The sequence below is a fragment of the Rana temporaria genome, chromosome 4 (assembly GCF_905171775.1).
Source record: "Rana temporaria chromosome 4, aRanTem1.1, whole genome shotgun sequence".
Taxonomy (NCBI): Eukaryota; Metazoa; Chordata; class Amphibia; order Anura; family Ranidae; genus Rana; species Rana temporaria.
In genome coordinates this window covers 444,844,429-444,988,607 of record NC_053492.1, presented here as the reverse complement: position 1 = coordinate 444,988,607, position 144,179 = coordinate 444,844,429, and positions in this window count along the sequence as shown.

Here is a 144,179-nt window from a genome sequence, read left to right as displayed (position 1 = left end):
ATAACAGCGCAGTCACTTTTTCTGGAAGGCTGGCAGGATACGATTTTATTTTAACTTATTTCAAAGGTAGAAAAGCCACAGGCAAATAAATAGACAATTCAGGAAGCCTGTAAACAGATACTCTGCATAATCCACCGTTGTATAACAGGGTCTGATTGCAAACACATGACCCACTAACCTTGTTCTGAGATGAGCCTTTCAGTGCTGATTATAGTAACACGGTAAAATAGGTGCCTACACGGAACTAAAGATAAAGATGTGTCAACGTTAAGCAGAATAGCCATTTTCGTTCTAGAGAAGAGGAAAACACATGTCAGTTTCTTTTTTGCTGTTGTTTGTAGCATTGGGGAGATTTTTCTTCACCTCCTGTCAAAGTGATGCAACAGGACGTCAGAGGAAATCTCCACAAAGTGAAGGAAAGTGTCCTTTTAACCACTTCAATACCGGGCACTTTCACCCCCTTCTTGCCCAGGCCAATTTTCAGCTTTCAGCGCCGTCACACTTTGGATGACAATTGCGTGGTCATGCAACACTGCACCCAAACCAACTTTTTATCATTTTTTTGAGACAGACAGAGCTTTCATTTTGAAAAAAAAAAAGTTTTTCTTAGTTTCTGATATAACATTTTTTAAATAAGTGATTTTTCTCCTTCACTGATGGCCACTGATGAGGTGGCACTGATGAGGCGGCACGGATGAGGAGGCACTAATATGCAGCACTGATGGGCACTGATAGGTGGCACTGATGGGCACTGATAAGCAGCAATAATAGGCACTTATAGGTGGCACTGATGGGCACTGATAGGTGGCACTGATGGGCACTGATTATCAGCAATAATAGGCACTTATAGGTAGCACTGATGGGCACTGATAGGCAGCACCTATGGGCACTGATAGGTAGCACTGATGGGCACTGATAGATGGCACGGATGAGGAGGCACTAATGGGCACTGACAGGCATCACTAATGGGCACTAACAGAGAGTGTGCAGGCAGCCACCATTTTCTTGAAACCTACTAGAGCCTGAAAAGGTGATCCTGTCTGTCTTGCACCAGTCTATCTACATGCTGATCTGACTGACACAGATTTGGGGCATTTAAGCACTGTGATGATTAGTGGGTGTGGCTCCTTCGTCACCCTCCCTTTCCTGCCCTGCTGGGCAGCATGCTGCGCATAAGAGGCAGTTCACACTGGGGCGACTCGTCAGGCAACACAGCCGCCTGACAAGTCGCGTCCCATTCTAGTGAATAGAACCTAGTAGGAGCGACGCAAGTCGGTCCGACTTAGAAAAAGGTTCTTGTACTACTTCGGGGGCGACTCGGGGCGATTTGCATTGACTTCTATACAGAAGTCATTTTGCAAGTCGCCTTACAAGTCGTCTTCAGGTCGCCTGGCCGAGTCGCCCCTGAAGTCGTGCCGCCCCTGTGTGAACCGGCTCTAAGGGTCTGTTATGGATTTTGGGGGGGACCCCACACCATTTTTATTTTCAACTTTGGCGAGGGGTTTTTCTTAAAATCCATACCAGACATGAAGGGCCTGGATTGGATTGGGGGGAAACCCCACGCTGTTTTTTTCTGAATTTTTTCTTTCTGCCATTTTTTTCTTTACACTTCAGCTGTCAGTGTTGAAGCCCACTGACAGCTGATAAACCGTTTGATGTTAAGGACGTTGCGGCTGCCTTTTTTCGCCTGCTCCTTAACAACCAGCTATTCTTAACACAGAATTCAAATCGGTCGATAATTTTTCGACCAATCTGAATTTTTCATTCTGAAAATGTGGAATTTGTGATGATTAGTCGGTGTGGCTCCTTCCTCCCCCTCCCTTTCCTGTCCTGCTGGGCAGAATGCTGCAGATAAGGGCCTGTTATGGATTTTGAGGGGGACTCCACACTATTTTTATTTTAAACTTTGGCGTTTTTTTTTCTTAAAATCCATACCAGACACGAAGGGCCTGGATTGGATTGGGGGGATACCCCACGCTGTTTTTTCAGAATTTTCAGAATTTTTCATTGCCAGCATTTTTTTCTTTACACTTCAGCTGTCAGTGGGGAAGCCCACTGACAGCTGATAAGCCATTTAACAACCAGCTATTCTTAACACAGAATTCGAATCAGTCGATAATTTTTCGACCAATCTGAATTTTTCATTCAGAAAATTTGGAATTCGTTAGAAAACGAATATAGGAAACAAAATTAAACAAATTGTAACGAAATTCTCTGAATAACAAAAATACGTCAGAATTTGTATTGGGACTGAAAGAAATTGCATATGTCTACTGTATACATGGCACTGATATGCAACAGTCCATGTAACTACAAAGATAAGTAACACACAGAGTGCAGGGGTCAGATGAATTCCTTTCCTAAACACAAATTCCACCCAGCAGAAATCTCCCCCTTCCTCTCTGAAAAAACATATTCCTTGTGAATTTGTTCTTTTTAAATGGTGCGATTTTACAGATGCCAACTTCTGTCCCTGCCTGCCGCCTGTCAGACCTGCAGCACTAGAGGAGAAACTCCTCATTGGCTTGTGCTGCAGGTCTGACAGGCGGTGGTCGTGCCAGTAGGAGGGGACATAAACCAGAAGCTTCTGAAGCACATAAATCAGGGGTGGCAAACACAAGGCCCGCGGGCCGAATCCGGCCCGCCAGACCTTGCCATGTGGCCTGCGCAACGCGCCGTCCGTTGCCACCTTGTCCGTGTTCGGATCGGCACAGAACACGATCCGCGGAGCGCACCGCTGCCTCTGCCTTAGGAAAGGCCGCGGCTTCGGCCTAGCTCCAGAGCGGTCGGCCATCTTGGTACACCCGGCGGCGGCGGCTGCCTAGGTGCGCGCTAACGTCATCACCCCTCCCTAATCTGCTCGTGGATCTTCTAGCCGGCTATTCTGCAAGAGCGCGTCAATTACAGTGAGTTTTGGCAATGTTGGACTGGCTATTACAGTGATTAGTGGGGGCAATGTTGGACTGGAAATTACAGTGTTGAGTGGGGGCAATGGTAGACATTACAGTGATACGTGGGGGCAATGGTGGATGACTGGATGTTACAGTGAGTTTTGGCAATGGTGGATGTTACAGTGAGTTTTGGCAATGGTGGATGTACAGTGAGGGGGGGGGGGGCAATGGTGGATGTTACAGTGAGGGGGGGCAATGGTGGATGTTACAGTGAGGTGGGGGCAATGGTGGATGTTACAGTGAGGTGGGGGCAATGGTGGATGTTACAGTGGGGGGGGGCAATGGTGGATGTTACAGTGAGAGGGGGGCAATGGTGGATATTACAGTGAGGTGGGGGCAATGGTGGATGTTACAGTGAGGTGGGGGCAATGGTGGATGTTACAGTAAGGTGGGCGCAATCATTTTTTTATTTTTTTTGCTGATCCGAAAAAGTATCCGATCCCTGACTCGGATCCAAGGATCGATCCGATCCGTGAGTTTTTCGATCCATTGCACCACTAGCGTCGGGAGTATGTGGCTAGGGGGACACATAGTCTTACAGATACAACCGGCCCTTTGAGGGCAGCCATACTGCTAATGCGGCCCCCGATGAATTTGAGTTTGCCACCCCTGACATAAATGAAAGAAAAAAAAAATGGGCATCGCCCTGTCGGGACCTGTGGCACTCACTAACAGATGCAGGGCTCATTCCCTGGGTGTCCTGTGCTAGCAATGCCACTGGGCTTGGGCGGGTAGTGCCTACTTTGAGATATCACAGAACATTCTCTTTACGTCTAGAGGAAAAGAGATTTCACCTCCAAATACGGAAAGGTTTTTTCACAGTAAGAGCTGTGAAAATGTGGAACAGACTCCCTCCAGAGGTGGTTCTGGCCAGCTCAGTAGATTGCTTTAAGAAAGGCCTGGATTCTTTCCTAAATGTACATAAAATAACTGAGTACTAAGATTTGTAGGTAAAGTTGATCCAGGGTAAATCCGATTGCCTCTCGGGGGATCAGGAGGGAATTTTTTCCCCTGCTGTAGCAAATTGGATCATGCTCTGCTGGGGTTTTTTGCCTTCCTCTGGATCAACTGTGGGTATGGAGTTGGGTGTATGGGATTGTATTGTGTTTTTTATTTTGTTTGTTTATTTTTTGTGGTTGAACTGGATGGACTTGTGTCTTTTTTCAACCTGACTAACTATGTAACTATGTAACTATGTAACTATGTAGTGGGTTAGCAACTGGTGGCAGGAACCACAGTGACCAGAAGATGACCTACTGGAGGTAATGGATATCAGCAGCACTCATAGCTCTCCAAAAGAGACAAGATTTGACTCACCATCTAACGGAAATGTAAATATCAAACAACTTCTACAGGGTGCAGATAATCAAGTTTTTATTTTAATCTAGCGACAGTGTGGTTTATGTTTATAAAATGAATTCACTGAAAGTTGTTGAAAGTGGTGTGATGATAAGGAAGTGGAAGAGTTATGGAACGTTATGGTTAGGTGCTTGCGCTGTGGGTGAACGGTGTGAAGTATCAATTTATAACATCTGCTTATAGACATATTTCCTCTTTGTGGCAATAAAAAGGAATATTTAAATATATCAGTTTCTGTTCTAAACCTAAACAGGGGCGTTGTAATCATCATTATATAAACTAAGATGAGCCCAGTCAGGATAAAAATAGGCAACTATTGTTTTTTTAGAGCTGCAGAAATACCCGTGCTCAAAGTAGCATTTCAGTACTCAAAAAGTGTTCCAGACTTATGCTGCGTACAGAAGATCGGGCATTCCGACAACAAAACCGTGGATTTTTTTCCGACAGAATGTTGGCTCAAACTTGTGTTGCATACACACGGTCACACAAATGTTGTCGGAAATTCAGAGTGTCAAGAACGCGGTGACATACAACACTACGACCAGCCAAGAAAAGTTCAATGATTCCAAGCATGCGTCAAATTGTTTCAGAGCATGCGTAGGATTTTTGTGCGTCGGAATTGGCTACAGATGATCGGAATTTCCGTCAAGAACTTTTTTTGTGGGAAAATTTGAGAACCAGCTCTCAAACATTTGTTGTCGGAAATTCCGACAGCAAATGGAGCATACACACGGTCGGTTTTTCCGACAACAAGCTCACATCGAACATTTGTTGTCAGAAATTCCGACCGTGTGTACGCGGCATTACTGTCTAGATGAGGGATGGGCCAATTATAGATCAATTCGTATTGTATGTGATGGCTCAACAAAAGACATATCAGCAGGGTGTTGACAGGGGCCTGATTTCTTGGTGCATTTTTTTGTCAGCTCTGGGAGTCATGCCTAAGGCCCCGTACACACGATAGAATCTATCCGCAGATAAATCCCATCGAATGGGTTTCTGCGGATAGATTCTATGGTGTGTACACTCCGGCGGATATTTATCCGCGGATATTTCCGAATTCCAGCAGATAAATATTTGTCGACATGCACAGAATATCTATCTGCTGGAATCGGATCCCACGGATGGATCCGCTCGTCTGTACAGACTCACCGGATCCATCCGTCCAAAGGGATTCCCCGCACGCGTCGTAATGATTTGACGCATGCGTGGAATTCCTTATATGACAGCGGCGCGCCCGTCGCCGCGTCATAATCGCGGCGACGGCGCGACACGTCATCACCAGAGGATTTCGGCGCGGATTTCAATGCGATGGTGTGTACACGCCATCGCATAGAAATCTGCTGAAATCCTCGAGAGGATTTATCCGCGGATACGGTCCGCTGGACCGTATGCGCGGATAAATCCTCTCGTGTGTATGGGGCCTAAGGATCCTGGTGCCAATAACTAATGGACCTCTTGTTATACAAAGCAACAACGTATCCGTTAAACTTAAGCACTTCCACTAACATTTCATATTGTTTATACACCCTCCTAGTATGCTCTTCTCCAATGCTGGTAGGTCCATGCTTACCCTTGTTGCCCCGTTGCTGCCATATTCTCCGGCACTTTCCTGGGTTTTCAGCATCTTCTCTCTTCTGCCATTGGGCGACCAGTGATGATGAAAAGCTTGCACATGTGCACTGAAGTTACATCATTCTTGCACTTGGCTCCATTCTTAGCTCCTTACAGATGCCAGGATTTTGGCAGAATAGGCACGCAAAGTTTTTTTCTACCAAAAAGCTCTACCACCTAGCAATTGTTTGTTTTCTGACTTTTTAGGTCTGCTTTGCCCATGCAGGGTAAAGTAACAGGTACATTTTAATGCAGGCCTAAATAGACATACAGGGCAGATCCTCAAAGAAATTACGCCGGCGTATCACTTGATACGCCGCGTAATTTCAAATTACCCGCGTCGTATCTTTAGTTTGAATCCTCAAACCAAGATACGACGGCATCTGGGTTAGATCCGACAGGTATACGTCCTCGTACGCCTTTCGGATCTAAGATGCAATACTTCGGCGCCTGCTGGGTGGCGTTCACGTTGTTTTCCGCGTCGGGTATGCAAATTAGCTATTTTTGACGATCCACGAACATACGCGTGGCCGTCGCATTCTCTTACGTCGTCTGTAGTCGGCTTTTTCCGGCGTATAGTTAAAGCTGCTTTTTTGCGGCGTATAGTTAGATTTGCCATGTTAAGTATGGCCGTCGTTCCCGCGTCGAAATTTGATTTTTTTTTTGCGTAACTCGTCCGTGAATCGGGATGGACGTAAGTCACGTCTAAGTTTAAAAAATTACGTCCTTGCGACGTCATTTCGCGCAATGCACGGCAGGAAATTTAGAAACGGAGCATGCACAGTTCATTCGGCGCGGGGACGCGCTTCATTTAAATGAAACACGCCCCTAATCGCTGATTTGAATTCCGCCGCCAGAGATACAATACCCCGCCGTAACTTACGGCGCAAATTCTTCCAGGATTCGAACCAGCCAAAAGTAAGTTACAGCGGCGCATCGTATCTCTGATACGCTGTGCCGATGTATTTCTATGTGGATCTGGCCCACTGTTTTTGCATGACTAAAGGATTTGTCAACCTTGGTCCTTCTACCGACCCCGTTAAATAATAACACAGCCTGCACAGTATGAGTTTAAGCGGCCACAGCAGCCATTTTATTAACAAATTAAATGAATAACATCACATTAACACTACAAAAATTTCTATTGTGCAACCAGGAGAGGGTCTTTAGGTGTCCTTGAAGGCACAATTTATCATTAGAATTGCCCATGTCCTCAGCTGTACCCCAACCGGCTCGAAGACGTTGGTAACTCACATGCTCTTAAATTTTTCTCCAAGGGACCTAGATCCTGGGAGAACCACCAATAACCAATCGAGTGGGAGCACTATACCCTAGATGCCCCCCCCCCCAGTTTTGTATCAATACAAATATTCACTGACCCCTTCAAAGACCCTCTGACCCGCCAAACTGCTGTGACAATGTTTTTTTGTGTGTTGTACAATAATATAATGTATACATGTTCCTAGTGACACAACCTCACCCGACCCTGGACCTACCATGAACCTTTAAATACAGGGTGGGAGGGTGGGGAAGATTCCTCTTTGCCTGAACTTTCTGGAATGAATACCCAGCAACCCTCGCACTCTTGTGGCTCCACCCTGCACATCTGACCTTTGGCCTCCAAGACCTACACCCATTCCACATTCAACTTACATTGTTTAACCTTTTTCCTGACTTGTCCACCCTTTAGTCATGCTGCCCCTCCATCCATTGTCCCACCATTCTCAGTGGTTCTGTTAGAAACCACAGTGCCCCATACAGCCAAGCTGACAGGGCCCCCCAAATAAATACAGTTGACTATGCTTCATTTATGAATAAACACCATCTGTCACCTTCCACCCTGAGGGATCCTATTGTATGCTTGCAGCTTCCGGCATGAAGGAGAGGAGGGAAGCTGGCAGTACTGTGGGGGGCACACAGGGAGGAACTTATGGTGCAGAGCGAGGGCGATTGGTCATTTACTAGAACCTATCCGCTGCATGGCTTACTCTGCAGCAGGTCAAAAGCAGCATGAGGGGAGAGGAGAAGAAGCCAGCTTTGAGCTGCCTATCACCCTCCCTGCCCAAATATGATTTACCCAGCTGCCTAGGCCCCCCTGCTGGCCTAGGCCCTGTACAGGAGGACTGGTGGTACCCCCTTATGCGCAAACCCTGGACGTTTTGCATTTTTTTTGTTGCTCATATGGCTAGTTAAGACCAGGATCTCAAGTGAGACTTGGGCCTAGGAATATACTGTATGCAAAAGCCAACTAGCATTCTAATGACAGTCACTAAAATATCATATACTGTAAGCTTTGGCATGTTAAATCAGAACTAAGCTTACCTCATTTTATTTTATTTTTTTACCTTTCTTACCCTCTCTGTTGCTCCTCCATCCAGGTTGTAGACACCAGGGGCCAGATTCCCATATCTGGGCGTATCTTTGTGTGGGCGTAGTGTATCCTATTTACGCTACGCAGCCGCAACTTAGACAGGCAAGTGCAGTATTCACAAAGCACTTGCTTCGTAAGTTGCGGCGGCGTAGCGTAAATGGGCCGGCGTAAGCCTGCGTAATTCAAAGTAGGCTGGTAGGGGGCGTGTTGTATGGAAATGAATCGTGACCCCACGTAAATGACGCGCCTAACGAACGGCGCATGCTCAGTATCACGTCACATTTTCTCCCTAAGTTATGCCGGCTCAATGTTTAGTCGACGTGAACGTAACCTACGCCCGTCCCCATTCACGGACGACTTACGCAAACAACGTAAAATACGACGCTGTTCCGACGTCCATACCTTAACATGACTTACCCCTGCTTTATAAAGGGGTAAAGTTACGCCGGTTGTACGCCTTACGTAAACAGCGTATTTTAATACGCCGGGCGCAAGTACGTTCGTGAATCGGCGTATCTAGCTCATTTGCATATTCGACGTGGAAATATACGGAAGCGCCCCTAGCGGGCAGCGTAAATATGCACCCCAAGATACGATGGCGTAGGAGACTTACGCCGCTCGTATCTTGGCAACAGTGAGGCGTATCTGATTCTATGAATCAGTCGCAAAGATACGATGGCGCACATTCGGACTTACGACGGCGTACGTGGAGATACGCCTGTCGTAAGTCCTTTGTGAATCTGGGCCCAGAAGCCAGGATGCATGTTACTGGCCGGATCACCAGGTAAAAATACAGGCAAAATAAAAAACCAATGTAGCGAAATAATAATTTTCTGTTTTTGGGTTTATAGCCACCTTAAGCTCTAGAGTGCATGCCAGGAAATTGGAAGACTTTTTTTTGTAGGTGCCAGCTAGAGATTTGTGGACATAATCACAGGGAATTATAATGATAAAAGCCTAAAGTAAACGTAAGTGTCCAAGTAAAAGGCACAAACATATGGGAATCATTTATATGTAATATATCATCTGGTGTTAAAATGGAAAGAAGTTCACATAGAAAACAATGTTCATTGAACTTTTTTTAGATAATGTCACTTAAATGTTGGGTTGTTTGATATAGCAGATGACTCAGTCTGTAGCAGTTTTGTTATGTTCCATTGAGTTAAGGTCTTCTGTTTTCACAGAGTATTTCATATTAATACCACCACCAAGCAGGAAACGTGTCACAGACACAGGCACACAATGAAATACATTTGTTTTTCTTTTACTCACTTCCTCATCTTGGTAGTAAAAAGATGTATTTATATAGCTACAACCTCCTACACAACTTGTTTTACTCGTTAATTATGAACTTTAGTGTATTTTTTTACATTTTGGCCCTGCAGGAGGAAAATTACACTTCACTCCAGCACTGTTAGCCACAAACTAACACATCTCAATTCATCACATGTTCTTTGTTGAATGACAGGCAGCATAATTGAACCCACTTCCTGTGAGCCCAGAAGGTCATCATCACACCAGCCTGGGCACATAAGAGAATTATGCACCGAGCAGAGCCACATCATCACATGACCCACTCTCTGTTTATTTACTACATCTACTTATATAACGCCATCAATATAATGTACATTCACATCAGTCCCTGCCCTCAAGGAGCTTACAATCTAAGGTCCCTAAATCATATTCATACATACACATACTAAGGCCAATTTAGACAGGAGACAATTAATCTACCAGCATGTCTTTGGAGTGTGGGAGAAAGCAGGAGTACCAGAGGAAACCCATGCAGACACAGGGAGAACATGCCAGGCAGGTAGTGCCATTGTTGGGATTCAAACCAATGACGCTAGTGCTGCTAGGAAGTGGAGTAGGCAAAGGTTAGAACCTCTGTCAGATTTGTATTTCTATAAGAGGAGCGGCGTGCTGACGTCACCACTGTTCACCAACGACCATCCAGAAGGACGGGCGAAAATCTGAGCCGGCCGGCTTTTAACTTTTACAACGCTATTGATTATCATTCGACACGTGAGTGCAATCTTTTTTTATGTCAATAAATTGCTTTTATATACAATACTGCCCTGTGTTGGCCTTTCTGTTTTTTCACTCCCGGATTTGGAATCTGTACGGGGAGACCTGGCTAATCACTGATAAGTGCATTATAAAGCGGAGGAGTGCAACAGAGGAGCCATAGGACTAAGCTTGGCATAGAGCCACATGCGTTAATGATCTTTTCAAAAAAAGATCCATGGGAGTCGGTAAGCAGAACTTTTATTAGAGGTGGAGGTGTCTTTCGTTCTACCATCTGACTCTGCTCCCTGGACTATCTTTTAACACACTTTGGGTGCATCTTTGATCCGAATGGGATATCCAAAAGTGTTGCAGCTGTGAATGTCATGATTATTTGGACTTTGTATTCACGTTTAATTGTGTTTTAGTTATATTGTGTTTTTCATGCACATTGCTGTCACTATATAGCTTTCTCTGTGGACATCAGTCATTCATCATTTCAGGGTTGGTTGTGATAATTGTTTTCACATTATTTAATTGCAGCGCAGCTTACCTTTTCTTATAGTTATCACATTTATGTTTATCTGACATATTTTGCTGCAGCAGCTACTTCACCTTATGTGTAATATTTGATCACCATTATTACCTAGCTACACAGACCTGCACAGTATTTTTCCTATAGATTTGTATTTCTGTCTGCTTCCTGTTGCAGATTTTCCCTCACTTCCTGTCTGGTCAAGCCAATATCAGCAGGACAGGAAGTGAGGAAATCTCTCTGACAGAGCTCAAGTAAAAACCTAAAAAGGGTTTTAACCTTCCCTACTTTATCCAAAACTAGGTTTGTAGGCTGTGTGATTGTGGAAAACTACCTATCTTTCTCTTGTAGCCAATTTACAAATTTCTAAATTTAAAAGAAAAGTTAATCTTTTCAAAAAGATATGAAAACGTTGAATTAACTCATAACACCCTCCCCTCCCTGCTACATTTGGCTCTTGTAAATGCCATGTCCTGACACCCATACCAGCTGGTGTAATGGGCCAGACAATAACATTTTACTAAACAGTCCAAAAGCTGTGTATCGAAATGGCTAGCGGTCATTGACCAGTGCAGTCCCATCACTGTGCTGACCAATGAGAATCTTTCTTCTAGGGATGCCATCTTGGAAGAAAGAAGGCACAAAACATATTCTCATTGGTTATGTGGCCACGTGATCATGCTGACCACTAAGATTCTCTTTTTTCTTCCAAGAGACTAACCTGGAAGAAAAAAGGCTCAGAAGAGATTCTCATTTGTCATCATAGCCATGTGACCATGTTAATCAATGAGAATATTTCCTTTCTTGCAGTTGGCCATCCTGGAAGAAATAAGGCTCAGAAGAGATTCTCATTGGACATGCACTGATAATAACTTATTTCTACGTACAAAATTACATAAGAAGAGAGACCCCCTTGTAAACCTTAATACAAAAGGGATCACAAGTGCAAAAAATAGACAATATAATAAATCATCCAGTAAAGTGCCAGTGAAGTGCTAGGAATAAATCCCTATTAAGACCAGCATGCAATCTTCATGGGCAACTGCAGCAAGTCAGTACAACCTCTGTCACATGGAAAAAATAGACACACCACAGTCCAATATTCATGGGATAGTTCCAAGTTTACAGACTTTTCTCCTATGTAACTTTTCACTTCAGGACAGTGCCGCTCATGCAAAAAAGAGAAAAACACAGATATGGTGCAAATAACGTATGAATAAGGAAGAAAACCAATGCAATACAGCGATTGCACTCACGGAAGCCTCGATCACATTAGGCTCTGCTGTAAAGTAGTACGAACGCCGCTCAGTGCTTAGACGATCTCCTCAGGTGGATGGTCGCGTCACTCGGCTCCTCCCCCACGCGTATCGTCACTAGACACGCGACTTATTCATGGGTTGCCATGTGACCATGTCAGCTGCCTTTTTATGCAGACTGACCATGGAGGCAAGAGCGGAGGATAATCTTTCACATCATTGTCGGCTTACTTGTACAGCTTTGACAAAATAATAATGTGAATATCACAAGCTTTTAATATAGACATACAGCATTTAAAACTATTAAAATACTTGAAAGACAATTAATCGATCGCTGATATGAGTATCACAACAATCATTATTGTCTCTAGTGTTTTGCCTCCAGTGGCCAAAACACCAAAAGACAGGCAGATACCCATTTTTCTTATAACAATAAAAAACAACTAGGGAAGGAATAGTAATATAGACAAAACCATCACCCCCCCTAGTGGGCAATAGTAAATTTACATAAAATTACATAAAATTACATAATAACAGTACATATACTTAAAATATATAAAAATATTTAAAAGGATTAAAATGTATATATTGTATATAATCCGCTACATACCACCAGTAACGATCATTCTAATCTTAATCAATCCCCATATATATATTTGAATAAATTACATTTCATAAACAGACAATAAATTAGTTAATCAGCCCAAAAATTAAAAATCTGCAATAAAACAATTGAGGTCAAACTCAATGTTAAGGCCATTAGGGGCCAAAGTGACCATCTCGTGTATCCACCGAGATTCACACTTACTAAGCTCCCTAACTTTATGGCTTCCCCTCCAGTGAGGTATGTACTTTTGAATGGCCCAGAATTTTAACCCTCTTGGGTCTTTATTATGACACTGCTCAAAATGTCTCGAAACATTATGTTCCACACAGCCCTTTTCAATATTCTGTACGTGCTCCCTGATTCGCTTCCACATTGGCCTTTTAGTCCGACCAACGTATTGTAATAAACAGGGGCACTGAAGTACATAGACAACTCCCTCAGTTCTGCATGTTATAAGATCTTTAATTTTATGTTCTTTTTTGGTTACATTCGATGAGAAACTTGAACATTTCTGGCCATTTTGCCCAGTCTTCCTACACGCGAAGCAGCGTTTGCAAGGGAAAAATCCTTTTCCTTGCCAAAATGTTAGCTTGTCGGCCTTATCTGGTGGGTCTGGGACACTTTTAGCCACCAGGTCTCGTAATGTGGGGGCTCTTCGATATACCACTTTAGGTGCAACAGGTAATACACTTTGGAGTTGCCTATCGGATTTTAAAATCGGCCAATATTTTTTAAAAATGGATTCAAGTTGTCTGTGTTGCACATTAAAATTCAAGATAATTGGTACTTCTGATTCTGCATTCACAGGCTTCTTTTTGTCTAAGATGAGGTTCTCCCTTGGAATATTTTGGACTTCCTTGATTTTTTCTTGAATAAATTCATCACTATAACCCTTTTGTATGAACTTGGTCCCTATAAGGTTTGCCTGATCCAAAAATGTGCTATTACTTGTACAGTTTCTCCTAATCCGAGTCATCTGTCCTTTTGGTATGTTGATCAACCATGGATCGTAATGACAGCTATCTGTTGGGATGTAGCCATTACGATCCACTGGTTTAAAGAACGTTTTCGTACTAAATCTCTGATTTTCCAAAGAGATTTCCAAATCTAGAAACTGGATAGTCTTGTCACTGATCGTGTAAGTGAGTTTTATATTTTTCTCATTCTCATTCAACTTATCAAAAAATTGTTTTAATGAGACTTCATCACCTTTCCATACCACTATACAGTCATCTATAAACCTCTTATATACTACCAAGGATTCCGGTACATCAGCATATATTGCTGTCTCCTCCCATTCCGACATATAGATGTTGGCGACACTCGGTGCATACTTTGCGCCCATAGCTATTCCGTTTAGCTGTCTAAAATAATCCGATTTGTGCCAAAAATAATTGTGCTGCAAACCATAAGCTAGGCTTCTTAAAATAAACCGCTTTTGCTTTGACACCAAATCACTAAAATTATTTAGAGCCCATTTGGACGCATCAATGGCCTCTTTATGATTGATCACTGTGTAGAGTGAGGCCACATCTGCTGTAGCCAGCAGGTAGGTACCACGAGTATCCATCTTTACACTTTCCAAAATCTGTATGAGATGTTTTGTATCTCTCAAATATGCCCGGGTTTTGGGCACCAATGGTTGCATGAACCGATCCACGTATTCACCCAACCTGGAATTGATGGATTGGATTCCATTTATAATGGGTCGCCCAGGAGGTTTTTGGGCATCTTTGTGGATCTTTGGTATTGTATATATAATAGGTACCCTACAGGTATCTGGTACCAAGTACTTGTATTCTTTCTTATTCAGGATACCTTTTTGTCTTCCTCTGTATACCAGATCACATAATTCTTCTTTATACTCTCCTGTAGGGTTACCCCTAAGTTTAATGTACGTGTTGGTATCATTTAGTTGGTTGTCCAGTTCTTCATAGTAGTACGTTCTTGATAGGACCACAATAGCACCCCCCTTATCTGCGGGTCTTATAATGATTTCCTTATTCTTCTCCAGTTCCTTTATCCCTTTATGTATGTTAATAGGATCAGGTATTCGTTTGACCTTTAAATTGTCCAAGTCTTTCAAAACCATTTTACTGAAAACCTCTATATGGTGATTATCAGGCACCTGAGGGTTAAATAGGGATTTGTTCCTAAGGTTACTGTGTTGAACTATAACTTCATCTGTATTTCTAGACACTTTATTAGCTTGATTCCTTATAGGCTGATTCAACATATATTTCTTGATGTTGAGCTTACGGACAAATTTCCGAACATCAACAAATACATCAAATTTATTTAAATTTCTTTTTGGGGCAAATTTCAAACCCTTATCCAGTGTTATTATTTCTGCCGGGGTAAGGTCAATTCCACTTAAATTATATATGCCATCTCCTAATGTACTTTTCGCCTTTTTGATCTTGTGTCCCCCTCTGCATCCCCTCGTTCGTTGGGGCTTCGGGTATGCTCCGTCTGTTCGTACCGGGGTGGAGTCTTGTCGCTCCGGTGATAATCTAAAAAAGAACGTGAATCTTCTTCATTTCTATAAGAACTGAGTGGTTCATACCTATTTTGCGTATGCACCGGACTTCTCCTATTATCATGATAATTAGAAGGTGCACCATTCTGCTGGTATTGCTGGGATGACCCTCCTTGTTGTTGATAATAAGGCATTGGTTGTTTATAGTAAACTCTTGGGTCTCTATATTCCTGACTATACTGTCTAGAATCCTGGTGGTAGTTTTGTTCATTACTCTGTTGATTATGGGTTTGCCCTTGGTTTTTGTTCTTGTTTTTCCAATGGGTTTTTCTTGGGGATTTTGATTTTGGCTTTTGATTTCCCTTATTTTTCCACCAGGGTTTTGGGGTCCTAGGCCCATTATGATCATTTCTAGGGGCTCTATCATCAGGATGATCTCTCGAAGGCCCACCATAGTAAACCTCTGGCTGCCTCGTGGGCTCTATATGTCTAGGATTGGGACCCCTTTCGGGGGACATAATCCGTACCCCCCTGTCAGGGGAAGAGGCTACTGAGCCTCCATGATGTTCTCGTAGGTTCAGTTGCCATTTGAATACCTGATGTATCTTATAATCATGTGTATCCCTCAAATATTTTCTTTTTTTCCTTTGCTTGATTTCCATATCCTTCTGTTCTAGAACTTTATTCAGTTGGTTAGTGAGTATAACAAACGAGGGTGAATCTTTATGGCCCTCCAGTAGAGTTTTACACTCCGCAATTTGTTTGTTAATATTGGACATCTTCCTCTGTTTACGTTTTGAAAGGAATTGCTGCACTTCCACACCTTTATTATTAAAGAATTGATACCATTCCTCAATAGAATCTTTGTCTATTAGGCCATCCATAATGGGAATATCCCATCTAAGTCTCCTAGGGACTATGTTTTCTTTGATGTACTGGTCATGGGTAGTGAGATCCCACCACACACTCATCTTTTTTTCCATCAGGTGTCCAAATCTCCTGAAATTGGTATCTAGATCACCTGATTCGACTATAGGTTTAGTAGTAAAGACTTCCTTAAGATCTATTGTACGGTTTTCCATAAACTGAAAAATCTCCATAGTTGCTGCTGGCACTTTACTGGATGATTTATTATATTGTCTATTTTTTGCACTTGTGATCCCTTTTGTATTAAGGTTTACAAGGGGGTCTCTCTTCTTATGTAATTTTGTACGTAGAAATAAGTTATTATCAGCGCAACACACCTAATTTATCACTATTATTGGTTTTGTACACTCTTTTTGTGTCTGCAGCGGTATTATTTAGTTTTTATTTCTATACTTTTTCTTTGATTAATTAGTATTAGTAGCGCTGTAGTACCATATATTTAATTATTTGCACTTTACTTTATCACTACCAGCAGCAACTATGGAGATTTTTCAGTTTATGGAAAACCGTACAATAGATCTTAAGGAAGTCTTTACTACTAAACCTATAGTCGAATCAGGTGATCTAGATACCAATTTCAGGAGATTTGGACACCTGATGGAAAAAAAGATGAGTGTGTGGTGGGATCTCACTACCCATGACCAGTACATCAAAGAAAACATAGTCCCTAGGAGACTTAGATGGGATATTCCCATTATGGATGGCCTAATAGACAAAGATTCTATTGAGGAATGGTATCAATTCTTTAATAATAAAGGTGTGGAAGTGCAGCAATTCCTTTCAAAACGTAAACAGAGGAAGATGTCCAATATTAACAAACAAATTGCGGAGTGTAAAACTCTACTGGAGGGCCATAAAGATTCACCCTCGTTTGTTATACTCACTAACCAACTGAATAAAGTTCTAGAACAGAAGGATATGGAAATCAAGCAAAGGAAAAAAAGAAAATATTTGAGGGATACACATGATTATAAGATACATCAGGTATTCAAATGGCAACTGAACCTACGAGAACATCATGGAGGCTCAGTAGCCTCTTCCCCTGACAGGGGGGTACGGATTATGTCCCCCGAAAGGGGTCCCAATCCTAGACATATAGAGCCCACGAGGCAGCCAGAGGTTTACTATGGTGGGCCTTCGAGAGATCATCCTGATGATAGAGCCCCTAGAAATGATCATAATGGGCCTAGGACCCCAAAACCCTGGTGGAAAAATAAGGGAAATCAAAAGCCAAAATCAAAATCCCCAAGAAAAACCCATTGGAAAAACAAGAACAAAAACCAAGGGCAAACCCATAATCAACAGAGTAATGAACAAAACTACCACCAGGATTCTAGACAGTATAGTCAGGAATATAGAGACCCAAGAGTTTACTATAAACAACCAATGCCTTATTATCAACAACAAGGAGGGTCATCCCAGCAATACCAGCAGAATGGTGCACCTTCTAATTATCATGATAATAGGAGAAGTCCAGTGCATACGCAAAATAGGTATGAACCACTCAGTTCTTATAGAAATGAAGAAGATTCACGTTCTTTTTTAGATTATCACCGGAGCGACAAGACTCCACCCCGGTACGAACAGACGGAGCATACCCGAAGCCCCAACGAACGAGGGGATGCAGAGGGGGACACAAGATCAAAAAGGCGAAAAGTACATTAGGAGATGGCATATATAATTTAAGTGGAATTGACCTTACCCCGGCAGAAATAATAACACTGGATAAGGGTTTGAAATTTGCCCCAAAAAGAAATTTAAATAAATTTGATGTATTTGTTGATGTTCGGAAATTTGTCCGTAAGCTCAACATCAAGAAATATATGTTGAATCAGCCTATAAGGAATCAAGCTAATAAAGTGTCTAGAAATACAGATGAAGTTATAGTTCAACACAGTAACCTTAGGAACAAATCCCTATTTAACCCTCAGGTGCCTGATAATCACCATATAGAGGTTTTCAGTAAAATGGTTTTGAAAGACTTGGACAATTTAAAGGTCAAACGAATACCTGATCCTATTAACATACATAAAGGGATAAAGGAACTGGAGAAGAATAAGGAAATCATTATAAGACCCGCAGATAAGGGGGGTGCTATTGTGGTCCTATCAAGAACGTACTACTATGAAGAACTGGACAACCAACTAAATGATACCAACACGTACATTAAACTTAGGGGTAACCCTACAGGAGAGTATAAAGAAGAATTATGTGATCTGGTATACAGAGGAAGACAAAAAGGTATCCTGAATAAGAAAGAATACAAGTACTTGGTACCAGATACCTGTAGGGTACCTATTATATATACAATACCAAAGATCCACAAAGATGCCCAAAAACCTCCTGGGCGACCCATTATAAATGGAATCCAATCCATCAATTCCAGGTTGGGTGAATACGTGGATCGGTTCATGCAACCATTGGTGCCCAAAACCCGGGCATATTTGAGAGATACAAAACATCTCATACAGATTTTGGAAAGTGTAAAGATGGATACTCGTGGTACCTACCTGCTGGCTACAGCAGATGTGGCCTCACTCTACACAGTGATCAATCATAAAGAGGCCATTGATGCGTCCAAATGGGCTCTAAATAATTTTAGTGATTTGGTGTCAAAGCAAAAGCGGTTTATTTTAAGAAGCCTAGCTTATGGTTTGCAGCACAATTATTTTTGGCACAAATCGGATTATTTTAGACAGCTAAACGGAATAGCTATGGGCGCAAAGTATGCACCGAGTGTCGCCAACATCTATATGTCGGAATGGGAGGAGACAGCAATATATGCTGATGTACCGGAATCCTTGGTAGTATATAAGAGGTTTATAGATGACTGTATAGTGGTATGGAAAGGTGATGAAGTCTCATTAAAACAATTTTTTGATAAGTTGAATGAGAATGAGAAAAATATAAAACTCACTTACACGATCAGTGACAAGACTATCCAGTTTCTAGATTTGGAAATCTCTTTGGAAAATCAGAGATTTAGTACGAAAACGTTCTTTAAACCAGTGGATCGTAATGGCTACATCCCAACAGATAGCTGTCATTACGATCCATGGTTGATCAACATACCAAAAGGACAGATGACTCGGATTAGGAGAAACTGTACAAGTAATAGCACATTTTTGGATCAGGCAAACCTTATAGGGACCAAGTTCATACAAAAGGGTTATAGTGATGAATTTATTCAAGAAAAAATCAAGGAAGTCCAAAATATTCCAAGGGAGAACCTCATCTTAGACAAAAAGAAGCCTGTGAATGCAGAATCAGAAGTACCAATTATCTTGAATTTTAATGTGCAACACAGACAACTTGAATCCATTTTTAAAAAATATTGGCCGATTTTAAAATCCGATAGGCAACTCCAAAGTGTATTACCTGTTGCACCTAAAGTGGTATATCGAAGAGCCCCCACATTACGAGACCTGGTGGCTAAAAGTGTCCCAGACCCACCAGATAAGGCCGACAAGCTAACATTTTGGCAAGGAAAAGGATTTTTCCCTTGCAAACGCTGCTTCGCGTGTAGGAAGACTGGGCAAAATGGCCAGAAATGTTCAAGTTTCTCATCGAATGTAACCAAAAAAGAACATAAAATTAAAGATCTTATAACATGCAGAACTGAGGGAGTTGTCTATGTACTTCAGTGCCCCTGTTTATTACAATACGTTGGTCGGACTAAAAGGCCAATGTGGAAGCGAATCAGGGAGCACGTACAGAATATTGAAAAGGGCTGTGTGGAACATAATGTTTCGAGACATTTTGAGCAGTGTCATAATAAAGACCCAAGAGGGTTAAAATTCTGGGCCATTCAAAAGTACATACCTCACTGGAGGGGAAGCCATAAAGTTAGGGAGCTTAGTAAGTGTGAATCTCGGTGGATACACGAGATGGTCACTTTGGCCCCTAATGGCCTTAACATTGAGTTTGACCTCAATTGTTTTATTGCAGATTTTTAATTTTTGGGCTGATTAACTAATTTATTGTCTGTTTATGAAATGTAATTTATTCAAATATATATATGGGGATTGATTAAGATTAGAATGATCGTTACTGGTGGTATGTAGCGGATTATATACAATATATACATTTTAATCCTTTTAAATATTTTTATATATTTTAAGTATATGTACTGTTATTATGTAATTTTATGTAATTTTATGTAAATTTACTATTGCCCACTAGGGGGGGTGATGGTTTTGTCTATATTACTATTCCTTCCCTAGTTGTTTTTTATTGTTATAAGAAAAATGGGTATCTGCCTGTCTTTTGGTGTTTTGGCCACTGGAGGCAAAACACTAGAGACAATAATGATTGTTGTGATACTCATATCAGCGATCGATTAATTGTCTTTCAAGTATTTTAATAGTTTTAAATGCTGTATGTCTATATTAAAAGCTTGTGATATTCACATTATTATTTTGTCAAAGCTGTACAAGTAAGCCGACAATGATGTGAAAGATTATCCTCCGCTCTTGCCTCCATGGTCAGTCTGCATAAAAAGGCAGCTGACATGGTCACATGGCAACCCATGAATAAGTCGCGTGTCTAGTGACGATACGCGTGGGGGAGGAGCCGAGTGACGCGACCATCCACCTGAGGAGATCGTCTAAGCACTGAGCGGCGTTCGTACTACTTTACAGCAGAGCCTAATGTGATCGAGGCTTCCGTGAGTGCAATCGCTGTATTGCATTGGTTTTCTTCCTTATTCATACGTTATTTGCACCATATCTGTGTTTTTCTCTTTTTTGCATGAGCGGCACTGTCCTGAAGTGAAAAGTTACATAGGAGAAAAGTCTGTAAACTTGGAACTATCCCATGAATATTGGACTGTGGTGTGTCTATTTTTTCCATGTGACAGAGGTTGTACTGACTTGCTGCAGTTGCCCATGAAGATTGCATGCTGGTCTTAATAGGGATTTATTCCTAGCACTTCACTGGCACTTTACTGGATGATTTATTATATTGTCTATTTTTTGCACTTGTGATCCCTTTTGTATTAAGGTTTACAAGGGGGTCTCTCTTCTTATGTAATTTTGTACGTAGAAATAAGTTATTATCAGCGCAACACACCTAATTTATCACTATTATTGGTTTTGTACACTCTTTTTGTGTCTGCAGCGGTATTATTTAGTTTTTATTTCTATACTTTTTCTTTGATTAATTAGTATTAGTAGCGCTGTAGTACCATATATTTAATCATTGGACATGCAGCCATCTGAGCGTGTTGACCATTTAGAATCCATTTTTTCCTCAGGAATGTCTTCCTGGAAGAAAGAGGGCTCAGAAGAAATTCTTATTCGTCAGCACGGTCATGTGGCCATGCTGACCAATAAGAATCTCCTATTTATTTCCTGACACCGCCCTGGAAGAAGGAAGGCTTGAAAAAGATTCTCATTGGTCAGCACAGTCGCGTGGCTGCACTGACCAATGTCCACTAGCAAAAAGTATGATGCCACATAGTCCCTGGGACTGTGTAGTGCAGTTTTTAAGTTTCTGACCCATTACAAAGGCTGCCATGGGTGGCAGAAGATGGCATTTACAGCAGCCGGGCTGGGGGAGCAGGGAGGGTGTTGTGGGCAATTCATTTTTTAATGAAAATGTCAACCTATCTTTTAATATAATGACAAAGATATGGACGAACACGCTTATAAAACTGAAAGTCATATGACAAAGCTACAGTAATATGTGCCAATACATTACATTGACTCTTCAAAACTGGCAGAATTTCAACTAAAAATTCTTAAGAAAATAATGTTTTAAGAAAGGTGGTTAATTTTTCTAATCATTAGTGGATCAAATTGGCATTCATTTTCAACCGCAGTGAGGAGCAAAATTCAAAAGAGCAGGATGGAAATTCTTTATGGAACAAATTCATTTCTAACAGCATATGTGGTTTTTGCTTGATAAAGACCATTCATTCCAAACACGTAATGTTAAAAACAAACTAAATCTAAAATTCTATCTATTTATGGTCAGCTTAAGAAAGCAACATTTTCACACATATACTGTCAGGCTTGGCAGAACAATAACTTGGAAAATTGTGTTTATTGTCCTCCAAAAATCTAAATTCTTTATTTAAGTTTCAGGTATGAGGGCGTGGCAAAGGCTGAGGATGTGTGCTGCTGAGCTCTGTGTTCCCCCGACGCTAGCAGGCTACTTTCTCGACAGTCCACACCTGCGATCTGCATGTCAGCAGCAAACTCTCACACCGGTGAGCTACAGCAGGGGACTATGCAGCGGTACCTTCTCCGCACAGCTTCACCCGGACTTCGGACTCCCAAAGAATCCAAAGATGGCATCCGGCCGGACCACAGGCAAAAGCAAGCCTCCCTCTCCTGCTTCCGCGGTAGCCTGCACCAGTGTGGACACTGCAGAGGAGCTCCCGGCTGCACAATCAGACTCTCTGGCTCCTGCTTTAAGGTCAGCAATATCTCCTACCTCATGCTAGATGACAGACCTGGCAGATCTGCATCCTCCAGTCTCAGAGGGGCTTACTGGCTCTGAAGTCACGGCCCTTCTTTCTGCCTTTAGGGCTGACTTTGAGTCCTGGGCAGTTAAGATGGAAGCCTCTCTGCACACAGTCCACACTGGCTACCACTCAAGCAGATCATGCAACACATATAATGGCGCTTAAATCTGCATCCAAGGCCCACCTTTACCAGGTGAAACAACACCAGCTCCGTATAGAGGACAGTGAGAACAGAAGTTGCAGGAACAATGTCAGGCTAAAGGGAATACCAAAGGCAACATCTGGTACAGATCTGAGAGCCACTGCCATTTCTATTTTAAACCAGATCCTAGGGAGAGAGGCTTCCTCATCCATTGAACTTGACCGGGTGCACAGAGTGGGAGGTCCGGGTGGGGACCGTGGAGGCTGCCCTCGAGATGTTTTATGTCGGGTTCACTATTATACCCTAAAGAAGAATTATTGAGCAAGGCATGACGTCTGGGCTCAGTGGACTTTGACGGATCCTACATCCATCTCTACCCAGACCCGGTACATGCACCCAATTCACGGTACATGCAGAAAGTGGTCCGTCCCCTGCTAATACACCAAGCGGTAGCTACCTATACCTGGGGCCACCCTTTCAGCATCAAGGTGGCCAGTGATGACAACAAATTTATCCTGTCAGATCCGGACCAGCTTCCTGATTTTATCCTTTTCCTCAAGCAAGATCCAATTGATGTTCCAAACTGGTTGGACCCTCCAGAGAATTATTCAAGGCCATTGGAATTTGGCCCTCTCTCACAATGTCACAGATGCCCAAGATCCAGCTCGCCGTCATCTGGCCCCAGAACCCATCGGCCTACCTCACCAGCAGATTGAACTGGGTCTCTCCTGGTGAGTCCTGCCTGCACTCCTCTCCTGGCAGCTACATAAAAGTTTATGTAGGGTGGTGAGGGGAGGAGTGGAAGAGCTAGGCCAGCACAGGCAGTAATTTGAAACTCCCAGAAGAGATCAGGACTATGTTGAGGCCGAAGGGAGTGGGTTGTAAATTTCAAAACTTTTTTGCAGGTTCAAAGGCAAAAAAAATATGGAAAGGGGGAAAAAAAAAACACTTACCGTAATGTAAGCCTTTAAAATATTTGAGTTTTTCTGTGCTTTTACCTGCAATGTTTAGGTTGGTGACAGGTTCCCTTTAAATTTGATACAAGGGCTATATAGATTGTGCCTTTAGGCAGGTAATCCCTGTTCTCCCATGGGGCATGTTACATTTGCACCATGCCTTTTCTACAATGGGAACCTTCATCCCTGTGCTTAAAATTACAACATGCTAACAAATTTCATTACTCCAATGTTAGGTCCTCACTGTCTTTTGTCATCCATGAATGTAGCTGCCATTGCAAGTCATTTTTTATGCTAAACGAATACAAAGAATTCTAAGGTTCTATTATGTTGGTCTGAAGTGCCATTGTGTGTCTTACTGAGCATTGTGCTCCATTCCCTGTATGAAAAATGATCTTTACATTCATTTTCTGCACGCTATTTTCATGTACTTGGCTCACAGTTGCTTAGGGTGTGTTCTAACTTAATCAGTAAACATGTATGGAAATCTCACAGGGAGTATATCGTTTTGTATTGCATTTACATAGCAAACACTCATATCTAAAGGCTCATGAATATGGACCCACACTATATTACCAAAGTATTGGGACACCTGCCTTTACACGCACATGAACTTTGAGGGCATCCCAGACTTAGTCTGTAGGGCTCAATATTAATTTGTGTCTATGGGAATGTTTGACCATTCTTCCAGAAGCGCATTTGTGAGGTCAGGCACTGATGTTGGACTAGAATGCCTGGCTCGCAGTGCACTGGTGTGCAGTCATGTTGGAACTGGAAGGGGCCATCCCCAAACCGTTCCCACAAAGTTGGGAGCATGATGTTTTCCAAAATGTCTTGGTATGCTGCCCCTTAAGAGTTCCCTTAACTAGAACTAAGGGGTCAAGTCTCTGAAAAACAACCCCACACCATTATCTCCCTTCCACCAAATGATTTAGACCAGTGCACAAAAGCAAGGTTCATTAAGACATGGATGAGCGAGTTTGGGGTGGAGGAACTTGACTGTCCTACACAGAGTCCTGACCTCAACCCTAGAACACCTTTGGGATAAATTAAAGCTGAGACTGTGAGCCAGGCCTTCTCATCCAAATCAGTGCCTGACCCCCACAAATGCACTTCTGGAAGAATGGTCAAACATTCCCATAGATACACTCCTAAACCTTGTAGACAGCCTTCCCAGAAAAGTTGAAGCTGATGTTATAGCTGCAAAGGTTGGACCAACTCAATATTGAACCCTATGGAATAAGACTGGGATGCCATTAAAGTTAATGTGCGTGTATAGACAGGTGTCCCAATACTTTTGGTAATATAGTGTAGATACATACATTGAGCAGGGATAGGTCAGGACTGTTGGGGGTGCAGTTAGATGCAGAAGTTGATTTAATACTTTTTGAGTCTCAGATCTCAGATGTACACACATACTAGGGCCAATTTTTTTTAGGGCCAAGGCTGCCAACCCGCCATACCACAGCATTAGTGTTTTGAATGAAGCTGGTGGTAGAGGAAGAAAGCGGCTGCAGAGCAGAGCCCCACAAGCCAATGCTTCCTGTACAGCACTGGCTTTTGCCACAGGCGGAGTCTATGGCAAAGTTCAGCTAACCCATAGGATAGACACAGGTGCGCAGTATGCTGTACCAGCGGTGTGGTAAACCGCAGCAGATCAGTGTGAAAGCAGTCTTAGGCCCTTTTCACAGGATCGGCCCGACCCAATCGGACCCTCAATTCACCTCTATAGAGCGGCAGATGTAAACAGACTTTTGTCTGTTCCAACCTGCTAAAAAAATAAAACAGAAGGGAATTTGTCCTCTTCCATCTGGGCAGATTGGGTCGGAGGGCCTATAGAATAGCTTTGCCCTTTCATCCACATGCTCCACTCATTATGGCCCACGACTGGTTACCAAGTTGCTTAAGTGGCCCTCGCTCTTCAAAAGGTTGGGCACCCCTGCTATATGGGGTGAGGGCAAAAAAATTCTCTAGCACAGGGGCCCTTTGAGGGCTTTCTCTACCACTGAGTATCACCTCTATATAGATGGGGGGGGAAAAAACTATTAAATAATTAAGAAAAAATAATTATTTTGGCCACATTTTGTGTCCTTTCTTGTGATCCTAAGGAATGGCTTCCCCAGGCATGGAGTTTGTGTTTAATTGACAGATCCACTCTGAACAGTGTGGAATCCTAAGTACATATTCCTGCAGTCTAGATAAGGAACAAAGCCTGTCTGCAACTACCTATGTCCACAGTCACACTTCAGCCTTGATAAGAATGTCTGCTTCACACAGGGATTCTGCTGCTGTCAGGAAGATCAGAAGATGGGGAAGAGTTACACCTAATCAAAAACCTCTTGGAACAGCTAAACTTCCTTGCTGAGTGTTTGATCTCTGGAGATCTGGTGATGTAATTGACTCAAGACATGTGCAAAGCTGGTTTTCCAGGAGGAGGGTGACAATTGTTGAGCCAGCAGTCTTTATACTGCACTCCAAGAGAACTCGTCTGCACCAAATTGGTGACATCTGGTTTATCCTTGACAAGGCCTGGTCCTGGCAGTCCACTTGCTGGACAGTTGGAAGTAAGCTCAGCAGATAAGGGTTTTATTGTTCTTTTCCTAGAAAACATGTTTTCTTCCTGAATTTCTCAATGTTTCCTTGGTGGCGTAACTCATTGCATAGCGTACTTGCCAGCCTTATGGTTTCCAGGTTCATATTTTACTGAGAAACTGTACTGTGATTCCCACCATACTGACTACAGAACGCTGCTCTGCTTAGAGGGGTGTTCCAGGCTTTTTTTTTATGTTTATTAACCACTTAACCCCTGGACCATATTGCTGGTCAAAGACCAGAGCACTTTTTGCGATTCGGCACTGCGTCGCTTTAACTGCCAATTGCGCGGTCGTGCAAAGTGGCTCCCAAACAAAATTGGCGTCCTTTTTTCCCCACAAATAGAGCTTTCTTTTGGTGGTATTTGATCACCTCTGCGGTTTTTAGTTTTTGCGCTAAAAAACAAAAATAGAGCGACAATTTTGAAAAAAATGAATATTTTTTACTTTTTGCTATAATAAATATCTCCTAAAAATATATATATAAAAAAAAAATTTCCTCAGTTTAGGCCGATACGTATTCTTCTACATATTTTTCGTAAAAAAAAATCGCAATAAGCATTTATTGATTGGTTTGCGCAAAAGTTATAGCATTTACAAAATAGGGGGTAGTTTTATGGCATTTTTATTAATATTTTTTTTTTACTAGTAATGGCGGCGATCAGTGATTTTTTTTCGGTACTGCGACATTATGGCGGACACTTCGGACACTTTCGACACATTTTTGGGACCATTGGCATTTTTATAGCGATCAGTGCTATAAAAATGCATTGGATTACTATAAAAATGCCACTGGCAGGGAAGGGGTTAACACTAGGGGGCGGGGAAGGGGTTAAGTATGTTCCCTGGGTGTGTTCTAACTGTAGGGGGGGTGGACTCACTAGGGGAAATGACTGATCGCTGTTCATACATTGTATGAACAGACGATCAGGCATTTCTCCCCCTGACAGGACTAGGAGCTGTGTGTTTACACACACAGCTCCCGTTCCCCGCTCTGTAACGAGCGATCGCGGGTGCCCGGCGGCGATCACGCCCGCCGGGCACACGCACGGAAGTCAGGGGCGAGCATGGGGGCGCGTGCCCCTATTGGCTGCCGGGCGAGGTGACGTATAGCTACGTGCTCTCGCCCAGCAGAGCCGACCTGCCCCCGTATAACTGCGGCGGCTGGTCGGCAAGCAGTTAAAAGTCAGCAGCTACAAAAAGTGTAGCTGCTGGCTTTTAATAAACATACACTTACCTGTTCCTCGGTCCAGCGACGTGCCGCTGGGAGCTTCGTTCCGGTCCCCCCTTCACCGCCGGCGCCTCCACTGCAACTGTAGGCACCCGGCCGTGACAGCTTTCGGCTTGCGCAAACTCAATACATTATGTAATTAAAGTGACACCAAACTCTTTTTTACAACATAAAAAAAAAAAAAGGGATTTAATATTGATTAGAGCTGGGTTTGTTTTATTTCTAACTGGCAGAAGTAAAAACGTCACCATTGCGGCAGTCTGCTAAAATCAGCACTGTGGAAAGGCATGGTAATTGGTGATTGGTCGTTTGACAATTAAATATACTTTTCTTGATAGATATGTATCTAATATTAATAATAATAATAATAATAATAATAATAATAATAATAATAATACACTAAAAGAATCAACTTTAACCAATATAACTATCTTTAAAATGTTCTTTTAAATTGTAGATACAAGTATAAAATAATCTGGTTGAACTTTTAAAGTATACTTTCTTTTAAGTGTGGTAAGTTATACATATTACATGAATATGTGTATGTTTAGAGAAAGACTATTTTTTCCCCCCAAATTTATTGCAAGCCAGTTTGTGGCTTTGTGCAACAGCATGAACAGAAAATAAGTTCACCGCTGGGTTATTTTCAAGAGGAAAATATTTTACATTTAATAAAAAAAGTTTTAGTCCAATTGTTTCCCTTCAGTGCTCACAAGTTCACTCTCTCACCATCCTCGGATTTCAGTCGAAAAAAACACCTTTCCAAAAATTCTTTGGATTGGTCTGAAAATGGTAATGGCTTTTACATGTGTCCATTGACTAAAAGCTCTGTTTCTTTTTTCTTCAGAACTGTAAACTGAAAAAATATTCCATTCCTCCACAGTCACAAAACAGTGGTACAATAGCAACACCCCTAAGGGCCACTTTAATGAGGGGACAAAGATAGTATTTGACTTCGGCCAACAAGGCCAAGGGGGAGGCAAAAAGTCTTGTTGACCATGTAATCTATTAGGTGCAGGGATTTTTTTCTCAGAGAATAGGTGCAGGAACCCCAATCTCCCAAGTCACCCCTTGTCTCCACCTTCTACCCACCTCCAAGCACCGTCCCTTGTTTCCACCCCATAGCCACCTCCAAGCACCGTCCCTTGTCTCCACCCCCTACCCACCTCCAAGCACCGTCCCTTGTCTCCATCCCATACCCATCTCCCAGCACTGTCACTTGTCTCCACCCCATATCCACCTCCAAGCACCGTCCCTTGTCTCAACCCTCTACCCACCTCCAAGCATCGTCCCTGGTCTCCACCCCATACCCACCTCCAAGCACCGTCCCTTGTCTCAACCCTCTACCCACCTCCAAGCATCGTCCCTGGTCTCCACCCCATACCCACCTCCAAGCACCGTCCCTTGTCTCAACCCTCTACCCACCTCCAAGCATCGTCCCTGGTCTCCACCCCCTACCCACCTCCAAGCACCGTCCCTTGTCTCCATCCCATACCTATCATTTTGTACGGCCCCCGAATGATGTTACAAAAATCCAAATGGCCCTTGTCTCCACCCCCTACCCACCTCCAAGCACCGTCCCTTGTCTCCATCCCATACCCATCTCCCAGCACTGTCACTTGTCTCCACCCCATACCCACCTCCAAGCACCGTCCCTTGTCTCAACCCTCTACCCACCTCCAAGCATCGTCCCTGGTCTCCACCCCATACCCACCTCCAAGCACCGTCCCTTGTCTCAACCCTCTACCCACCTCCAAGCATCGTCCCTGGTCTCCACCCCATACCCACCTCCAAGCACCGTCCCTTGTCTCAACCCTCTACCCACCTCCAAGCATCGTCCCTGGTCTCCACCCCCTACCCACCTCCAAGCACCGTCCCTTGTCTCCATCCCATACCTATCATTTTGTACGGCCCCCGAATGATGTTACAAAAATCCAAATGGCCCTTGTCTCCACCCCCTACCCACCTCCAAGCACCGTCCCTTGTCTCCATCCCATACCTATCTCCCAGCACCGTCACTTGTCTCCACCCCATACCCACCTCCAAGCACCGTCCCTTGTCTCAACCCTCTACCCACCTCCAAGCATCGTCCCTGGTCTCCACCCCATACCCACCTCCAAGCACCGTCCCTTGTCTCAACCCTCTACCCACCTCCAAGCATTGTCCCTGGTCTCTACCCCATACCCACCTTCAAGCACTGTCCCTTGTCTCTACCCCATACCCACCTCCAAGCACCGTCCCTTGTTTCCACCCCACACCCCATACCCAATATTTAATTGTCAAATGACCAATTACCATGCCTTTCCACAGTGTTGATTTTAGCAGACTGCCGCAATGGTGATGTTTTTACTTCTGTTGTAAAAAAGAGTTTGGTGTCACTGTAATTACATAATGTATTGAGTTTAAAAATGAAAAAGAACAAAGTTGTAGTTAAAGCGGAGTTATTGTGAGGTGGTAAAAAAAGAAACCAAAAAGCCTTCTAATGTGCAAATTAACATAAGGTGACCAGATTTTTAAAATTAAATCCGGGGACATAATTTTTTTTATTGGCAAATGGTAAACTATTTTATACGCATATTTTCCTTAAATTCTATATGCAGTCAGAGGTGTAGCGAGGGTTGTCAGCGCCTGGGACAAGGCAAGAAATTTGCACCCCCTCCAGACTTTTAGCACTCTGAGTCCCTTCCTCTAGTAAAGTAGTACTGACCAACTTGATTCCTACATTGACCATTACACTGACCTACCTGATTCCTACGCTGGTCTACCTGTCTCCTACACTGACCACTACACTAACCTACCTGACTCCTACACTGATCTACCCGATCCCTACACTGGCCACTACACTGACCTACCTGATTCCTACACTGGTCTACCTGTCTCCTACACTGACCAATACACCAACCTACCTGATCATACACTGATCTACATAATCCCTACACTGACCACTACATTGACCTATCTGATTCCTATACTGACCACTACACTGACCTACCCAATTCCTATACTGACCTACCTGATTCCTATACTGACCACTACACTGACCTAAATGAGTTCTATACTGACCACTACACTGACCTACCTGATTCCTGCACTACTCCCACCACCCCCCCCTACATGAACAGTGTAGATCATTTTATTATGCTCTCCCCTCTATGGCCTCCATGATAATCTATCGGAGCAGGGCTTTCCCCAGCACCAGGTACTGTTCCTGACACCCAGCCCCTCCTCAGTATCCCCCGCCAAGAGCTTCTCCAATGACTGCCGTGCGCTGTTTGCCGCCCCTCCCCTCACACACACACACACACGCCGCCCTCACCAGAGGGATCCTGGGGGACAGGCTGGACTACAGGAGTCCCTGGGTGGGGGGGGGGGTCAACACAGAACACTTGGGGGGGCACAGTAATGATTTTGCTCCCCCCTAAATGTTGCACCCGGGGCGAGAGTACCAGATGCCCCCCCCCCCCTCATGCCACTGCAATCCGGGGACAAATCGGGGGGCAGAATGGCTACAGGGATAGTGTCCTCAATCCAGGGACTGGATGTCTGGTCACCCTACTTTAACATAAATGTCTCTATAATATCAGGCCTGTATCTGTACTGTAAACCAGTCTTTCTGCATGTACAGTGGTCAGTGGTCCGTCCACTATCCTCTAATTAGTAATACATTCTTTATTTGTGGGATTTGTGAGGACATTGTTTCCCAGATCTGCTTTTTATCCTATAACAAACATGGTATGAAAACTCTGTAAAACATCCATGGCTTGTTTTGGAAGTCTGGAGAATGGAAATACACTTATAAAAAGAATGAAAAATCTTGCATTATTGAGATTGAGATAACCCAGCGTCTCTCAGGCCTCACTCCTTTCACTGTTGCTAGGCCCATGTTACAGTATACAGCCTTTATGTTTTCTCCAGAGGAAATTGTTAGGACAGCACAAATTCCTGGAATAGTATACAGCATAAAGATGTAAAACAATGGAGGAACACTGTAAAGTCAGGAAATTCCAATAATATACTGCATGAGACTAACTCATTTGCTTCAATACAAGGAAAACGTCTCTGAATAATGGGGCGCTAGGATTTTCAAAAAACTGTTACAGAAATAACACATTCAAATGGAGATGAGAGCCTGGGGTGACATGATGCAATGAGATATTTTAGAAATGAGTACAGTAGGCCTTTGTCTAGTGGTGACACTGGCAGAGATTATAGGGAATGTATAGGTCTGGTTCACATCAGTGCGCACTGGAACGCATTAAAAAAAGCATCAAACACGTGTGTGAATGTATATGCAAAAATGCATCCGGAATGCTAAAATTGTGGTGTGAACAAGTCCATAGGCTTTTACTTTTTTTTGTACGAAAGAGATCAGCTTTACCGCTTCACAACCGGCCTAAAGCAGTTTTAATGCTACAGGGCGCCCGCTGTGCGCAGGATCACGTGTGTATATATATATATATATATATATATATATATATATATATATAAAATGGATGCTGGTCCTTTAAAGCATGTTATATGACACAGTGCTTGTCCTGTGTCATTTGGCCCCCTGTAATACCTAAAATACCTGTCTGATCCTGCCAGTTTCTCCCTACCCCTCTGTAAACTGACCACCGTGTATCATGGCTGCTGAGACCTGACACCGTGGTCAGTTTACATACCTCTGTCATCAGCAGCCTGTTATCTGCTCTCCTCTCTGCTCCTGTGTCCTCCTCCCCCCTCCCCTCTCTGTCTGTGTGTGAGCCTCCCCTCCTCCTCCTGCTGCTCTCATAACACTAACCTATATACACCATCAGCACTGCCTCCTATTGCAGTGTCCTCCTCTGTGAATGATTTATGAATATAAATGCTGTAAATACCTAATTTAAAGCGGTTGTAAAGGGAAAAAAAAAATTCCTTTAAAATAACAAACATGTCATACTTACCTAGACTGTGCAGTTCGTTTTGCACAGAGTGGCCCCGATCCATGTCTTCTGGGGTCCCTCGGCGGCTGTCTCTGGTCTTCCCCGCAATTACTCACCACAGTCATGCGAGAGATCGCATGGTGGTCAGTAATTGCGGGCGCGCTCCCGTGATACAGCGAGCGGCTATAGCCGCTCGCTGTATCACTCGGCCCCGCCCCTCGGCACGCCGCGTCATTGGATGTGATTGACAGCAGCGCCAGCCAATGGCTGCGCTGCTCTCAATCCATCCGCTCTAGCCAATCAGCGGCCAGGCTAAGCGGCGAAGAGAATCTCGGGACCGTGCGGGACTTTCGATGGGTCAGGTAAGTAAAACGGGGGCTCGGGGGGGGGGGGGGGGGCGGCAACACCAGATGTTTTTTCACCTTAATGCATAGATTGCAATAAGGTGAAAAAAAATTATAATTTACAACTCCTTTATACCCCTTTTACACTGACACGTTTTTCAGGCGGTTCAGCCTGAAAAAATCGTGCCCTGCAGGCTTCAATGTGAAAGCCCGAAGGCTTTCACACTGAAGCGGTGCGCTAGCCGGACCGCTCCAAAAGTCCTGCTAGCCGCATCTTTGAAATCAATGGGAAACCGCGGTAATACCGCCCGCAATGCGCCTCTACAGAGGCGCATTGCGGGCGGTATTAACCCTTTTTCGGCCACTAGCGGGGGTTAAAACCGCTAGCGACCGAATATCGCGGGAAATACGTTGGTATATCGGCGCTAAAAATCGCGCCGCTATACCGGCACCGCACCTCCACTGCCCCATGTGAAAGGGGCCTTAAGAACCGAGATTGCGATCACATGACCAGCCAGCTCTCTCCTCCTTCCCTCCAGACTGACATCAGCAGAGGAATCTCAGCCCGCCCACTGTATCTCTCAGAGGAGGAAAGGAGAAAGCTGGCCAGTCATGTGATCGCAATCTCGGCAGTGAAATTAGGTATTTGCAGAATTTATTTTTATAAATCCCACATTGAGGAGGACACTGCAATAGGAGGCAGTGCTGATGGTGTATACAGGTTATAGTGGCTTAACAACCACTTTAAAGTAATGCAGTGCCGTTTCGCAAAAAATGGCCTTGTCATGAAGAGGGGCAAATCTTCCAGAGCTGAAGTGGTTAATCTTATCAATATATACTCATGTTTTTTTTTTAAAACAGTTTTCATTTACATATGTACATAGAGGCATCCATAATTGCCTTTTGCATGCATACATACACAGAAGGCAACTATCCTGGATTTGCCAGAGCAGTCCCATATATCTGTCTTCCGTATTGAGGATGCTGATTGCTGTGTCCCACTGAGCATATGTACTAACTCAAAAAAGGGTATTAGCTGAAGGATGGTGGCAGCAATTGGGCGTTTGCCACATAATTAGGAAAGGGACTGGCCAGAAAGCAGGCGTGATCTGAACAGGACCACCCAAAATATGGGCGTGATCTGGGCTGTGGACCATCTGGAAGGTGGTATATCAAGTGTGGGCCATAGGCAGGGGTGAGAGTGTCCTGGGGACTGGGACAAAGGAGTTGATATGTATGGATGTAGGTTCTGCATTGCAATGTCAAACAATGGTTGAATTTGAATGCTTCTTCCCACAAGTTATTGCACCTGATTTACTCAACTAAAGCTGGCCATACATTATACAATTTTCTTATTCCATTTCCTTTATATTTACCTTAAACTATGTAGTGCAAGGGCCTGCCTGATTTGCATACAAATTGAAAGAGTTTAGGTTTGACCTCATATTATATGGTTCTGGTAAATCTAAAAGAAAAATTGCACAACAAACTTGTATAATGTATGGCCAGCCTTAGAGAAAGAGAGCAGGAATAAACCACTAGGGTGCTCTTCAGTTGCATACCCTTGCATGCATAACTATTGTGATCCTTGAATCTATCCGATTGTACACTAAGGGGTTACTAAAACTGGAGAGTACAAAATCCGGTGCAGTTCTGCATAGAAACCAATCAGCTTCCAGGTTATTTTTGTCTAAGTTTAATTGAACGAGCTGAAGATAGAAGCTGATTGGCTACCATGCACAGCTGCACCAGATTTTGCTCTTCAGTTTTAGTAAAACAACCCCTAAGTTGCTGGATCCAAAAAAAAAAAAAAAAGAATCCCATGTGTGGCTGATGTCTTATCTCAGCAGCTGTTATGGAGGAAGGCAGAGTTATTGCAAAGTGAATGCTTGTTCCCTCTAGTGGCTAGTGTACAAACCTCTTTATTTAAGGGGGAAGGCAAATCAAAGCCTAACCAAGCTTACATCTACTCCCACACCCATTCTAAGCCAATTTTATCTACCCTATAAAAGGAACAAACTGAAAAAAAAAAAACATCAATTGCAGCCACTGTGCCCATCAAACACGTCTACTGTGCCCATCAATTTCCACCACTGTGCCATCGGATGCAGACACTGTGCCCATCAAACGCAGCTACTGTGCCCATCAAACTCAGCCACTGTGTCATCAAATGCAGCCAATGTGCTCATAAAATGCACCCACAGTACCCATACATTTTTACCACTGTGCCATCAAACGCAGCTACTGTACCCATCAATTGCTGACACTGTTCCCATCAATTGCTGAAACTGTGTCCATCAATTGCTGCCAGTGTGCCAATCAATTGCCTCTACTGTGCCCATCAATTGATGCCAGTGTGCTCATCAATTGCCGCTACTGTGCCCATCAATTGCTGCCAGTGTGCCCATTAATTGCAGCTACTGTGCCCATCAACTGCCACTAGTGTGCCCAAGCACTGCATCCAGTGTACCCATCAACTGCTGCTACTGTCCCCATCAACTGCTGCCAGTGTGCCTATCAATTGCCGCTACTGTGCCCATCAAATTCTGCCAGTGTGCATCCCCTGCCCGCCCGGCCCTTACCTTGTCTCGGTGGGGCAGCGGGTCACGGCGATGTCCTCCATACTCCTCAATGTCTTCTCCTGTCCTCTCTTCGTTTGATAGGCGCCGTCCAATCACAGCGCCTGTTATTTCAGCCAATCAGGTGACAGGCACCAGACCCAAGCACCTGATTGGCTGAGAGGCAGTTCAGTGTTAGGAAAAGCGAATATTCATTCACTTTCCTAACACAACGCTGAGTGAACTGTGAGTGCTCAGCATGGTGCTCGCTGTTCACTTTTTTGGACGCATATTAGAGCCTATGGCTCTAATCAGGTGCTTCCAAAAAATACCCAGCCTCTGTAATTCTGGTACCCGGTGCCCGAAAAGGGGCAGGGCACCTGAATAGGGGGTGGCAACGGCGATCATAGATATATTCATGCAATGCTTGTGCCCTTGTGCTCTTATGGACCCACTGCCACTGTCTACAACTCTTGATACATTAGTGTGATGGTCAGTGGGAAAATGTTTCCTTTTACTTGAGGTCACTGGGAATAATTCCTCCTTAGGCCTCGTACACACGACCGTTTTCCTCGACAGACTCCATCAAGAAACTTGGTGGCAGAGCTTTTTTGCCGAGGAAACCGGTCATGTGTATGTTTTTTATAGAGGAAACTGTCGAGGAACTCGACGAGGAAAGAAGAGAACAAGTTCTCTTTTTCCTCAACGGGAGTCTCAATTTCCTCGTCGTGTTCCTCGTCGGGCTGGTTTTCGATGAGAAACACGATCGTGTGTATGCTAAGAAACCCACACATGCTCAGAATAAAGTATGAGACGGGAGCGCACCTTTGGTAAAAGTAGCGTTTGTAATGGAAATAGCACATTTGTCACGCTGTAACAGACTGAAAAGCGCTAATCGTCTCTCACCAAACTTTTACTTAACACCCAGTAACATGATATTAGCAAAAGCAGCCCCAAGGTTTGTGCCAGTGGAATCGAACTTCCCCTGCCGTTGTATGTGTTGTACATCACCGCGTTTGAGAACGAGGAGATTTGGTCTTGACCGTGTGTACGCAAAGCAAGCTTGTCGAGTTCCTCGACAAGCCTAACAAGGAACTCGTCGAGGAAAACGATGTGTCTTTTCCGACGAGTTCCTCGGTCGTGTCTACGAGGCCTTCCAGATAGCTAAAAAGACCGGTGGTGTCAGTGGGAACTTAACTGAGAGCCAAAAATTGCTCATTGCTCAAGGAACCCTTTGCAATCTCTGGAGGAACTCTAGGGTTCCATGGAACCCTGGTTGAGAAACCCTGATCCAATTGGTTTCTGTGGATGATTGACTGTGAATTAGCATTATTGAAGGCTTTATAGGGAAGTCATATTTCACAGGTGGATGGTGATTGTTCATTTGTTCTGACAGTGAATTGTGTTTTTTCATTCATCCATTGTAGGTAAACCCTTTGGAGGTCCTTCAAAAACCGGATCCAGTCACAACTGTATTTATAGATTTATATGTCAGTAAATCAGTAAATAAGAGTATATTTTAATCATTTTAAATACATTTTGTTTTCCATTAATTAATCACTTGCTAAGGTGGCGGAGGGGTTAAATAAAGATGTATGAGGCGCACTCTTTGTTTAGTCTTAGTGTCCAATTTAATTGCAGACATCATGAAACAATTTCCCTCGGGGCTTGTGATCTTATTTAAAAAGTGTCCTGTTTCAGTGACTTCAGTTCGTCAGCGTACATTATTAAGTAGTACATGGCCGCACATCCAAGACACATAATACTTGTAACTCCTAATTAAATCAGCAAACTATTAGTCTTTGGATTGCTCTGAACAATAATTAAAACAAGACATCATTAAAAGGAAAGTATTCTAAACAATGACTTATCCTTTGGATTTTTCTTTTCCTGATTAATCTTATTCATGGGTTTAAACTAAGCTGACACAGTTATTAATTTGGCCAAGTTCATGTGGGTACTGGGTGCAGAAGAGCCCCAAGCATCGGCACTGTTTACAGGCACTGTTTTGCTCATACTGGCATCTTTTTTGTGATGCAGGAAAAGGGAACCTACTAAAGGAAGCCATTGCAGTGATTGGTTTGAACATTTGCTTAGGAGAAATGGGGACAGGCCCGTCGCTACAGGACAGGCAAAACAAACAATTGCTTGGGGTCCCGAGCTTGCCTGGGGCCCCCAACTTCCCCTTCCCAGGCTGTAGCATGGCCGAGCTCCTTTTTCTTCCTCCTGGAGTCCTGTCAGTCCGGCTGGGTACCACGCGTGTTACAGGAGATTCAGTTTCCGGTTCCCGGCCGGACTGACAGGAAGTGCATACTGAGTGCTTACTTCCTTTCAGTCCGGCCGGGAACACAGGAAACTGAATGTCCTGTACCGCGCGGTACCCAGCCCGGCCCCGGTACTATCTGATAGGGGACTGGGGACCCATAATGATAGAACACCGGACTAAGAGGAGGAAGAGGAGCTCGGCCACACTACAGCCTACAGGGAAGTAGGGGAGGTGAGAATAGAAAAACATAGTGACTAGGGAGGGGGGGAAGGGGGAGTAAGAACATGGGTGTAAAAAATGTATGTAGCGCTAATGTAGGTTTTGTGTGCAGGGTGGTGCTTGGGGCCCCCAAATTCCTTCAAACGGCCCTGACTGGGGAACAGGACAACCATTAAGGTCACAGTATGAAAAATCCCACCTCTAAAGTACTGTGAGATACAGCATGTCCTCCATAAAACATAAGGTATCTACACATCCTCACTTCCAGCACAAAGCTTTTCATTCGTGATGAAGTCACGTGACCGTGACGGCACGCATAGGGATGGCAAAAGGAAACGAGAAGTGACACTAGCAGACAAGCTCGCTGCTCGTGGATAATCGATTTTAATATTTTGATAATTTGTGAGTACCATTCCTATTACTCTGCAAATGACTAATGAATACTGCTATTTTAGAACGTACTACACTATCTGGTATCTTCCCTTTTTATCCATACTTCCCCTTATGTATGAGACACCTTACTAACGAAAGACCATAAAGCACCCTGGTACCCAGCACCTGTAGATCAGTATCCTGGGAATACGGTCCATGGATTTCGCTTACCGGTGAAAACCCAGAGGACCATAGAGCATTTATTACTATACGCTGGTGCCTCTTTGCCTTCAGGTAAGAGACCATCTGCACCAGAGAGTACTTTCACAGAAGTGTGTCCGCACAGGAAAAAGAGCAGACAGCCCCATCACACACCCCCTTCCCCATTTGTACTTTTGCACAAGAAAAGGAGTTGACATTTTCACTATCCACTGATTGCCAATTTGCATTTTTTTTTGCACATTTTAAGTCGTTTTTTTAATCGACTAATTTCGATTAATTATAACGCACATACATTTTTCGGATCACCACCATATATAGTCCCCACTGTAATATCCACAGACATCTCCCCCACTGTAATATCCACAGACATCTCCCCACTGTAATATCCACAGACATCTCCCCACTGTAATATCCACCGACATCTCCCCCACTGAAATATCCACAGACATCTCCCCCACTGTAATATCCACAGACATCTCCCCCCACTGTAATATCCACAGACATCTCACCACTGTAATATCCACAGACATCTCCCCCACTGTAATATCCACAGACATCTCCCCCACTGTAATATCCACAGACATCTCCCCCACTGTAATATCCACAGACATCTCTCCCACTGTAATATCCACAGACATCTCCCCACTGTAATATCCACAGACATCTCCCCCACTGTAATATCCACAGACATCTCCCCCACTGTAATATCCACAGACATCTCCCCCACTGTAATATCCACAGACATCTCCCCACTGTAATATCCACAGACATCTCCCCCACTGTAATATCCACAGACATCTCCCCCACTGCAATATCCACAGACATCTCCCCCACTGTAATATCCACAGACATCTCCCCCACTGTAATATCCACAGACATCTCCCCCACTGTAATATCAACAGACATCTCCCCCCACTGTATTATCCACAGACATCTCCCCCCACTGTAATATCCACAGACATTTCCCCCACTGTAATATCCACAGACATCACCCCCACTGTAATATCCACAGACATCTCCCCACTGTAATATGGTCCACATCTCCCCCACTGTATAGGAGGATTAGTGCTTGCTTAGTCTTGCCAGAGAAGCTGGCCGAACACGAGCAGTTGAGGCCGGGTGATGACGTCAGCTTGTCGTTCTAGGCTCATCTAGGCCGCCGCCGGGTGGACCAAGATGGCCACCGCTCCGGGAGCTAGGCTGAAGCCGCGGCCTTTCCTATGACCGTGGTGTGCCAATCTGCATATGGTGACCCGTTTGGATCATGGATCATTTATGATCCATTGCACCACTAGTACCGATCAAGAGAATTTTGATCGATCAAAAAAATTTATGATTAATCAATGAATTAATCTTTAATTTCCACAGCCCTAAATTTTTCTGCAATTTTTGTTGCATTTTTTGTTGCATTTTCTTTTCATTTTTCTGCATTTTCTCTGCACTTTGAAGTCGCATTTTTGCAATTTCTGGACTTTGTCTGCACTTCATGGATTTTTTTGCACTTTAGCATTTCAAGATTATTGCACTTTTTCCATTTTTAAAGTGAAATATATTTATTTATAATATCTGTTTTGCACGCAGTTCGCTGCATGCTTATTGGTATTTATGTAAGTCATTTGAGTTTACATCATTTTGCTACTTGGGAGCTAACTGGCTAGTGGTAAACTGCTGCAAGCACCGAAAAGGGTCACACCATACCCAAAGGGGGGTAATATTGATAAAAGAGTGGTGCTGCGCTGTTTAAACCAGTGTTTCTCAACTCCAGTCCTCGGGGCGCACCAACAGGTCTTGTTTTCAGGCTTTCCATTATTGTGCACAGGTGATTTTATCAGTTTCGCTGCCTTAGTAATTACCACAGCAGTTTGATCTGAGGGAAATCCTGAAAACATGACCTGTTGGTGCGCCCCGAGGACTGGAGTTGAGAAACACTGGTTTAAACAATATAAATGTGTTGCGGTGGCTGTGTAAGTTTCATTCCGGGACACTGTATTGTCCTGGAATAAATGTGCCCGGGACAGACATGCAAAATGCGGGACTGTCCCGGGCAATCCAGGACACGTGGTCACCCTATGTGTACGAGGCCTAAAACTCAGGACTGGATGGAAATACAGGTAAGACACCCCCCTTACATGTATTTTACCTGTGTACTTAGTTGTTTCTTGGAGCTCAAAGCCATCACTTATTTGTAAAACATCATTAGCAGGGACATACAGAATGCCCTCTTTTCTCCATGGAATATATGCTGGATTACAAAGAATGCAGAAGGAGGATTGAGATTCTTTTGATTGGGCAGGGGGTGTGAGACCGCACGGTTGGGTTTATACAGTTAGCAATTTTGGTATGGAGATCTCTGGGCTTGTGCATCCCTTGTGAAGTTTGGATGGACTGGTCCACTAATGCCAAGATAATTAAAAGAGGCCAAATACTGCACATCATAAATAATCCTCACTGGCCGTACAACAGAGATACATTGTGCCATACCAAAGCCAGGATTCTTAAATCTAACAGTTTGCAGCTGGTTTTAAAAAAAAGAAATGTAATTTTTCCCATCTGAACATGCTGAAATAGAAAATTGCTAACAGTTTGTCTTTTTTTGATTGCCAAGAATGTTTTTTTATTTGTTTTTGATCAAGGGTTAGTAGAGAACGAAAACCTGCAAAACAAACATTTACCTAGCGCCCTTCTGTTGTAAACTCATTCTCCGATGTTGTAACAGATGACGCTTGTGAAAACTCTGCAATCAGACATATGGAATTCATGCAATGGAGGGAGGAGATGCTTGAACAGTCTGTACTCTGTAGCAAGTGCATAAAACTAATCCATTTCCCAGCACTCATTTTTATAGGATAGCAAAAAAAAAAATCCTGCTAAACAATAACAACTCATTACGAATTGGCTTTTTAGAGCTTTACATGAATACCATAGACCATGCCATAGACACACATGGCATCACTTGGCTTAAAACTAAACTAGCTCTGTATTCATTAACCACTTGACCTCCGGAAGATTTTACCCCCTTCATGACTAGGGAAGCTTTTGCGATTCAGCACTGCGCTACCCGCTCATGTACATATACATCGGTACTTTAAAGATGGATATATCGGTAACGGCAGCAGCTGCCACAATGGAGATATCCATCTTTTCAGTAAGCGGTCCTGTAAACGATAGCGGTGATCTCCGCGGCGGATTCACCGCAAGATCACCGTTATCAGAGGCGGGAGGCGCTCTCCCACGCCCTCCGCCGCTTACCGGAGACGTCGGCAGCGGCAAAGGCGATCAGGTCCTGTCCCCTGCTCGGCTGGGATGCGAGTGAGGGCAAGATGGCCCCCACCCGTCCCCATAGCATAGCAGGGCGGAAGCAACGTCAAAACGTCACTTCCGCCCATGCTTCTTAAAGTGACATTTTCTTGTTGTCATTTTTTCAAATGACAATTTTATTTTTTTGCATTTTAGTCTAAATATGGGATCTGAGGTCTTTTTGACCCCAGATCTCATATTTAAGGGGACCTGTCATGCTTTTTTTTCTAATACAAAGGTTGTTTACATTCCTTGTAATAGGAATAAAAGTGACCAATTTTTATTTATTTTTTTGTGTAAAAATAAATACAAATAAATAAGAAAACAACAATTTTTTTTTAAAGCGCCACCGTCCCGACAAGCTTGCGCGCAGAAGCGAACGCATACGTGAGTAGCGCCCGCATATGAAAACGGTGTTCAAACCACACAAGTGAGGTATCACCGCGATCGTTAGAGCAAGAGCAATAATTCTAGCCCTAGACCTCCTCTGTAACTCAAAAGATGCAACCTATAGAATTTTTTAAACATCGCCTATGGAGATTTTTAAGGTTAAAAGTTTGACGCCATTCCACGAGCGGGCGCAATTTTGAAGCGTGACATGTTGGGTATCATTTCACTCGGCGTAACATTATCTTTCACAATATAAAAAAAAAATTGGGCTAACTTTACTGTTGTCTTATTGTTTAATTGTTTCCATAAAAAGTGCGCTTGTGAGCCCGCTGCGCAAATACGGTGTGACAAAAAGTATTGCAATGACAGCCATTTTATTCTCTAGGGTGTTAGAAAAAAATATATAATGTTTGGGGGTTTTAAGTAATTTTCTAGCAAAAAAAAACTGTTTTAATCTTGTAAACACCAAATCTGAAAAACAAGCAAGGTCCTTAAGTGGTAACCGCTTCAGCCCCGGAAGATTTGGCTGCCTGATGACCAGGCCATTTTTTGCGTTTCGGCACTGTGTCGCTTTTTGTACCCAAACAAAATCGATGTCGCTTTTTTCCCACAAATAGACCTTTTTTTTTATGGTATTGTGTTTTTTTTTTTTTGCGCTATAAACAAAAAAAGAGCGGCAACACAATATCTTTTACTTTTTTCTATAGTAAATATTCAAATTTTTAACCACTTCAGCCCGAAAGAATTTACCCCCTTCCTTACCAGAGCACTTTTTGTGATTCGGCACTACGTCGCTATAATTGACAATTGCACAGTCGTGCAAAATGGCTCCCAAACAAAATTGATGTCCTTTTTTCACCTCTGCGGTTTTTATTTTTTGCGCTATAAACAAAAATTAAGAAAAAAAATTAGGCCTCGTACACACAACCGTTTTCCTTGACAGAATCCATCAAGAAACTTGGTGGCAGAGCTTTTTTGCAGAGGAAAACAGTCGTGTGTATATTTTTCATCGAGAAAACTGTTGTGGATCTCGACGAGAAAAAAAGAGAACATGTTCTCTTTTTTCTCGTCGGGAGTCTCAATTTCCTCGTCGTGTTTCTCGTCGGGCTGGTTTACGACAAGAAACACGTTTGTGTGTATGCTTAGAAACCCGCGCATGCTCAGAATAAAGTATGAGACAGGAGCGCACCTTCGGTAAAAGTAGCGTTCGTAATGGAGATAGCTAACTTTTGTAACATTTTTCATGCTGATCTCATGAATATTTTTGAATAATTTATATAGCCAGATATTTTTTTTTTCTTTCTAAAGACAGATCTTAATTTTTAATTATTATTTAATTTTTAGTCATCTCCATGATTTATTTTTTAATTTTGTTGTGTTAAGTTCCCACCATTGTAACATTATTGTTTGGTCTTATCTGATCTGTCCCTTTATAATTAGACCTTTTTGTATTTTTTTTAAAGTTAACCTGCCTACTCACAAGCTACATTTTTGGGTTGATTAAAAACACATAGGCAAGTATGAACTGTAAAACAAAATGGCCATTTATTCTGGTAAAAATATAAATAAAATGAATAAATAGAAGGCAGCACTGAAGAACAGCAAGTCCTATGAAGAACGACCTGAAAACCAGAAACAAGCGGACAGGAACGCACTGTAAAACAAATACGACCTGACCACACGCCCTGAAAGAAAAGATACGAACCCACAAACACAAACTGAACCGCAGAAAGCGATCTGAAAGCACGAAGACTGAAAAGCGCAAATCGTCACCCACCAAACTTTTACTTAACACACAGTAACATGAGATTAGCAAAAGCAGCCCCAAGAGTGGCGCCAATGGAATAGAACTTCCCCTTTATAGTGCCGTCGTACGTGTTGTAAGTCACCGTGTTTGAGAACAATGACATTTTGGCTGGATTCACACCTAGACGTTTTCACGCCAGACGCCCACCGCTATTACAGCCTGCAATACGCTGGAGGGGTGATTTTACATTGTCGGCTATGGAGATGGTTCACATCTCCACGCCGAACGCCGAAACTCCTGAAGCTCAAAACAAGTCCCGGACCCTTTTTTCGGGCGGCTTCGGCGTTCGGGCATAGCCGACAATGTTAAAATCACCCCTCCAGCAAAAAACAAGGCTAAAAACGACGCGTTTTGTTGCCGCAAATCGCGGGACAAAACGCCTATTTTATGTCGCCGCAATATGCCGGAAATCACCTATGCAAAGGTGTGAATGCAGCCTTTGTCTTGACAGTGTGTACGCAAAGAAAGCTTGACAAGATTCTCGACAAGCCTGACAAGGAACTCGTCGAGGAAAACGATGTTTCTTTTACGACGAGTTTCGGTCGTGTGTATGAGGCCTAAAACTCAGGACTAGATGGAAAAACAGGTAAGACACCTCCCTTATATGTATTTTATCTGTGTACTTAGTTGTTTCTTGGAGCTCAGCTTTAATTTCAGCTTTAAGTATAGATGGTTGTGGACAACCAATCTTTAACCAATGATTCAAGGCATTTGAATAATTAAGCAACTTCATTGTCCATTAATTCTTAGTCTTTCTAAACATGTATTCAGTATGAGTCTAATGAACGTTTTTTTTTACTCTATCCCTACGCATTGCGCACAGGCAATATGCTGGTGGCAGAGTTTTATGTGAATAGTTTCCAAATGTCTCTGATTTCCAAGGAGATGCGTGAAGATTTATCGCTAGAAATTCTTGTCCTTGCCTTTGTTACTGGTGGGTTTGTAATCCTGCCCGGTTTTCCCTTGCCATTTTGGTTGCTGGGCGCAGCTGCTATGTGCTGTATATGTTGATTAAAGACGGGGAGATAAAGTTGGAGCTGGGAGCTGGAAGAATAGGAGGAATGATGAAGGCAATTTAAATTGATGTCTTTCTAAGAGGCTTTTAAAGGAAAAACCTCAGGCCAAACACAGAATTCGGCATTTCACTTAATAAAATAAAAAAACTGTTTATGTGTGTCTGTGGTTTTTGGACACAACGTTTAGAAGAAAAAGTTATGTAAGAAGTTTTAGTTCTTTATCATAAAGAGAGATCTTAACAGTAAAACATGTAGGGACACATTTGTGCTTAGATGGTCTAATTTAAATGCAGAGAAACCAGCACAATTTTTCCTAAATCAGTATTTTTGGCGTAAGGTAGATGTAGGCCAATATCTTCTGCCATGGCATTTTCAGTGTAATAATGTCATCACCCAGTTTAGAAGTCATGTTAGGTTCAAGATCAGTAAGTCACTATAAGGGCCTACATTGATGGGCCTTGGACTCTTGTTGATGGGTCTTGGACTCATGTTGATGGGCCGTGGGCTTGTGTTGATGGGACGTGGGCTTGTGTTGATGGGCCGTGGACTTGTTTTGATGGGCCGTGGGCTTGTGTTTATGGACTATAGGCTCTTGTTGGTTGAATTTGGGCTCTTGTTGGTGGGCCTTGTGCTTGTCTTGATGGGCCGTGGACTTGTGTTGATGGGCCGTGGGCTTGTGTTGATGGGCCGTTGGCTTGTGTTGATGGGCCGTTGGCTTGTGTGATGGGCCATGGGCTTGTGTTGATGGGCCGTGGGCTTGTGTTGATGGGCCGTGGGCTTGTGTTGATGGTCCATGGGCTTGTGTTGATGGGCCATGGGCTTGTGTTTATGGACTATAGGCTCTTGTTGGTTAAATTTGGGCTCTTGTTGGTGGGCCTTGGGCCCATGTTGATGGGCCTTGGGCTTGTGCTGATGGGCCGTGGGCTTGTGTTGATGGGCTGTGGGCTTGTGTTGATGGGCCGTGGGCTTGTGTTGATGGGCCATGGATTGTGTTGATGGACCGTGGGCTCTTGTTGGTTGGCCTTGGGCGCGTGTCGATGGGCCTTGGGCTTGTGTTGATGGGCTGTGGGCTTGTGTTGATGGGCCGTGGGCTTGTGTTGATGGGCCGTGGGCTTGTGTTGATGGGCCGAGGGCTTGTGTTGATGGGCCGTGGGCTTGTGTTGATGGGCCGTGGGCTTGTGTTGATGGGCCTGTGACTGGTGTTGATGGGCCATGGGCTCTTGTTGGTTGGATTTGGACTCTTGTTGGTGGGCCTTGGCCTTGTGTTGTTGGGCCTTTTGCATGTGTTGATTGGCCTTGGGTGTGTGGTGATGGCATCAATTTGTCATCATTTCAAGAATGGAATATTCAGAATTCATTGACAGCTGAATTTGACCTGCAGTTGATCTCCTTCTGACCTGCATGGGACCTGCTTTAAGTGGTTTTGCATCTCCATAGACTTCTATGGGAATACACAACCAGCTAGAAACTAGCAAAAGCCTGTCAAAGCACTTTTAAGTGTGAATTATTTATTTAGCATGTGATTATTTTATGAAGTGTGCTAAATGTTCAAGTTTGTTAACTGTATAATAAATGCAATAAGTATATATGTGCTGAAACTTGTGGACCTGAATTTTTCACACCAAGAGCAACCAAGCCAATTTTCAGAGGCCTGAGATGAAAAGACTGTCTGTGCTAGTTGTTGCAATGGTGCACATGGCTGCACAGAAGGATGTTGAAGACAGTGGGGGCTTTACAGTGCATATTCTGATATACCGGCACCTCAGTGCATATACAATTGGTGGCAACTGACAACAAAACCTGGGGAATGCCCAGGGAAAAACCAAGCCTACTTACCGACCAGCTCGCAGTACAACCAATTAACTTGTCTAACAGTATGCGTTAAAAACAGGGGTTTTGTCTGCACGCATTTGCAAACGCATGCGTGAGCCACAGAGCCGTGCCAAGGCACCCTGTAATCTGTGGTCCTAACACTAAACAATGAGTGTCCCCACAATGGAGGCACATGCAATCTAATGGATAGATGAGGACAGGTGGACTGAAGGGGTGCCACCCCTCCTTAAAGGTGCAGGAGCACACCAAACACCCAGCATGTAGCACAATGGCTGCAAAGGTGTTGGTGCACTGCTGGACCAATACAAGCACCACAGATGAAACATAAACGTGTCGACCGCCCCATCTATAGCTGGCCATAGCAGTAAGTAGCATTGAAAGGCTAAAGCAGATAACAACAAAACCTGGGGAATGCCCAGGGAAAAACCAAGCCTACTTACCGACCAGCCTGCAGAACAACCTGCAGATTAACCTGTCTAACAGTATGGCCTTGTACACACGACCGAGGAACTTGTCATAAATGAAACATCGTTTTCCTCGACGAGTTCCTTGTTAGGCTTGTCGAGAATCTTGACAAGCTTTCTTTGCGTACACACTGTCAAGACAAAATCTCGTCGTTCTCAAACGCAGTGACATAAAACACGTACGACGGCACTATAAAGGGGAAGTTTGATTCCACTGGCGCCACCCTTCTGAGCATGTGCAGGTTTCTAAGCATACACACGAACGTGTTTCTCGTCGAAAACCAGCCCGGCGAGGAACACGACAAGGAAATTGAGACTCCCGACGAGGAAAAAGAGAACTTAATCTCTTTTTTTCTCATCGAGTTCCTCAACAGTTTTCTCAATGAAAAACATACACACAACCGTTTTCCTCTGCAAAAAAGCTCTGCGACCAAGTTTCTTGATGGATTCTGTCGAGAAAAACGGTTGTGTGTTCGAGGCTTATGCGTTAAAAACATCGGTTTTGTCCGCACACATTTGCAAATGCCTCGTTCCTATAGTCAAAGCACTTAACACCATTTACAGCTAACATGCCAACCCTAACAACTTTAAACTTCTCCATTAATACTTATTTAAAGCTATCTTGGGGCTTACTGGAGCCATATGGGCTGAGATGGCCATTGGAAGTGTACTTTAATTATTCAGTGTTTGGACAGCAGTGTCCCCCTTGCCTATCAGTACTCAAAACCTAGTAATGCCATGGTTATTTTAGTTGGTGCCAGTTAACAGCTAGGCATGGAGCATTGAGGGGCTGGACAACACAAAAGGAGTGTGTGTGTGTGGGGTGTCTTGGTGAATCTGGACAGCATTTTTAAGTCAGCTCCTCAAATCCTGAACCAGGGGTGGTCTTGTTTCAGGTTTTGGAGGTCACTCAAGACTAATGCCCCGTACACATGATCGGAATTTCCGATGGACTTTATCCATCGGATTTTCCGATCGTGTGTAGCCTCATCTGAGTTTTTTCTTTGGAAATTCCCGAAATTTCCGATGAATTCCATCTGAGTTTAGATATAGAACATGTTCTATATTTTTCTGATGGAATTTCGTCTGAGTTCTGATGTGATTTGGACAGGCAAATAGTAAGTAAGTAACAGATAACAAGTAACAGATAACAATTACTCCGTTCTGCATTCATACCTGTTACCATCTGTTCTTGCAATATTTATCAAGAAAGTGTTAAGTCAAGTAACTGCTCATGACGGGGTGATGGTATGGTTTAAGCATCTACCTCAAGAAGAGCCCACTTCTCTTACCAGTGTAGGTTGTCAATTTCCAAAGAGCTACTGCTAGATACATTGTTAATAAAACTGTTGCTTGACTGCAAGCAAGTGTCCTTGGGATTCAGTAGCCACAGTAGAAAAACCAACATTAGTTAAAAAAAAATGGAGAGGGCATTTGAAAATGGCTTTATAGACTCAAGGGTTCCTAGGGACCTGTTTGCAACTGCAAATGTTGCTACCTTTTTCTGCACCAGTGGCACTATAACTTATTCAAAGCATTTTTTTTGTGGCCAGTGTTAACAAACTCCTGTGTTATCCGTGTAACCTCTTCCCATGTCATCCATTAGGTAGATTCACATACCTGGCCGCAACTTTAAGGCGGCGTAGCTTAAGGCATTTAAGCTACGCCGTCGTAAGTTAGCGAGGCAAGTACATGATTCACAATGTACTTGACTGCTAAGTTACGGCGGCGTAGCCTAAAGCGGGCGGGCGTAAGGGCGCCTAATTCAAATTTGTCTAAGGGGGCGTGTTTTATGTTAATGGAGCTTGACCTGACGTTTTTGACGTTTTTTTTCAACTGCGCATGCGCCGGGCACCTACATTTCCCAGTGTGCATTGCGGCTAAGTACGCCGCACGGGCCTATTGATTTCGACGTGGACGTAAACGACGTAAATCCCTATTCACGGACAACTTACAGAACCGTCGTAAAAATTTTGAATTTCGACGCGGGAACAACGGCCATACTTTAACATTGGCTACGCCACCTAGGGGCAGCTTTAACTTTAGGCGGCCTATCTCTTACATAAACGGCGTAAATGTACTGCGGCGGCCAGGCGTACGTTCGTGAATAGGCGTATCTAGTGATTTGCATATTCTACGCCGACCGCAATGGAAGCGCCACCTAGCGGCGAGCAGAAATATTGCAACCTAAGATAGGACGGCGCAAGCCGTCGTATCTTAGATATGTTTAAGCGTATCTCTGTTTGAGAATACACTTAAACATAGGTCGGCGCAGATTCTGAGTTAGGTCGGCGTATCTTCTGATACGCCGGCCTAACTCTACCTGAATCTACCTACATATATATATCTTCTTATCTGCTGCTAATCTGTCTGGTTAAAAGCTGACGCGGGCGTGGTAAACCTATATCTACATCTTTACTACATTGTATTATGTAAACCAACACATTATGTAACTCTGTATGGAGTAACCTTGTTAATCATCCATGTGTCAGTGTATAATTATTTCAATGGTGTTGAAGATATATATAATTTTATTACTTATATAGATATTCCCATTATTGTGTGCTAGTATTTAAAAAAACCTTTGTTTCTGGGTATACTTTGTAAATACAAACCGTTGGGTGGCCATTTTTCCTTATTCCATACTCCTGCTCTGCATCCTGTTTCATAGTGCTACGCATAGGAGTTGATTTACTAAATGAGTAGTAAATGCAAGCTTAGTGAATACAGTGAACCTGTGTTCAGTTTTAATACCCAATGATGTGCAAAGGGAAACTAAAAAGGAATTGTTGTTTGCAGACAATGTCATAATCATAGGCGTGCGCACAGGGTGTGCCTGGGCACAACCTAATCACCCTCGACTGGGCAGATTCCCTCTGCTGCTGGGTTGCGAGAAAGAGACTGGGGAATCTCTGTCCCCAGTCCCTTTCTTTGTTTCAAAAGTGAGACATCAGGGGTCTGTTTAGACCCCTGATATTTCACCAAAGCCCCCAAAGGGGCACCTAAAAAAAATGTAAAAAACAATAATAAAAATGATTGTATAAAAATATTATAAAAAAAGACTGCAATTATAAAAATGTAATAGTAAACAAATCTAAAAAAATAAACAACTGACATGAACCTCTGCCCTACTAACATCGTCCACTGCTCTACCGACACTGTCCATTGCCCTATATATTTATAGGACATGTGTGTTTGAGCTTTGGGGTGCACACCCTAATGCAATAGGCTGCGCACACCTATGGTCATAATGAAATGAAATGAACCCAGCTAACATTCTCTACTCCTTTAGTAAATTAACCTGAACAGTTGTGTGCAGCAATACCCCCAGAGGAGCTGCTTGGTTTGATGGGTCATCTGTTCTGCCATGCCTCCTTAAAGCGGTTGTATAATCTAAAAAATGCTTTTTATTTGTGCACCTTGTAAGGCAAAAGGCATAATCAGCTAGTATGCACCACATACTAGCTGATTATGAAATACTTACCTAAGAACGAGGTGTCAATATCTCTGCCGGTCCACGCCGAGGGAGATGACATTTTCCCTCGACGTGTCTTCCGGGTATCGCGGCTCCAGCGCAGTGAGTGGCTGGAGCCGCGATGTCGTCACTCCCGTGCATGTGCGCGGGAGACTTCTTTCCGGCAAGGTCCAGCGTCTGCCGGGCCTTCAGCCTGAGAATCCTCTGTGCACAAATGCGCCGCTGCAGTCAGTGGCTCATTGCGAGGGGAATATCTCCTAAACCATAAAGGTTTATTATAGGCCTTATTATAGGCTTACCTGTAGGTAAAAGTAAAACAATTTGACTATACAACCACTTTAAACTGCTCGCTCCCCACTGACACACTCTGGTATAGTTTGAAAGCCGTTCACACCTGTGTAACTTAACCTCTAGGCACCCTTTAAGGGGTGTAGGATGCTGGGAGGTGGGGTTTATTATCATATGACTGCCGTGATTGGCTCTCACGGTGGTCACATGATGGGAAAGCTTCCGATCGCAAGCAGAAATCGGGAGCTTTCCGTTACCAGGGTGGGCTTTCTCGGCACAGATCGCACAGCCAATGCATTTGGCACAAGGTGTGGGAAACAAGCACGGGTTTCCCAAACTGCATTCTGGTGTGAACGGGCACTAAAAACAGCAGATACCACCGTGAGTGACCCCCAGTTCAATGTCACTGAACCATACAAAATAAGAGGAACTGTACCTAAGACAAGTTCCTACCAATTTACATTTTCCCATTCAAGGACCTTGAACCCTGCCAACTGCTATGACTATACTGTACACATCAACCTGAAATAGTTCACAGCAGATGGACAATGACTATCAAATAAACTTAAAGGGAAGGGAGGATGGGAGTATTTCCCGATGACAGCTGTTTTCTGACTAAAGACTCCACCAAAGCTCCTCCTCTTCCTGTCTGACCCACCAATCAGGTAATTACCCCTGACTCCATATTTATCTTTAGTTTTCCAAAACTCCTCTTATGCCAGATCCCACACCCCATCTTGTAGGCCCTATGTCTATGTCTCTCTTCTTTTTCACTGGGTCTAACTTGACTCAAAGCGGGAGTTCACCCAAAAAACTATTTTTAACATTAGATTGAGGCTCATTTTGTCAAGGGGAATCGGGTGTTTTTTTTTTAAATCGAAGCAGTACTTACCGTTTTAGAGATCGATCTTCTCCGCCGCTTCCGGGTATGGTCTTCGGGACTGGGCGTTCCTATTTGATTGACAGGCTTCCGATGGTCACATACATCGCGTCACGAGTAGCCGAAAGAAGCCGAACGTCGGTGCGGCTCTATACGGCGCCTGCGCACCGACGTTCGGCTACTTTCGGAAAATCGTGACGCGATGTATGCGACCGTCGGAAGACTGTCAATCAAATAGGAACTCCCAGTCCTGCAGCCCATAACCGGAAGCGGCGGGAATGATCTATCTCTAAAACGGTAAGTACAGCTTCAATTTTAAAAAAAACACCCGATTCCCCTTGACAAAATGAGCCTCAATCTAATGTTAAAAATTAAGTTTTTGGGTGAACCTCCACTTTAAAGGGGTTGTAAAGTTTTATTTTCTAAATAGGTTCCTTTAAGCTAGTGCTCGCCCCGCTCCCTTGGGACTACATCCATGCGGGGAGACGCTGTGTTCACAGCTTCTCCCCACAGGGATGTAGTCCCGAGGGAGGGGGTGAGCACGCTGACTAACCCCCCCCCAGTCAGAATGGCTCGAATAATGAGGGTAAGCTTACTGAGAAGGAACAGGAAGTGAAAAATTCAGACAAAGAAAAAAAACATTTAGAAGGGAAATCGAAGGAAAAGGTAAGTGAACCAACAATGCACGAGCTTAAACAAACCTATTTAGAAAATGAAAAACAAACCTTTACAATCCCTTTAAATATGCATATGATTTTAGAATGTAAGTAGTATTTATACATACTGTATATATATATATATATATATATATATATATATATATATATATATATATATATATATATATATATATATGCAGCCAGCAGCTGTTTTCGCTTTTCCATATGTAGCTGTTTGGACTGGAATGATTTAAGCTCCATCCACATTTTTCCCCACATATGTAATAAAAATAATATGCTGTAAATCAGATTAGAAGATGATGAGAAAAGTCTTGGGTCTGATGGGGCTTTTATTTGCTAATTGAACCATTTGGTGTCCTCTTAGCCGGAAGATTAACACCGGTAATTAAGCTGGAATCTGGATGTAGAAGGCCCATTATTCATGGCGCAGGTCTGGGAGGATTTCATTTTCTCTTGGCTGACACTTCTGTGACTGCTAATAACGGCTCAACTAAGAGAACCTTATTTTTTGTTCATTCATCGTTCAAATTGCTTTAATGTTACTTAAAAGGGGTGCTTTGATGTTTATGGCCAAAAATATAGAACCAGGAACTTTATATTATTTTTCTTTCTTGTTTTCTTTCTGGAAGGAGTTATAGGTTTATTTAATGCAGCCAGCCGCGGTTGGGGGGAGTTGGCCTGTTTTTCCCTCAGCTAGGACCTGCCCCCATGTCTTGTTACTCGTGTTCAGGTTTTCAAAACCTACTTGTGGTAGGTAATTAAAGTAAACCTGTCACAAACCAGGCCAAATTGGCCTAAATGCGTGATGAAAAATCTGCAGAAGCAGGAGTTACTTCCAGCAAAACCGCCTGCATAAAGTTCAGCTGATGAAAAGATGTAGGCCACTGAAACTATATAGAAAGCTACAATTTGTCCCCAAAAATCTTAACTTTCCCACTTCTGACCAGTGAGTCTTTCTATTGGCAAGGGGTGTCCCCTCCACTGTGATTTCACTGACCTAAAAAGCACATACATAGGGGTTGATTTACTAAAACTGGAGAGAGCAAAATCTGGCGCAGCTCTGCATGGTAGCCAATCAGCTTCTAACTTCAGCTGTTTCAATTAAGCTTTGCCCAAAAAAAAAACCTGGAAGCTGATTGGTTCGTATGCAGAGTTGCACCAGATTTTACACTTTGCAGTTCTAGTAAATCAACCCCAATATGTTCTTATTAGAACAGCAAACAGAACTTTAAGGCCCCGTACACACGTCCGAGATCCTCGTCGGCTTCCTCGGCCGAAAGTGTACACACGGCCGGGTTTCTCGGCAGAATTCAGCTCCGATCGAGTTTCTGGCTGAATTCTGCCGAGAGACTCGGTCGTGTGTACGAGGCCTAATACTTATTTCTCCACCTACTTCCAAGGAGGCAAGGATTGTTGCTCCATAAATGAGTATGCAACAGAGTTCGATGGTTAGTATGAAAAAACTCACAGGGCCAGATCCACGAAGCAGTTACACTGGCGTATCTATTGATACGCCGCGTAACTTCTAGGTTGCTCCGGCGTATCTTTGCTTTGTATCCACAAAACAAGATACGCCTGAAGCTGGGCTAGATCCGACTGGCGTACGGCGCATTTTTTTTACGTTGTTTCCGTAAGGCTTTTTTCGGTGTAATGTTACCCCTGCTATATGAGGCGTAGCCAATGTTAAGTATGGACGTCGGGCCAGCGTCGAATTTTCCGTCGTGTACGTCGTTTGCGTAAAACGTTTGTGAATAGGGCTTTGCGTAGAATGACGTTCATGTCGAAAGCATTGGCTTGTTGCGGGTTCATTTGGAGCATGCGCACTGGGATACCCCCACGGACGGCGCATGCGCCGTTAAAAAAAAATGTACTTTACGTCGGGTCAAGACGTATTAACATAAAACACGCCCACAACTTAGCAATTTGAATTGCCTGCCCTTATGCCGACACATTTACACTACGCCGCCGTAACTTACGGCGCAAATTCTTTGTGGATACGGGAAATACGCTGTAAGTTACGGCGGCGTAGTGTATCTGAGATACGCTACGCCGGACGTAAAAAAGCGCCGCGGTACGTGGATCTGGCCCACAGAGTTCATGGGGTCAGGAATAAGTAACGCACAGAGCTCAGGGTCAGGATTTAATAATGCACAGAGCTCAGGGTCAGGATTTAATAATGCACAGAGCTCAGGGTCAGGATCAAATAAAGCACAGAGTTCAAAGGTTAGGATTAAGTAACGAGCAGACTTCAGGGGTCAGGATTAAGTAACACACCGTGTTTGGGGGTCAGGATTAAGTAACAAGCAGACTTTGGGGGTCAGGATTAAGTAATGCACGTAGTTTAGGGGTGAGAATTAAGTAACGCACAGAGCTTAGGGGTCAGGATTAAGTAACGCATGGAAGTGTCAGGATTCAGTTCAAGTGTCAGGGTTAAGAAATGCACAAAGTTCAGAGGTCATGATTAAGTAACATCCAGGGGTCAGGGTAAGTAACCAACAGAGTTTTTTGAAAAAAAAACAGCGTGGGGCCCCCCAGTCCATTCCAAAAAAAAAAGAAGAAAAATGGCGTGCAGTCCCCCATAAAAATCCATACCAGATTGTTATCTGAGAGCCCCCCTGCCCCCAGAGCACTCACCCCTCCCCCATGTTGAGGGCATGTGGCTTTCTATTGTTCAGGGAGGGGGGCACTCTTTCATCCCCCTTTCCTGACCTGCATGCTTGGATAAGGGTTTGGTATGGAGTTTTGGGGGGACCCCAAGCTGTTTTTTTTTCATAATTTTTAATTGTCTGCATTTTTGTTTTACTTTCAGCTGTCAGGGGAACCCGGATAAGTCATCTGTTGTTAAGGATGCAGTGGCCGGCTTCCCGTCCCCCGCTCCTTAGCAACCAGCTATTTGTCAAAAAACTACATTTTGATGTGATACCGCCAGCAAAATCCTGGTGGTAAATATTGCATGTTTTTTTTACTCTATGGTCAGTTTGTGAATTGGCCTTTAGAACTTTTTAAACTATATTTACTGGCACATTTTTTTCCCCCGGTAAATACTGCATACTTTTTTTTCATGAATTGGACTTAAAGCGGTGTTTCACCCTAAAAAACAACTTTCTAGCATGTCATTCAGCATAGTAGCGCGAGCTACAGTATGCCTTTATATATTTTTTTGGCGCCGTACTCACTGTTTAATCGCGTAGTAAAGTTTCAGACTTCAGAATGGGCGTTCCTATGCAGAGGGCTCGTGATTGACGGCCGGCTATGGCGCGTCACGCTTCACGAAAATAGCCGGAGTAGGTCTCGGCTCTTCACGGCTCTATACGCCGCCTGCGCACAGACATTGGAGCTGACTGCGCAGGCGCCGTGAAGAGCAAACTCCTATTTCGCCTATTTTCGTGAAGCGTGACGCGCCATAGCCGGCCGTCAATCACGAGCCCTCTGCATAGGAACGCCCATTCCCCTGAAACTTTACTACGCGATTACAGAGTGAGTACGGCGCCAAAAAAAATAATAAAGGCATACTGTAGCTCACGCTACTATGCTGAATGACATGCTAGAAAAAAAAACCCGCTTTAATTTACTGCATGCAATAATTTATGAAAATGGGACAGGACTACGTTATCACATGTGGTAAGTGTTAGTGAATTGACCCCTTAGTCTGTTTTCCCGACGCTGTGTCTGTCAACCAAGCCCTGTGTCTGTCATCCTGTCTTTATCCATCCCTGTCCTTGAGTCTGTCATCCCATCCCTGTGTCTGCCATCTTGTCCCTGTATCTGTCATTCAGTCCCTAGGTCTGTCATCCTGTCCCTGAGTCTGTTGATCTGGCACTGTGTCTGTCCCTGTGCCCTGTGTCTGTGATTCCATCCCTGTGCCTGGTATCCTGTCCCTGTGTCTGTTATTACATCCCTGAGTCTGTCATCCCACCCCTGTGCCTGCCATTTTGTCCCTGTGTCTATCATCCCACCCCTGTGCCTGTCATTTTGTCCCTGTGTCTGTCATCCCACCCCTGCGCCTGTCATCTCATCGCTGCGTGTTTTCCTACCCCTGTGTCTGTCACCCCATACCTGCCCCTGTGTCTGTCATCCTGTGTAATTTGGTTGCTGAAAAAAAGTACACTGATAGCAAGAAAAAGCTGGCAGGGTCATATAATTATATAATTATGTTTTGTATATACTGTCCACACACACTTGCGATCAGTGGATGAGATTGAAGGAGCAGCCCAGTACAAAATGTAAACTGAGGCCACCACATCTTCCATACAAAGCCCTGGTTCTTGCATCTGTCTCATCATCACCGGCAGTTATTGGGCCTTGCATGGCTGTACTTTCTAAATCTAGCCAACTTTTGGTTTGGGTTGAGGACATCCTGCTGGAGTCACAGAACTAAATGTTGACTTCCTAGTATCTTCCTAGAAAATTTATAGAAATTGGATTCTTTTTAGCAGACTGACTAAATAAAGCAAAACAAAAAAAAAAACACCAAAACTACCAATTATAAAATGTTACTGTAGCATTGATTCAAAATGTTTTCCTCTAGTATTTCATTTTTAGAGTCCCAGCGCTCTCACATATGGGTATACTTGGCCGGAGAGTTATTTTTCCAGCTGTGACTGAATTCCTTACTGATGGTGCTGTTTATTTTGCTCTACATCACAATTTGCCAGGCCAAGCTGTTTTCACTCCATGGCTTTCTACAAGTCGCTGTATAGAACTCTACTGTCTGAGAGTGCACAGTGCCCATGTCAAAATGATGAGGCAGGAAACTCTAGTGCTTAAAGTGGAACTCTAATTCATAACGAGGGATTGTAAAACTATTATTGCAATCATTATGCAATGGGGGGGATTCACTAAAACTGGAGCAGTCAGAATCTGGAACAGCTGTACATAGTAACCAATTAGCCTCTATCTTCAACTGGTTTAGCTAAGCATTGTAAATGAAAGCTAGAAGCTGATTGGTTGACATGCACAGTTGCTCCAGTCAAAAGCTGGCCATACAACATCTAAAAAAGCCAGCAACGAAAAGAAACTGCAGTGTTCAGAATATATTGATCATCCATTAAAAAGAGGATAAAATCAAGCAGGAAAAATGTTGATGTGTTTCAGCCTCTACAGACCTTAGTCATTAGTTATGACTAAGGCCTATAGAGGCTGAAACACATCAACATCTTTCCTGCTGGATTTTATCACTGTTTGTGTACGAGTAAAGGCAGGCATCCCAATACAGTGTTGCCAGATTTTTTGGATCTTGTATGTTGTGGAATAGCTTGCTAAATTTTCCCTGCTGGGAAGAGCTGACTGGGTTGTAGTGCTGTTTGTTTAGTTTTATTTTCCAATAAAGGCTGGGCATAAATAGATTTAAATTCGAACATGTCAGCAGTCAGTCCATCTATGGCTGTTCCCGTTCAAGAGAAGTCGATCTAATGATTCTCTCAATCATGATTGTTGGAAGATTTTCATTTGATCACCACCTGCTGAAGTGCTGATCAGTGTATTTTGACTGTGGTGGAGTCGCCACTGTCAAAATACAATAATTCCTTCATCTACTTCGCTTGGGAGGATGGCTGATCTAAGAAAAAAAACATTTCAGGTATGGCCAACTTAAAGGGTCACTAAAGGAAAAAAAAATTTGTGCTGAAATGACTGTTTACAGGGTATAGAGACATAAAAGTTAACTGATTCCTTTTAAAAAATGATTAAAAATTGAATTTAATCTATCATATAATGTGCCTCTAGTTTCACGTTCGGTTTTAAAGGTACATACATGAAGTTCCGGGTGAGAGGTAAGTCGGGAAGACTCACAGAACAAAAACAACAAATCCAGGGCAGTGTTTTGTTTTTAAAATGAATCTGATTGGTTCTGAGGAGTTTTAGACACACAGTAATGACAGCTTAGACCACCGTGAAAATCTCCCAGTATGATGGTTATAAGGAAACAGGCAACCAGGAAGTGTGGAGATCACAGCAGAATTACAGCTACTTCAAAGCAAAAACGAACAATGAGGACATGAAACCAGTACTGCAGTAAGGTAAAGGAAGCTATTTAGCTAAAAAAAAAATTCCTTTAGTGACCCTTTAAGACCTCATCTAGTAGATTTTCTACCGAAAGTTCCTATGAACATTCGTATGATAATTTGTATGAAAATTCATTTGACGAATGTAATTAGAAAGTACTTCAAAATTTCGCTTGCTTCTAACATTACATTTTGGAACACATGTTTTTTGCCGAAACAAAACCACATTCACTGTTAAAAACGACCCCACTAATGATAAGAAAATTGAATGAACATTCCTAAAAAGAAATGTTTTAGTATATTCCCCTCAATGGGAAGGATAAACATTTAGCATTCCTACATTCTCACAAAATGTGTCTGTGCCGACCTTCTCCTTTACATGAATGAATGAATGAAAAACTTATATAGCGCGGCTCATGCGAACTAAATCGCCTCTGGGCGCTTGTTGTTCCTGTCTCCTTTGATATCAAAAGAGATGAGTCTTGATCTTTCTCCTGAAGGCTAAATGGTTTTCCTCCAACCGAATGCTGGTTGGTAAAGCGTTCCATAGTCTGGGACCTTGGAGCGCGAATCTTCTTTCTCCTTTGGACTTGTAAATGGCTTTCGGTATCTGGAGCAGATTTTGGTTGGTGGATCGCAGAACGCGATTGGGGTTGTGAGCTTTTATTTTTTCGCATAGGTAATGGGGAGCATTCCCATGGATACATCTATGCGTTAGACAGAGTGCTTTAAAAGCAATTCTGTCTTTTACTGGCAACCAATGAAGGGCTCTCAGTGAAGGTGAGATTGATTCCCATGGTTTTTTCCCAGTCACAAGTCTCTCTGAAAAGTAGAGACTGAGCATAGAAAGCTTCTGATGAACTCTGGTGATTCACATTGGTTTAAGGAAGGGACGGACACATGGTCAAACACAACAGCTAAAATTCAAAGTTTCCATGTGTACCTGGCAGGAGCACATGGGTTCTATAAAAAAAAGTTTTTTTTTCCAATCTGCTTGACCAACTGTAGGGCTACGTAGGTTCTTATCTATACGAATGGCTGCATATGAATCACATCTGTCCCCGCACCTAAATCGTTCTGCTCTTAGGAAATGGAAGGAGCTGCTATTCATTACGATTGGCACCTCCATGCATATCATTTGCAGCGGCTGGGTTTTTTAAAAGGTGTTTTACGCAAACACAGGCACAGCAGCCCATTCACTTGAATAGACTGCCGTGCCTGCGCAAAAGCGGCCTGCACAAAACGCGGATATATGAACCTTGGGTTAGCTAGTGATAGGTCGAGGCACCACAGATACCTATTGGGACACATGCCTTTACACCAGTGGTTCTCAACCTGGGGGTCGGGACCCCCTTGGGGGTCGAATGACAATTTGCCAGGGGTCACCGAATCCTGGGCTATTCCTGAAGCCTGCAACACTCTCTCAGCCTTTTTGCAGCTGCCCAGCTGGGCTGTTTCTTGAGCTTGCGGCCACCCGCTCAGCCTCTTCGCAGCAGCCAATTCAGTTCACGGTATGGCTGGGGGACAGAGACTAGAGGTCAGCTGACTGGTGAGGAATGTGTACCAAAACATTTTGGACAATTTCATGCTTCCAACTTTGTGGGAACAATTTGGGAATGACCCCTTCCTGGGCCAACTTTTGACAATTTAGAGTATATTTACAAAACATTTTATTGGGTTTTTTAAGGTTTGTTTTAAAGTTATACAAAACACACCATGTACAGAGGAATACAAAATGTAACACATAAAATTACTTCACAAGATGTAAGGCTACAGATGAGCACAAATTTCCATCATCAATATTGCTCGAAGATGGGTCAGTGGGAACCAATGCTACCAGGTAAGACACTCACTTCAGTAAAGGTGGGGAGACTGCTCTGGAGCCCAAAGAAGAGCTTGGCGTTTAGTGAAAGGAAAAGAAGGGAGGATGATAACTGCCTAAAGACTGGCAGACAGCAAAGAGAGAAGAATGGAGGAGAAAGGAGAGTTGCGTGAGTGGGAGAGGAAGGGGACAGGGGAGAATTCCCATGAGGTCCAGTCCATAACACAGCGCTAAAATGGGCCACCTGGAAAGTTGTATGGAGAGTAAAAAATGGTCCTGATTAAGGTGATCATTGTAGGTTATCCATGGGTAGCAAATCTTTAAGAATTTGGCATGGGTGAGTATAGAAGTGAGCATGGTTCCCATAAGCCCCCGCTTGATCTCAGTGAAAGAAAGCACCAGGCTTGAGCTAGTTTCTGCCGGGCTGCCAGGAATAAAAACCCCACCAGCTTCCCCTGGGCCTTAGATGGGATCAACTTGTGCAGCAAGGCTTCCCAGGGGTCTCGCACCAAAGAAACATTTTGCACAGATCTGATCATTGAATGAGACCAAAATCTTAAAGCCTTTGGACATGAACACCAGGTATAGAAAAATGGTGCCTGGTTCCCTGAACCCCTGAAAACAAGAGGGGGATGCAGAGGGGACAAACTTGGCTATCTGCACCGGGGTCATGTACCAGCGAGAAGGCAACTTGTAGGCATTCTCTTGGGCGAAGATATTCCGGGAACACTTTGAAGAGTCAAGCCAAATTTGGTTCCAGGAAGATTGATCCAAGGTTTGGCCCAAGTCACCTTCCCTCTTGTTAGAATTAAATCTAACTTTAACCCTGTCTGTAGTCCTAACACTAAATCATACTAACCTTGGTTGTAACATTAACCCTGACAATCACAGGCAAAACTCCTACAGGCAGAGGCATGATAGGATTTGTAGTTTCACGACAGCTGGAAGTTGCCTACCCCTGCTCTAAGCCTGAGAATAACCCTCCTTGTAGCACCAACACTGAATTATACACCAACCTTCCCTGTAACATAAATGTTAACACTAACCTTCCCTGTAACCTTCAAACACTCCATAACCTTAACTCTCACCATCCCTCGGATGTTAGAATTAACCTCTGAGGCCTCGTACACACGGCCGAGGAACTCGACGTGCCAAACACGTCGAGTTCCTCGGCCAGTTCAGCCCTGAAGCCGCCGAGGACCTCGGCGGGAGGAGAGCTCCCATAGAACAACGAGGAAATAGAGAACATGTTCTCTATTTCCTCGCCGAGGTCCTCGTCGGCTTCCTCGGCCGAAAGTGTACACACGGCCAGTTTCCTCGGCAGAATTCAGCCAGAAACTCGGTCGGAAGCTGAATTCTGCCGAGGAAACTGGTCGTGTGTACGGGGCCTAACTCTCCCTGTAGCTGTAACACTAAATCTTACACTAACCTTTCCTGTAACAATATCGTTAACACGTGGCGCAGGAGCGCAGCCCCTACCAGGCATCCAATCATAGCAGAAGACAGGAAGAGGACGGGAGAAGACATCGAGGACTCGACAGCCCTGTGACCAGACAGGTAGGTGCCGGGCGGGGGGCACACTGGCAGCATTTGATGGGGCACAGTAGCGCCAATTGATGGGGCACATAAGAGGCAATTGATGGGGCACAGTAGCGGCAGTTGATGAGCAAGTACCATCAATTGATGGACACATTGGCAGCAATTGATGGGGCACAGTGGCAGTAATTGATAGGGCATAGTAGCACCAATTAATGGGCACAGTGGCAGCAAATGATGGGGCACACTGGCAGCAATTGATAGGCACAGTAGCGGCAATTGATGGGCACAGTGGCAGCAATTGATGGGTACAGTAGCTGCGTTTGATGGCACAGTGGCGGCAATTTATGGACACAGTGGCTGCGTTTGATGGCACAGTGGCTGCGCTTGATGGACACAGTGGCTGCGTTTGATGGGCACAGTGGCTGCTTTTGATGGGCACAGTGGCTGCAATTGATGTTTTTTTTTTCAGTTTGTTTGCGCCCCCCCCAAAATATTGAGCACCAGACGCCACTGTCTTTAACACTAACCTTCATTGCAACTTTCACACCCTCACTCTGACACTAGCCCTTTCATTAGAATTAACCCCAACTCTAACCCTAAGGCCCTGTACTCACGACCAAACATGTCTGCTGAAACTGGTCCGCGGACCAGTTTCAGCAGACATATTTGGCCGTGTGTAGGCCCGAGCGGACCATTTTCGGGCGGATCGGACAGGTTTCCAGCGGACAACTGTTTCCTGGACTTGCTTTAAAACAGTCCGCTGGAAACCTGTCCCCCCGACATGTACGGTCGTCTGTACAGACCTACCGTACATGTCCGGCCGCCTGCCATCCCTCGCATGCGTCGCCGCGTCATTGTCGCGGCGACACCGCGGACACGCCCCGCGTATTGTTTACGCGCGGACCTCTGTTCGATGGTGTGTACAGCCATCGAACAGAAGTCCCCGGGCAGACATGTCCGATGAAAACGGTCCGCGGATCGGTTTCATCGGACATGTCTGCTCGTGAGTACAAGGCCTCAGACTAATCCACTCTGTAGCTCTAACACTAAATCGTAGACTAACCTACCTTTTAACCTTCACACACCTAACACTCACCCTCCCTAATCTGACTTCAGCCAAATCAATTCTGATTGTTTTTTTATGGGTTGTTCTTTGTACTGTCTTACTGTATAATCCAGATGGTGCTTTATGGATTTGTTAATTATACCACGCAGCGCACCTATGGTTTAAAAGAGTAGCTGGCTTAATTCAAGCCATGTAAAGTTTATGCTATAGTAAATTTTGTGTCAGGTCTACAGACAATTATCTGAAGTCTGCATCAGAAAGTCTTTGCGTTCAGAGCGTGATTGCACTAGAATGGAAGGCTGTTTATTTTCATGCTTGTGGTTACCGTCGTGGTCGGAGACTGTCAGTGTAGCTCTGTGGGAGACATTAGAAGGAGTTATGTTCACTTTCACTGTACCCATTAAATTCACTCTAGTGTAGAAATTGTCTCTATTCCAGAAAAATCCGAGAGAACTCTATCAGCTGAGAAAAATTGGAAAAAAAAATTCTGGGTAAGCTGATCCATTTTCCACTTGCAACCACAACTAATGTACTAAGACTGTTGATCGGGTTCCCTTCTTTACTGCGGTGCGGAGTGATTGCTCAGCTTGTGTTGGCAAGATTGATAGCATACAGTTGTTTTGAAATGTCTATATTTTATATGACTAATTTGTAACCTTCATAGCTTGCATTTTTTTTTTACCTTTTTATATATAATCTGTACATATTTACTATCTTGGTTTATACCGATCAGCCATAACATTTTGACCACCCACCATAACATTATGACTATCCTCCTATTATTGAATGGTCCCCCTTTTGCCGCCAAAACAGCCCTGAATTAGTGTTGCCACTTTTTCTTCAAGCCGAACCCGAACACTTTAGCGGCGCACAATAATTTTTTGGGGTTTTAGTTTACACTTTAGGTTTGTAACAGACCTGGGACACCTTTGGGCACTCCAAATAGAATAGTATTTCAGCGCACATAGTGCCCCTCATCCTCCTGTGAAGCCTTGTTCTAAGCCATATTCCTGTCTGAACGATGTGTTTGGGTTTCAGGTGGACTGAAACCCAGACGCATGATTCAAAACCCGGACTGTCTGGGTGAATTCTGGACAGGTGACAATCCATTGAGGCGTGGATTCTGCTAGACAAGGCATCACACTGCCTCCGCTGGCTTGCCTTCTTCCCATAGTGCATCCTGATGCCATCTCTTCCCAAGGGAAGCAAGTACATGCACTCGGCAAACCACATAATGTAAAAGAAGATGTGATTCATTAGACCAGGCCACCTCCTTCCATTGCTCTGTGGTCCAGTTCTGATGCTCACATGCACGTTGTAAAGCGCTTTTGGCTGTGAACTTGCATTAGCACCATGGGTGTGTGTGTGTGTGTATGTATATATATATATGTATATATATATATATATATATATATATGTGTATATATATATATATATATATATATATATATATATATACACACACTCCTATAAATACATGTAAACAAACATTTTAAAATATATTAAAGCATGGACCATGTCAGTGGAGCAGTGGATGTGTCAGTAGGGCAGAGATTTGTGTCATAGGACAGTAGATGGTGTCAGTCAGTAGGGCAGAGATTGGTATCAGTAGGGCAGTGAACGGTGGCAGTCGTTTTTTTTTTCATTTTTATATGAATTATTTTTACAATTTAATTTTTTTATTGCTTAGAATATTATTATTTTTTTTTTTTTTTTTCAATTTTTAGTAGGGCTGTTACTGATTAAAATTTTCGTGTTCGATTTATCGTTTTTTTTTTAAATCGAATAATCGACAAATTTTGATTAATTATAACTGTAATGTTGTCATCTCCCCACTGTAATATCCACATCTCCCCCCACTGTAATATCCACATCTCCCCCACTGTTTTGTCCACATCTCCCCCACTGTAATGTCCACATCTCCCCCACTGTAATGTCCACATCTCCCCCACTGTAATGTCCACATCTCCCCCACTGTAATGTCCACATCTCCCCCACTGTTTTGTCCACATCTCCCCCACTGTAATGTCCACATCTCCCCCACTGTAATATCCACATCTCCCCCACTGTAATATCCACATCTCCCCACCACTGTAAAATCCACATCTCCCCCACTGTAATGTCCACATCTCACCCACTGTAATGTCCACATCTCACCCACTGTAATGTCCACATCTCCCCCACTGTAATGTCCACATCTCCCCACTGTAATGTCCACATCTCCCCCCACTGTAATGTCCACATCTCACCCACTGTAATGTCCACATCTCACCCACTGTAATGTCCACATCTCACCCACTGTAATGTCCACATCTCCCCCACTGTAATGTCCACATCTCACCCACTGTAATGTCCACATCTCACCCACTGTAATGTCCACATCTCCCCCACTGTAATGTCCACATCTCCCCCACTGTAATGTCCACATCTCCCCCACTGTAATGTCCACATCTCACCCACTGTAATGTTCACATCTCCCCCACTGTAATGTCCACATTTCCCCACTGTAATGTCTACATCTCCCCCACTGTAATATCCACATCTCCCCACTGTAATGAACACTATGAACTAAGACTGGGATGCCATTAAAGTTCATGTGCCTCAAAAGGCAGGCATTCCTAAATACTTTTGGTAATATAGTGTATGTTACTATGGGCCAGATCCACAAAAACCTGGCGTAACTTAAAAAATCCCATTTAAGTTACACTGCCTTAAAGTTTCTACCTAAGTGCCTGATCCACAAAGCACTTATCTAGAAATTTCAGGCTGTGTAACTAAAATTCCGCCGGCGCAAGGCGTTCCTATTCAAATGGGGCGAGTCCCATTTAAATGAGGCGCGCTCCCGCGCCGGCCGTACTGCGCATGCACGAAGTTACGTTACGCCGAGTTTTGAGGATCGCGACGGCTTAAAAAAGTTGCGTCGGGAAAAAAAAAAATGACAGCGGCATGCATTCCTGAGGGAGAACTCCATGCCAATTTTCAAAGAAAAAACCGGCATGGGTTCCCCCCCCAGGAGCATACCAGGCCCTTAGGTCTGGTATGGGTTGTAAGGGGACCCCCCCTACGCCGAAAAATCGACGTAGGGGGTCCCCCTACAATCCATACCAGACCCGTATCCAAAGCACGCTACCCGGCCGGTCAGGAATGGGAGTGGGGACGAGCGAGCGCCCCCCCCCTCCTGAGCCGTGCCAGGCCGCATGCCCTCAACATGGGGGGGTTGGGTGCTCTGGGGCAGGGGGGCGCACTACGGGCCCCCCCACCCCAGAGCACCCTGTCCCCATGTTGATGAGGACAGGACCTCTTCCCGACAACCCTTGCCATTGGTTGTCGGGGTCTGCGGGCGGAGGCTTATCGGAATCTGGGAGTCCCCTTTAATAAGGGGGCCCCCAGATACCGGCCCCCCCACCCTAAGTGAATGGATATGGGGTACATCGTACCCCTATCCATTCACCTGTAGGCAAAAAGTAAAAGTTAATAAACACACAACACAAGGCTTTTTAAAATATTTTATTATTCTGCTCCGGATGCCCCCCCTGTCTTCGTTATTAGCTCAATTAGCAGGGGGGGCTTCTTCTTCCGCTCTCCGGGGGTCTTCTCCGCTCTCCGGGGGTCTTCTCCGCTCTCCGGGGGGGGCTTCTCCGGACTCCGGGGGGCTTCTTCCATCTTCTCCCCTCTTCCGCTGTTGACTCGGCGAACCCCGGTTCTTCTGCAGCTCTCCGGTGCCTTCTTCTTCAGCGCTGGCTGCCTGCTATGTTTGTGTGTTAGCTCGATTTCAAACAGGCAGCCAGCGCGGTCTTCTGTGGCGTCAGGGTCTTCTCTTCCTTTCTTCCGATGTTGCCTCGTCGCCTGTTGTCGCTGTAATGATGGAAGCGCGCCTTGCATCCCATTTATATAGGCATCACCGTCCCATCATGCTCCGGCAGGTACCCACGTGGTGGGTGCCTACCCACGTGCACCCACCACGTGGGTACCTACCGGAGCATGATGGGACGGTGATGCCTATATAAATGGGATGCAAGGCGCGCTTCCATCATTACAGCGACAACAGGCGACGAGTCAACATCGGAAGAAAGGAAGAGAAGACCCTGACGCCACAGAAGACCGCGCTGGCTGCCTGTTTGAAATCGAGCTAACACACAAACATAGCAGGCAGCCAGCGCTGAAGAAGAAGGCATCGGAGAGCTGCAGAAGAACCGGGGTTCGCCGAGTCAACAGCGGAAGAGGGGAGAAGATGGAAGAAGCCCCCCGGAGTCCGGAGAAGCCCCCCCCGGAGAGCGGAGAAGACCCCCGGAGAGCGGAGAAGACCCCCGGAGAGCGGAAGAAGAAGCCCCCCCTGCTAATTGAGCTAATAACGAAGACAGGGGGGGCATCCGGAGCAGAATAATAAAATATTTTAAAAAGCCTTGTGTTGTGTGTTTATTAACTTTTACTTTTTGCCTACAGGTGAATGGATAGGGGTACGATGTACCCCATATCCATTCACTTAGGGTGGGGGGCCGGTATCTGGGGGCCCCCTTATTAAAGGGGACTCCCAGATTCCGATAAGCCTCCGCCCGCAGACCCCGACAACCAATGGCAAGGGTTGTCGGGAAGAGGTCCTGTCCTCATCAACATGGGGACAGGGTGCTCTGGGGTGGGGGGGCCCGTAGTGCGCCCCCCTGCCCCAGAGCACCCAACCCCCCCATGTTGAGGGCATGCGGCCTGGCACGGTTCAGGAGGGGGGGGGGGCGCTCGCTCGTCCCCACTCCCATTCCTGACCGGCCGGGTAGCGTGCTTTGGATACGGGTCTGGTATGGATTGTAGGGGGACCCCCTACGTCGATTTTTCGGCGTAGGGGGGGTCCCCTTACAACCCATACCAGACCTAAGGGCCTGGTATGCTCCTGGGGGGGAACCCATGCCGGTTTTGTTTTTACAAATTGCCGTGGAGTTCTCCCTCGGGAAAGCATACCAAATGCCGTCGCTGGAATGGGCTTTTACAAGGTGTGACTAGTTTACACTTTGCAGAACCAGCCCTAATTTTACACTTGCAAAATAACACTTACGGCGCAAAAAGGAAGCTGGAAAGCTTTGTGGATCGCCTTAAGTGCTAATTTGCATACTAGAAACGGCATTTCGACTCGAAATGCCCCCAGCGGCGGATGCGGTACTGCATCCTAAGATTCGGCAGTGTAATTCAATTACACATGCCGGATCTTCTGCCTAACTTTGGAAAAAGCCTTTTGAGGATCGTTTCCAAAGTTACACACAGACTGAACAGCACTTAAGTCGGAGTATCTCTTTTGTGGATCTGGCCCTAAGTATCTATACATATATATGTGTATAAAATGATATATATATATATATATATATATATATATATATATATATATATATATATATATTTATATGTATAGAGGGGTGTAAATAAAGGCCTGCAGAACACCCACTCAGCGCCAAATCAAACCCACAGATCCCTAAGCAGCACCAACAGAGACAAGAATAGTAAAATATTTTTCAATATACAACCATTGAGCAGCCGTTAGACGAAACGCTGCGTCAGAGCGTGACCCACAACATCCCCGCTAACCCGGAAGTGACGTGTGCGCTTCACCCGCTCTCCAAACTAGGAAGCTGCTATGGTGTCTGCAAGGATTCCCCTGCTCTCCATGGATGTCTGGATCTGGTGATAGCGCCCTCTGGGGTCACTTTTATGCTAATTTTATTGTGATTTGATGTTTGTAGATAGGTTTAAGGGGGCTTTCAGTGTATGGGCTACTTTGGATTAATAAACAGGATTACATTATATTGCTGTTCCTTGTTTTTATGACCTTATGTGGAGCTCCTGTGCCTGCTGTCCCCGCCTGCTGGTGATGGTCTGTGACAAAGTGGCTGATGTATTCGCTTACTTAAGGCTCTGATTTTTCATGCTTCTAGTGAGTTTAACCCCCTTGGGGAGAGTGCATCACGTGGTGGATTGAGATCATTGTTTTCCCTGGTGGAAGGTACACGCTAGGATTACCACTACTGAGACACCATTCAGCACTTTGGATTGTTTACATCACCTTGACTACATCTAAGACTTTCTTTATTCAGTGGTTTTTACCACGAGTCTATCATTATTGATTTTTTAGCGCTGTTTTGTGTATTTTAATACTACAGAGACTGAACTGTTTTATTCTAATACCGTGTTTTTATATATACCGTATTTATCGCGGTATAACGCGCTCCCGCGTATACCGCGCACCCCTAATGTTGCCCCGAATCCTGTGGGAAAAAAGTTTTTTTTGTACTTACAGTTTTGGTGTCTTGCGCGGCGTCCATCAGCGGCCTCGTCGGGTCCGGCGTCCGTCTGCGGCTTCGGGTGTCCTCTTCGTCGTGTCCGGCGTCCTTCTGCGGCTTCGAGTGTCCTCTTCGTCATGGCAAAAAAGTGCGCGGTATACGCCGATAAATACGGTATATACTGTTTTTATTAGCGTATAACACTCACTTTTTTACCCTGAAAATAGAGAGTAAACTGTGCCTGCGTGTTATACACAGGGGGCAGTGGAATTTTTTTTCCTGAAACTTCCTTCTTAAAGTTGGGGTGCGTGTTATACGCCGATAAATACGGTGTGTATATATATATTATTATTATTATTATTATTTAGGTACTTATATAGCGCCGCCAATTTACACAGCGCTTTACATATACATATACATTGTACATTCACATCGGTCCCTACCCTCAAGGAGCTTACAATCTAAGGTCCCTAACTCACATACACATACTAGGGACAATTTAGGCAGAAGCCAATTAACCTACCAGCATGTCTTTGGTATGTGGGTAGAAACCGGAGTACCCGGAGGAAACCCACGCAGGCACGGGGAGAACATGCAAACTCCAGGCAGGTAGTGCCGTGGTCGGGATATATATATATATATATATATATATATATATATATATATATATATATATATATATTTCACCCTGTATGATACCTCTGGGCCTTTTGTGTATTTGTACACTCTGTTTTGATATTGAAAACTTCAATAAATTAAGATTAAACACAAAATGAATGGCACCCAAACACGCGTACTGCGTTTTGCCACTGTTGCAATGCGATTTGGAATTGTGGGCAGTATTGCGGTGATTCTGTCAAATTGCAAGATGTGACTGGGGCCTAATGATGACTGAAGGCAGCATAATTAGGGTTACCACTTTTTCTTCAATCTAAACCCGAACACTTTAGAGGCGCACTGTATTATAATTATTTGTGGTTTTGTATACACTATAGGATGGTAACAGAACTGGGACGCCTTTGGGAACTCCAAAGAGAATATATATATATATATATATATATATATATATATATATATATATATATATATATATATATATAGCGCCCCCTCACCCTCCTGAGTCACATTCCTGTCTGAATACTGTGTCCAGGTTTCAGGTGGACTGAAACCCAGACACATGATTCAAAACCCGGACTGTCCAGGTGAATCCCGACAGATGGCAACCCCAAGCACAATGGGCCAGATTCACGTAGAATTCCGGCGGCGTAACGTATTGCATTTACGTTACACCGCCGCAAGTTTTATGGGCAAGTGCTTGATTCACAAAGCACTTGCCTCTAAACTTGCGGCGGCGTAGCGTAAATCCGTCCGGCGCAAGCCCGCCTAATTCAAATGGGGCGTGTATCATTTAAATTAAGAGCGTTCCCGCGCCGAACGTACTGCGCATGCTCCGTTTTGAAATTTTTCACCGTGCTTTGCACGAAATTACGTCGCACCGACGTCATTTTTTGAACGTCGACGTGAGTTACGTCCTTTCCTATTCACAGACGACTTACGCAAAAATTGAAATTCAACGCGGGTACGACGGCCATACTTTAACATGGCTGGTCTAATGATAGGCCACGAAATACCAGCTTTATCTATACGCTGGGAAAAGCCGACTAGCGACGACGTAAGAGAATGCGACGGCCGCGCGTACCTTCGTGAATCGCTGTAAACAGCTAATTAGCATACCCGATGCGGAAAACGACGCAAACTCCACCCAGCGGGCGCCGAAGTATTACACCTACAAACCGAAGGCGTACAAAGCCGTACGCTGGCGGATCGAAGCCAGAAGCCGTCGTATCTTGGTTTGAGGATTCAAACTAAAGATACAACGCTGCAAATTTGAAAGTACGCCGGAGTATCAGCAGATACTCCGGCGTACTTCTTCTCTGAATCTGGCCCAATGATCTTATAGTGATACATCAGTAATTCTGCAATCATTTCAGAACAGTTGTTCACAGGAAAGTGATGATAAGTGGTAAAAGGACAAAAGTACAAATCTGCAGCGTACAAAGGTAACTCTGTGACCGCTGTGTTTCCAGCTAAACGAGAGCCCCGCCACTACATAGAAATAATAATGTTTTTCTGCCTTGACACCGAATGTAAATTTGTTTATCAAAGGCCACTTTTGATAAACTGATCTGAAAACATTACTGTTCTCCTCAATCTGTTAATTCTTAACCAAGTTCTGTAAAGCACCTCGCTTCCAGCCACCGGGCTCCATAAGACATACACAAAGGATCTGCTCTGTTTTTATAATCTTCATCCCCAAAAGACCAGAGCCCAAAGCTGATTATCCTTCTTTCCTACTGCACATATTTTAGGACCTGGCAAGTGAACTAAGGCAAAGCCATTCAATCACTTTTCAATGCAGATTACTACCTGCGTCGAGTGTTGCCTATTCATCTAGAACTTTCTGTAAAATCAATAGTTTGCCTGACGTCCTTTGATAGAGCTGGCAGAATGTACTGCACATATATTTGTCTTTAAAAGATTATGGGTGAGGTAGGCTAAAATAAACCAAAAAACCCCCCTCCAAAAAAACAGGGGCCGACTTAGGCCCCTTTCAGACGGACGGCAGTTTTGCATGTACATTTTCAGTGAAATTCAAGGCTCTGGGCCCTGCGATTAGCTGCATTTGTACATTGTGATTACGTGCGGTTACCTGCGGCCGCGTTTAGCTTTGACCCCTGGCAAATCGCCAATCGACCCCCTTGGGGGTCCCAACCCCCAGGTTGAGAACCACTGCTCTAGATGCTTCCTATAGCCTGTAATGAGTGTCTGGATTCTGGATGAATGTATTTTGGACCATTCCTCCTTACAAAACATTTCCAGTTCAGTTAGGTTTGATGGTTGCCGAGCTTGGACATCCCACTTCAAATCACCCCACAGATGTTCAATGATATTCAGGTCTGGGGACTAGGACGGCCATTCCAGAACATTGTACTTGTTCCTCTCCACAAATGCCCGAGTAGATTTTGAGCAGTGTTTTGGGTCGTTGTCTTGTTGAAATATCCAGCCCCGGCGTAACTTTAACTTTGTGACTGATTCCTCAACATTATTCTCAAGAATCTGCTGATATTGAGTGGAATCCATGCAACCCTCAACTTTAACCATATTTCCAGTACCGACACTGGCCACACAGCCCCACAGCATGATGGAACCTCCACCAAATTTTACTGTGGGTAGCAAGTATTTTTCTTGTAATGCAGTGTTTTTGTGCCGCCATTCATAATGCCTTTTGTTATGACCAAATAACTCAATCTTTGTTTCATCAGTCCACAGCACCTCATCCCAAAATGAAGCTGGCTTGTCCAAATGTGCGTTTGTATACCTCAAGCGACTCCGTTTGTGGCCTGTGTGCAGAAAAGGCTTCTTTGCCATCACTCTTCCATACAGCTTTTCCCTGTGCAAAGTTTGCGGAATTGTTGAAGGATGCACAGTGACACCATCTGCAGCAAGTTGATGTTGTAGGTCTTTGGAGGTGGTCCGTGGGCTGTTTTTGACCGTTTCCACCATCCTTCGCCTCTCCAATATTTTATGTGCCTGCCACTTCTGGCCTTAACAAGAACTGTGCCTGTGGTCTTCCATTTCCTCACTATGTTCCTCACAGTGGACACTGACCCCTTATATCTCTGCAATAATTTTTTGTAGCCTTCCCCTAAACCATAATGTAGAACAATCTTTGTTTTCAGGTCATTTGAAAGTTGTTTTGAGGCCCCCATGTTGCCACTCTTCAGAGGAGAGTCAAAGAGAACAACAACTTGCAATTAGCCACCTTAAAGCGGGGGTTCACCCAAAAATAAACATTCTGACAATGGCTACATCCCTCCAGCATACTGCTAACATCTGCAATATGCTTTTTTCTTTTTTTTTTGTACTTATCGTTATACGAGCCCTTGTTATCCGGCTCCGAGCGGGGGATTACTTCCGGGTATAGGCGTTCCTAAGCGAAGAGGAGTTGATTGACGGGCTTCTAAAGCGCGTCACGCCTTCCGAAAATACCCAAAGTCACACTCGGGTGTTTACGGTGCCTGCGCAGTCAGCTCTACACGGCAGGCGCAGGCGCCGTAAATGCCCGACTGTCACTTCGGGTATTTTCGGAAGGCGTGACGCGCCTTAGCAGCCGTCAATCAACTCCTATTCGTTTAGAAATGCCCATTCCCCGCAGGATTCCCCGCTCGGAGCCGGATAACAAGGGCTCATATAACGATAAGTACAAAAAAACAGCATACTGCAGATGTCAGATGTCTCCACTTTAAATACTTTTTTTCATGATTGGATGAACCTGTCTATGAAGTTCAAGGCTTAATGAGCTCACCAAACCAATTGTGTGTTCCAATTAATCAGTGCTAAGTAGTTACAGGTATTTTGGATAGAAGAAGATCCTGGACTGCCGCACTCCTTAAAACGATGTCTTTATTGTACAAATAAAATCCAAAAAACAACCAAAGCAATGCAGTCAAAACGTAGTGAACAACAGGAAAAAGGTGTCTGACATGTTTCACATCAAGTGATGCTTACTCATGAGCTTCTCATCATCTTCTTCTATCCAATGTACCTGTGCATAGCCAGCACCCTTTTTATTTAGTGGGACGGAAGCAAATCTAAAAGATCAGCAGTTTTTAGAGCGATATTATCTCTCACTTTAGTTACAGGTATTCAAATCAACAAAATGACAAGGGTGCCCAAATGTATGCACCTGTCTAATTTTGTTTTGATGCATATTGCACATTTTCTGGTAATCCAATAAACCTCATTTCACTACTGAAATATTATTGTGATCTTCAGTTATTTGATAGATCAAAATGAAATTGCTGATCCAAACACCCAAATATTTAAAAATTATAATCTTGGAAATTGTCAGGGGTTCCTAAACTTTTGCATACAACTGTATCCAATTAAAAAAAATCTATATTCTGCATACATTTAGGCCAATATTCTTCTACATATTGTTGGTAAAAAAATCCCAATAAGTGTATATTGATTGGTTTGCGCAAAAGTTATAGCGTCTACAAACTATGAGATATATATACACTGGATTTTTTATTTTTTTATTTTACTAGTATAGGTGGCCTTCAATGGCCTTCAAAAAAAAAAAGTTAGCCCAATTTTTTGTATAATGTAAAAAATTATGTTACGCCGTGTAAATAGGTACCTAACATTTCCCCCCCCATACCTCCCCGGGTCTATCCCTTCCCCCCCTCCCCCTCCTGTTTTCTTCCCACCTTTCCTTTCCCCCTACCCTTTTCTTTTTCCTTTCCATCCCTTATTGTCCCCCCCCCCTCCCTCCTTTCTCCCCTTTTCTTCCTGTTTTTCCTCACATCTCCCCCTTCTTTCCCCGTCGTCTAAAACCCCCTCTTCGGCAGCCTTATACCTTATTGATCTATCCCTTTATTGTATCTTATTCACCTTACAGAGGTCCACTCACACTCCCCCTTGTCCACCTGGGGGGTATTCATGATGGCGGCCACGGATCACACAGTAATTGCCATTTATTGGGTAAGCTACCCATTTATTTAATTTTTTATTTTTTGTTTCAACATGCTGGAAAAAAAATTCAGTATTATTTGTATATGTCCTTATTGTTTTATATGCTTCATAGATTGGCCCTCCTGAGGAAGCTACCGCGAAACTAGTCGAGACTTTGACCAATCTATCAATTTACAACTACTGATGTCCCTTGGGTGACCCCTGAGCATCTGTTTTTTGTTCATTTTTTAGAATGTTAATCTGTATATCTGGTTTTATAATAATCTAATTATTTTTATATTATACTGTATTCTGTTTATTATCAGTACCGAGATAGTCCAGGAAAATCCCCTTTTGAGTGGAGAAACCATAGGGTTAGCTTCAGCCACTACTCCCTTGTTCCCACTCATCCCCACCTTACTAACATGTCGCTCTTTTTTTTTTTTTTTGACAGTAAAAAGTTTTCTCTTTATTGAAAGATGAACGATTGACAGGAAGCAATGACAGTTGAAAGCATCATGAACACAGTCAGTCAAGATTGCATTAACAATTCAGGTAGGGGAATCAGAGGCAGATGCAGTAGTAAGGGCCACAGATCAACAGGGAGGAGAGCCGAACCTAAATCAACAAAGCAGTAGGATCGAGCAGGGGGGGTTCAAGTCAACAGAGCACCCCAGTCGTTGTTTCACGATCTTACGTACCCCCACCCCCTGGGGGGGGGGGGGAACCAACCAGGAGGAGAGCCACCCACAAGGAGGGGATAGGAGCCGGGGAAAAAAGGGGGATACACCCACTTGTAGGGGGGGGGGGAAGAATGGGACACCATCACCTTGGGGGGGGGGGGAGGGGGGCATCTAGCCAGAGGCATCGACCCAGTTGGACCAGATTTTATCAAACTTCGCTGGACAGTTTCTGCTTTCATATGTAATCTTGTATAGCGGGAGGACCCGTTCAATCGCTGCCCGCCATGAAGACACTGTGGGAAGTTCCGGGCCTCTCCAATGTAAAAGAATCTCCCTTCTAGCATAAAATAATGCAAAAGTGATACAAAGCTTGACGTACCTATCGTCCTCAATCTCGCCCAAATAGCTAAGCAGGAATATGCGAGGATCCATAGCCAAGTCCACCCCACAGAGTTCGGACAGAGTGTCAGTCACCCCTCTCCAAAACGTGTGTAGTTTCGGACAGGACCAAACCATATGGAAAAACGTCCCAGTGTCAACCAGACATCGGGTACAAAGCGGACTCCTAGAGGGAAACATTCCAGCCAACCTCTGCGGTGTGTAGTATGCTCTATGCAAAAACTTCAGCTGGATAAAACGATCTCTGGAAGCTATCATAGAGGGGATATAAGAGGAGACACAATCCTCCCACACCTCTTCGTCAAGATCAGGGATGTCTGCACTCCACTTGCCCAGAGCCCCAGCTGTGTCCACATCGTGAGCCACCGTGAGTCGGAGGTAAAGGGAGGACAAGGGACTCCCCATCACCCCCGAAATCAAGAGGCGCTCAATTGAATCAGGCTCGAGGGTCACAGGGGCCGTGAACTGTGAGGCGAGGGCATGCCTGAGCTGGCAGTATCTAAATTGGAAGGAGAGGGGAAGGCGGTAGGCTGCCTTCAGTTCTTGGAACGTCATCATCTTGCCGTTCGGCATCACGTGCCGGAGGGTGAGGACTCCTTTTTTCGCCCACAACGCAGGATCAGGGAGACTGTATAGGTGGGGGAGGAGGGGGTTGGCCCATAAGGGAGTGTGGGGAGAGATGGACCCGGGTTTGATGTGCTTGACCCTAGAGGTGCGCCAGACCAGAACATGTCGCTCTTTAAATTGCATCTGCCTGTGGAATGGTGGCAAACTACGGTACTAAAAATTCGCCAAATGCAACGCTTTAAATGCCTTTACAGGTTATCAGTTTAGAGTTGCACAGGTGGTCTGGTGCTAGAATTTTTGCTCTCTTTCTGACGTTCGTGACAATACCACACATGTGTGGTGTGATCACCATTTACATATGCGTGCGGGGGTAACAAATGTGTTCTAATTTTCACATAAGCACGGTTGGGACAGAGGTGCTTTAAAAAAAATGGTATTATTATTATTTATTTTATACATTTTTTTTTTTTTTTACACTTTTATTTTTTGGATTTACTTTATTGCTATCACAAGGGATGAACAACACCCCTTGTGACAGCATGGGCCATGACACATCCTCTTTATGGAGAGATCTGGGGTCTATTAGACCTCAAATCTCTCCTCTATCCTCCCATGCAGCTGATCAGACACAGATCGGTCTGATCGGCTGCTTTGCTGGCCGCTGACGGCCAGGTAAACAAAGAGGCCGGACCAGAATTGATTAACTACTTGTCACTCCTGGTTTCCAGGGTTACAGAGAAAGAGGGATATCATCAGATCCTCTCTCTCTCTGTTCAGTGCAGTCATCGCCGCCAGCCGCCAGTCGCATCGCTATTGGGCTCTGTGATGGGATGGTAGAGCCTGTGAAAGGAGGCGGTGGCCGCTGCAGGGGGATGGGGACTCCCTTCTGCTATCTGCAGAAGTGATAAGGTGGCCACTCGGATCACTTCTGCCTTACTGGGAATCGCCAGCTGAAAAGATCCATACCAGGATGATGCCTGTAGGTGCATGAAAAAAAAGGTACTGGAACCCGGAAACGTCCATGGACGTCCTATGGGTGGCACTGGCAAGTAGTTAAATATTATTTTTGTTTTTTAAACAGATGTTTTATTATTATTATTATTAGTAGCATGTGTTTTGCTATTTATCTTTGATTTACAAATAAATATGTTACACAGGGTGTACCCATGACACTGCTGGAACAAAACATTATGGGAGAGAATACAGTAGAAGCTGTTTTCTTTCAAAATCTCTCTCTCCAATTAGAAGAGACTGCCTTAGTAGCCAGCTCTGGACGGTGGAATGAAATCTTGCAGAACTTATCCATAAAGTCAGCAAAAATTAAACCCTAGTAAGAAAATGAAACCAAATCAGAAGGGTGTATAGAAGAGACTTTTAAAAGCTTAAAATTAAGCACTTCAAAGTGAATCCGTGGTCAGACAAAGGGCTTTCTTCTGTAAGCCTTAAGGATGAAGTATTCCACAGTGCCACAGAGCTCATTTTTTGCTCTTTAAGGGCCAACTTTAGGATTTTTCCTCCACCCTTCTCCCACCCCACCCTGCCTGAAGCTCCTCCCATGACTATTTGTTGACATTCCGTAAATCCAGTATTCTTCTAGGCAGCTTAAAGGTGAGTACTGCAGTGAAATGTGCCTTTTTTATTTTTACAAGCGATGGGTAATTTATTTACTCTTGGTGTAGTCATAAAGGGATGGACATGGTCAGCAAAATTCTCAGGTAGGCTGTGGTTTATAAACGATGCTCAATTGGTATTAAGGGGCTCAAAGTGTGCCAAGAGAATATCCCCCACACCATTATACCACCAACCTGAACCATTGATACAAGGCAGGATGGACCCATGCTTTCATGTTGTTTATGCCAAATTCCAACCTTACCATGAATGTCCCAGCTGAAATGAAGACTCATCAGACCAGGCAATGTTTTTACAATCTTTTTGTCAGATTTTCTTGAGCCTATGCGAATTGTAGTCTCAGTTTCCTGTTCTTAGCTGACAGGAGTGGCAAACTTTGTGGTCTTCTACTACTGTAGCTCATCTGCTTCAAGGTTCGATGTGTTGTGTGTTCCGAGACGGTATTCTGCATACCTTGGTTGTAACGAGTGGTTATTTAAGTTATGCCGCGTACACACGATCAGGCTTCTACCCGACCAAATGCACATCGGAAATCTAACGGAGCAAAATAGAACATGTTCTGTTTCTAAACTCCGATGGAATTCCTCGGAAAAAAGTCAGATGGGGCACATACACGGTCGGAATTTTCGATAGAAAAAGTCAGTTGTACTTTTTTCATCTGAAAAAACGATTGTGTGTATGCGGCGTTACTGTTGTCTATATATCATCAGTCTGCCCATTCTCCTCTGACCTCAACAAGGCAAACTTATCTTACCAGAATATCTTTGGAGGGCTCTGCCTTTGAAATGCATAATTTTGCCATTGGATCAGCTCCTGGATTGTTTTAATGTGCATGAATATACTTACCTTTGTGACTATATGGGAACTTTTTTATCCAATAAACTGCATTTATGGTAAAGAAAGCCCCGTAGTAAAGGGAACCTAGGCCAGGAACCCATGACTGGGGGAACGCTGTGTAGGTTGCTCCCAGGAAGAGAATGTGGGGCGGGTGCAGTATTTGCCAGGGGGCGGAGTTAGGTAGCACGAGTTGGTGTTAGTTACAGTAGCTAGGGGGAGGCGGGGCCGGGTCATTCTGGCGCCACCTGAGGAAGAGGTAACACACAGACTGATTTTCTGTGCTGTTACCTCTCCATGGATCATCTCGACGGACTGTTGAAATGGCTGCGGTCGGCGGCTATGGAGCATGCCCCCTCCCCGTGCCGCGTGCGGAGGTACAGCCCTGATGGCCCATCTAGGGGGAGCCAACATGGGGGGAGCCCGATCGCGGACCCTCCGGGTACCAGGAAGCGGCCGGCTACTGCTTTAGCTGGGGACACCGGGAGGAATCCCAGGTGGCGGCGTGACGCGGCGAGGAGAGCGGCATCACTGTCGCCTGCTAGGCCCAACTCGTGGGATGGTGACAGAGCGGTAGTGCGGGCGGGCCCATCCACCCCGCGTGACACTACCAGACGCGGGAGAACAGCGGGTATGGCCGGGGGATCCTCTTCCAGGGCGGCCATGGCTGGTGTTAACAGAAGCGGAGGTCCTTTGAGGGGTGACGATGGCGGTATGGGAGCGGCCGCTGCTGGTACGCAGGGGGCTCCATGGGGGAGAGCGACAGAAGTGGCACGGCCTGATCCCAGGGCCCCTGAAGTTTTCTATGGCAGCAGGCATCCGGCCTTGTCAATGCGCGCAGTGTCCCCTGCTGGTCAGGGGGACCAACGGTCGGAGGGGGAGCTCTCAGACACGGACTCTGAAGGTCCAGGTGCGGTGGCGGGCCTGTCGGGGCTTCAGTGGGAACCCGGAGTGGAGGCTGGTCAGAGGGCTTCCCCTGGGCAGCCGGGTAAGTCCTCTTCCATTTCTTCTACAGTTGTTTCTCATGTTTCTTTGTTGTCTCCCCCCTCTCTTCACCTCTCCCCCCCCTCCTCCTATGTCCGTTGTTCCGTTTACAGGGGTCCCAGTGGGGGGTGGGTCCAGGGCGGGGTTGGCTTTGGCGGTATCTGTTGGGTCGGGGGTGGAGGGTGCTCCCGACATGGGCTCAGCGCTGCTGCAGCAGCTGTTGTCTTCCCTTTTGCAAGGCTGCCGCGCCATGACCGCGGTGGGGCCTGCTCCTTCAGGGTTGGTTAGCGTGATGAATCCGGTCGCAGGAGGCATTTCGCAGGTGAGTGGGGCTAGCCAGGCGGTGTCGATCCCTCCTGTGCCGTCCACAGCTCCAGTGAGTGTGGTGGCGAGTGTGGTTCCCCAGGTGGCGGTGGCTTCCCAGGTGAGTATGAATAGCCAGGTGGTGCCCCCCCCGGTGGCATCCACGGCTTCAGGGAATGTCGAGGCGAGTGTTGTTTCACCGGCTGTGCCAGGAACGTCTCAGGTGAGTACAGTTACGGGTGCAGCGTCAGAAATTAATGCGGATGGTGTTCGGTTGGCTGACGCGGCTCAGTGTGGGGTATATATTTGCTACGAAGCGCCCCTGGGGACTCACTTGAAGTCGGAAGTGGAGGAGAGTATTTGGAAGGGGGAGTTTGTTGAGATATTCTCGTTGCTTCCGCTTGAGAAGTTCAACTTGGATAAGGTGAAGCCTGAGGAGAGCAAAAAGGAGGAGGAGGAGGAGAAGCGGCGGTTTCGCCTGATCCCGCAGACGTTTGCCAATTGGGCAACATCCGGGGTTATCTTTTGGAATTAATAAAGGGGCCTTTGTTGGCCATTAATCCAGAAGGTGTCATGTGGTTAATTTAGTGGTAAGATTATACATGGGTTTGTAGAGGGTTTTTATGCAGCAAGGACACTAGCAGTGCACCAGTCATGCACAAGGCTGGTGTGCCCTGCCTTTTTTCTTGTTATAACTTTGGAGTGTAAGAGGAAACCCACACAAGCTCAAGGAGAACGTGCAAACTCCAGGTGGTGTTGTAGTTGGGATTTGAACTGATGACCCCAATACTCATAGGTAGGAGTGCTAACCACTGTGCTTCCGGGCCACATATTTCCTTTAACGCTGTTTTGGACTGCAACGACATTAGCACAAATAACTTTTGTATTGCCTAAATCCGCCACAGACCTCAGATGATGGCGGGGGATATGAAATGATCTGACTGCTGGAATAGGTCTTTGTGGCCAGACATAGGCATAAATTTGAGTGCTCAGGTTGCCAAGTTTTCATTTTTATGCTTGTGAAGGAGCAAAGATGAGGGAACGCGGAGGAGACACCACTGGCGCCAGCCTATCTCTGGGGGGAACTATTGCGATCAGACAAGTATTCCAAATCTGCCCGACCAATTGTTCCCCTGGAGAATGATTGGTCCGGCGGTGTCTGTTTATGCCCAGATCAGTGCAAAACATTTGGATCAGGTGATATTTATTTCAGAGGTCTGTATCCAGCTTTACAATGAGCTGCACTGCTTTACGACATCAAAGCGTAGGGTTCACTCAGCTACAATAAAAATAGAAGTCTGTGTTCTATTATAACGGTGTCATAATATGATTTCAGTACTGCAGGCAAAGAAAAAAACATATGAAGAAAAGTCACAACAGGGAAAAAAATAAAACTGTCCCTCGTGATTTGGAAAGCCAATGTTTAAGATAATTGATGTCTATACATGTAACTGATCCCTTTGACCCAGGTTTAAGAGATGCCTTTTGTCCACTGGATGGAAGCCAATGGATGATATGTTTGCTGGAGTACATGGTGTTCCTAACCTCCACGATGGGAGTATAAGCTGTCTGCGTAGCTGAAAGCCCATGCTGAAAAGCTGTATAGTAAATTACTACAAAGAACACTTACTTCTTTGCCAGGTACCTCAAAGAGAATATTAAAAATATTGTCTAAACGAAATCTAGTTCAGTTTAACGAAAAATGTGGGGACAGAGCAAGGAATGAGATTACTCAGGCGACCCACCAATATGCAACATCCATTCTTGTTTTATTGTAGCGATTACCTCTTTTTTTTAAGGCACGCTATAGTGACACTCCAGATATGGGTATCCGTAAGTGTTCTTAAGTAAGGTACCCCTAGCAGGTGAATGCTAAGCACCTGGCACGTTAAAGTGATACTAAACCTTTAATTTTTTTTTTTTAAATAACAAACGTGTCATACTCACCTCCACTGCGCAGCTCATTTTGCACCGAGTGGCCCCCGATCCTCGTCTTTTGGGGTCCCTCTGTGGCTGTCTTGGCTCCTCCCTGCTTCCTATTACCCCCTCTGAGATGCGCTCTCCCAAGGAGGTTACCTTGCGGGCGCGCTCCTGAGTCCTGTATTCTGCGGCCATAAATAAAATACTGTTTTTATTGGCATATAACGCTCACTTTTTCACCCAGCAAATCGGTTGCAAATAGTGTGTGCGTGTTATACGCCGATACTGTAATTTTGGCTGCCTCAGAGAGAACAGGGAGAGGGGCGAGACAAGCGCCGTCAGATTACATACAGCGAGAATCTCCTGTTTACTTAGCGGCCTCTGTAATAGGAAGTCCCATCTCCTGGGCCGGCATTGGACCAGTGTTCTGTCTATCATAGAAGCTGGTCCAGGAGGTGGGACTTTGTATTAAAGAGGCCGCCGAGTAAACAGGAGATTCTCGCTGTATGTAATCTGAGGTTGCTCATTTTGCCCCCCTCTGTGAGATGGGCATTTATCAGGTTGTATTCATGGCAATTGTTAGGCTGCAGATGGGCATTGATGGGAAATGGTGAGGCTGAAGATTGGCATTGATCAAGCTGCATTGATGGGCAATTGTGAGGCTGCAGATGGGCATTGATCAAGCTGCATTGATGGGCAATTTTGAAGCTGAGGATGAGCATTGATCAAGCTGCATTGATGGGCAATTTTGAAGCTAAGGATGGGCATTGATCAAGCTGCATTGATGGGCAATTTTGAGGCTGAGGATGGGCATTGATCAAGCTGCATTGATGGGCAATTTTGAGGCTGAGGATGGGCATTGATAAAGCTGCATTGATGGGCACTGACCCTTATTTTGCTTCAAAGTTCTTTATTTAAAATGTACGTTTTTTTCCAGAAACTTCCCTCTTAAAATGAAGGTGCGTGTTATACGCCTGTGCGTGTTAGGCCTTGTACACACGACCGAACATGTCCGCTGAAACTGGTCCGTTGGACCAGTTTCCGTGGACATGTTCGGTCGTGTGTAGGGCCAACCGGACAGTTTCCCGAACTAGCGGACAGGTTTCCAGCGGACAAATGTTTCTTAGCATGCTAAGAAACATGTCCGCTGGAAGCCTGTCCGTCGGACATGTCCGATGGTCAGTACGACTCATCGGACATGTCCGCTGGCCCAAAATCCCACGTGATTCGACGCATGCGTGGAAGCATTGAACTTCCTGGTGCGCGCACGTCGTGGCGTCATCGTCGCCGCCACGTCACCGCCACGTCACCGCGTATTCTGTCCGCGGGGAATTTGGTCTGATGGTGTGTACACGAGAGGATCTATCCGCTGGAATTTATCCGCGGACCGGTTTCAGCGGATAGATCCCCTGGTGTGTACGATCCAGCGGATATTTTTCCACGGATATTTTTCCCCACGATGGATTTCCAGCGGATCAAAATTTCTTAACATGCTAAGAAATCGATCCGCTGGAATCCAGTCCAGCGGATTGAGGTCTGTACAGACTCACCGGATCAATCCGTCCGAATCCATCCCTCGCATGCGTCGTAATGATTCGACGCATTCGTGGAAGTCCTTATATTACAGCGTCGCGCACGTCGCCGCGTCATCATCGCAGCGACGGCGCGACACGTCACCGCGGAGGGAATTCCAAAGGGATTTTTATCTCATGGTTAGTACAACCATGAGATCAAAATCCGCCAGAGGATCGATCCTCTCGTGTGTACTAGGCCTTAGATGCCGATAAATACAGTACTAATATTGATCATAAAATAAAATATTAAGAATAAGAATAATATTATTATTAAAGAGCTTTGGTTCCTATATGACATTTTCTGATTTTATTATTCATATGTGATATAAATAACTGTAGAACTTTATTTTCTCGGCTGTTTTTATTGCAGATTGAAGAAAATAAGCATTCTGGGGAATCCTGTCTCAAAGCCATAGTTAGTTGGCATGGTACAGATAAGGAAGAATGGAATATTATTTGACATCTATGGAAAACTATGGCTTGCTTGGATGGAAAGGGAATTTGAAAACATTGTTGGTGTGACAACACCAAAGGAGGCCTAGGAGCAATGTTGGGATTCCCTTCTCAAACTGCCCGTATTCAGTTAGAACCGGCTAGAACTGACAATGGCATATGTTGGAAAAACAAGATGGCTTCTACATTGCCGAGGTGTGAAAAATCTCAGCAGCTGTCCGTTCCAGTAGCACACACCTTAACGACTGGACAGACACTGTTTATTCTCTGAACAAAGTGAGTCATCTGTGTACTGCACATCCCTGGATGGAATTCGTAGTCGCTGTATGGGAATCATCAGGGGGGAAGAAATGCGAAAATGAAATAGAAGTCTGGAAATACATCCACCCAGCTGCTGTATGTAACAACCTGATACAAGGGAGTCATTTCTAATCTATGTAAAAAGCACAGTGTGTGCATTGCTGTGAAATCCCAGCCATGAATCACATGTGGCTATTCTAGACTGCTGGGGATTCCCCGTTTTATTTTTTCCCGCTCGCAGCGCCAGAGGAGGCTGATATTTAAGGAAAAGGGGCGAGGGTTCAGGAGGCCTTGATTGACGGCACAGGTTTTTGTCTGCAGAGCCTTTTATCTTGGGTCAGATAACCAGTGACTGTCTGTACGGAATTTTTATATGTACTTGTAGAGTTCATGTGGTTTTTTTTTCCAGGTGTTTTTAGTTTCCTCTAACAGCAGATACAGTTCTAGTGATAGGTCAACTGGCTCTCAACTTTAACCACTTCAGCCCCCGGAAGAATTTACCCCCTTCCTGACCGGAGCACTTTTTGCAATACGGCACCTCGTCGCGGTCGTGCGATGTTGTACCCAAACAAAATTGACATCCTTTTTTACCCACAAATAGAGCTTTCATTTTAGTGGTATTTGATCACCTCTGCGGTTTTTATTTTTTGCGCTATAAATAAAAAAAAGAGACAATTTTGAAAAAAAAAAGCAGTGGGCCAGATTCAGCAAAGAATTATGCCGGCGTATCCATAGATACGCCGCGTAAATTCAAAGCTGCGGCGGCGTATCTTCTTTCTGTATTCAGAAAGCAAGATACGCCGACATTAGCCTAAAATCCGACTGGCGTAATTCTCTTACGCCGTCGTATCTAAGGGTGCATTCTCACGCTGGCCGCTAGGTGGCGGGTTCCGTCGTTTTCGGCGTAGAGTATGCAAATTACCTAGATACGCCGATTCACAAACGTACGTGCGCCCGGCGGTAGTTTTTTACGTTGTTTGCGTAAGGCTTTTTCGGCGTAACGTTACTCCTGCTTCTATGAGGCGCACGCTGCGATTTTTTTTTTTTACGTCGTTTGCGTAAGTCGTTCGTGAATAGGGCTGGACGCAATTTACGTTCACGTCGAAACCAATACGTTGTTGCGGCGTACTTGGGAGCAATTCACACTGGGATATGTACACGGACGGCGCATGCGCCGTTCGTACAAAACGTCAATCATGTCAGGTCATCAAACATTATCATAAAACACGCCCCCTTCCACATTTGAATTACGCGCGCTTACGCCGGCCCCATTTACGCTACGCCTCCGCAACTTACGGAGCAAGTGCTTTGTGAATACTGCACTTGCTCCTGTAAGTTGCGGCGGCGTAGCGTAAATACAATACGCCGCACCGCCGTAACTACGCGTGCCCCTACCTGAATCTAGCCCAGTATTTTTTTACTTTTTGCTATAATAAATATCCCCAAAAAATATATAAAAAAAATTATTTATTTCTCAGTTTATGCCGATATGTATTCTTCTACATATTTTTGGTAAAAAAAAAATCGCAATAAGCGTATATTGATTGGTTTGCGCAAAAGTGATAGCGTCTACAAAATAGGGGATAGATTTATGCCATTTTTTTATTATTATTTTTTTTATTAGTAATGGCAGCAATCTGCGATTTTTATCATGATTACGACATTATGGCGGACACATCGAACACTTTTGACACTATTTTGGGATCATTGTCATCTATACAGCGATCAGTGCTATAAAAATGCACTTATTACTGTGTAACTGATACTGGCAGAGAAGGGGTAAAACACTAGGGGCCACTAACATGGCAGCGATCACTGCTCCCGGTGACAGGGAGCAGTAGCTCCCTGTCATGTCACTAGGCAGAACAGGGAAATGCCTTATTAAATAGGCATCTCCCTATTCTGCCTCTTGGTCTCACGATCACGGGCCACCAGCGAACATCGAGTTTACGGCCACGTGTTTCACTCTGCCCACTGGAGTTTGAGTATGCTCCAGTGGGCAGACTGAAACGCATTGGGAGCGTGGCCTTGTGGGGGTCCAGGCTGAGACTGCCACTTGTCTACATATAGCAGGTCTTGTTCTGATGTGCGACTTCCAGGATCTTCTTCAAAGCATATCAAAATGTTCAGTCTCCTGCACTGCGCAGTAAGTCCCAATGTGTTATCAGATTCTTATCTTGACATGTTAGTATTTTTGTTATATGCCACTATATACTATATTCTAGATAGGTTAAGTAAAATAAAATAACATATCTACCCGCCATTTAAGCGCATTGGGCATTATGAAATGATGAGATTGACCCATAAAGGGGTAGTACAATTTGAGTCAGTACACCATATATAAGTACAGTATGTGAAATGGACATGTTCTGTAGGGTCCAGTGGCGGCTGGTGCTCCATTTTTTGGGGGGGGCGCAAACAATACCACAACCAACCCTCCCCCCCCCCCCCCCCGATCAGTCGCCCGCAATAGGGCAATAGGGCCTACAGACAGATAGACAGATAGATAGACAGATAGATAGATAGATAGATAGATAGATAGATAGATAGATAGATAGATAGATAGATAGATAGATAAAGACATGTAGATGGAAAAATAGATAACCAGAAATGCAGATAGATAGATAGATAGATAAACATACATGTAGATAGATAGATAGATATGTAGATAACTAGAGAGACATGCACGTAGATAGATAGATAGATAGATAACTAGAGAGACAGACATGTAGATAGAGAGATAGATAGATAGATAGATAGATAGATAGATAGATAGATAGATAGATAGATAGATAGATAGATAGATAGATAGATAGATAGATAGATAGATAGATAGAGAGACATACATGTAGATAGATAGATAGATAGATAAATAAATAGATATATAGAGAGACCGACATGTAGATATATAAATAGACAGAAATGCAGATAGATAGACATGTAGATAGATAGATAGATAGATAGATAGATAGATAGATAGATAGATAGATAGATAGATAGATAGATAGATAGATAGATAGATAGATAGAGAGACATACATGTAGATAGATAGATAGATAAATAAATAGATATATAGAGAGACCGACATGTAGATAGAAAGATAGGAAGATCAATAGACATGTAGATATATAAATAGACAGAAATGCAGATAGATAGACATGTAGATAGATAGATAGATAGATAGATAGATAGATAGATAGATAGATAGATAGATAGATAGATAGATAGATAGACTAGAGAGACATACAGATAGATAGATAGATAGATAGATAGATAGATAGATAGATAGATAGATAGATAGATAGATAGATAGATAGATAGATAGATAGATAGACTAGAGAGACATACAGATAGATAGATAGATAGATAGATAGATAGATAGATAGATAGATAGATAGATAGATAGATAGATAGATAGATAGACTAGAGAGACATACAGATAGATAGATAGATAGATAGATAGATAGATAGATAGATAGATAGATAGATAGATAGATAGATAGATAGATAGATAGACTAGAGAGACATACAGATAGATAGATAGATAGATAGATAGATAGATAGATAGATAGATAGATAGATAGATAGATAGATAGATAGATAGACTGACATGTAGATAGAAAGATCAATAGACATGTAGATATATAAATAGACAGAAATGCAGATAGATAGACATGTAGATAGATAGATAGATAGATAGATAGATAGATAGATAACTAGAGAGACATACATGTAGATAGATAGATAGATAGATAGATAGATAGATAGATAGATAGATAGATAGATAGAGAGATAGATAGAGAGATAGATAGATAGATAGATAGATATGAAGATAGATAGATGAGAGAGAGGGAGATGTATCACTGTCCTTCACCAGGGATTTAGTAATGAATAAGAGAAGCATTAGATCAGTCCCCCATGGCCCCCCTTCTCTCCCCTCTCCTGCCTGACACATGTCTCTGACACAGCAGCACACTGTCGGGTGAATGGCTCTGGCTGAAGGCTGATTTTAGGGCAGAGATGATTCCCGGGACACAGAAGCAGATCTCCCTCCACCTGCAGTCCGATCATCACAGATCACAGTACAAGGTGCTGCTGTATGACACTGACAGGATAACACACGCTTTTCTCTGCTCAGATCAGATCACAGTACCTCCACCATCCCGCATACCAACCCCCACACTCCACTGCACATGATCCTCACCCTTTCCTCTTGCTATGACCCCTCTGGTTGCATGTCACCATTTCATTTATCACTGCACTGATTCCTTCACTACGACCGTGATGCACCCTTCTGTATTCAACAAACAGGGACACTTTTGCTAATGATGAGCCTGCTTCTGTACCTGAAGAACGGCTGGCTCTCACGGGGATGTGTGGCTGACGGGGATGCGTCCCTCTGAGATGCAGAGTGCCGACGTCACTTCCTGATGTCGGCACTATGCACAGCAATATACTGGGTGCAGTGCTCCCGCCCGGCCACAATATAGTTCAATACGCCGGAAGCAAGTGGCGCGATCGGCTCCGCCACAAATGCATTTTTTTCCTGCCAATGTAGCGCCTCGTCTGCAATCTTGTGATTGCACAGACGTGGCGCTACTCGTACCGAACTGCACCCGGCGCCCGGCGCCTGACACAGTGCACATAAGGACCTTTTTTGCATTTTTTTTTTAAAGGGACATGTTTAAAAATTTTTTTTTTTTTTTTATATTATAATTTTTTAACTGACTTGGGGAGGGGGGGGCGGCGCCCGGGCGCCCCCTATGGACGGGCCGCCACTGGTAGGGTCTAAAGATAAGGGAAAATTCGAAACGCGTTAGCCGATGTCACTGATGTGTTGTGGATTTTCGCATATGGATTTAAGTGGATGATTTTATGACAATGCTATAACACAAGTACTGGTTTGTGAGTATATTCGCCTCTATTTTAATAAATAAAAACATGTATTGAGGATAAAGCGCTAGGCCTATGCCCCCTCTGTGTTCATCTATGCTCCCAGGATCTTTTGTTCTTATTCATCATTGTGTGGAGCATGGATGGGCTCATTCCCAGCCAGCACTCACAGCAGCAGACACAGGACTACATTTCCTGGCAGCCTGAGCGGCTCACATACATACCATGGATCTGCCTTGTTTACATAAGCAGATTGCCATTCTGTCTCTCTGCCCAATGATTGGCGGGTGCCAGTGGACATTGAGTTTGTGGTACCCGCTGATCGGCTCCTGCTGTGTGCAAACATCAAAGTAAATCCAGCGTCAATCAGGATGAACCCCACTCACTGATCTGCACCAAAAAACACCAAAGACCTGTGTAGTGCCCCCCTACTTTCAGTGCGGGCGCTACACTAAAGTTAGTGGGGAATGGAAGGGTTAGTTTTACTTCCATTCGTGATTTATGGAAACTCAGGCTGCTGCCCATTTCAGAATCGGTCCTGTGGGTCAGTCTGCGCTCCAGGGGTAGGTTGTCACCCCTGGGCGGCAATTGGCGCTAGAGGGGTTCTGACAGACCCACCTTCTCCCAGCAGCCAATCAGAGGAGTTCTTCCATCGTTGGGCATGCTGGGAGGGGGGTATATCTGGGGCAGCCGCTTTTGGCAGGTGTGCTATGCGGGGCCCGAGTTACAGGTGCGGTACCCACCTTCAGGGTACGCGCATCCATGGGCCCCGCCACCGTGGCCTGCTTTCGCTGAGGTTGTGCACCATGCAGAGCCTTATCCTGACATTTAGAGAGGCGCCCCAGCGACTTGCTGGGTCCCAACCTTCTGCTGAGAGGATCCTAAGCTGGAGGCTGTGCGATGAGGGATCGGCTCGGGGGAACCTAGAACTAGAGGTTGTCCAGGAGGCCTAGACGAACCATCGGGGATCCGGTCACCACACCATATGACAGGTATGCTCAAGCTGTCAGTGGGTGACACTGATTGAACTTACTGGGAGGATTTGCTCAAATTGATCTCACAAATCCCAAGTTGTCCGGCCTGTGGCAGAGGCCCTGAGTCAGGCCTGTGGCAGAGGTCTGTTTCCTCCCAGTGATCCGCAAGTGACGCTCCGGCTGCCAGGCCTGAGATAACCGCCTGTCCGGGGGCTCTTTACCCACCCTGATTGGGGTGGCGACGAATTGAGCTATATCATTGCTGAGAGCAGGCTTGCTCTCTCTTCATATCCAAGGCCTGATACTAAAGTTTTCCTACGCTCATCAACCTTTTTCTGTCGTGTGCCATGTTGATGTTGGCCGTGTTGGGCCTTGGAATAAAACATTGAAAACTGAATTGATGTCTGGACACTTGCTCTTTATTCACACTCACAGAAATCACTCCTAGACCAAGTCAAGAAGGTAACTCAGTAAGCCGATCCCAAACTAATCAGCGGCTCCTTCGGGGGTGAGCGCTACACCTGTATGCACCCGATGCCAACTAATAGCTCCAGTTCCCACCCGCCACTTAAAAAACAAAGGGGGAGGGTCACCTAGTGACATCATGGTTGTTAAGTACGTGGCGAGTGCCAGTTTCCGAACAATGAGCAATGCACTGGCTGGTAAGGACGCTAGTGGCTGCCGGCGTTAAAACACTGCAAGTTTTTTCTACTAAAATACAGCATAACTTCAAGAAATAACGCATGCAGTATTTTAGTCGCTTAAAAATCAGTCAATTAAAAATTTAAAAACACTATGAACTATTTTACTGCTGATCCTTGCTTCTGTTTTGAACTAATTTCTTCTGTATACCTGCAAAGAGTGGGCTGCCTTACCCAATCTAAGACTAAAGGTCAAGCAGGTAGCTAACATAGAGTTGAAAAACATTTTTATGAACTTTTTTATCTGCCAAAGTTTATTTAGACATGTTGTCCAGGCACCTTATACTGACATTATGAAAAACTTCTACAGTAGGTCACAGACCTATCCAATGAAGAAGTTTTATTTCCGGGCTCACTCTGCTCTGTTCTCCTATTGGTAAGCTCCCAGTGTTGGATTGACAGCATTGTGCAGCCCAGTAGAGCCTGATTATCTTACAGGACAACATCTCTAGTCTGCTGTGCCTCTGCTTGTAATCTAGTGTTACTAGGACACTGTTGGCTATGCAGTGTCACTGGTTGCTAGGACTCTGTCAGCTGTGTAGCCAACAGCATCCGAGCAACCAGGGATACTGTGTAGCTGTAAGTGTGCTAGCAACCAGTGACAACTAGGTGCTTAGAGGTGGCACAGAAAATATCTGTGCCTACAACAGATTCATGTACCCGTTGTAAACAGGTACATGAATGCATGGCATGGAGGCATGTTTCGCGGACGGGAGGGCTGGAGTGTCTGTACCGCGGGCAATCCTTTCTCTGTGCATGTTCAGTCCCCAGGCTGCATAACCTCACTGGTTGTTAAGACATTGTTTAATGTGTGGCAGCCTAGTAACCAGTGATGCTGTGTAGTGGACAGCGTAATAGCAACCAGTGACAATGTGTAGCTTACAGGATCCTAGCAACCAGTGACAATGTGTAGCTTACAGCATCCTAGCAACCAGTGACAATGTGTAGATTACAGCATCCTAGCAACCAGTGACAACGTGTAGCTTACAGAATCCTAGCAACCAGTGACAATGTGTATCTTACAGCATCCTAGCAACCAGTGACACTGTGTAGCCTAGAGCATCCTAGTAACTGGTGAAACTGTGTAGCTGAAAGCATCCTAGCAACAACTGAGTTTGCCTTAATTGCTTACCTATGAACTGGCGGAATGTCTTTTTGAGTTATATGCAGCAATAGCAACTCATTGTGAAAGTGAAGCAAAAAGAACTACCTGAATTTACTACATGTGTCAGAACTCTTGACAAATTTGTTGCAAGGTTTTCATGAATTAGCCACCATATCGCTAAAAAAATGTTGCAAATCTTTTATTGAATTGCCCCCAGTATGACTGCAACTTCTTATTAGAGCCCTGAGAAATACATGGGGAGCTTGTGACAGTTCTCCCTGCCTCCCACAACACAGTCCTGAGTAACTAAGAAGCTGTATAGTCAGGCCAGGTCAGTGGTGTCACTTGAGTATGGTGGAGACAGTGCCCTGTGTACATCTCAGGGGGCTTTAGAAGTGGATACAGGGAGTAGGAATGTGCAAGGAAACAAGTATAGGATGCTTCCATTCCCTTCTTTAATGAAGACATGTTATTTTGCCTACTATGGGCAAAGAACTGGTTCACTTTATCTTCTGCCACAATAGCCTTGCCAAGAGTTGTTTTCCAAGGTGTGCCAAACCAGTGAAAGCGAACTTCAGCTAAATACGACATCCTCTAACCACAACACAGAGACACAAGGATCGTTCTAAGAAGTGTTTCCTATTAACCTATGTATCGTTCATTTCTTTTCAGCCGTTACATAATTGTTCCAAGAACCCTAGACATTCGTATTAGTCATAATAAGACACACATTGGCCTGTACCTGTCTGGCTTGTCATCCATGTGCTTTTCTCTGTTCTTCTCCCCGCCTTTTTATTTCATTTTGAGCAATCAACTTAATAAATGATGTGAATGAAAGCCATTCCAAAAAGCATTTTTATAGAAAAAAGGAAACTAACCCTAGCCATCACCATAGGCCAGAAAGAGAAATTTGGCTCTTGCAAAAGACACTTCTGCCTTCTCCTCTTTAAGGGTTGTAATCAAGTAATTGTATCCTCTGGTCTCCTCTATGAAACCATATGTGACAGAGGATTTGGGAGAGGAGGCAGCAAGACCACAGGAGAGAAGAAAAAAAAAGACATATTTAGCAGATTTAAGAGGAGAAAAAGAAACCCAGCCGCTACAGCTGAGAGGAAGAAGGAGAACATATGAGTGATTAATCATGGACAATCTGGCAATGGATTTGACAGTTAGGCTCATAATTTGGCTTGGAGTCCCCTGACTTAATGTGGATATCGTAACAATATGTGAGGCTCTAAGCGCTAGAATTAAGACTCAGGCGCTGCTATTTACACCACTGTCAGAGATATTTAGTAAAGGATAAATAACTGCTTAGGGCTTACCGTCTCCTTCATATTAAGGCCTGACAAGTTGTCCAGAGTATCACGTCCTCACTACAGAAATCTATTTTACATCCAGCTATTTTAGCTGTTGAATGTCATGTCATGGTAGATATCATTTAAAGTATATCTAAAGCCAAACTTTTTTTTTTTCATGCTGGATAGCATAAGGCAGTGGCCTCCAAACTGTGGCCCGCGGGCCAGATGCAGCCTTTTGCTTACCTTTTTCTTTTTCTAAAACCCTACCCACCGTGCCAATGGACATGGAAGTGAGAGGACATCTTCCCAACAAGGAAAAAAATAAAAAATAAAATACAGCAAAAAAACTTTGCCCATCAGAATGGTTCAGCTTTGGGCCCTGACAGGAAGCTTTTATTAGGTTGCCCAAGGAGGTAGGTGCACCTCTAGGTACCTGCAGCAGTTTGCTCCCTTTTTCTTTTTCTTGAGGCACTATTCCTCCCACTTATTCAGGGCACTATTCCTCCCACTGATACCAACAGTGGGGCATGTTTCCTCCCATTGATACCAACAGTGGGGCACTTTTACATAGTACTATTACTTCCACCGACATCAACACTAGGGCATACTTTAATTCCTCCTACTGGTACCAATGATGGGGCTACATTTCTTCCAGTGATACCAAAGATGGGGCACTATTCCTCTAACTAATACCAATGATGGGTTACTATTCTTCCCAGAAATACCAATAATGGGGCACTATTCCTCCCAGTAGAATCAATGATGGGACACTAGTGCTCCTCCTACTGAACACAGATGCTATGTAATTTTTTTACTTCCATTGACCACCAAGCCTGAGGCATTGTTCACGACCACTGATGTCAAGATTTTTTGTGGCCACAGTGTGGCCCTCCGAAGTCTAAAGGACAGTAAACTGACCCTTTTTTCGGAGACCCCCTGGTGTAGGGAAAGGTTAAAACCCTAGTTGGTTTTTCTTTTGCCATCTGTGACCCATTAGAGAGATTTCCCTTCACTTCCTGTCCTGTAGATAAGACAAGAAGTGAGAAGAAATCTTTCAGAAGCAGGAAAATGCCTTTGTGAACAACTGCCTCATTGGAAGATTTCTCCTTTTTCCTTTGCACTTATGCCAAATTGTTTAGTTTTTTGGGGGTAGAGTGTGAAAGGGGTAAACCCTTGCCAGTATAATTTTTGCTGTCCATGTACCTTTGGGAGAATTTCCATTTCATTTCCTGCCCCTGGGTGCAACAGGGAGTTAGAAGAAATCTCTGCAAAGAGGGGAAATTCCAAAAGTTGTCACTAGAACAGGTGTCCCTATTGGATGCTTTCAGTGGCGGCCCGTCCATAGGGGGCGCCCAGGCGCTGCCCCCCCCTCCCCCAGCCAGTAAAAAGAAAAAAAAAACCTTGACTACTGCAACTCTACCTTCTCCGGGATACCATTACACAGGCTATCCCCCTTTCAGTCTATTATGAATGCTGCTGCTAGACTTGTACTCTTTACTAACTGATCAATTACTGCTGCTCCTCTTTGCCAATACAAAATTCAGAATACTTACCACACCACGCAAGGTCATCCACAACATCGCCCCCAGCTACATCACCAACCTCATTTGCAAATATCACCCACATTTTCCTCTCCGCTCCTCCCAAGGCCTTGTGCTCTCTAGCTCCCTTGTTACCTCCTCCCATGCTCGCCTCAAGGACTTCTTTAGAGCTTCTCCCATCCTCTGGAACTCCCTACCCAAGTATGTCCAGTCAGCCCCTACCCTGTCCACCTTTAGGCGATCCCTGAAAACTCAATTATTAAGATAAGCCTATCCCACATCCATCTAAGAATTGTACCCGAGCAACCTCCATCAGATCATCCCCCTCAGCTATTATCTTTTGTACCACCTGCCCCCTCCCTTTAGATTGTAAGCTCCATGAGCAGGGCCCTCTTGTCAGGGTTGCCAACTTTCAGTAAATTTACAAACAGTTTGTAAAATCTGTACTTTTTGCATCTGTGCTTGAATGTCCATTACAGACGTGTAGGCTGCGTGTCCGTAACTGACATTCATGGACAGATGCAACAATTATGGATTTTACAAAATGTTCGTAAATTTACTGAAAGTTGGCAACCCTGCCTCTTGTCTCTTCTGTATCAAACTGAATTGTAATTGCACTGCCCCCCCCCCCCTCTACATTGTAAAGCCTTGTGCAAACTGTTTGCGTTCTTTAGATCCTGAATATTAATAATAATAATAATTTAGGCCCTTCGGCTTATAGGGTTGCAGCTTTCTGCCAATTGCATCCTGTCCATATGCCCCCGGTACAGGCTGTAGGTCAGGGGTGCCCAACCTTTTGAAGGCCGAGGGCCACTTAAAGCGATTTAGTAACCAGTCGCGGGCCACAATGAGCGGAGTGGGTAGATGACAGGTCTTTGTCTAGTCTGCATATGCCAAGAAGATACAGCCCAATCTACTCTATGGTCCCTTTGATCCAATCAGATGGAAGGGGACAGATACACTTCTGTTTTTTTTAGCACATCGAATGGGAGGTAGGCTGGTGTAAACGAACAAAAGTCTGTTTACATCTGCCGATCCATAGAGGTGAATGGAGGGTCCCATTGGGTCGGACCGATCGCTTAAAAGGGGCCTAAGGCTGCTTTTATACTGACGGTCTGTGGTCTATTGAGGCGCAGTGTACCTGTGGTTTTCCCGCTGGTTAGCTGCACTTTGCCATAGACGTCTATTATATCTTGCAGGTGTGGTGTACTTTCTGAAAACCCGCTCGCTTCCTCTACCGCAGGATTTATTTACAACACTGATGCTCTCAGATGGCAGGTTGGCAACCTGCAATTTGGGCTTGCCAACCAGCCATCACAGAGCAGGAGGTCGCGGGCCACACCAGAGGGCTTCGCGGGCCACATGTGGCCCCCGGGCCAATGGTTGGGCACCCCTGCTGTAGGTGACTTTTAGTCCAGAGCAATGATGTTCAATTGACATAAGACACGCGCATTTAGACAGGATGTGGCTTAAAGAAGAATTCTTGGTATGATATATTTTTACATAGGTACATTGGTCTATATTGTACCAATTTACCAGTGTATATATATACTCTTTTCTCAATAAATGCAAAATGTTCTCTGATTGGGTAAGGTGGAGAGGCAATGGTGAAGACTCGGTGGAGAACTGGAAAGTTACGATATCACAGTGTGCTGCAAATAATGGTGAAAAGTAGAATGAATGGTAAAGCCTTGTGAATGGTAAAGCCTTTGCACAATAATGGTGAAAAGTAGAATGAATGGTAAAAAAAAAAAAAAAAAAATGAAAAACTCTGGGAATGCACTGCAAAATATAGCAAAAAAAGATTGCATCAGCCTGAGAAAACCTTCCTGGCTTCCTTCCAGTAAAAATAATGAACAAGTTCAGGTCTGGGGTGGTATAAAGCAAATCTCCGGCAAAATGTTTGTAAAGTCTTTAGAGATCAGTAAAACTTATCTGCAAAACAGATTTTGCTGGAACATTTTCACTTGTGTGGAGTATGGTAAAAAATGGATGGAGAAATTACCTATGTCAGCTTTATCAGTAGGCAAAGCTAACAGAATAAATACTTTCCATTAAAAAATGTCAGAATATGAAATGTAACCTTGTTATCCACAGCCCACTATCGAGTTTCAGTGATAGTTTTATAAAGTGCATTTTAAAGAATAAATACAATTTTGAAAAACCTTAAAGGATATTCAAACCCAGGAACACAAAATGAATGAACTTCAGCTTATCAGCCCTTAGATGTGGTGGCTGCATTTTTTTTCTTTTTTCAACTTAAGAACATTTTTAACAAGCACAGAAAATATGTGCCCCTATCAATTCCTCTGAGTCTGAGCTCAAAACATTTGTCTGGCTTCTATTCTTTCTGCCAACTACTAAATTCATTTGCTCCATATAATGGAGATGTAGAGAGAGGGATCTATCTGTAGTTCTAATCAGATGAGCAACCTGGGTGACAGCCATGGCTCCCTCTATACATATAGTGAATGGGTGAGCGTAAACACGCAAGGTGAGGAAGTGTGTTATTCACAGGATAAGAATAATGGAAAAAGCCCCAAAATAGAAAACAAATGCAACCACCACATAAGGACTGGTGAGCTGCAGAATATAACATTTTTGATTTGGAGTTTTGATATGCTTGTAGGCAGGTGTAGTATATCCTCCATGCTGTAGGTGGTGCTGTGTGCTGTACATTGTTCCTCTGTGGCCTTTGTAGGTGTCATCAGGGGAACTGTGGTTCGATTGGCCACAGAGGTCTTGAGTGACTTTGTGGCCATCTTTAGTATAGGCAGCAGTGACGCCGCCCCCTCTCAACTGCCACCTCTCTATCACCATAAATAGATTCATGCATTGCATGAATCTATCTATGGTCGCCGCTGCCACCCCCTATTCTGGTGCCAGACCCAACTTCGGGAGCCAGGCACCTGAATTACAGTGGGCAAAGTGGCTGTATTTCATGGCACAGTGGCTGCATTTCATGGCACAGTGGCGACAATTGATGGCACAGTGGCTGCGTTTGATGGGCACAGTGGCTGCGTTTGATGGGCACAGTGGCTGCGTTTGATGGCACAGTGGTGGCAATTGATGGGTACAGTAGCTGAGTGGCTGTAATTGATGTTTTTGTTTTTCGGTTTGTTTCAATTTTGAGCACCAGCCGCCACTGATAGGCAGTGCTAATAAAAAGCAAAGCCCTGCTGAGGTTGGCATGCATTTTGAGAGTGGCTAAAGTAGAGAAAGGAACGACGCTGGTGAGGGACAGAGAGTTATCCCTAGGGAAAGGTTCCAGCTCAGTAGGGATAGATTAGGGACTACTGCCTGTCTCACCATCCTCTGATATTTAGTGTTGTGTACCCTGCCTATCAGCCACCCTTATGCAGATGCCTCCCTGGTAACCTATACCTAGGTACTTCCATCCTGCTGTACTTTGTCAAGGTATTGTCAAAATATCTGAGAGAAATAATATTAGCTTCTCAACCGCGTTGCTGGTTTTGGTGAATTTGGTGTATTTGTGGATATTTGTATTTGGTGTATTTGGTGTATTTGTGGATATTTGTATTTGGTGTATTTGGTGTATTTGGTGTATTTGTGGATATTTGTATTTGGTGTATTTGGTGTATTTGGTGTATTTGTGGATATTTGTATTTGGTGTATTTGGTGTATTTGGTGTATTTGTGGATATTTGTATTTGGTGTATTTGGTGTATTTGTGGATATTTGTATTTGGGGATATTTGTATTTGGTGTATTTATGGATACCATATTGTTTGAAACTGTTACCTCAAGTGTCTGCTACAGTTGCAATAGTCATTGTACTAGTGATTGCAGATTACTGTTGTTCTGTTGACAGTTCATTTACAACCCTAAAATACAAGAATTGGTGAACCCTGTTCTGGACCCTGAGTGTTGTTCCTTCTCCTTGGGTACTCAATTCCTGGCCCCGTCCACATGCTTTTAAATCTTGATTTATGTTTTCTCTACAGTCTCTACACCCCAGTGCCTGCCTTCACTTCCTCTGCCGCCGCTTATCCCTACCCACTGCTGGGTTGAATGATGACCAATGTCCCTAAACCCTTTCTTGTGTGCCAGGCTGTTATGTTATGGACACACCCATGTAGGTGATTTACCATGCCACAACAAAGGCCCGGGGAATGCCCAGGAAAAACAGGCCTACTTACCGACCAGCTTGCAGACAGCCAATTAACCTGTCTAACAGTATGCGTTAAAAACAGGGGTTTTGTCCGCATGCATTTGCGAACGCATGTCTGAGCCACAGAGCCACGTCACGACACCCAGGAATCTGTGGTCCTAACACTAAACTATGAGCGTCCCCACAGTGGAGGCACATGCTTTCTGATGGATAGGCAGCCCACCCCTTCTTAAAGGTGCAGGAGCACACCAAACACCCAGCATGTAGCGCAAAGGCTGCAAAGGTGTTGGTCCGCTGCTGAACCAAGCAGACTTGTCCACCACCCTCATCTATAGCTGGCCATCGCAGTAAGCAGTATTGGAAGGCTGAAACAGATAACAACAAAGGCCTGGGGAATGCCCAGGAAAAAATCAAGCCTACTTACCGACCAGCTTTAAAGTTCTATAAAGCTGAACTTTAAAAGACACCGCTGACCTTCCTGTGAAAGTCATGCTCCATAGCTCAGGGGCCACAGGGATTGGATATAGACTGAGATGAAGGCCTAGCTGCTGACTTTTTATAAAAACTCTACGTTTGCATGTTAGTAGCCTGTTTTGTTTACTTAGATTGAGAGAAGGTAAAACCACGCTGATAATTGCACCTAAAGACACCATTGGCGTTTTTTTGTGAAAGTCATGTTCCACACTTCATGGTTGGGAGTTGTTAAAGGGGTTGTAAAGGTAAAAGTTTTTTCACCTTAAAGCGGGGGTTCACCCTAAAAACACATTTTTACATTAGAGCCAGCATACTAAGGACATTTACTTTCAGCAGGTCATTTTTTTTTTCTCCGTACATACCTTGATATTCAGATTTTGTCCAGGGCTTCCGCATTCTGATGACTCCGGGACTGGGCGTTCCTATCCCTGCCTCAGGGTTCCGATGACTGCGGGACTGGGCGTTCCTATCCTTCGGTTCGATGATTGACGGCTGTCCCCTGTCGCACAACGCGCGTCACCAGATTTCCAGGAAATAGCCGAGCTGCGAGTTGGCACTATAGGCGCCGTATAGTGCCAACTCGCAGCTCGGCTATTTCCGGAAATCTGGTGACGCGCATTGTGTGACAGGGGACCTGTTTCACAAGCCGTTAATCATCGAACCGAAGGATAGGAACGCCCAGTCCCGCAGTCATCGGAACCCAGAAGCCCTGGACAAAATCAGAATATAAAGGTATGTACGGAGAAAAAAAAAAATGACCTCCCGAAAGTAAATGTCCTTAGTATGCTGGCTCTGCTAGATGTAATGTTAAAAACATTTTTTTTGGGTGAACCCCCGCTTTAATGCATTCTATGCATTAAGGTGAAAAAATGTCCGACTATAACGCCCCCCCCCCCCCGGCCCCGACTTCCTCTTCGCCACTCAGCCTGGCCATTGATTGGCTAGAGCGGATGGACTGAAAGCAGCGCAGTCATTGGCTGGCGCTGCTGTCAATCACATCCAATGACGCGGCACGCCGAGGGGCGGGCCGAGTGATACAGTGAGAGGCTATGGCCGCCGCTGTATCATAGGAGCGCGCCCGCAAGGACTCCACACAGTTTTTGCGGGGAGGACCGGAAACAGCCAACGAGGGACCCCAGAAGACGTGGATTGGGGGCCACTCTGTGAAAAATGAGCTGCACAGTGGAGGTAAGTATAACATGTTTGTTATTTTTTTTTTTAAATAGTTTTATTTACAACCCCTTTAAGAGATGGAGTTGAAGGCCTAGCTTCTGACTTTTGATGTAGAGTCAAAATCTGATTATTAGTAGCACTGTTTAGTCTGCTTAGGCTACACATTTTGGAGAAGGAAGGAGTGTGTTTGACACTGCTAACTGATCAGAATATGAAGGTGTCCCCATGTTTTCAACCCTTAAAGCGGATGTCCGCTGAAAAAAAAACATATTAAAAGCCAGCAGCTACAAATACTGCAGCTGCTGACTTATAATATTAGGACACTTACCTGTCGTGGAGTCCAGCGCCGTCCGCAGCAGAGGATAAGCGATCGCTCGTCACTCTGCTGCCCCCCCCCGTCATCCTCGGTGAGGGAACCAGGAAGTGAAGCGCTCTGCCGATTGCCTCCCGTTGTGTACTGGGAGCCGAGTGTTCCCAGAACACAACGGGGGGCGGAAGGGAGGTGACGTCATGCCCGCAGTCTGCCCGAGACTGTGTGGCCGAAAGTGGGTGCAAATACCTGTTTTTAGACAGGTATCTGCACCCCCCTCCCCCCTGAAAGGTGTCACCAGAGGGGGGGAGGGTCCCGATCAGCGGGAGTTCCACTTTAGGGTGGAGCTCCGCTTTAAGAATGGAAAGGCTCACTATTATTTTTTTTTTTTTATGAAAGGTGCATTTAGCCTGAGTACATCCTGGTAACATTATGGCATTGGTACCATGTGTTGGTTTTAATGCGGTTGTTATTTAATAAAATGTCTGTGGCCCATGGCACACCCATGTCACGCAGTCTGCTGTTGTTATTTTAGATGGGTAGGTGATGTTGCAAGAAGATTTCCTTTATGTACTTGCTTCTTAACGGTGCTGTGCCAAAGCATTAAAGTGCCAATCCCTGCTGCAGGGGCCGTCTGACTTACATAATAAGCTTTATATAAGAGAGCTTTTCTTATGGTTATTGTAATACCGGGAAGGAACATAGATCACTGCCCGAACTTTATGACACCTTTGTCTAAGCAAACATTACACACATGGCTAGGTGCAGGTCTGTCTCTGCTAGAGAATTCATTATAGGACTGGGAAGTTGAGGTAATGCTGAGCTTTCAGAAGAATTAGCCATGTGACCTAAAGGGGTCAAGAACTAGAGAAGATCAATAAATAATAATTAGTTTCATAACTATTGAGCTGTCTTTCACAATATCTTTCTTTAGGAATGACTGGGATGTTCTCTGCACAGATGCAGAAGAAGCAAGGGACTGGACAAAGTGTTTGCAGAGGTGGCTGTGCAGCTCCTCATTGACAAATAACCATGGATCTAGCATGAGCATGAAAAAGTGAGTATTAGGCCCCGTACACACGACCAAACATGTATGCTGAAACTGGTACGCAGACCAGTTTCAGCATACATGTTTGGTCGTGTGTAGGCGCGAGCGGGCAGATTTCCAGCAAACATTTGCCCGCCGGGCCTTTTCCCAGCAGACAAATATTCCTGTGTTTTAAAACCGTCCGCATGCGTGGAAGCATTTAAATGGCAGGCCCGCCCACATCGCCGTGTCATCGCCGCGTCATCGTCGCGGCGACGACGCGGCCACGCCCCGCGTATTGTTTACGTGCGGACTTCTGTACGATGGTTAGTACAGCCATCGTACAGAAGCCCTCGGGCAGACATGTACGGTGAAAACGGTCCGACGGACCGGTTTCATCGTACATGTTTGCTCGTTAGTACCCGGCCTAAGACACATCCTATCGATGTGTTCCAATGGTCTACGCTACAGTTTTCCTGAAACCAAAACGTGTGCACCTGTGTTCCTGTTGGGTGGAAAGAAGTATGCTGTCAGAATTCACGGGCCCCTACAGGCTACCTGACAGACCCCCTTTCCCCCCCATGAATGTAAGGGGTGTACTCACTTTTGTAAGATACATGTAGCGCCCCCTTACTTTTCAGTATGGACGCTACGCTAGATTAATTAGGAATGGGAGAATTAGTTTACTCCCATTCATGGTTTATGGAAATTTAGGCTGTTGCCAATTTTCAGAATTTATCCTGGGGGTCAGTCTGCGCTCCGGGGGTGCGTTATCACCCCCGGGCGGCAGCTGGCGCTAGAGGGGTTCTGACAGACCCACCTTCTCTCAGCAGCCAATCAGAGGAGTTCTTCCCTTGTTGGGCATGCTGGGAGAGGGATATATATGGGCAACAGCCGTGTGGCCGTTCTGTTCTGTGCGGGGCCCGAGTTCAAGGTGCGGTACCCGCCAGCATGGCCTGCTTTACTGGGGTCACGCACCATGCGGAGCCTCATCCCAACCAAGAGAGGGGCCCCAGCGACTGGCTGGGTCCCAACCTTCTGCTGAGAGGTTCCTAAGCCGGGAGCTGTGCGATTGGCTCGGGAGAACCTAGAATCAGAGGTTGTCCAGGAGGCTTAGACGAACCATCGGGGATCCGGTCACCACACTGCATGACAGGTATGCTTAAGCTGTCAGTGGGTGACACTATCTGAACTGACTGGGAGGGCTCACTCAATCTAATTTCACAAATCTCTAATTGTCGAGCCTGTGGCAGAGGCCTGTTCCTCCCAGTGATTCTTAAGTGGCGCTCTGGGCTGCCAGGCCTGTGATAGACGCCTGTCCGGGGGCACTTTACCCACCCTGATTGTGGTGGCGACGAATTGTGTTACGTTATTGCTGAGAGCAGGCTTGCTCTCTTTCATATCCAAGGCCTGATACTAAAGTTTCTCTAACTTTTCTCTCTTGTGTGTCATGTTGATGTTGGCCATGTTAGGCCTTGGAATAAAGCATTGAAAACTCAACTGACGTCTGGACACTTGGGGCCAGATTCTCAAAGAGATACGACGGTGTATCTCCTGATACACCGTTGTATCTCTGAGTTAGGCCGGTCGTATCTATGCGATTGATTCATAGAATCAGTTACGCATAGATATGCCTAAGATCCGACAGGTGTAACTGTGTTACACCGTCAGATCTTAACTGCAATTTTAAAATGGCCGCTGGGGGCGTTCTCGCTGATTTACGGCGACGATATGTAAATCAGCGAGATACGTCAATTCACGAACGTACGGGGGCCCGACGCAGTCACTTTACGTTGTTTACGTAAGCGTTTTCCCGGCGTATACTTACCCCTGCTTCTATGAGGCACAGCCAATGTTAAGTATGGCCGTTGTTCCTGCGTCATTTTTTCTTTTTACGTCGTTTGCGTACGTTGATTCACAAAAGCGATGGACGCAAGTTACGCTCACGCCGAAACCAATGATGTCCTAGCGACGTCATTGGGAGCAATGCACGCCGGGAAAATTCGCGGACGGCGCATGCGCATTTAAATCGGCACGGGGACGCGCCTGATTTAAATACTACACTCCCCCTAGCCGCGGAATTTGAATTCCGCCGGGGGATTTATGATCCGCCGCCGCAAGTTTGGAGGTAAGTGTTTTGTGAATTACCCACTTGCCTCTAAAACTTGCGGCAGCGGATCTTAAATCTGATAGATTACGCGGATCTAAAGATCCGCTGATCTATCTGAATCTGGCCCTTGCTCTTTATTCACACTCACAGCTATTACCCCTGAACCAAGTCAAGAAGGTAACCTAAATAGGCCGATCCCAAACTAAACAGCGGCTCCTTCGGGGGTGAGCGATACACACTGTATAGTTACAAAGTAGGTAAGTAGTTACATAGTAGGTAAGGTTGAATAAAGACAACAGTCCATCCAGTTCAACCTTTGTAGGTGTATGTGTGTCAGTAATCATTTCCCATATCCCTGTATATTATGTTCTTTATGATGCATGTCCAAGAGTCTTTCAAAAATATCAATGCTCCCTGCTGAGACCACCAATTGTGGAAGAGAGTTAGACATTCTTATTGTCCTTACAGTGAAAACCCCCCTGCGCCACCCATTTAAGTGAATAGTGCTGCTCTGTCAGCACCTTGAAACCTTGTGCAATGCATGCAGTTGCAGCTTGCTAGTGCAGAGATAAAGCAGGTGGCGAGGAGGCAATACAGCCTGTCAAATGCTCTCTCTTCAGAGAGAAAAGCACATGTGAATCAGTCCCCCTTTTTCACAATTTTTTTGGGGTGGGGGCTCTGCTGAAATGTCAAGGATCTAAACAGACCCCACACAGTTTACTATGCTTCAGTTTTGAATGAACAAATGAACACTTAGTACAGACTCCCTGTGTTCATTCAAGAAAGGAAGGGGTCAGGAAATATGTAATATTTACTGCCCCCCCCCCCCACTCTTCTTTCTGAAACAATCCACCTGTGTGCCCCACAGCAGCTGCATCCGGCAGAAGGAAAAGCAGGGGAAGCTGGCATTACTATGGGGGCATACAGGGTGGTCGAGACAGCAGGAGGTGGGGATGATCAGAGGAGGTTAGGGGGCACAGATACTGGAACCGATTCTGCTGTGGCCCCCCCCCTGCAAATCAGCTGGCAGGAAGGAAAGGGGGAGAAGCTGGCTGTGGTTCAGTGGGAGCCACAGGAGGATCGGTTTGAGTGATAAACAGCCAGTTCTCCTGTTCGGCAGGTGCCTGGGTTCCCCTGTTGAACTGACGGGACCCAGGCCCGGTACAGGAGGGCTGGCTGTGCTCCCTTATTGGGGGCCCTAATTGGCTACACCCTCTCTACTGGTCCTGCTGACTATTGTAACTGGGATAGATGTAATGATATTGAGGTCTGTCAAGCCTCTAATTGTGTAAATATGATGGGTGACTAATACTGAAAACAATGCCACCTTTATTTTTTCCAACATTCAAAGGTCATTAACAAGACACACAAATTCTCCTGTCAATGCTAGGTACCGAATGAGATATGTTTGACAAAACACAATCAAAGCTAGAAGGAATGCAGAAATATCATAAACCTTAACTAGGCAGTGTCTGCAAAGTACTTCCGATGAGGACCTGTCATAAATGATCAAGTCGAAAATGGTCTGGAGTGCAGTTTAAGGAATACACATCTGTAAAACTGGGGTAGTGACCTAATTTGACCAATAGACAAACTCTCATACATCTCAATATTCAATTTGTATTTAAATTCCATAACTTCTAATGTAAAGGGGTTACTTTCCTAAAAAGTGGTAAAAGTAATGTAGTAGAAAATACCATAATTATATTACATGGTCCAGGAAGCTACTAGGACACATTAGACCTCCTAGGAGAAACATATATAAGATATACAGTATATCACATTTGGCATCTGCCAAATCATAATTTCATTCTGCTAATCAATATGCTGTTTATTTTGGATTATGAAACCTTTTCAAATGAAAATATAGAGGTACCTATGGTAGCTAGTATTACAGGTGTGTGCTCGCTAGGTATAATAAAATACTCCAGCACACCTACAACACTCCCATCAGTGTGTAATCATCACAATGGGAAGGACAACAATTTCACCACAGGAGGTCAGCCAGCACTTATTCTATTTTCCATCTGGTGTTTTTGCAATGGGACTTACCACCCAAAGCTGGGGCATTTGAGTTACAAGCTTGTTTTGTGTTCTTAAGAATTTATTTGTTATTTGGAATTTAAATTTAAAAATTGTGGTGGTGTAGCACCACCCCTGGAGGAGCTGCTGGCCTGCCCTGGTGGCACATTCACCTTGTGGCTGCTCCGAATTGCTAGGGGTGAATGGTGCATATAGCAGTAGTAAAGGAATGTCTGCAACAAGTGTCTTCTGCTGTGCTCTTTATTACCCAGCCGGGCAAAAACAAATAAACTTGTGGTGAGGAAAGTAGAGTTAAAGGAAGAAAGGAGAATAGCAAATTCAGGCGCAGCAATAGGGAAACAGTCCTGCTCCCAAGTGTAACACTTCTCTGCACCACTCCTGCTTGAATGGGAATAGCGTACCTGGACAGGCCTCTCTCCCAGAGTATCACTCGAACCTTTGAGGAAAAGTCACTGCCACAGACCCTCCTTAGAATGAACGTCAGGGAGACACCTCTGCCACAGACCCTCTCTGATTGCAGTTACGGAGGCAATCCTCCTTAGGTGGATTACGCCTGGATCTCCTTCATAACGTTGACCAGGTACCGACTGACAGGTGATCAATCCTTCAGTGTCCAGCTACCTTGATCCCCGGTGGTCTGTCGAAATTCCCCTGGATCGCCAGCCTCCCATTGGCGCTCCCGAGACGGACTCCCCATCGAACAGCTATACAGCTTAGGATCCTCAGAGGTGGGAACCCAGTCGATCACTGGGTCCCGTCACTGCTCAAATGTTCCGGACCAATATGGTCCCGGAACCAGGAACACCGTGCGGCACGCACGCCCCAGCCAGGTAGGCCATAACGCCGGGGCGCCGTGATGCGGTCACCCTAAAGGTGGGTTCCACACTGGACGAAGAAGACCCAGCACCAATGGCGTCTGCCCCATAAATACCCTCCCCCACCATGCACAGCGAGGCTCAACCCTCCTGATTGGCTGCTGGGGAAGAGCACCCAAACCTTGACTCCACTGCTGCCATCTACTGCACTGGGGAGGGAAGAACACCCCAGCACAACAGAATGAGCCCACAGCACAGGCAATCTGAGACAGAGACCCTATTAAATTATTTTAACCAGATCAGAGTTTAACTACACTCTGATCCCCCTCTAAATTTAAATAGCACCGGTACTTTGAAGTAACCAGGCGCTACAGTGGTAATGCACAAAGAGTTGCGTCCTCTTGTGTGTGTTTTTCTGCAGTTGATTTGAGATTTCCAGATCTGTGGAGGACTGCACCTAAAGAAACTTTACACACCTTATTATCTCCTGGTTGAACGCTGGAGTTTTTATTTTTCAGCTAAGCACTTATTCTGAAGCCAACTGCCTACGAGGAGATTTCTCCTCACTTTGTAATGCTTTCCTGTCACTTCCTGTTGTTAATGTTTCAAAATTGATGATATGATGGTTTGTACACAGTACACTATGGGGGTTATTTACGAAAGGCAAATCCACTTTGCAAGTGCACTTGAAATTGCACTGAAAGTGCACTTGGAAGTGCAGTCGCTGTAGATCTGAGGGGTAGATCTGAAGTGAGGGGAAGCTCTGCTGATTTTATCATCCAATCATTTGCAAGCTAAAATGTTGTTTTTTATTTTCCTTGCATGTCCCCCTCGGATCTACAGCGACTGCACTTCCAAGTGCACTTTCAGGTGCACTTTGCACTTGTAGGGCCAGATTCTCGTAGGAGCGTGTAACTTTGTGCGGGCGTAACGTATCTGATTTACGTTACGCCTCCGCAACTTAGACAGGCAAGTGCAGTATTCTCAAAGCACTTGCTCCGTAAGTTGCGGCGACGTAGCGTAAATCGGCCGGCGTAAGCCAGCCTAATTGAAATGTGGGACAGGGGGGCTTGTTTTATGTTAATGCTATGTGACCCGACGTGATTGACATTTTTCACGAACGGCGCATGCGCCGTCCGTGGAAATCTCCCAGTGTTCATTGCTCCTAATACGCCGCAAGGACGTATTGGTTTTGACGTGAACGTAAATTACGTCCAGCCCCATTCACGGACAAGTTACGCAAACAACGTAAAATTTTCAAATTTTGTCGCGGGAACGACGGCCATACTTAACATTGGTACGCCACACTTACGCCACCATATAGCAGGGGTAACTTTACGCCGGGAAAAGCCTAACGTAAACGGCGTAACTGTACTGCTTCGGCCGGGCGTACGTTCGCGAATTCGCGTATCTAGCTGATTTACATATTTCGACGCGTAAATCAGCGTACACGCCCCTAGCGGCCAGCGTAAATATGCACTTACGATCCGACGGCGTAAGAGACTTACGCCTGTCGGATCTAAGGGAAATCTATGCGTAAGTGATTCTAAGAATCAGGCGCATAGATACGACCGCGCAACTTAGAGATACGACGGCGTATCTGGAGATACGCCGTTGTATCTCTTTTGAGAATCTGGCCCGTAGTTTGCACTTGTAGTGCAAAGTGGGTGCCTTTAGTAAATAACCCAATATGTGTCAGTCAACACACAGACTGTCGAATTTGCACATAATGTGACTTTTATCCTCAGACTATTATTGCTATCTTTTTAGAATTCAAATGTGCTGCACAAAACTTTCACTTACCATCAGCTGCCTTTGAAGCAAATGTCAAATACTGTGTACTGGCCTCATTCTGCTTTCCTTGCGTCAGTTTCAGTGGCGTGGTTCACCGCATTTTACATCTTATTTTGACTCATTACATAATGGATTTCCAGTAGCTGTACACAACATCCTCCTGCCATCAAAGCCAGTTCTAAAACAATTACCTTATGGTAGAACTTTTCTATTTACTGTATGCTTTCCTTCTGGAGGCTAGAGCAACCCTAATGTCATTAACCTCAAGACTGGGTAGGAACAATGCACTACTTACTGTAGGTGTCTGTCTGTTACAGTAAGGCTAGTGGAAATATTGTACCTATAGAAGTATAGAAAAACATGCTTTGACTGCCATATGAAATACTTCCTATCGTTTACTGTTATTGAAGGTGTGATATGTATAAATTAGTGGTGGGTATGAAGTAGGACTTTTTATTTTAAAGCTGAGAAAGGCCAAGAGATTTAAAATATAGATTTAAAAGGGTTGTAAAGGAATTCTTTTTTTTTTTCATAATAAGCATCCTTTACCTGCAGACATTCCTCTTTTCACTTCCTCATTGTTCGTTTTTGCTCAGAAGTTGCTCTATTTATTCTCTGTTCTGTTCACTTCCTGCTTGTCTGATTGTTACTCACCACAGTGACGGGAGGCTTTACTGCGGTGGTCAGTGACGTGCTCTCCCCCTCCTAGGAACTACATCTGTGCGGCGGGACGCTCTCTACGTGTAAGGCCCCGTACACACGAGAGGATCTATCCGCTGGAATTGATCTGCGGATCAGTTCCAGCGGATAGATCCGCTGGTGTGTACATCCCAGCGGATCTTTTTCCGCTGATTTTTTTCGGGCCGACCGATTTCCAGCAGATAAAAATTTCTTAGCATGCTAAGAAATCTATCCGCTGGAATCGGCTTCAGCGGATCGATCCGGTGGTCTGTACAGACTCACCGGATCGATCCGTCCGATTCCCTCCCTCGCATGCGTCGTAATGATTCGACGCATGCGTGGGTATCCTTATATGACAGCGTCGCCGCGTCATCATCGCGGCGACGGCGCGACACGTCATCGCGATGGGATTTCGGCGCGGATTTCGATCCGATGGTGAGTACACTCCATCGGATCCAAATCCGCGGAAATCCTCGAGAGGATTTATCCGCGGATACAGTCCGGCGGACCGTATCCGCGGATCAATCCTCTCGTCTGTACCCGGCATTAGAGACTTCAAGGAGGTGTGAATTACTGGGCGTGCCGCAATGCATACTGGGAAATGTAGTTCTTACATGAACGAGCGCCGCAAACCAGGAAGTGAATGAGAGAACAGAAACTAGAACGCCGGAGGTGATATAGATGAAGGAATTTAATAGGTATTTACTCGTTTTTTTTTTTTAAACAACTTTATTATAACAAAAGGTGCATACATGTCATTACGTACAACCACAGTATAACGAATAACATGAGGGTGTGCAACAAACAGAATAGATACAGTTCAAGGCTGACGTCCCGAATAAGAAACCAAGAGTAAAAAAATTAAATAAAAAAATAACAGAGGAGGAAAAAGCAGTATCAGGAGCCAACCGCGTAGATGTCTCTGACCCGTAACAGTATACCCGGCCAGGGGCAGGCCACTCCTCGGGCAAAACATGACCCACAGTGCCCTACGTGCAAGAATCAGAGTCTTGCATCCAACGATTCCATATTTTGTCATATTTGGTTGGGCATTCCCTGTTAATGTATATAACCTTTTTATACGGTAAATTATTATTGACCTCCATCTTCCACTCCACCAGCCCAGGGGGCACGGGCCGCATCCACTGTCGGGCAATTACCTTCCGCACCGAGAACAACGTCTCATGCAAGAACGTCTTTGTGTATTTGTCTATGGTATCTGGGAACACCCCGAGTAGGCATGGTTTCGGGTCTAATGTGACCAGAGAACCCATGTGGTTGTGTAGGAAGGTTACGACTTGCGCCCACAGACCCTGCATCTTGGGGCATGACCATTTACTCGTTTTTTTAACAGAATCATTACACTATTCTGTCTGTCTACCTTGCAGAAATTAATTTCAGGCAAAACGTTTTTTTTCCTTTACAACTCCTTTAAGGTGTAAAAAACTGTCAGTTGGTTTACAACATCTACCTAAAACTGAAAAAGTTTAATATGTGTAACCTGCATATCTCCATTACAAGCATGAATTAGTCCTCCAGGCACCTGACAGGTTAAATAGGAATTAAATATTGTCACCATATTATATATTGACCGAAGTTAAAGCATGCCAAAAAGCTCATGTGAGATGATGGTATCTATTTACTCAGCATGTTTGCGAAGTATGCTATGTTAAAATAGTCACCAGTATTATGTGTTCTCAGTACCTTAGATGTATTTGAATCTTGCTTGGACTTAGGGATGGCCTAAGAGGAAAAGTTTGTTTGCAAACCTAAGATGTAAATTCCTTGCCTTAGATATTATCAGGCAAAGTCAACACACTTTATTAAAATGCTGGCACCTAGAGCCACGTCCCCATGTATTTAGCAGGCTATTCAGACATCTGTGGAAAATAGCCAAATATCTTAAAAAGGAGAGATGACAATTTTTCTGTTGTAAAAAATATTTGAGAAAATTCTACTTATGGAAACTGTAACTCTGGATGGTGGAACAGGCCACACACATCTCAGCCAAGGAAGATGGGACCCTTGATGGAGCACATAGGCGTCGGTTGGGCTGGAGCCCTGAATGTAGGCTCAATATCCCCGAGTGTCTTTTGTGCAGTAGTGGGGGACCGATCTGATCCTGATCGCCAAGCTGGGATGAGCACGGTGGCCGCTTTGTAATTCCCACCTCTGGAGCCTGCAGCATCTATGATGGACGTCCCACTGGTCCAATGCCGGTGTCTTGCCGAAAAAGGTCCCCTGGCGGATTATGCCCCCTGTACTGCGTAGGTGGGGTGCTTGCCTCCGAAAATTGCTGAACTTGTTTCAAAAGGTGTTTCAGAGGTGTCACGAATGTATGATGGAAGGCTCGTGACATGGGGCATAAGGAAGGCGTCTACAAATTTACTAGCGTTATCTGTGAGAGATCCCATGCCGGACACGATAGGTCGGCCGGGGGATTTTTTAAGTTTTTATGCGTTTTAGGCAAAGAGTAAAAGGTGGGTAACCGGGGAAATTTAGGGATCAAGTATTCTAAAGTATCCTTGTCAATCAATCCTAAAAAATAAGCATCTGTACAGAGAGACCTGAGTTCTGTAGTAAAGTTAGATACAAAGGTGGAAGGGATCCGACTATACCAGTCGGTGTTGTTTAATATTGAATAACACATGTTTTGATAAAGTTCATGAGTCATAAGTACAATATTTCCACCCTTGTCCGATTGCTTGATTACAATATCGGTACATTTTTGCAGAGATTTAAGGGCTCTGGTCTGTCTGATGGTTAAATTGGGAGATATTGTATGCCATTCCTGTCTTTTAAGATCTCGAATTGTAGCTTGTACAAACGCCCAAATCGATGGGCAGGTCATAAGGTCAGGGAATCTCCTAGAAGGGGGTCGAAAGGGTTTACGTGGAGGTCTAGTAATTGGAACAGATACAATTGGATCGTCTACACCAGTCGATAATGAATCGGTATCATCTGGATTGCTCTCATCATATAAGAGCATTAGGTCTTGGAGGGCACGAAATTCGTTCATAGTGAACTGTTTGGTTCTCTCCGCTAGTTCACGTTCTAAATTGATTAGGCCACGGTCTCTATCAAAAATGAACTTATATGTTAGGTTGCGAGCAAACAAATAAAGGTCTTTGATAGTGTGAGTGATTTTCAAGGGATCAAGTGGACAAAAACCTAAGCCAAGCTGTAATACTGAAGATTGATCCTCGGATAATATTAATGGGGTCAAATTAATTATGTTAAGGCTGGTATTTTCAGAGGAGTTGGTTGTAATGGGGGCGGTAGGTTTGGCATTGATTTTAGAACAAATGTATCTAGGTTTCCCTGCTGCTTCTTCAGGTCTAAAAAAATGGCCTCATCATTGGTTTTTGTGTATTTGTTAGTCATCAAAGATGAGTTAAGGACTTTGGGTATTGCTCCATGTAGGGATGTGGATCTACCCAAGTTATCAGTAGACAAGTTGGTGTCCACCAGATCCCGTGCAATTGGTACCCGTGTCTTTATTGCCTTAGCGGTTTGTCTATCCTTTTTGGCTGGTAGAGGTGGGGGGGTAGTCCCTCCATATCTCAGCCTTTTTCGGGCAGATTTGATGCCCTTGGAAGTAGTGGGGGGTCTTGTTCCGCTTTGTTGGGAAGTTAAAGAGGAAATAGAAGAGTCGGATTCCACTTCAGTGTTGGAATTGCCAGGATGTTGAACGCGTCTATTACTCCTCCTATTGCTCTGATTAGTAGACCATTTGTATGCATAACCATCTGCATATGCTGATTTATCTTTGTTAAATTTTGTTTGTTTACTCACAATGATGTCTCTGTTGAGTGTCTCTAAACGGGTTTTTAGTTCCTTCCATTTGTCGGTATATATGGTATTGCCGGTCAAATGCTGGAATTGACTGTTTAGGTTATTGATTTCCGTGTCAAGTAAGGTCATATCTGAAGTATACTGAATCACTAATGATTTCATTAAATCAGTACTACACCCTAATAGGGTGGTTTCCCAGTTCTTTTTGAAATCAGGTGAAGGTTCCTTGATGGTAGGGAAGATTTGGATACGTAGTCCAATGGGACAGATGTTATCCAGTAAGTAACGTCTGAAATATTCAATATGCCAGTGTAAATGAGATTTGCGTTTCAAAAAAGCAAAGATCTTCCCGAAGTATACCTTAAGATCGTCATCTATTTTGTGAGTATTGAGAGTAGAGGTTTGAATGGTAGTCATGAAACATGTCCAGTCAGAGCCAAGAACTTCCATGATATCTATTTCGACTAAAAGGTCACTCCCATCATAAAGAAAATTACCGAAAAATGGATCTCCACAATAATGAATAAAATTAATGTTTAATAGAATTAGAGTGAGAGGCACTCATAGAGTAGACCTAAGTGAGTTGTTGGACTCAAAGAATAGGTTCTACAAAGAGAGAAGCGGGTGTGTTATCCACCCAGTTTAATAGTCAAAGTTGTGAGTGTTGCCTCATTAAAATTAAATAGCAAGATCTATAAACTGTGCCAACATCCCTGGTGTTTGTAATAGGTATGTCTTGATCAGTGAACTCAAACCAAGGCTGCTTGGGGCCTGATTGATTAACCATAGATCGAGAGAGAAAAAAAGGGGAGGTTGTTTGGGACTTTAAAGGCACTAGTATACAACAATATAAAAAATTTATATAAATATTTATTTTGACAGATTATATTAATACAAATTGTACAAAAAATTATACAAAACAATTGGGACAAACCCCACTAATCAGATTGATCAAGGGACCATTTCTCTAATCGGTGGAGTCGTGGTCTCGACCGGTTTCGCAGTGTAAAACTGCTTCTTCAGGAGAATGTCTATAGGGTATATAGGTAAGATATGATAAAATGAAAAAATAATAACAAGCAATTGTGTACAATAATTTAATAAAGAAATTTCATAAACTCAGTGTTGCGTCTTGTAGGAGAGTCAAAAGACTACTCACCTTAATTTGCCAGAGTGATCGTGGATCGGCTCGGGCGGTGGCCCCCTAGGGCGCACGTGGGGGATAATAAGAACGGGCTCTGATAGAAAGGGTTAATAGATTATTCCTAATAATGGATGTATTGAGGGACGGTTGTGCAAGAAGAAGAAAAAGGTGGTGGGAGGGTAAAGTTGAGGGAAAACGAAGAAACAGAAAGAAAAAGGGAGAGAAAGTGGGGAATAAGAGAAAAAAAAGGGGAAAAAGAAAAGTGGGGGGGGAGGGAAAAAAAGGGGTAGGATAAAAAAAGAGAAAAAAAGGGGGTGTGATCAGGAATGAAAATGTGGAATAAAAAGAATGGGTGGGGCAGGAAAGAAGGAGTGGGAAGGGAGAAAGAAAAAGGATAGGGAATTGAAAAGGGGAAGGGGTTGGAATTGGAAAGAATAAGGAAAACTTAACCAGAATAAAATGGAATGGGGAAGAAAGAGGGGGAGAAAGGAAAAGAAAAAGAGGAAAATAAAGCAGGGAAGGGGAAAAGGAGGGAAAAAGGAAGGGGAGGGGAAGGGAAGAAGGGTTGGTTAAGAACTGGGGGGACAAAAAAGGGGGGGAGAGGGAAAAATTAGTTGAACACAAGGGAAAAAAGAAAAAGAGGAGGGTCATTATGGGGTAGTGGGTAGTGGAGATCAAAAGTGCCCAGACAGAGAACTAAAAAGGACAACCAAGAAAATTAATAATTCAGCAACAGGACACCAGGGGGTGACAATCAGGAAGTGGCAATCAGTGCTGGGATGGAGGGGGTTGAAAATAAACTCCAGCTTACCGTCCAGGATAATTTAATCAGCTTAATTGATACTGGGGTGGTGGACACATGATAGTAACAGACATATACCGGTAAGCAGTCAAAAGGCCAGTGTAAATAAGCACCAGCAAGAGCCAATCTAAGAAGGATATAACGTCAAACAATCAGTTGGAAATAATTCTTCTAAAGTAATAGAATGGCGCAGGGGTAATTGATGCAGGGTCGGTGTGTATAACGTTTACTTACCACAGAGTGTGGAGTGTCAGTCCATCCCCAGGGAGAGCTCCGTGCATCTCATTCAAGCCGCTCATGGGGCAGCTTAAATGAGGAATCCCAAGGCACGTCATACGTCACGTGGGCGTGACGCAGACGTGACTCACCGTTCAGACGGCCGCGCATTGGTCAATGCGCAGCCTTGCAGGCATGACACCCAATGGCCGAGGGCCGGGTTCGATGCTGCAAACAGCGGGCCCCGATTGGAGCCCGTGGTCTGAAGGGTCCAGCGTGCGCCAATCAGAGAACAGGGGGCGAAGCCAAGGCCGGCCCGATCACATGACACAGGTCCTAGGCTGACAAGGCACAGCACTGAGACGTATAAAGAAAAGTTACAACATAATCATTGATATACAGGTATCATAAACATTTTCGTTATACAGGGGGATATACCTGCAATACTTTTAATTGTGGAGTCATTAAACAACAGCAATTCAAAAAAATCAGGAAAGAGACAATTGAGACGAGAAAGATTCAAATGAGATGTAACAGGCATTTATAATATAATGGTGACATTAGAAGGGATAGAAATATGGGCAGTAATAGAATTAATAATTAAATAGAGTTGCAAGTGGTGGGGCGCAAGAAGGATTTGTTTGAATACTAATGACGTTGTGAAAGAACAATCAAGTATATCTAGTTGGAAATGACTATAGGTGAATGAATAGTCAATCCATCGAGGTCCCCCCTAAATAAAGGACTTATATGAATTGACCTCATTCAAACCTGGATAAGTCATAGCGTTCAAGTGTTCTATCCATAAACATTCCTTTTGGAGAATGGATTTATCCCAGTCGCCACCACGTGGATGTGGTGGAATGACCTCTAATATAAGGAATCGTATCACTGTCAAGTCATATCTGTGATAAAGTCCTATATGGCGTCCAATGGTAGTCAATTTACCCACCCCTGTGTCATACAGGTGGTCACCAATGCGTTGGCGGAATTCTCTAATTGTTTTTCCAACATAAAAAGCATTACATTTGCACACCATTAAATAAACCACGCCCTTAGTACCACAGTCAGCAAAAAAGGAAGGAGAAAAAACTTCATTATTAGGTAAGATAAACCGTTTGCCCTCCAGTATCCACGGGCAACGCGGACAATTGCCGCATTGATAAGTTCCCCTGAGTGTTGGAGGGGACGGGCGTTCTTGTGTGTAATGACTCTGAGTAAGTCGGTCTCGTAGTGAAGACGCACGGCGATAGACCATTTCAGGATGTACTTTCACATGTTTGGACAAAGTGCTGTCATCAGTAAGAATATGCCAATGTCTGTTGAGGATATCACGTAAGACATTGTGATGGGCAGAATAAGTAGTAATAAAAAAAAAAAATAATAAAATTATACGTCTCAGTGCTGTGCCTTGTCAGCCTAGGACCTGTGTCATGTGATCGGGCCGGCCTTGGCTTCGCCCCCTGTTCTCTGATTGGCGCACGCTGGACCCTTCAGACCACGGGCTCCAATCGGGGCCCGCTGTTTGCAGCATCGAACCCGGCCCTCGGCCATTGGGTGTCATGCCTGCAAGGCTGCGCATTGACCAATGCGCGGCCGTCTGAACGGTGAGTCACGTCTGCGTCACGCCCACGTGACGTATGACGTGCCTTGGGATTCCTCATTTAAGCTGCCCCATGAGCGGCTTGAATGAGATGCACGGAGCTCTCCCTGGGGATGGACTGACACTCCACACTCTGTGGTAAGTAAACGTTATACACACCGACCCTGCATCAATTACCCCTGCGCCATTCTATTACTTTAGAAGAATTATTTCCAACTGATTGTTTGACGTTATATCCTTCTTAGATTGGCTCTTGCTGGTGCTTATTTACACTGGCCTTTTGACTGCTTACCGGTATATGTCTGTTACTATCATGTGTCCACCACCCAAGTATCAATTAAGCTGATTAAATTATCCTGGACGGTAAGCTGGAGTTTATTTTCAACCCCCTCCATCCCAGCACTGATTGCCACTTCCTGATTGTCACCCCCTGGTGTCCTGTTGCTGAATTATTAATTTTCTTGGTTGTCCTTTTTAGTTCTCTGTCTGGGCACTTTTGATCTCCACTACCCACTACCCCATAATGACCCTCCTCTTTTTCTTTTTTCCCTTGTGTTCAACTAATTTTTCCCTCTCCCCCCCTTTTTTGTCCCCCCAGTTCTTAACCAACCCTTCTTCCCTTCCCCTCCCCTTCCTTTTTCCCTCCTTTTCCCCTTCCCTGCTTTATTTTCCTCTTTTTCTTTTCCTTTCTCCCCCTCTTTCTTCCCCATTCCATTTTATTCTAGTTAAGTTTTCCTTATTCTTTCCAATTCCAACCCCTTCCCCTTTTCAATTCCCTATCCTTTTTCTTTCTCCCTTCCCACTCCTTCTTTCCTGCCCCACCCATTCTTTTTATTCCACATTTTCATTCCTGATCACACCCCCTTTTTTTCTCTTTTTTTATCCTACCCCTTTTTTTACCCCCCTTTTTTTCCCTCCCCCCCCACTTTTCTTTTTCCCCTTTTTTTTCTCTTATTCCCCACTTTCTCTCCCTTTTTCTTTCTGTTTCTTCGCTTTCCCTCAACTTTACCCTCCCACCACCTTTTTCTTCTTCTTGCACAACCGTCCCTCAATACATCCATTATTAGGAATAATCTATTAACCCTTTCTATCAGAGCCCGTTCTTATTATCCCCCACGTGCGCCCTAGGGGGCCACCGCCCGAGCCGATCCACGATCACTCTGGCAAATTAAGGTGAGTAGTCTTTTGACTCTCCTACAAGACGCAACACTGAGTTTATGAAATTTCTTTATTAAATTATTGTACACAATTGCTTGTTATTATTTTTTCATTTTATCATATCTTACCTATATACCCTATAGACATTCTCCTGAAGAAGCAGTTTTACACTGCGAAACCGGTCGAGACCACGACTCCACCGATTAGAGAAATGGTCCCTTGATCAATCTGATTAGTGGGGTTTGTCCCAATTGTTTTGTATAATTTTTTGTACAATTTGTATTAATATAATCTGTCAAAATAAATATTTATATATATTTTTTATATTGTTGTATACTAGTGCCTTTAAAGTCCCAAACAACCTCCCCTTTTTTTCTCTCTCGATCTATGGTTAATCAATCAGGCCCCAAGCAGCCTTGGTTTGAGTTCACTGATCAAGACATACCTATTACAAACACCAGGGATGTTGGCACAGTTTATAGATCTTGCTATTTAATTTTAATGAGGCAACACTCACAACTTTGACAATGATTGTGATTGGTTGCCAGAGATTACAGCCCTTTTATTACCACTTACTGACTGGTTTCTAGGGGTTAGAGTACACATTACGGCTCACTGATTAGTTGCTAGAAGTTACAGCACATGATTTCTGCTTGTGGATTAATTGCTAGAGATTACTGTACAGATTGGTTGCTAGAGGTTACAGGACATCATCTCCACACTGCAGAGGGGCATGATATACATATGAATGCCGCCTTTATTTACATATCAATGCCGCTGGCCGGCAGTATTTACATTTGGATGCTTCCGTTATTTTCATATGAATGATGGTTATTTACGGTTTACGGTTATTTACATGTAAACACGGGGCACGCAGGTGAGACATCTGTACACAACAATAGGGCAAAGCTGGGCAGCATTAGTAGAAGCACTTTACACTGAGATATCAGGACACAGCACAGGACTAAAGCCTCAACGGACAAGGGAATTTAAACTGGGATAGTTGGCAAGTATGAGGCGTCTACTTTGGGCCCCACAACAATGACAGGGCCCAGGGCAGCTTCCCCTTTTGCCCTGCCTTAAAGACGGCCCTGGGTGTCATCGAATGAGTGGTCAGTCAGATTTTGATCAAGGAACCCCTTCCATGGAACCCTGGCTGAAAATAGCTGCTCTATATACCGTATTTATCGGCGTATATCGCGCACTTTTTTGCACTGAAAATCAGGGCAAAATCGTGGGTGCGCGATATACGCCGATACCCGCTTTCCCGCGCCGAGTTTTGAATACTGCGCCGACATATACCGAGCGCAGTACACTCGGGTATAGTCTCGGCTTTTTCCGCGGTCACGTCCTGGACGTACAGGACGTGAGTGCGACAGTTGCCGAGCCTGCCCGAGTGTACTGCGCTCGGTATATGCTGGCGCAGTATTCAAAACTCGGCACGGGAAACGAGCGGGGAGGACGCGAGGACACCGCAGAAGAACGCCGGACCCGCCGAAGAGGACACCGGACCCGCAGAAGAGGACACCGGACCCGCCGCAGAAGGACACCCGAAGCCGCAGAAGGACGCCGGACCCGCCGAAGAGGACACCCGAAGCCGCAGAAGGACGCCGGACCCGACGAGGCCGCCGATGGACGCCGCGCAGGACACCAAAGCTGTAAGTACAAAAATAACTTTTTTTCCACAGGATTGGGGGTCACTTTAGGGGTGCGCGGTATACCGCGATAAATACGGTAAATAATTAGTGGTGATATTAGTAATAATCTGTGTGTTTCTTTATGCTTTGTCTGGTTAAACATGTACTGGAGGTAAAGAACATCTGAGCCCACCAAGACTTAGGCCTTGCCTGGTTAACATAATATATACAATATTTGAAAAGGGACATGTGCTTTTAGGAAGGTTTTTTTCTTCGAGTTTCATTCAAGCCCAGCGATTTAGAAATCTATTGAACTCAAGCACCCCTCTGTCATTATGCAGGCAAGGCACATACAGTAGTCAAGTAGGGCATTTCAATGAAAATACATGTATATTTCTTCCTAAGCTAAAAGAAATAATGTATAGAAATCCCATGAGGTTGTGAATGGTGTCACTTTGAATCAGGACTCTGTAGGTGTAAGAAAAGTCTCTCTAATCAGGAAAATTCCAAATGAAATTGGAAAAGAATTCCAACACATTGAACTTCTGAAGGACATTCAGACTTTTTTTTTTTGTGCGAACGGAGAAAAATAGGCTTTGTAAGAAGGATCTTCTCACCGAGGCCAACTTTGTGCTGCATGAGAACTTGCTTGGAAGTGTATGTGTGTTCCCAATGAAAAAGCTTTAACAGGGCTTTGATGTTAGACTTACACCACCTGATAGAAAGGACGCACTTGGCAATGCACGTTTCCTTTACACAATACCCTTTTATCACCAGGAATAAGTGTAGAAACAAAGAGTTTTTTTTTTTTGGATTGTTTTATATTCGTATAAAATCCCAAAGTCTTGGTAGCCAAGTGAAAAGTTTCTGAACAAAAGCAAAGTGTGTTATTTCATTGACACGGACGGTGGTCTATATAACTCTTTGGAGCTGGATTTAGTTTCCCTTGTGAAATTTTCTCTGTGAGCCAAACCAGGTTCTTTCATTCTTTGGTAGCGCTAAACCCAATCACTACAATTTCATATGAGTTTGAACATGTGTATAGAATTTCAAAGGCGGCTTCATTTTTTTTTTAATCTGTGCAATTTTTGTTAAAGGACTACCTGGAGACCCTGCCAATAGGGTTTTGTTCAGGTACCTCTTGTTATTGGGTGACGGCTAGGGATGAGCCGAACACCCCCCCGATCGGTTCGCACCAGAACCTTCGAACGGACCGAACGTTCGCGCGAACATTTAGAACCCCATTGATGTGTAGCGCTACCCCCTCAGGAGCCGCTGGTTAGATTGGGGATCGGCATAATTATGTTACCTCTGTGATGTGTCTAGGGATGATGATTGTATAATCAAGTTTATTATTTTCTTCAACAATTAAAACACATACGTTCAACGGAAAGTTGTAAATAAGCAGAAATGGCGACCGCGCAGGGTCTCCTAGACTTTAAAATCCCGAGGGGGTCCATTGAACAGACAAAACATAGACAAACAGTGCAAAATAACGGGCACCTAATGGGTGTCCCGTGGTGTGGTTTCAACCAAGAGGGGTGCTATCGTCTGATATGTAATATAGGGTCGGGCTGCCATGTCAGCCTTTTATGGAGAACAAGGCCATGATGAGCCCCGCCGAAACGGCTCCGGCCCCCCCGAAATGGGTCCGGCAGCCGTCCGCGCAGGTCGCCACATCATTAGGGGCCCCGGCCCACGAACCGGGCAAGGGGGGGGCTCAAAGGCCTCCATCAATCCACCTCCTGCCACAGCCCGCCCGCCACAGGCACCTCTAGGGATGATGATGATGATGAGGAGCAATAACGGAATGTCCAGATAGCAGGGTGAAGTTTTCTGTGCTTTATTACGGGTCCAACATGACCAACAGGCAAACAAAGGTAGATAGAAGTAGGTTGGTGAAAAGGAGAACTTGCAGATTCAGGCCTATGGATACGCAGAAGCAGTCCTGCTTCCAACAACAACTTTTACTTCGTTGCCACTTCAGCCGAAGTGGGTAAAGTGCCCCTGGACAGGTCCCTCTCACAAACCTGGCAGCCAGAGCGTCACTTAGAACCTCTGGGAAGGAACAAGTCTCTGCCACCGACTTGGCTCTATTAGGATTAGGATTAGAGATGAGACCCAGGGCCGATCCTGGGGTCACAGGCGCTTGGGTGCAGAAATATTTCTGGCGCCCCCACACACTAACTAGTTATTAGTTAGTAGGGGGTGGCTGTGTCCTCTATTTCATTCCGGGACATTGTATTGTTCCAAAATGAAGGTGCCCGGGACCCAGGACAGACATGTCAATTGCGGGACAGTCCCGGGCAATCCAGGACACGCGGGCACCCAAATCCTTACCTTTTAAATGTTTCCCCTCTGTCTGTTATAAGAATTGAAAAACTGCAGATTCTGTGGGTGGGTCTGTTGTCTGGAGCTCTGTGGGTGGAGTCGTGATGTCAGTAGACTCCCCCGCCCACCTCTACACTCCCCTTACACTGAATTCTGCTATGATCACTAACATCCAGTCAAAATCCAGAAAAGTAACCACATGACTTCATAAAAGGAGTGGGGGTGGGAATTAAAAAATAATGCCTGTCTCCAGGCTAGTGCATGAGATATGTAAATAACCTGTCATTCACAGCAAGGGGGCGGAACGGACTAATGTTTTTCTCTGTAAGTCCGTTTTACTTCACTGAACAATAAAAGAGGATTGCTCAGAGCTGGATTAACTCTGTGTGGCAAGACTGGGCACAGATGATAGTAAATCGTATACTATACATTGTGACATCAAAAAATAAATAAAACAATTTCGGGTTTACATCCACTTGGATTTTTCTCGGCTCGTCGAACGTGTCACCGTGTTCTTGACGTTCGCAATTTCCTACAACATTTGTGTGACCGTGTGTATGCAAGACAAGTTTGAGCCAACATCCGTAGAAAAAAACGAAACATGTATTTGTTGTCGGAATGTTCGATCGTCTGTACGCGGCATTACTCTTAGTTAACCGGTCCTGAGTAGGGATTGGCTCAGACATGTTCGAATCCTACAGTAGTCCCAACGCACCTGAGCAATCCCGCCAGGAAGCCCTCACTGCACACTGCCAGACATGGGCAATGAGACATTTCCCGGCCAACAGCTGCACATACACTCGCCCTGACTAGGCTGCTCATGATTGGTTGTGTGCCGTGACGGCTTCCTGGCGGGATTGCTCAGGTGGGTTGGGATTAGGATCTGAACACGCCTGAGCCCATCCGTAGTCCTGAGCAATGGCGTGCAGCCGATGCTGGAGAGAGTGCATGTAGACAGGACATGGGTGAAACAGGCTGGAGGAGATCAGCAGCACTGAAATGCAAGAAAGGCTGAAAAAGTATTTAAAAAGAATTAAAACGGCAGCCATTAATGATATGTAGGAAGCTAAAGGTGATGCACATAAGCAGGCCATACGTTAAGCAATTTTCTTTTCAGATTCTCCCGCAGAGCTTTTGTATTCTGACAGTATGAGGTTTCCCAGCCTTCAGAATACAATGATCACTGCTGGTGGTATAGCCGCCACCAGTGATTGAATGATAAAAACCCAGACAGGATAGTTGTACTGAAGTTTATTGAGCGATCAACTTCAGTACAACCAGCCTGCCCATCCATTGATCAAAATTCATCTGGTTCCTGCTGAACCAGCAGCTGACTGATTATATCTGTACCCCTCCCCCATCTGTTTTTAGATTTCTTCATGCATAACTTCTTTCCTTAAAGTGGTTTGAAAGTCAATATGTTTTTTACCTTACCTTTACCTCTCTGCATGAATGTGTTACTAAACCCACAACAGTAAAATCAGTCTGTATATGCAATAAAGCATGCTGGTAATACTCACTGTGGAACCTAAGGGGTCAATCCTGTGCATTGTGTAAAAAGGCTAATTAATCCTGTCTTCTCTGATTCTCCCCTTTTTCCACGTTCCCCAATCCATCTCCTCATAAGACAGAGACTTTGGAGTCACTCTGCACATGCTCAGTTTGGTGTGTATTGCTAGAGAGTTTTTTTTTTTTTTTAGGAGGGTGCATGTGATCAGCACAGGGTCAATCAGCACTGTCCAGACAGAGGGTCAGGGGTCAAACAGCTTCATAGGACAGCCAGAGTAGCATCAAAACTCCTCCTCCAAGCTTTAATCAGGGCTCGGCCATACACTGATAGAAGTCACAAGACTGCTATATACTGCTGATGAGAAAAAGTATTTGGCAGTTTATTTTTACTAAAATAATTGCACTTCCATGTTCTGTGTACTGTGGGAGACCAGATATAGTGAATGCAGAGTCCTGGGTTTAGTTACAATTTATTGCAAATGCTGCAATTTTAATATTTTAAAAAGCTTGGTGAATTTTTTTCTTAAATAGGACTACTTTAAGTGCTACTTTAAGGCCTCGTACACACGATAGGATTGCCAGAGGACAACGGTCTGAAGGACCGTTTTCATCAGTCCAAATCGATCGGTCAAAAAAATGAGAACTTGCTTTAAAATTGAACCGATGGACGCCTAACAGATAGGTCAAAACCGATCGTTAGTATGCAAAAGCATGGGTTAAAAACCCGTGCATGCTCAGAATCAAGTCGACACATGCTTGGAAACATTAAACTTTGTTTTTTTTAGCACGTCGTCGTGTTTTACGTCACCGCGTTCTGACACGATCGGTTTTTGAACTGATGTTGTGTAGGCATGACGGACCATCAGTCAGCTATATCGGTCAACCGATGACAACGGTCCTTCAGACCGTTCTCATCGGATGGACTGATCGCGTGTACGAGGCTTCAGACATAGGATGTCAATGAAGCAGATTTATGGAAGTTTTCCACCCAAAATGATCTGGATCACTTTGTTTGGAGGGCAATTGAAGCTGGCTGAGTGTGAAATTATATTTACCTTGGCAGCTTTAGCGTCTGGCCCAAAAGCATGGAGTTTGGCTGGCTGCCGTCTTAATACATTGCTCTTGGTGTTCTTGTCTGTAAAGGTGTGGGAGCATTCTTCATTATAAGTGATAGAGGAAAAACGATTACTGGCACATGGGAATAAAGCCTCTTAAAAGCCTGTGAGAAGATCCCAATGGCTGAGATACTCACCAGGAATCATAGCAACTTGCTACCCATTATCGTTACTGCTTGGCCATTTAAATGGGCATGGGGCAATGCACCAGAACTGCTGGCATACTACGGGCAAGGTACAGTACTGGAATTAATTAGCATGTGGCCTGTTTCATGGCATTACATCTCATTGGTGCAAATAATTATACTTAGTGGGGTGGATTCAGTAAGCAATTGCGTCTGCGTAACCATAGTTACGCAGCGCAATTCCTTAGTTGCGACGGCGTAATGACTTTTCTGTATTCAGAAAGCTTGTTACGCCGACTGCAGCCTAAGATATGACTGGCATGCCGTCGTATCGTAGGCTGCATTCTTACGATGGCCGCTAGGTGGCGTTCCCGTAGTGGTCAGCGTAGAGTATGCAAATTGCATACCAACGCCGATTCACAACCGTACGCGCGCCCTACGTACGCATTTTACGTCGTTTGTGTTCGTCGGGTTCCGCGTAAGGCTGCTCCTGCTATTAGCAGGGGCAGCCAATGCTAAGTATACCCGTCGTTCCCGCGTCGCGATGTTTGAAAATTACGTCGTTTGCGTAAGTGAATCGTGACTGGCGCTGGACGCCATTTACGTTCACGTTAAAGCAAATGACGTCCTTGCGAAAGTTTCCCAACGGAGCATGCGCACTACGTTCGGCGCGGGAACGCGCCTAATTTAAATGATCCACGCCCCGTACGGGATCATTTAAATTACGCGCGCTTACGCCGGCCATTTTTAAGGAGCGCCCGCGCAAATTACGTACCTACTGCTTCATGAATGAAGCGTAGCGCAGGTAATTTACGGAGAGGCGCAGCGTTAAAACGGTAAGAGGGCGCAAGTCGTACCTGAATTCACCCCAGTGTTAAGAAGTAGACTACGCAAATGGAATAAGTGCCTCCTTATGGTGGGATGAGCTCCACACCAGTAACATGTAGCAATAACTAATCCCCCGTGATCACACAGTGTTTTTAAATGTGTGACTAGTCACTACTTCTTGTGTACTTCATGCTATAGGCAGCCATTTGCTCCATTGATTGGTACTCTTAAAGCGCATCTTCACCCTCACCAGAATGTTGCCTCCTCTCCACCCCTCCTCCCCCCTGCTGTGCAAATTGGGAATTATTTTCCTTTTTCTTATATTTACATTTTTTTTTTTTATTCTATTGCCCGTCCCTCCATGCGAATGACTAGGATATTTATATGATGTTTCATATTCCTTATTAAAGTGACACTAAAGGTTCAATTTTTTGAAAAAAAATAACAAAAATGTCATTCTCCTCCACCTTGCAGTTCGTTTTGCACAGTGTGGGCCCCATCGACCTCTTCTGGGGTCCCTCGGCGACTCTCGTGGCTCGTCCCCGCATTAGATAACCCTCTAGGAGAAGCACTCTCCCAAGGGGGTTACCTTGCGGGCGTGCTCCTGAACCAATAATTTGGCGTCCATAGCCGCCGAATGCAGGACTCAGCCCGCCCCTGGCGGCCGCGTCATTGGATTTGATTGACAGCAGCGGGAGCCAATTGCTGCACTGCTATGAATCTATCCAATGAAGAGCCGAGAACACCCGGGCAGAGAGACTGCGCGTCCTTGGCGTGGGACATTCCAGGGCTCAGGTGAGTAAAACGGGGGGGGGGGGGGGGCTGGGGGGCCACTGACTGACAGAAGTTTTTTCACCTTGGTGAAAAAACAGGAGGGTTTACAACCCCTTTAAGGTTGGCGTCATAAATATCTTATAAAGCTTTTAATATCCTGGTTAAGGAGCCATATAAGGACACATGTAGGGCTTTTCCCTAAAGAGGAAGTAAACCCTCTTAAACCCCCCCCCCAAATAAAGGCAAAGGCATAATAAGCTAGTATGACTAGCATACTAGCTCATTATGAATTACTTAACTTAGATCGAAGCCCCCGAAGCTGTCCCCGTCTCCCCCTCCGGCCGCTGACTTCTCTCCCGGAGGTTACTTCCGCTGTGATTGGCTGGAGCTACAATGACATCACTCTGCACATGCACATGGTAACGGCACACGCTAGGGAAGAAACGGCACAGAGTTTTGTTTCTACCCAGCGCATGCGCCGTTTGTATTATCGGCAGACTACTAGTGAAATATCTCCTAAATGGCGCATGTTTAGGAGATATTTCCACTACCTATAGGTAAGCCTTATTCTAGGCTTACCTATAGGTAGAAGTAAAAAAATAGGGTGTACAACCACTTTACCTGACGTAAAGCTTGATGAATACAGATTGACCAAGCCCACTATTACCCTTAAAAGGTGATATCACTGTCCAAACAACTTTGATTGGTTATTTGATCACGTACTATCCTGTATCTACCACAGCCCAAACTGGAATTGCCTATTCTCATCCAGAGCTTCATCATGTAAGCGTCTGAACCTGGTCAGCCATATTGCGTAACAGTAAACGGTACTCCATGGCGCAAATAGCATCTTTAGCAGTGTCGGCCCGTCCATTAGGGCCACACAGGCGCCCCCCTATCCATGCGTCTGGCCCCTGATCTACATAAAGGGCACTGGACCATGGATTACATGGGAAGCCCAGGACACGGAGATGTCTGAGGGGGGAAGCCGCTGCCGCCATTTTCATGGGAAGCCCGGGACAGGAAGGAGTCTGAGGGGGGAAAGCTGCCGCCCCCATCTCCACCTGTCAGGACAGGGTGAGTAAGCTAGTGACAGGGGGCATCGTGGACTGGTCCGTTTTCTGCCCCCCCCCCCCCCCAACCGATGGAACATCAGCTGCCACTGATCTTTAGTTAAGTATTCTTGTCATATTTTGTAATTATATCTATATCTGTCATTACTTTTAATAAATGTTATACTTTTAAGTATTTGTGTGATCTCTCTTTGCACATATCGAACACAACCCCAAAAATGTGACAAAACAGATATGTATGTCACATACTGTATCCCAGGAGGAAGAAGGAAGGGGTGGCGCCAGGGGGGCTCATCAGGAAGCTACTGAATGAACCCAGAAGAGTCATCAGCTTCCCGATGACATCACTGAAGTAGATGGTGGAACAGGACCAAGCAGGTTGGAGGAAAAGGACTGGATCTCAGCAGACCAACGCATGTTCGCATGTTCTGGTGCGAACCGAACCAGGGGGGTGTTCGGCTCATCCCTATTCAACTTTAGTCAGAGCTGAATAGTTTGTTTTTATCTATAGATGCCCCTTATCTGCATAGGCATTTTCGTGGGGGAAAGTGAACTATCCCTTTAACCACTTGCCGTCCACCTTATGCAAAAAGACGTTGGCAAAGTGGTTTCAAATCAATATCCTGAGTGGACGTCATATGATGTTCTCAGGATATCGAGCCGCTGCGTGCCCCCGGGGGCGCGCATCACGGCTATCGTTGTTGCAGGGTGTCAGTCTGACACCCCGCAACACCGATCTAGGTAAAGAGTCTCTGACCAAGACTCTTTACCACGTGATCAGCCGTGTCCAATCACGGCTGATCAAAATATAAACAGGAAAAGCCGGTAATCGGCTTTTCCTCACTCGCGTCTGTCAGACGCGAGTAGAGGAGAGCCGATCGGCTTCTCCTCTGACAGGGGGGTTTGTGCTGATCGATTATCAGCACAGCCCCCCCCCCCCCCCCGAGGATGCCCACACTGGACCACCAGGGATGCCACTAGACCACCAGGGATGCAAAACACAGGTATGCCACCCTAGACCACCAGGGATGACAATGACAGAAATAATGGGTGCCAATCAGTGCCTGCAATGGATGCCAATCAGTGCCCACAATGGGCATCACTGATTGGCAGGCATTGTTTGGCACTGATTGGCATCCATTAGTACAACACATACATTAGTGCCACCTATCAGTGCCCATCTATGCCCATTCGTGCCACCTTTCAGTGCCCATCCATGCCGCCTATCAGTGCCCATCCATGCTGCCTATCCGTGCCGCCTATCCGTGCCCATCCATGTAGCCTATCCATGCCCATACATGCCGCCTATCAGTGCCCATCCGTGCCACCTATCAGTGCCGCATATTAGTGCCCATCATCAGTGCCCATCAATTCCACCACATCAGTGCCACCTCATCGGTGCCCATCAGTGCCCGTCAGTGCAGTACCATCAGTGCCCATAAGTGAAGGAGAAAACGTACTTATTTACAATGTTTACAGAAACAAACAAAAAACGTTTTTTTTTTTTCAAAATTTTTTTATTTTTTTCGCAGAAAATAAAAATCCTAGAGGTGATCAAATACCACCAACAGAAATCTCTATTTGTGGGTACAAAATGATAAAAATTTAGTTTGGGTACAGTGTAGTACAACCGCGAAATTGTCATTCAAAATGCAACAGAACTGAAAGCTAAAAATTGGTCTGGGTGGGAAGGTGTATAAGTGCCCGGTATGGAAGTGGTTAATGATGGCAAGAAAGAATGTCTTCAAAAAAACTTTTTCAAAATTTCGAACAAAAATCGAACCATTCATGGCCAACTTCAGTGACATGGCAATTTGAGTAGCAAGATTGAGCTAGTAAAAATGTCCCTGTGACCTTCCCCCAGGGCCAGTGGTATATACAGCCTATGAAATGCTTTAGTGCAGAATCAGGTGGTAGAGATGACCGGTAGACAGAAGTTATATAAATAAACAGAGTCAGCCTGAGACACGGACAACTAGCTGAATGGAGAAAACATGCAAATGAGAAAACAACAAAAGGGCCGGGATCAAAGGGGTGACAATGAGGCATGTCAGTTATACGGTGAGTGTGAAGGGCCTAAAGGTCTTGTACCTGACACATTAGTTGGGAGGTGTTATGTGATGTTACATAGTTTACATAAGGATGTCTCTTGTTTATAACATTGGTGTATGAGTGTGATGGAACTTTACAGAAGAACTATCATGGTCCCCGGTGCTTCCTTGTATTATCATTTATTATTTTAACATATTATTACACATTCCCTTAAAGGGCCGGATTCAGGTAGGGGCGCGCATTGTATTTACGCTACGCCGCTGTAAGTCAGAGAGGCAAGTGCTGTATTCACAAAGCACTTGCCTCCTAAGTTACAGCGGCGTAGCGTAAATGGGGCCGGCGTAAGCGCGCGTAATTCAAATGAGGATGAGGGGGCGTGTTTTATGTTAATTATTGGTGACCCAACGTGATTGACGTTTGTCCCGAATGTCGCATGCGCCGTCCGTGGAATTTCCCAGTGTGTATTGCTCCAAAGTACGCCGCAAGGACGTCATTGGTTTCGACGTGAACGTAAATAACGTCCAGCCCCATTCTCGGACGACTTACGCAAACAACGTAAAATGTTCAAATTTCAACGCGGGAACGACGGCCATACTTAACATTGGCTACGGCACCTAGGGGGCAGGTTTATCTTTACGCAGCGTATCTCTTACGAAAACAGCATATCTTTACTGCGACGGGCAAGCGTACGTTCGTGAATCTTGTAATTTTCATATTCTACGCCGAAATCAACAGAAGCGCCACCTAGCGGCCAGCGGGAAAATTGCACCCTAAGATACAACGGCGCAGGCCGTCGTATCTTAGCTAGGTTTAAGTGTATCTCAGTTTGAGCATACACTTAAACTTACGACGGGCTTAGATTCCGAGTTACGTCAGCGTATTTACTGATACGCCGGCGTAACTCTTTGTGAATCCAGCCCATAGAGTACATAGAGCCATCGGTCCCTGATCCCTAGAGCTTACATTCTAACATAATCAAGCAACATACCTTGATCAAGGGCAGACAAACCAGACAATACAGCAGAAATACAATTCAATACAAGAGGGTTAGGAGGGCCCCGCTCGCAGGAGCACTGCCCTTCTACCCTTCTTGTATTGAATTGTATTGTTGCTGTATTGTCTTCCTTTATAGTCTAAAGCGCTGCGTAAACTGTTGGCTCTATATAAATCCTGTATAAAAAAAATAATTTGTGCAGAATGTGGAGCTACGCAAGGCCCCCCCAAGACTTACCGTATTTATCGGCGTATACCGCGCACTTTTTTGCCCTGAAAATCAGGGCAAAATCGTGGGTGCGCGGTATACGCCGATACCCGCTTTCCCGCGCCGAGTTTGAATACTGCCCCGACATATACCGAGCGCAGTACACTCGTGTATTGTCGGGCAGTCTCGGGTCCTCTCGCGCTGACGTCCTGGACGTACAGGACGTCAGCGCGAGAGTAGACAAGCCTGCCCGACAATACACGAGTGTACTGCGCTCTGTATATATTGGCGCAGTATTCAAACTCGGCGCGGGAAACGAGCGGGGAGGACGCCGCAGAAGGACGCCGGACCCGACGAAGAGGACACCCGAAGCCGCAGACGGATGCTGGACCCGACGAGGCAGCCGATGGACGCCGCGCAAGACACCAAAACTGTAAGTACAAAAAAACGTTTTTCCACAGGAATTCGGGGCAACTTTAGGGGTGCGCGCTATATGTGGGAGGGCGCTATACCCCGATAAATACGGTAAGTGGTCATTTATTATTACAGGTACCTAGCTCCATATCAGTACTTACAGCGCCAACAACTTACACAGCACTTTACATATACATTGTACTTTCACATGAGTTCCACCGAAAAATGGAACTTCCACTTTTCGGAACCCTACCCCCCTCCAGTGTCACATTTGGAACCTTTCAGGGGGGAGAACAGATACCTGTGTAATACAGGTGTTTTGCTCCCACTTCTGGGCATAGATACCCAAGCCACCCGCGGGTATCTACGCCACTTCCGGCGCCTTCCCCCCCCCTGCTGTCTTCTGGGAGACACACAGGTTCCAGAAGACAGTAGAAACCAGTGGCATCGCGCAGTAGGGAACCAGAAAGTGAAGCCGTAAGGCTTCACTTCCTGATTCCCTTACCGAAGATGGCGGCGGCAGCATCCGAGAGCGACATTGCGGGCGCGCTGGACAGGAAAGTGTCCTTATTTTAAAAGTCAGCAGCTGCAGTATTTGTAGCCGCTGACTTAAAAAAAAAATTGGCGGACCTCCTGTTTAACCACTTAAGACCCGGACCTTTAGGCAGCTAAAGGACCCGGCCAGGTTTTGCGATTCGGCACTGCACCGCTTTAACAGACAATTGCGCGGTCGTGCGACGTGGCTCCCAAACAAAATTGGCGTCCTTTTTTCCCCACAAATAGAGCTTTCTTTTGGTGGTATTTGATCACCTCTGTGGTTTTTATTTTTTGCGCTATAAACAAAAATAGAAATTCAGACAGCAAAAGTCCGATGTGAGCTTTTGAACGTAAATTCTGGCCGTGTGTATGCTCCATCGGACTTTTGCTGTCGGAATTTCTGCCAGCAAAAGATTGAGAGCTGGTTCTCAAATTTCCGACGGAAAAAATTCCTATCGGAAAATCCGATCGTTTGTAGCAATTCCGATGCGCAAAATTCCGACGCATGCTAGGAAACAATTTTGACGCATCGGAAGCATTGAACTTCATTTTCTCGTCTCATCCTAGTGTCGTTCTTGACGGTCGATTTGTGTGACCGTGTGTATGCAAGCCAAGCTTGACCGGAATTCCATCAGAAAAAATATCCAAGGTTTTTCCGATGGAAAATCCGATCGTGTGTAGGGGCATTACAGTCCCTCTCAGGCCACTAAAACTAAAGGAAAAAATTGATTGGCCATGTTGGAAATTTTCGACCATCCGAACCTAGGAATAGCTCTCAGAAATGTATGAAGAAATCATACAATGAAAAATAATCTTTTTTGTCTACATCACATGTGAGAGAAAATTAAAATAATAACTATAATTGCACAAGGCAGGAAATAGGAGAAGTTGGAGAGAAATGAATGAAGAAATCAGGAAAATGTTTGAAGAACATTAAATTTTGGGTAAAAACATAGTCAAACTCAGAAGCAAATCACACGGAAACGTTCTAGCACCAATTCAGGCTGAATTCAGGATATAATTGATATAACTGTACCATCATTCGCTTCTGGGCTTGATGCCCAATGAGAGCCGAGTATACACAATAAAGTTCCTTCATACAAGGATGCAAGTTGTCATGTAAAGCTGGCCATATAATAGTAGAAGTTTGTTTGAAATGTTAGGTTTAACTACTTGGCCTCTGGAAGGTTTTACCCCTTTATGACCAGGACATATTTTGCTATTCAGCACTGTGCTATTTTAACTGGCAATTGCAATACTGTATGCAAATTAAATTTATATAATTTGTTTCACCATAGCTCCCAACTGTCCCTCATTTCGAGGGACTGTCCCTGATTTGTAGCAATGTCTATCTGTCGCTCATTCCTCCTCATTTGTCCCTCATTTTGGTCTGATCTATATAGTTGTATATAAAATGCACTTTTTATCTTTCAAAAAGTGTTTCCGAGTGCTAAACCTTCCATCCAGATTATAAATTGCTGCATTTGTACATTTTAAAACCCAATATAAAGGAATAGTAATGGTAAAAAAAAAGCACTTGTGGATTTAATGAACCTTTTTTTCTGGTTTATTCTCCTTAAGGGGGTGTGGCAGTCAAGGGGGGGGGGCTATGCCTACATACTAGAATATAGAAAAAAGTGCCCCAGACAACGTCATTTGTGTAACGAAACGCGCGTCGGGAGAGGAGACGTGCTGACGTTATCGCGTGACAGTCCGAGCCGGCCGGCTTTATTTTTATGCTTTTATGCTTCTATATGATCGTTCTCTTGTAAGTATTTTATCTCATTAAATCTTACACTTTTTTCTTCAGTATTTCACTTTTGTGAGTCCTATTATTTTTTGGGTATCTCATCCACTTGGTGACATCTGTACCTTTGAGGATCCATTGATCCATTGGTGTGTGCTGCAGTCCATGTTAAAGGCCCGGGCTGGGGTTTACAGCCGCAAGCCATCTTTGCTTGCCATCTGGTAAGCCTGCATTTCTTATGGTGTCTTCACTTATGGCGGTGGATTTCCTCAACTTTTGAATTGCAGAAGAATTCATTTCAATTGTGTTTTCTTTGGACTTTTGAACTTATGATTTAACACAGTTGTTATTGCTTCATTTGCATTTTTTATCATCACTCGTTATAGTTCTTTACAGTTTATCACAGCGCAACTACATTTTTTCTATTGTCTATTTTGTGTGTATATCACTATTTAGTTGCTGCATCCTATTTGGTGTTCACTTTTTTTTCCCTATATCTATGCCTACATACGTTTGTTAGTAGGTGTTCCTCATTCCTATCTCATGTTGGGAGGTATGGTTTCACGCAAATTGAGTATTCTTTTAGTGGCATTTTATCATCACAGTTTATTTTTAATTTTTAATTATATAAACAGAAATACCTCAATATTTTCTCATCTCCAAAAAGAATAAAAATATATAAAATTTCTCATGCACACTGTAACTCAAAGGAGCTCAAAGAAGCGGCACCTACAGGCTTTTGAGCTTTCTTGAGCTCTCATTTTTTCTGCCTGGAAACTCCCTTCCATGTCAGCCAATGTGTCCATGCACACTGTGGCTATTTGAGGAATTTACAGTCATATGCTTTTACAGGTAGAAAAAAACTCACCATGTGGCCAGCTTTAGAGTAAGGATGGACGGAATATCTTTGGGGAGTTATGGAATTATTTTGTTGTGTGCAACAGACTTATGGATCTCTCTGGAAAGAGATTCCTGAATTTAGTAGCCATCTGGTCAATCATGGGTTTTCAGGTGGTAAATACTCAGAGTATTAAGGTGGTTTGGAATGGGGGAGTCTTCCTATGTATTTTGTGACCAGGTCTATTCCCAATATCCATGTGGGCCCTTCGATCCCTGAGCCCTGGAACTCCACAGACTGTCTAGTGTCACCTTGCAAAAGTGGGGGATGAATACTACTGTCAGCATATACAGATGCATATGCTCTGGTCCCTAGCTAAATATAGATAGGCTCATGAAAAAGGTAAGTCCAGGTTCCAGTTTTTCAGCAGGTCCGATGTGGGAGCCTTAGGTTATTCCTGTGTAAATGAAATAGTTAGAAGATCTTTCTCCCCATTTTTAGGGGGCAACATGAGACATGGTCAACATGCAAAACCCCCCTACCCCCCAACCGACAACCCTTTTCCAGGATCTTTTGGGTCCTTCTCCCTACAGCAGGGTTGCCCAACCTTTTAAAGTCCGCAATTACTTGGTAACCGGTCGCGGGTCACAATGAGTGGTGTGGGTGGATGGCAGCCCACTCTACTCTATAGAGCCCACTCTACTCTTTTTTTTTGGTGGATCGGATTGGAGGTAGGCATTTGTAAACAGGCACAAGTCCATTTACATCTGCCACTCCTTAGGCCCCGTACACACGGTCGGACCGAACCGATGAGAATGAAGAGAAGTTCAGTTTCATCAGACCAAACCGACCGTGTGTATAGGCCATCGGTCTGTTTTCCTTCGGTCCAAAATTTTAAAACATGCTTCAAAACCGAACCGATGGACCGCTGCCCGATCGGACCAAACCGATGGTTAGTACAGAAAAGCATCGGTTCAAAACCCGCGCATGTTTAGAATCAAGTCGACGCATGCTTGGAAGCATTGAACTTCGTTTTTTTCAGCACGTCGTGTGTTTTACGTCACCGCGTTCTGACCCGATCAGATTTTGAACTGATGGTGTGTACACACATCAGACCATCAGGCCACTTCAGCGGTGAACCGATGAAAACGGTCCGCCGGACCATTCTCATCGGTTTTGTCCGACTGTGTGTACGGGCCTTAGAGGTGAATGGTAGGTCTGATTGGTTTGGACTGACTGTGTGAAAGGGGCCTAAAACTGCTTTCGCACTGATGCATAGTTCTTTACCCACACCACGAGTGCAGCACAGTTCAACTGTGGCTTTCCTGCAGGTTATCTGCACTTTGCCAAAGACTTCTATAATATCCTGTAGGTGTGGTGCACTTTCAGAAAGCAAACCAAACTCACAGGCAATAGAAGTTTATGGCTCAGTGCAGGTAATCAGTTTAAAAGGAGCCCAATAACCACTGCAGAACAGTTATGCCCATATATACATTGTGATTTTAGTAATAAACTTACCTTTAATAACAGTATTCTATTCTATTCCATCCCAGAGCAGGAGGTCGCGGCCACATCAGAGGGCTCTGCGGGCCACTGGTTGGACACCCCTGCCCTACAGCATCCTGTAATATTTCAAATTATTGAGGCTTCTTGTGGCTTGCACAGCCAGGAGGCTGTGAATTAAAATACTGCAAGTCAGATCTGCCACCACAGCATAGGGACTTGTAGGTCTCAATGCAGCACAAGCGCAGTGAAGTCACTGCACTTATAATACATTGACACTGACCTCCAGCTCCATAACTGAAGGTCTGGGTGTATTTATTTATTTGCATAAGGAGGATTTCTACTTTAAGGACTAAGCTGATAAGGGAGAGAGGGGGGACATGAATGTATTCGAGAGAAAGAGCAAGAGATAGAGAGAAATAATAAGTATAATGATTCAGGTTATGGTGAGAAGACACTAAGCTCTTGAACCGTAGACCTTTCTTAAAGCGGAGGTTCACCCTAATAACATGTATATCTGACCAACTCCCTTATATTCGTAACAAGTACAGTCCGCAATTATTATTTTTTTTATGCTGTACGTACCTTGTAATCCATTTTTTCAATCTACTTCTCCCAGCGGGAGTAGGCGTTTCTATGCCTAGGGGGATTGTCATCTGGGAGGTCGCCCAGATGATTGTCGTCTGTTCGCCCGGCAGATAAGGCCCCGCCCCCATATTGCGTAGGCGCACACGAGTTACAGGGTTTCTGAAAAAAGCCGAACATGCGGAGATGTGAGTCGGCTCTATACGGCGCCTGCGCTCTGCATGTTAGACATCTTTCGGAAACCCTGTAACTCGTGCGCGCCTACGCAATGCGGGGGGCGGGGTCTTATGCGTCGGGGGGAACAGACGTCAATCATCTGGGCGACCTCCCAGATGACAATCCCCCTAGGCATAGAAACGCCTACTCCCGCGGGGAGAAGTAGATTGAAAAAATGGATTACAAGGTACGTACAGCATAAAAAAAAACTAATTGCGGACAGTACTTGTTACGAATATAAGGGAGATGGTCAGATATACATGTTATTAGGGTGAACCTCCGCTTTAAAGTAGAAGGTTTTCACATGTGCCATGCAAATAATTCTGTTATGCCCCTTCAGCCAAATGCACACCCAAAACCGCTGGTGCATGGCTAGGTTAGATCAGATGTCACCATCCCAAAACTCCCCCCCAACCCACCTATCCCCATTATTGTACTTAAACACGACGTGGAGTTAAATGGCCGTTCATCCGATGGCTTCCAGACTCCAACTGTTACAGTAAGGTGACCAGATTTTTAACATGAAATCCGGGGACATTTTTTGTTTTACTAGTAATGGTGGCAATAAGCCTGTTGCCGCCGCCGCCGCAGCCCACCTCACAGCCTTACTCTCCGGGCCCCGGCTACTACTGGGTGGGGAGCGGAGGAAGATTACTCCGCCAGGGAAGGCAAGGAGATAGGTAGGCGACTGGCCGGGACTTGAGACAAGGCAGAAGAACATGGAAGCGGGAGCGGAACAGGCATGCACCCAAAACTGAAGAAATATTCCCTCCGCTCCGACCAGCACATGCTCATCAGAAAGGGGCACAAATAATGAAAAAAATATGCCCGGAGCCGGAGAGTGGGGGGTGTGTAATTCAGATTTCTTTTTTTATTCTGCACTGACTGTCTTTGAAATTGCCCCAGCCCCTGTTCAAATCCAAACCGGGCACAAAGCAGGGGACAGACTTGGTCTGGGGACAGTGTCCTCAATCCGGGGACTGTCCCCGGAAACTGGGGATGTCTGGTCACCCTATGTTACAGTCCAGCCCTTCCCTGCAGGCAAATCTCTCACTCTCCTTCCCATTGCCCCGTCTCCTCAGCCAGTCACATAAGTGTACCTCCTACATCTCACTTTCAAAACATTAACTCTATGCTATCTGGCTCCCCTTCCACCCTGTCATGCAGGCCCTACCCTCTATTCATTGCTTATAGCTCTGGGCCCTACTTGCAAATATAGGCTATTAGAATATTGATTCCAAAATGCTTACAGTAGCTCAAGTTTTTTGGTCTTCAGTGCAGTGTATAAAAATAATGAGAGAGAAGAGAGAGGGGACATGTGGAAAAGGTGTGGACGGACCTATAACCAGCTGCCATGTTGAATGATTTGCTTTTTTTTTACTTGGAATTTGGATATTGGAAGGAGGCTGAGACCAATAGAAGTACTTTTTTTCAGTTAAGAATACATACTTAATTATTATTATTATAATTTTTTTTTACTAGAGCTTAGTGTCACTTTATCTTTTTTTTCTCTTTTTGCATTAACCAAGGTATACACTTGTTAATTACATTCTTTTAAAGCACAAGGTTAAACACGCTGCATTTAATCTAATATTACTGGACTTGCTAAAAAGCACACATTACCTTTGATGGGCTACTTAACTTGCTGAATATACACAGAAGCCATTATGGGAGCAGCACGGAAAGTGCATTTACTGTTTGTTTGTGCTTGCAGAAACAGACCATTGCAACATTTAACCACTGTGTCTAGTTAATTTTTAAGGCATTTTTAAACATTAACTTTAATAGATAAAACCCACTTCATCCCAGGGGAGAACAGATTCTATTTACAATGAAGACATCCGATGGCGATCTTTTACAAAGGGCACAGCGGTCACCGGGTTTTGACGCACTGCTGGCAATAATCTAGCTATGGAGGTGCCAAAGGGTAATGCCAGCCAGACAGCTAAATGTGCAGCTGAGACCCATCTATTTTTACTTAGTTTAGTGAATTAGGTAAAACCATTTATTTTATGAAAAAAGTAAACTATGGTTTATGATACACGGTGCTTTAGCAAAGTAAATATGATCTAATTAGGGCAACTGCACTTAATTAATTAATTGTACCTTATTGTATGTTAATCAGCTAAATAAATCATAAACTGTGAAATATATTTATTATGATTTATTTTGTTGATTAACGTAAAATAAGGTCTAATTAATTAAGTGGGGCTGCCCTATTGTTCACCATTGCTATCCATTTCTAAGAGGTTACAGCAACTGCTGCTACACGTGTTTTATGTCTGTGGCACATGATTGGTTTATATATATATTTTTATAATCCAGTTAGGGTCTAGGGCCTAGACCCTAACTGGATTATAAAAAAAATATATATAAACCAATCTCGTGCCACAGACATAAAACACATGTAGCAGCAGTTGCTATAACCTCTTGGGATAGAAAAAATGTTCTTATGGTGAGTTATATTCAGTGTTAATGTTGGCCTAGCCCTAGACTCTAGGCCATAGGCGTGTGCCGGGTGTGCCTGGGCACACCCTAATCACCCCATGTGCATTGGCATTATCCAGGGGAAGCACCAGGTGGGTGGTTGGGGGTGGCAGTGTCCAGTGTAAATGCCCCTATTATACTAAAGTCTAGGTTCGACCTTAGGAACACATTACACCCGTTTTTAGGGTGTAACGTAATATGGTCCCAATCAACTATCTCCCACCACCAAAACCTCCTCCCTGTGACAGCAGGTGGCATTCATGTGTGTTTAGACTTTGGAGTGGACACCCTAATGCAATAGGCTGCGCACACCTATGCTCTAGGCCAGGGGTCTCCAAACGGCGGCCCGAGGGCCAGATGTGGCCCCTTTCTAGCTTCTATCTGGCCCTTGGGGCACTATTCCTTTCACTGATATGAGGCACTATTCCTCCAACTAACAGCAACAATGGGGCACTCTTTCTTCCATTGATACCAATGATGGGATACTATTCCTTCTATTAATAGGGGCACTACCCCTCCTATTGACCACCAATCCTGAGGCCATATTTATTCCCAATGATGCCGAAATGTTTTGCCCCTGCTGGCCACAATCCGGCCCTCCTAAAGTCTAAAGGACAATAAACTGGCCCTTTGTTTAAAAAGTTTGGAGACCCCTGCTCTAGGCCAACATTAACGCTAAATTTAACTCACCATAAGAACATTTTCTTATTTTGTCCCTCCCCTTCCCTGTTATACAAATGCTTAAAAAAGTATTATAAGTTTTACCTTTGTGTTACTTTTCATGTTGCAAGGCATCACTTTATGGTTTCTGGCCCAGGTTGGGCCCTGCTTCCCACTGGGACACTGTGCTACATCACAGCTATCCCAGGAGGCAAAGAGTTACTAAGTAGCAACTTTGTAATGAATGTAACTGGTTTCAGTGCATGTGCACAAATGCTGTGGGGCGCTATAGTGCCCATCTACCAGAAGCTGGGGGCATTTGTGTAAATGCGCAGAAATCACCATGAGCACAGATGTGCCACCAGTCTTTGCAGGCATCCAAATACCTTATAGCAGGGGTCTCAAACTAGTGGCCTCCAACTGTTGCGAAACTACAAGTCCCATTATGCCTCTGCATGTGGAAGTCATGCTTGTAACTGTCAGCCTTGCAATGCCTCATGGGACTTGTAGTTTCACAACAGCTGGAGGGTCTCCAGTTTGAGACCCCTGCCTTATAGAGTCCAGCTTTGCATTTGTGTTGTCCTGCAGGGAAAAAATTATGAAAGAAAGAATTTGTTACCCCGAACAATGTACCTTATCTTTTTAATTTCACCTGAAAAATAGCAGTATGCTTTCTTGTATGTGAGTGTGCATAGGCACTCCTGTGTCTACAGCCTCATAGCTGTATATTTGTAACTAAAGCTCATACATGGATCGAAAATTGGTTCAGCAGGTAGAAGCCAAACACTGCAGTCAGCGCTCTCAGCCATTGGCCGGTTGGCAGACCTTTTTTGGTCATGAGCCTTTGACAGAAGCCGTTCAAAAAGCCAGCTTCTGTCAGACCAGCTGCCATACACAGGGGCCGAATGTTATTTAGGCCGGGTGTACTAGGCTTAATGATCCTATAGATCGACTTCTAACGAACAGGCTTGTTGGAAATTTTTGATCAGCTCTGCAGCCAATCAGTGTATTCTGATAGTGGAGGAGTTCCCGCTGTCAGAATACAATGGCACAGCAGGGAGATTTCCTTTATCCACCTCAAATGTTTGAACAGGGGAATCCATTCTTTTTTTTTTGACCAATCCACTGGCTGATCAAAAAAAAAAATCCATCTATGGCCAACAAACATGTCATATTTACCTGCCCTGTGTAATGGTTTTGCACAGAGTAGCCCTGATCCTCCTCTTCTCGGGTCCCTCTTCGGCACTCCTGACCCCTCCCTCCAGTTGAGTGGGCCCACAGCAAGCAGCTTACTATTGGGGCACCCGAGCTGCAGCTTTGTGGTCCATTCAGACACGGAGCCGTAGCCCAGTCCCGCCCCCTCTCTCTAGCCATTGGCCTGCTGACTTTGATTGACAGCAGTACAGGAGATTTGGAAAAAAAAGAAAAAATGTACTTTGTAGGCACTATTTAGAAATGTAAAAAATTGATTTTTAATCTTTAATCTTTAGAAAGGTACAATTTCAAAACAAGATGCCCATTGCATCTAATGAAGCTATAAAATACATAATATCAAAAGAAACGATGTAAGAATATGAAACCAAGTGAAAGGACCGCAGGTAAGAGTTGGTAATAATTGTTGTTGTTGCTGTCGCTGATAAGGACTGGTCTAGCCTGGGTCGGCACTGTTCAATTCTTGACATATATGAATAATGTTCCAGAAGTTGCTCTACTAGTTTCGCGGAACGTGGCCGCTTCTTCGTGATCTTACGAACTACAACATAGAAGATAGTATCAAATAATAAACTAAAATACTGATATTGAGAACATATGCTAAACAACACATCCCAAAACTGGAATCTTGAATAAGCATTGAACAGATGTTTAGGATATATAGGTATTTAAAGGGAAGAGAAGGGAGAGGGATAGGGGAAGAGGCAAGTCTGATTGGATAGTTTAATGGATATGTGTGGGATCTCACATCAATGATGGAAGTGGAGCCGTAACCGTAACATATATCAAAATTAGCAGATAACAAAGATCAAGGGTAAGGGAAGATGAGAATTGATCTTAGATAAGGTCATAGGAAGAGAAAAGGGGTTACAATAGGCTGCACTTAAATGATCCCGATCCTAAAAATAATAAACTCAGGGGATAGTATCAAAGAGTTTATTCTGATAAAAATTTAATCAGTAGGATCACATTAAATATCACAACACAATAAAAAAGCATGGTATTGGGTACATCTAACCATGAGCACACATGACATACAGGACATACAGTAGACAAACATTAACACACGACGCTGTCCGGACTCTGTCGGGGTCAGTCATTGGTTTTAGTCACTATGTACAGTTATGTAGGTAATGGGGTATCTGATGTTCAATAATTGATTGACATAAGACTGCCAATTGTGGCCCTAATAGTGTACTGACCAATGACTGAGCCCTAAGGAAGGGAGGAAGGAGGGGGAGGTGTGAGAGGGAAACGGGGAGGGGTATGGGGATTGAGGCGATGATGTTGCAACAAGTATCACTGGACTGAAGAATTGGATAATGGACTATAGATAAGTTCACCGTTGATGACGGAGTTATTCCCTCGCATGAAGGGTGCACGGGTGCACTTAGTCTCAAGATTCTCACTCTATATTGGATGGTAGTAAGTCAATGATCAATCGAATGAATGGTGATTCACTTGGTCTGGAATAAGAATATGCACTATATGACCTTGGCCATCAGGGTAAATATTCAGTAATTTTGAATGACATTGATGCAGTGCACTATAGGTTATCAATGAAAGGAACATTCAATATCTGGAAATGCACAGATATATTGATGTAAGTAGTATAAATAATGGGGGTGTATGTAGGTCACACCGCCAATTCTGAATAAATTTACCCTAAGTAGGCAGAGCCATGACAGTACTGCTGCGTGTCAAGATAGGATGGTTGATAGGATCCTCGGTGACTGTCAGTTTCCGGGGGAGGAGTCGGAGGCATGGCGGACTAGCGTCCTCGCTAGGAGAGTCCCGCGGTTCCCGGAGGCGCTCGCAATCAGGAAAACGGCCAGTGTAGTGGCCCCCCTCCTTCCACCTGAACCCTCGGCGAGCTAAAGCGGAGCCGTACGATCGGAGGAATAGATCACTGGGCACAGCTGATGTCGCGACGAGGTAGGAGCGGCGCGAAGTGCAGCAGAGGAGCACCCGCCCAATCAGGACATTCCTATATTACTCGCTACATGACAGTGCGGGGTGAGCAGCAGAAAAAACACGAGGACAGCGGAGTAAGCAGGAGGATCTCACTTACTGAAAGTGCAGCACCTGCAGCACCAGTTATTACTGTTTCTGTCACTACGGGAACTCCAGATCCTTCTGCGGAGATTCGATCAAGGGAGTTCAGGAGGATACCAGCAGAGGAAGCGCCAAAGTCCACGGGGGACCAGGTGAGAAACACCACACACATAGGAGCCTCTGCAGTGCTAGGTGACACCCAGACAAGTTCACTGATAGTTGGGGTCCCGGAACAACACACTACAGAGACACAGCTAACCCTATCCCCCACTCGCACGGAGGTTGCATATCCATTAAACAGGTTACCAGAACACATAACTGAGACATTGCTGCTACCCCTGATATCTAATATGGAACTCAACAATCAAGTACAAGGAGGTGAAATGTCCTCCCGGAGGGAGACAAAAGCTGTGGGTGAACTACATACCTTCACACCATCAAACAGCATGTTGCAGGCAGAGGTGGAAGAGTTAGAACCCCCCCCTGATAATAGGCAGATCAGTAGGCTTATCCAGGCACTTCCCACTAAGGAGGACATTCAACAAATGGTAGCCAATATCACTGCTGCGATGATGGGAGAGATTGATAAAGTCCGTATAAAAGTGGCGGAGGTAGATCAAAAAATTGAGAGGTGCGGAGAACAGCAAGGCTCCTTGGATGTCAGGTTGGCTGAACTGGAAGAGAAAGTAATGTTCCAACAGCACCAACTGATTAGTCTCCAGCTGCAGGCTGAAGAGACAGACAACCGAAGCAGAAGGAACAATCTGCGTATAAAAGGAATACCGGAGAAAGTAGAGGGTCCTGAACTGAAAATAGCTGTCACCTTAATATTGAACAAAATCTTGAAAAAACCACCTGAGACCCCATTGGAATTAGACCGTGCCCATAGAATTCCGTCGGGGAGGTATCAAGAGCTAACTAACCCCCGCGATGTGTTATGCAGAGTCCATTTTTACAGGATAAAAGAGGAAATCCTTAGGTTGGCGTGGAAAGAGGGGACAGCAGGGGTGATGGAAGATGCGACTATTGAGATATTTCCGGATCTTTGCCCACAAACTAAGAATAGAAGAAGGACTTTAAAACCCCTATTAGATCACATACGGAAAAACGGGGCCACTTATAGGTGGG